Source organism: Pocillopora verrucosa, chromosome 9 (genome assembly GCF_036669915.1).
Source record: "Pocillopora verrucosa isolate sample1 chromosome 9, ASM3666991v2, whole genome shotgun sequence".
NCBI lineage: Eukaryota > Metazoa > Cnidaria > Anthozoa > Scleractinia > Pocilloporidae > Pocillopora > Pocillopora verrucosa.
The window spans coordinates 16,088,656-16,228,542 of NC_089320.1; the positions used below are offsets into that span (position 1 = coordinate 16,088,656).

Sequence of the window (139,887 nt, forward strand, 5' to 3'; positions counted from 1 at the left end):
CCGTAATCTGACATCGTGTCACTGAGCCATTACGTGAGTTTTTTGAATGCCTTAGAATTTTTTAAAACTTTGTTCCTGATGACGTCATGTAAATTGCACAATTTTCCATGTTCAGGAGAATGCCCTGCTGACCTGTTTAAATCTTTGTATGCATTATAAACAACAATATCCTGTAACTGAATGAAACAGCGCCCCTAGCCTCTGACAAGGAAAAAAACAACACAGAGAAAACTTAGGCTCTGAAGACTTTCTTCGTTGCAAATAAGAAACTTCGGTACAACTTTGGAAATTTGAGTAGTATTTCAAGCACACAAAAACAAAACTAAAATGTTGTCACTAGGCTGCGAGGGCTTTCTTTAGCGCAATTAAGTGAGCTTCTGAAAAACTTCGGAAAATTTGTCGTGGTATTTCAAGCATTTGTCCTTTCTCTTAGTTTTACTACCGTAGTTTCCTGAGTTATGATAGATTAAATCAAGAGCATATCCATTTTTTTCTACATTCCTTTAAACGAATATCCAAAAAGATTTTGCGCTCTCCTAATAGTGGAGCTCGCAGAACGTAGCCCCATAATTATACAAAATGGTAGTAGTAACCCATCAAGCCGAAAAAATTTGGACTTATGACTGTACGACCGACCGTACAAGGTACTACTTTTAACATGCGTGGTCAAGTGTGCCGCGGGCACACCAATGCCACGGCTTTTGTCCAGCAGTCTGGTGGTCAGTGCACTGGGCTCCGAGTCGGACGACCCGGGTTCTCCTGGCCGGGGCAAGGCGTTGTACCCTTGAGACGTGCAGGAAAAAAAATGCGAGCTCCGCTTTTAGGCTTGGCTAAATCTATATGTTACCACGGAATGACACTTACTTGCATGGCAAAAACTGACATCATGACGTCCCTTGTATGGCAAAAGCTGCAGTAATTTTCATCTCAATCATCCTCGAATAATCTGGGCTTACCAGACAGATGCTCCAACAAGTATATCGAGCAGGTTGTCAAGTACTGCGAAGTATGACTTTCTTGACAACATCTCTCTTAGACTTACAGAAAACTAAAGGATGAAAGTTTGTTCAAACATTCCCTCACAGCTCCGCGCCGTTTTCCCGCCATTTTCCTTCACCATAGTCCAGCAATTACGTAACTTCTCTGGTGACATCCAACGGAGGTGTAGAAACGTGATCAGTAATAGCGGAGCTCGCAGAGCATAGCCCCATAATTATACAAAATAGTAATAACCCATCAAGCCGAAAAAATCTGGATGTACGTCCGTACGACCGACCGTACAAGGTGCTACTTTTAGCGTGCGCGGCCAACTGTACCACGGGCTCTATCTTATAATCAGTCCTCTACATGGACACGGAGAAGTTGCGAATGAGAATCCATTAATATTACCACGCACTTTATCCATAGTAGGGGCTTTAGTTTTGAAGAGACGTGCGGGAAAAAAATGCGAGCCCCGCTTTTAGGCTTGCCTAAATCTATATGTTATGGGGTAATAGACTATACCCTTCGTTCCGTTCTTTTTACCGTTTCCTACTTATAAGGTAAGGCGCCACAGCATGTAAAGTTGATCTCCTGGAGTAATTATGACAACTTCGCCCTTCTCCCAACTCACCAGCGTGTTTAATTACTATTACCCTTGTGGAGGCTCCCGCCGAAAGCCTTCTCACCTTTACAAAACGTTGTTTCCATGCCTCAACCGCAAGGATAGGTTCCCCACTTGGCTGACACGTTCAAGCAACGTTCAGGGTTGCACTTTTTCGAGTAGACACGCTAAGGGCTGCTCTACTCCTGGATTACATCAATACTCACCCGTGTGGCAGGTGTAAGGTTGGAGGGGGGGAGGGGCAAAAATATCTCTAAAATAAGGGAAACGCTCCCAATTATCCTGCTCAAGCTTGTAACCTCATACGCTTGCTCTTTCGATGTTCCTAGGGTCAAAGCAAACAAAGATTGAGAAAGTCCCCCCTCCCCAGTTACCCTGACCTCAAAGAGGAAGTCCAGAATCTTCAGGATGAAAACACTTGCAAGAAATTTGGAAATACAAGTGCTTCACATGGCATTCCTCGCTAAAATTCAACAGTCTCTCCGTAGTAACGAATAAAAAAAAACAAATAAAAAAAAAGGTTGAAAAGACTTCCTCACACTAAAATTCTCTTAGTCACATAACTGATGATGTTAAAAACATTCAAACAGTATTACAAGAGTATGACTTTAATTCCAAGGGAAAGTGGAAACTACAAATTCTGACATAGTTTCTAAGGTACTACTTGCTAACCTAACCTTTCAATCTTTGACAGATATACAAATACTTACATAAACTTTCACTAAACTATATTTCTACATCGACATCAATAAAATTAATGTAGGAAGCTAACAAAGTATATTTGTAACATATCACAATGGAAGTACTTTTAAACTTTGCATCCTCTCTATTTAGAGACTGATTGCTATCTAAACTCTTATCCAGTCAAGAAACAAACTTAACAGGAAAAACAGTAAAAAAAACCAGGTTTATGAGATCTATGGCAAGCATGTAAGTCACCAATAATTTCCCATGAAGCTTATTAACAATAAAAGTAGTGTTTTCAAGTTAGGTGTCCATGACGTTTAAAAATGCAATATAGAGAGAGATGCCAAACGAAGTATGTTGAAACCAAAATAATCATCCCTTTGATGTAATGGTGGCACTTATTCTAATATTACATAAAGCTGTCAAGAAAAAAAAGGGCAAGGCAAACAAAAGTAAAGGGTGAGTAAACTGCCCTTCCTGGTGGAACTACTGACAGGTAAATGCTATAATGAGTAGTGTTAATTTTGTGACTACATGTTTATGTATAAATAAAAAAAATTATTCAGTCTTCTTCAACTTCATCCTCCACCTCAAGCTCATGTTCAGCATCACCATTCTCTTCATCCCCATTAACTGCCTCAGGACTATCCTCCTTCTCATCCCCATCAGCTTCAACCTCTGCTTCAGCTTCCTCTTCTTGTTCCTCTTTCTCTGGACTTGGAGATTTCTTCTCCTCTTCCTCCACAGATTTGGATCTTGAGCGCTCTTTTTCTTTTGACTGTGAACGTGACTTGCGGGACTTGGAGGGTGATCGGGAGCGAGAGGAAGAACGATGACGCTTCTTTGGGGATTTAGAGCGTGACTTGGATTGACTTCGTGAGTGTGAATGGCTTCTGTAAGGAAAAAAACAAAGAGAAGTTTGATGACAGAATGCATTGATTACAAACTAATTTACACCTGCAATACCACATGTTCAAACTAAGGACAAATTTCTAACTATCAGTGTATACCTTTTCCAACAAAGATCACAAAATATTTGGATGACAGATGTCCAACAATCAACCCATGTTGAACAAAATCATTTCATGATCTATTAAAAACTGTACAAAGCTGTACAAAGCTTGCCTTTCTTTCTTTTTCATCTAGTCATTTAAAATTAAGAACCTGTAAGGGAGTTTTTCCAAGGAATCAAGAATATGTAGTTTCTTTCCATTTTCAAATGAGCCTTTAAAAAAGTTCGGTAAAAATACATACCTTTTTCTGCGTTTTGGGGAGCGAGATCGACTGCGACTGCGGGAACGTCGTGAGGAGGACCTCACTTTTTCCTAAATGCAAAAAATTAAATTTAGGATCCTGCCAACAAAGCAAAAAGACTAAGATATGTTACTGAAGTTTCCTCCCTCTAAAAGTTTTTGCAATCAATCTGTTCCTATCATAGTCACCACTACCAGGTTTGTACACAACTTTGCTTTAAAAAAAAAAATTCAGATTGTTTCTTGGCAATCTTAAGTAGAACATTTAGTCCCAAATGCCATAAAACCACCACAAGCTATATGAACAATCTTGAAAATTCAAAGACACAATAACATAGAAATTATCTCATTCTCTTATGCAAGAAGGAAATCACAGCTTACAACTTTGAGACGGATACGTTTGCCATGCAACTCTGTATCATCAAGCTTTTTCAAAGCTGCCTTCATGTCTTCCTTGGAAGCAAACTCCACAACTCTGGAATGGACAATTTTCTGTTAATGTAATGTACCAAACATTTATCTAATTCAATATGTAAGTTAAATAGACACAGTTGAAAAATCATTCACTGGTCACTAGATCAAATGCAACCAGAATCTTCCATAAGAACTTCTGACTAAAACTTTGCTGCTTTCATTAGAGACATCAACAACACTTTACAATTACTTCTGTAACAAAATAAGAGTGATGAGTAATGAAATCCTAGAAGAAGACTTCAATTCAGCTTTGCTTCACTGACACAAATTCATAACACAACAGAATAAGAAGCATCTCCTAGGACGAGTATTTAGGTAATATTTCATAATTTAGCAACTACATGGCGAGCACACTAACTAGCAACTACAGTAAAGTTCTTTTTTAAATATCATGCATAAGAAAAAATACACACCCTTCACCCTGCCTTCTCTTGTGTGCATCCGCAAATGTGACTTCTCCAGCCTTGGAGATATACTCTTTCAAATCCTGAAAATACATGTCATTTTCAGTCATGTACGCTCTAAAAAACTTGGCAACATTGAGAGCAGAGAGTACATATGAAAAAAGTAGTCCTAGTCTTTGTTAGACCCAGGCTGAATGGAAATTTTGTTTTGCTGACCTTTAGGTGTAGAAGAATTTCACACAGCCAATAAAATGTAATGTTTTACAGTTTCTAGACTTAAAGCACTCTCCACACCAAATAATATTTGAATATGAGAAGTAATCTGTAAAAGGATGATGCTCTGTTAAAGACCTAATCTCACCATAAAGACTGACCCAGAATGAACAATAACTTCTTAAAAGACCTATTAATACTCTTTTTGGGCTGCCATCAATGGATCACTGTTCTTGAAACCATGATACTTACCTGTCCGACAATCTTTTTCATCAATTTAACAGAATGAAACTTTACATAACGGAAACAGAATGTGGCTGGCGTGCGCTGGTGGCCAACTGTAAGACTAAGCTCAGGTGAGAGAGAAATCACACGATGGTTGGACGGCCACAATAGCACTAACTTAAGCCCTGATTGTCTGTTTGGTGAGGCAAGGGTCGGAATGGAAATTTAACATGGCATGGTGCTCAAACGTCTTGGCACTTGCTGCTACAGTTGGTTGGGTAGCAAAAGTCAAGGTCAGATAGTGCACTCCTGGATCAAGGTCAAATTGCCATCTGACTGAGTGACCGACTGATTAGGACAAGGGCAGACGTACTGGCTAGGACATGGCAAAGCTAGGTTTGGACATCTACAGATCAAGAGGTGGCGATCGTAAAGTTATTTTTTTAAAGAAATTATGATAACTCCACATCATACCAATTGAAATATTTTCCTAGTTATGCTAATTGATTTGAGGCATACACCATTCTAATCAAATCAATTCAGTTAAAGTGCAAACAATCAGAAAGCTTTACAGTGACAAAAAAATTAAAATAAAAAGGCAGCTGAACAAAAAGGTTAAGTAAAAGGTATGCTTTCCTCATTCTCCTAAAAATTGACAGTCAAAGACTACTTGTGGATACTGATATAGCACAATTTTTATAGCATTGGAAAAAACTAGAGGTTAAATAGTGACGCATCCCACATATTTCCCTGTTCCACAAGAGAAAGATGATTCAAGACTATATTGTCTGATTGACATTCAACCGATAATTGAAAGGTAAAAAATAGTAATATTAACAATAATGATAACAGTGGTGACATAATAAGAATTTACAGGAGCTAACTCAAAAGCCTCATGGTTCCCCTATCCTCTGGGCTCATCATGGTTCCCCTATCCTCTGGGCTCCAACAATGATATCCTATGCTTCTTTTAATTTAGCCTTTTAATTATAAATAATTTTCTTATTTTATTGCCATTCCATTTTTTGAGTCTTTTGCTTTATACAAAAAAGCATTCTGCATTTTTGGATATTCCATCATTATGTGTCTGAATATAATCCTGCAGTTCTGCTAATCCACTGTTCCTCCATTCCATCAGTCTTTCACATAACTCAAGGTATTATATTTTGCAGCTTGCTTGCTTCACAAATTTAGTGGCCGTTTTAGAATAAGTTACTGATTCAAACAGTACAATACCCTCTTTTCAAAGAAAAAAAATTCCTCAAAGCTTCCATGATATGCAGATCACATCTATTGAGAAATTTCTGTGAGGAAAAGTTTTCATTTCAATTATGCGTCAATGGATGCCCCTGTGAACTAATTTTGGGTTGTTCATCTTAATTAGTGTTAAAAGTGTGCTAAGAACTAAAAAGATTGTATCTTAAGATCTACATAATTTGCTGATTTAAACAACAAAATGTTCTTTCTTTGAAGAAAAATTTTTACTCTAAGTTTTATGATGTGCCATATTTCTGCAAGGAAAACTTATGTTTTTAACTGTGTGAATCCTGAAATAATTGAGGTATTTTTCACCTTCTGCTGTTTTCTGTAGTGTCATGGCATGAACTAAAAACATAGTGTGCCAGTGTCTGTAAGCCATCAAAAAATCACAAAAGGAGAGAACTCATCTGTGTATTGAGTGCGAATGTTAGACTACTTTGACACTACAAAACAAATAATTAGTAGCACTAGGAAACATCAGGTAAAAACCAGGCAAGATTGGAATTCTATCATTACATGCCCTCATCTCAATGACATATGTGGATTTGCCTCCTATAGGAGACAGTAGCCACAAAAAAACTAGTAAATGTAAAAATTCTGAACTTTGATGGTATGGAGACAGGACAAATTGCAAACATCAAGTTGCACAAACCTGCCAGTTAATCCGTGAAGAAAGATTTTCCACTGCAAGTCTGTGTTCAGTTCTGAGAGGTGGTGTGCGGCCCCGTCTCTGACTGCTCCTGCTGCTGCTTGAGGTGGTGACATTGAAATAATAGACAAAGAGATACTTTACAGACTGACTGTGGATAATGATATTCACAACATGTATCTCTGTGCAAGACATACATTTCAAACAACAGAGCAAGATACAAGCAATCAAGTTTAATTGAGGGACGAGAACACATTCAGAATAACTCAGTGTTAGTGTGGAAAACATACATGTACTCATTAATAGTTTTTCGTTTAATTTAAAAGTAAGAGTGACTAAGTATGAAATGTTATGTTACAAAGTAGTACTAAGTAAGTATGGGGAGGGAGGTCGTATGAAATTGAGCCGACGCAGGGAGAAAATGATGTTCAGTATAACAGCATGTCGATGACTTTGTCACACGTTATGTTTGTTTTGAAATTTCTGTGCTAGATTACTCACCTAGGTTGGCTTCTATAACCATAGTCTTGGCTTCTGGAAGGATTTCTTGCATGTTCCACGACGACTCTGCGTTAGAACGAAGAGGAAGAAGGCGATAAGCCAACTTAATAGAGTGTACTTCGTAAAATTAAGCAGGTCTAATAATTCAAGGTTAACCAGTAGGCAAAAGTTAAACCTTTATCACTATACTACACAGGTGACATTAAAAACAACATTAATTACTGCAGCTTTCTTGTTTTAAGCTAAAGCGGCCGAGAGGATCGCATTTCTAACTTCAATTTAAGAGTAAAAGAGTTGAAAAGCTTACCTTTCACCTAACAGTTCCCTTCCATTCAAGTCATAAACGCAGTCATCGGCGTCTCTTGAATCATCAAATTCCTAAGGAAAGCAAACAATAAGTATAAATTACGAACATGTTGCACCTAGCGATCGAACAAAGCTAGAAAATTCCACAAAGTTTCGCAATAAGTTTTCCTCGTGGACTTAGCTTACCACAAAACCGTATCCAAGTTTAATGCTGACTTCCCGTATCCTTCCGAATCCCCGAACGAATCGTTCCAAATCTCTTTCTCTTGTGTCTCTAGGAAGTCTTCCGAAGTAAACTCGTGTGCCACCACGAGACATATTGAGCCACCACAAGTAAGGAAAAAGTCCAACGAGATTCCGCAAAATGGAGGTTCACGAGGAAGCTGAAGAACCAACGCCGATGTCCCGGATGATTATGAAATGCGCCTTTTGTCTTTCACCTGGGCTCAGAAGTATACATTAATAAAGGTCCTATATATCTCCTCCCCCATGAACAAAGACCTAGCGTAAAGCGGTGCCCATCAAAGGCGCGTTCAACAGAAGAAACAGAAGAAAGAAAGGACAAAAACAAAAGAAAGAAAGAAAGAAAGAAAGAAAGAAAGAGAGAGAGAAAGAATGAAAGAAAGAAATCGGAAAAAGAAGAATTGTCCAATTGATATTCTTCAGGCGGTAAAGGTCCTTTGATGAAAGATCAAGCGGCTCCGAAGAGGAAAAATATTTATTCTCTCATCGTCCGCTACCGGAACCGCTCTTCATAGGCAAATTATTCCTTTCTTATTTCATATTTGTAAATTTGTAGAGCTGAGATATTAAATTTCGGGAAATTCGCATAGCCCTAACGTAGGATTGGAGGAAAGAGAGCTAGTTAGCCTGTTCATCAAACAAGCGGCTTCCTTTAGACATACATACGTACATACATCCTTTATTTTGGTAAAGCAGGTTAAATAGATGGCAGCTATTGCTGATGTGGACCTGCTATCTACTTTACACTATAATAAATTTATATAAATTGTTGTTTTTAATATTTGTTAAGGTTGTTAGAATAAATGTCGTCATCAATTTCGATTCTCTTTCCAAAAAAAAAAAAAAAACAAAGTAACAGCAGACAAATGAAAGCAAGAAGGGTATTTCGATTACTCGATTAAGTTTTAAAGATTTTTTGTGGCGATTGTGCCGCTTCAGGAGGCCATGGGCTCCTGGCCGCTTTTTAAACTACCTTTTTGGGGGCTATCCCACTTATTTTCCAGTAAACTTTAGATCACTGGCAAATTACCATTTTTTTCAGAGAATTTTCGATTTTTGAGGGCAACGAGTGGAAAAGAAAAAAAGTTAGTCATCTGAATATCCCCAAAGAAATATCATTACCGGCTCGATGAAGACAAATCACCGCTGTCAAACTCTTAACAGTAACGCAATCTAATTTGTCTGGATGGAACGTGACACAACTGAGTTTCAAGGATTTGCCTCTTTTTGGCGTTCAAGCTTGATCGCAACGCCTGGTGACTTTCGACTGGTGGCAAATCTTGATCACCAGGAAAGTCGTTGGGATCAGAGGTGTTTCAATTTTTTTTGCTATCTTTGAAACTCCTCTCAAACCGAAAGCATGATTTTGATATGCTTGCGGTGATGTCTTCGTGATCCAGGTCTTGCACCAGTTGATATGAAAAGACGGCGTGAAGAATTATATCGACATGACATCGACCTTCCTCCCTCCTTGTCGATTTGTCCTGTTTGTGGTACATCTGTTTCAAAAGAGAACATCGGTATTCATGTAGAGGAACATTTTACACAACCCTCCACATCGTCTGAGGCGAATCGATTCGATGATTTAGGTGAGATGAGCATTTTCGAAGCGCGATTTTCAATCGTGAAAAGTATTTTAAAAGCCTCTAGCAGGTATGTGGGAAGTAAATACAATAAGGTTTGTTTTTGTTTGATTTCAGTTCCGGGATTCTCGGATACAGTCGATTTTCGGGAATGTAATTACGGAAGATGTCAACAGATAGGTTAGTTAAATTGAAACTATTTTATTCCTGTCATGAGTGACGGAGAAAAACGTTTTTTAAAATCATAAAATGGTTTCCTATAAATATATTAATCCACGGTATCCTGTGCGAGTTTTACATTCAATTCTATACGTTTAAACACGTATTTCGTTAAAGGAAAGTTTGAATTGTCACGTTTACGCTAAAATCGGGAGATCAGTTTAATTGATTTTAAACAAGATGATTAGAAAGTCAAACAAGTAAATTAAACTCAATTAAGACAAATAATTAGCAAACATCAGCTAATGATGTTATTTCAATCACCGTTAAAGACAGGTTTTGACTAGACATTAGAACTGATATCATAAATTAGAATTTGAAAAATTTCAAAAATCAGTATTACTTCAATTGTTAATCAACCAAAGTTCAAATGTTTTATCAACTCCTATAGATGGCAGAGCCAAGCAGTCTTGCTTAGAGGGACAATCTGTTGTCACTGCCACAGAATACATACCATGTAAGCTTTGAAATTGAAAGAAGTACTTTGCAGAAAATATCTTGATTTCAAGTCTGCTGCAAAGAACAAAAACATAAACAAGACAATTTGGTTTCATCCTGTGATTTGATAAAGTAAATTGGCTACCATAGAGAGTTTCTAAGTTTTTAAAACTCTTGGGAGTGGTCAATTTACACTATCAACCCAATTAATAAAACCAAATTTTCCTGTAAAATCACCATCAACACAGCATCACAGTTTCTTTAGAAACTTACCCCCTTTTTAAATATAAGCAGCTTTATAAAATGGTCATAAGAAAACAAGCTATTGCAAACAATATAATACAAATATTAATAAGTGTCTCAATGATGAATTTTTGAAGTGCATAAATATTTGGAAACATCCAGATGTACCTTAAAATAAAGCAATTCTTTGATGAAAATATTATTAAAAGATAAAGTGCTACTACAAAATGACTACAAAAAAATCTGCTTTTCATTCTCTTGTTATTCCAATATTATTATTTTCTAAGAAGCACCAGCAAAAATATTGTTTCCAATCTTAAAAAAAGGGTTTTTTTGTATAATTTGTTACTCAAACTTTCTTCCATTACTAAATAATGTATAGGATAAGATAATGAGAGAATGAGATAGAGATATAATCAATATACATCATAAAGTTTGTCTTTGATACAGTCTAATTTTTGGGATAGAACCATTTCAAACACACTCGATAGTATATCATCATCATTATTGTCACGGCTATTGTTTTCTGTCTTAAAATATGACATCTTCACTCTCTTAATTATTCTATATTCTTAGTTTCTGCGCCAGAGTGGGATGATCACATGTTTGCACACTCATTAGAAGATCAAGCCATAAATGACGCTACTACAAACAGTCTGCTAGGGGTAACATTTCAGCCACAGGAACAGTATGAAGTACCTGTGATTTACACACAGAGTGACGCTGCTCTGGCTCAGGAACTTGAAAAACAGGTAAGGTAGATACATATCATACTGCTGGGTAATTTTCCTCCCTGGGATCACTGATACCCCTTCAAAATTTTCAGTATTGCTTGAAACCTTGTACGGCAGACAGTTGGGAAATTACTAATTAAACTAATGTTTTGGGAGTGACAGAGTTGAAAGGATTCCATTTTAGTTACTTTGCTAGGGTTAGGTACTAATATTTTTTCCTTGATTTGCTTGTTGTAAATTATGCTCAAAAGTACAGGCTCAAATTACAAACACTGTAAACCATCATTCTTTTATCACAAGTGATTAGAAAGTAAAAAAAGCTTCATATTGACTGTAGTAAAAGTTTAAGTTGTACACTTGATGCTCCTCTCCAGGACAGACTGTACTTTTTGATGTTAGATCAAATGCTGATTCTCTGTGGTAGCACTTTTATTAAAGTGGGAAATTAGATTTTTTCACAGTTTTTGTACTTAAAATAGGCTATTGTTTATTTTGGTTCTCGGTCTTAAGGAAATGGAACGACTTGAGAACCAGCCATGTGAGTGGGATGATCACTTGTTGGCTCAGGCACTGGAAAGTGAACAAAGAAGAGAACAGGAGGAACAAAAACTTCAAGAGGATGAGGAGCTAAAGAAGCTTCAGGTTTTAACAAATCATATTGATTTGATAAAGTACTCTCAGCCTCTCATCTTTTTCATTGAGAAATACAGTGACCTAAAGGTCAGGGTACTGGATTAAAAATGGACAGATTTCGTTCCCAAGCAGGGTAACTGGGTTGTGCTCCACGCCATTATCAGGTGTTAGTTTGTTACATCTGTAAATGGGCTGCGTGCATTTCAGCAAGCAGACTGTGTTTACTTTGTACCCAGACATAAAAGCATTAATATTCATTCTGACAGAACTCCCAGTTTATTGAAATTGTGTCCTCTTTGTATTCTGCCTGTTTTAACCAATATGAGCTACATGTGCCTTGTTTGGATTGTTCCCTGTTGCGCGGCTGGTACTAAGGTGCGACCACGGGTGATGGTTGAGCATCCCATTGAGAATAAGTTAAAGTCAAGACAAGCTTAGTCACCCCAGCAGGAAGCAACAAGGAGTCTTCCTATTGCTCAAATTATTCTGCATGATGTGACTTGCACATGAACTCAACATTATGATTCCATCTTAGGTTCAAAAACTAGTTCCTCTGTTTCAAGTCTCATGCACTGACAACTAAGCCACCAATTGGCTTCCAACGAGCATGCCTTGTCTTTTTTCCCAGTTGGATTGAAAATTTACAATTATGGTTCAAATTAATAGAAAAGTTAAATCTGCAGAATCAGTTTACCATTGAATCTATTTTTTTGCTATATCTTCTCGATTTAATAATTTTGTCTTTTTCTCCTACCTCTTGTATTGAAAGTCCATGTATGGTATGACTTCCTCTGGAGGTTATGTTACTCAGTACAGTCGTACCCTTGAGAGGGATGTGACCAGGAATAAAGCATCTGTGGGTGATTACTATGCCAGGAAAGCAGAAATGTTAAAAATTCTAATGACAGATAATGATAGTGGAGAATCATGCACCAGAGGTAACAGTGAGATTTTGTCTTTTTTTGTCCCATAAGTTGCTGGTATTAACTTATTATCTTTGGTTCTGAATATCTCAAAGAGATTTTCTTGACTTTTTTTGGCTTCCATTTTGCCAAACTTTGTTTCATAGAAAGTGAAAATACAGTCAATAGAATTAATACTATTTAGGTAGTAGTTTGTTATTCAAATTATTGAAGCCATTGATAGCAGTTTAAATAAATTGTCCATTATTTCTTACTGAACGCACTATGGATTAATCCAAATCATAGAAAGTTGTGATATTAACTGGAAGTGTTTACTTTTGTTTAAAGGCATAATTCCTCAACTTCATCATCGATATGATATGGGGGTCAGTGGCACCAAAGCTGCATGGCTAGCTTTAGATACAGATCATTACGCCAGCACTGTGGGTGATGCAGGCTGGGGGTGTGGCTACAGAAATTTGCAAATGTTGATTTCTGCATTGCTAAAAATGGATACCTATAGACCAGTTATGTACAGTGGTGAGTGCATTATTTTAAAAACTTTCATTTTTCTTCAATATGATCCACATTCATAGGATAAGAAATGAAGTTCAGAGGCTAAGGGGGTTCTAACCCTAGTTTAAAAGTAATCAAGAGATGCTTAAGATTTTTTGGGTTTAAGTTCATGGGTAAGAGAATTTTTTTGGTGTAGAAAACTTTGACAAGTATTTGTTTGGTAGCTTGACGAAAGAGTTGAATTTTCATGAGATTGAATTATAAGGGGCTCTAAACAAGTTATGCATCACTTGCTGCAAATTTTTCTCATTGTGCAGCTTAACATTTTGAAATAAAAAGTTTATTTGCAATCAACTTACCAGTGAGAGTGATTACCTTGTGTAAGACTTTGATCCCAATGTTCATTTTTGTAATGCAGTTGTTGTTTCTTGAATTCATGGTTGACTGCTGCTTCTTGCATTCCTTTTTTGTTTTTTGTTTTTTGTTTTTTGTTTTTAACCTAATGATAATCTTTCCACAATATAGACAATCTTTAAAAGTGGATGTAGATACATGAATGTCCATTTGCTCAGGGTATCCACCTTTTGGAAGAGCCTGCTAGTTGAGTTTTGATCACACAACTAGGAAACTAATTTATAATAAGTTTCATTTCTTTGTGTGATCAGTCGGTGAGAAGGTACCATCTATACCCAGAATTCAACAGTTTATAGAGGCTGCCTGGACAAGTGGTAAGAGGAAACTGTTAGTGAATGCTTTTAAATCTTCCAAGGCCCAGGGTCTGTTCAGAAAACAAGTATTTTCAAGAAAACACTGGAAAATTCCACATGCTATTGTCTTAGTTAAGTAAACAGTAGTATTGTGTATTTTAAAATATTAGTCAACATCGTGTGTAATGATTTATATTTTCTATCAGAATAAGGAAACGAATTGTTGTCAAAGTCAATGGGCTGGCTATTTAAATAAAGTTTAGCCGTTGTTTAACAAACCCACATTCTAAGCCATCTTCAATTTAGTGGAACCTTTCATCTGAACATTTTTTTTGTGAACAGTGTCAAGAGCACCAAAAGCTAATAGTGGATGGACATTTATTTAAATAATTAAATCAATCTTTTTATAAAAAAAATCCCAGGGGTCCATTGCCTGCATAAAACAGCAGTTTGGGTTAGACCTCATTTGAAGAACTGGCCCAATGAGTTTAAAAAATCACAATCATCTCAAGTACTTTCTGTATGAAAGGCAGCAAATTTTTTGCCCTAGTTACTTGTCAGGACCAATTGCTGCACTTAGGAGAAATACCTATTAGTAAAAATTAATCATTTCTTTTTGCTGTAAATTTACCTTAAAGGATTCGACAGGCAGGGTTCTGAACAGCTTGGATGTAAATTGATCAATACCAGAAAATGGATTGGAGCCACGGAGATAGCAACAGTCTTGAGATCACTACAGATAAGGTACAGGCACCAGAGTCCTTCACTGGTTTGAGTTCCCTTTATCTTAGATGCTCATGATCAGCTCTCACCAGAAATGCCCTAATAAGCCCCCTTTCTGATAAAGGGCCCTCTCTGATAAGCCCCCTCCCTGATAAGCCCTATCTCTTAAAAGCCCCCTCTCTCTAATAAACCTCCTCTCTAACAAGCCCCTCTCTGATAAGCCCCCTCACTCGAACAAGCCCCTCTCTAATACCCCCACCTCCCTACTTTTTAGTCACATCTGGGTGTGAGAGGGTTAGACCTCCAGGAAAATGAGAGTGTTAAAAAGTAGAACAAGAGTAAGAGCTGAATGGCAAATTGTTAACGGTCAAGGCTGGCTATGGATGGATAAACTTAATGGCAGATGTTCAAACCCTGACATAGCTCCTTTGTCATGTTTTCCAGCACTTTAATCAGTATTTCATACTTTTATGTTTTTTGCAGAGCCAAGATTCTTGACTTCCACCAAGCCACTGGTTGTGATGGCACGCATCCTGAAATGTTTTCATGGATAAAGCGTTACTTTAGCTGTAACATAAGCTCTGCAGCAGTCCCAGTGGGTTCCTCAGTTCTCAGACAAACTTCAATTCCTCCACTTTACCTTCAGCATCAAGGTTTGTAACCTTTGCTTGCTTGTGATTTGATTTATTTCATGAATTAAGCCATTTACTCTCAGTGACCAGAACTAAATTTTTCACAGCACCTCTCTCTGCTCAAGAGCTTTAACCCTTTAACCACTTAGTGTGACTAACATCTAATTTCTCCTTACAATACCATCCCCGAGTCACCCCTTAAGGTCACGAGAATAAAAGAAATGATCACTAACTGAAGTAGCTCTTGATAGTTAATCAAATTCTCCTTGTCAGCACCTTAGGAAATATGTAGAGAACAGTATGGTTAGTTACCTACGATTGACAGGTATCCCACCTAAGAGGGGTAGCAATACCCCATGTCACTTCATGCTTCAAAGATAGAGACAAGCTCTGACAGTGATGAGTCAGGCTAGGACATAATACTCTACTTTTTGTCCTATAGGCCATAGCCGGCTGGTGATTGGAGTTGAGGAGCATTCTGGTAAGGATGGTGGTCTCTACCTCCTGTTGTTTGATCCCTCCCACTCAGCCAAACAGATGCAGAGCCTCTTGGAAGACATTAAGAGTAGCAGTTCTGGCTTGCGGCACTTACGACGGTCACTGAAGCAGATGAGGTGTAAGCAGTACCAGATCGTGTATGTAGAGGGGATTATGGACCCCCCAGAAATGGAACAAAGTAAAACCTTAGACTCTCTTAGAGTACCTTGAGAAAAAGAAGTAAGTTTGCAAGTTGTCATGGGGAACAAATTTATAAGCAATTAATCACAAGCAAACATCTTGCAAATCTAGTAGCAGTTTTCTTGTGTTACTTGAGGTAGAAGATTCCTTTATTGTGGGTACTGTTTGATATGTGGGCAAGTTCTTTAAACTCCATCATAGTTAACAGTTCCAAATAGGATAAGGAAGAAGGTTTTGAAGTCAACAAAATGAAATAGACTACAATATGCGAAGGGATTGATAAAACCATGGGCTCTACAGTTATAGCTTTTGAAGTGATCCGTTTCTGATTGGTTTACAGATTAGTTTTGTAAATCATGAAAAAAAAAACTGGTAAAAGTGACTCACAAAGTTCTTGAGACTGAAAAATGTCCTTTTTTTGGCTGAACCCTGAGCTATTCAAGTTGTTTTTTTCTCTGATGACACATTTGATTAGGATGATATGACGCAACAAACGGAATTGCATGAAATTATGGCTAAATGGCTTTCGTTTGAATATCCACAAAAGATATTATGGAACCTTAAAAAAGAGTAACTCAAGACAGGGGCTCATGCCCAAGATTTTATTCCAAAAGTGTAAGTGCTGGAAAATGTCTATTTATTTATGAAAATAACTTCAACAGTGCGAGAGTGTAATTAAATGGAACAAGAACATAGACATCTATTTATTGTTGAAATCGTATTTTTGGAAATAGTTATGTTTCTATAGTTGAAAACTAAAGCAATGCAATTTATCTTATTTGTGGAGAAGGTGTGATAAAATAAACGCTTCAAGAGGGGACGTTTTGTACTTATTTTCTTCTAAGATTTTTAGCTGGATAGGTTTTTATTACTCAGAATTAACTGATGAACCCTTAAAATAGCAAGTAGAGTAGTTTAGGTCCACATTTCAAACAAAAGTTATCAAAAGTTATGGTGCCTTACTGCGTGAATTGGTATGAACGGTGCAGCAAATTTGACTGTGGCGCGTCAGAGCCTGGGGCGACTTTCTAATCCCCCATTTGGGTGACTCTTTAAGACTTCCAGTCTTTCTTCCATTGATTACAGTACCCTTTAATTTCATTGGCTTAGGAATAGCATCTTTTCTTCTCCAAAGCAGCCTCTTCTTTTCCTCTGGTAGCCAGCGAACATGCAGAGGACACCTTGGAAAGCCTAATTTGATAGGCTGAGAGCTGAGCATGCATTCTCCGCATTTTCAAATACGACATGAGCGCTACAATCACTCCGAAAACTGATCTTTCTTATCGGACCAAAGTGGCTGAAAATTTTTTGAAGAGATTCCACTGTATAACAGTTTTCTTCTCCGTGGTTTCGCCAGCGAACAATTAAAGTTGTGTAGGGTGGAGAGTGTTGCACGCTGTACAGTCGTGTATAATCCCGGACAGATTTTTCCAACTGGCTTTGCTGGTAAACACTTAATGGTTGCAGACCCGAGCGCCATTTTGCAGTGACCGCGTTATTCGGACTGTACAACTCCAGAGCTTTAACAAGGCCTGAAAGAAAAAAAAACTTCTTAAAATCTTCATCTGAATTGTATACCGTCAACTGTGATGTCTTTCAGCTATGGATCTACCAGAAACAAATGAAACGTCATCAGAACTTCCTTAAATTTAATCACTGAGTTGCCAGTCCTAGTTGCCATGTAAACGTAAACGCTGATATGGTTTAATACCGTTCAAGAGCTTTTGGGTGGAGACGCTGAGACGTGTGCATTCTCGCTTATTAGGCGCGCGAAGAAAAAATAGCGATTTATTTCGCAACCAAACCAAGTTTCTCTTCACGAAACTAACACAGTAGGTGCTTTTCGTTACTCGAAAGAAGGAGTTAGGTATAGAGCCTGACATTCTTTCCAACGTCTCTTGAGTGTAGTTTAACCTACTTTCTGATGATCCTCTATGTTTCAGCGCAAAAAAATCGGTGCTATTTTCCCTCTTCATAGCAACTAGTCACACCCCGCAGGCTGCATAAGGCGTCCCACAACCACTACGTTACATCGCCAAAACAAGGCACCCCTGACCACAGGCGAAGGACCCTCAAGACCTGGGGGAGGGGAAGACTTTCTTCCCTCAAGGAGGCCTCTAAGAGGCAACAAAGTGACATGATTCATATAACGAATATCAAGAGCATTTAAGGAAGAAGTTTATTGATTGGAATCAGCTACCGAGATGCTCTTAACGTTCGAAACATATTCGATGAAATATGTGGCACACAGCAACCTATAGGCTGTCAGGGGCAAAGCGATAGAGCAACAATTCTCTAGACAGGCCGATTCTCAAATAATTGGAGGGCATGTTTGACAACACTTTTGTGGCGGCTTGAATTGAAAGAGCACTCAGCATCCTACCTTGGTATCTATAGGGATGCTAGTTTTCAAACAAAACTTTCATCTGGACAGGGTGATCACGCTGGCATAAACTTAAGACTCTACTTACATACCCGTAGATTCTCTTACATAACCCTTCAGACAGCTCACGAGCGGCCGGTTTTCATTTCCTCCTTTAGTGTATCCTGGTGATGGCAATAAATAAGTTTTGTGGTCGTCCACATCTTCGATCTTGGCTAAAACGTCTTTTATTTGACTTTCTCTTCCATCTGTAAGATCCGCCCTCCTCTTGGCCCAGAGTTTAGTGTGCGGTTTGCGTAACGGTAGAACTGTCATAACGTGATCGAGAGAGACCGACATGATACATGAATTAAGCGTGCTACCGTGTCCACGCTATTCAGCCCTTGTGTTGACTTTTGGCGATTCAAAATGCTATGAAATTACGTCACAAACGAGGGAAACTGTTTGGTATCGCTCCACCATTTATCTGGGCCCAGTAGCATAAATGGATAGCGGATAACGCTATCCAACGGATAAATCGCTATCTAGCGGATACGTTCTAGCAAAACGTATAGCATTATCCACAGGATTGAGATTTATCCAGTGGACAGTGTTATCCGGCGACTTTCGAACAACCGGGGCCAGAACTTTAATAGCGCGTGCTTTGGAAACACCTACATCATATCACTTAGTTAGTCCGTGCGCTATGATTGGTCAATTCAGCTGACCGTATTTTACTGTCAGGCTCTCTAAATTCAAACGTTTATTTGAATTAAAATCTTTCCCCTCTAGTTATACTCTGAGATAGAACAAATATCGTTCAAACCTTGTTTTCTCAGTCCGTACTGTAAATTACGGAACATCGTTTTTTTCCGCTCGGATTTATGGCCAAGCGCTTCACGCAAAACCGTTGAACCGATAAACATTAATAGAATGTCACCCCCCCCCCCCCCATTGTGCACATTGTGTGCATGGATTTCCTTTGACAAAGGATGTGATGAAGGTAGGGTAAGCCAAACATTTTGCATTATGAATGAATAAAAACACACAGGTTAGCTCGATCGGCTTAAAAACATGAGAATTTATAACGACTTAAATAGGATCATAGAAAAATCGCTTTAAGTAAATATAAGGCACTAACCAAAATATTAAAATGATGCAAAAAGTGTTGGTCCCTAAAAATCCTACTCCACGTGTTATCATTAAAACTGGCTGCAGAATCTACTTCTGTAGCAGATAAGGGTACATCGCTCCAGACTCATGCAGCTGATGCAGCAAATGTGGGTCCGCCATCAGTTTGGTTACCTATTTGAAGGATTTTTCTGGTTTCCTAAGATCTCCACGGAGATTCATGTCTTTTCAAGATAAGGAGGTATTCGTAGCAGCCTTTCTCTGTTTTCAGTCTCTTATAACTCCGGCATGACTCACCAGGCAGCTTTCAGATCTTGAAACAAATTTTGCATCACAATCTCAAAATCATCTCTTGTACATACACACTTATCGCCTCTTACATAAATTTGCTTTTACTGACTAGCATGAAAATTTTGCGGATTTTAATTACCGCAGATTAAAAAAAAAAATTCCGCAAAAACTAATCTTTATCAAAAAGACTTGTTCTTAGTTGAATATAGAGCTCCTCTTGACGTAAATTTTTGGTCTAAGGTGATGAATATCAGACGGAAACATTATGAAGTTTCACTATCAAGTGGTGGGCTGTAACAACTCGATTTCGCAACTGATTTACTTGGAGACATCTTTTCCCTCTCAATAAAGTAAATCAAAAAAAATTGGCTTCCTGCAAAAATTTCTAATTTAGAACCAGAAAAATTTTTTTCGGCATATTAGTATATTCGCGGTCTTATATAATGCCGTGAATAAATTGGTGACACACATCGCTCGAGTGCGGAGGCTGGACACCAGCATGTTGATGCTGCGCAGGCGCACATTTTCAGGTGGAAGCACGCCACCCAGAACAAGAGCCGAAAAAACCTCGCGAGATATTTTCAATTTCGCGGTCTACCTTCCTCGTTTCATTGTAAGATTTTGTGCTTTCCCTCGACCCGTCTTAAAAATGGCGACTCGGGCGAATGCACGATTGAAATCCTACAAGAACAAAGCTTTAGATACTGCAGAGATGAGGCGAAGGCGAGAAGAAGAAGGAGTACAACTCCGTAAGGCCAAACGGGAAGAACAAGTAAGAAAATATGTACAAAATTGCAGCGTGTTTGTACGTAAATTTTCGATTGATGTTTTTCAAACATTGTCTCTGGATTCTTCAATTGTTACCGTCACGGCCTCGTGTGTTTCCTTGTAGATGTTTAAAAGAAGAAATGTCGATGTGACAGGAAAATCGTCTACGCAGCCTGGTGAACTGGAGAGTCTTCTTACCACTAACCACGTTGGTCAGGTAGGGAAAGCCTACTATGTGTGTCGCAATACATTCGCAAAAACTTAATGAAGACCTTGTTTAGTGCTTGGTGAAGAAGAATTCCTTTATTTAGTCATTTGATTGTATTGACATTATTATTTGCTGAACTTATTTGTTTTAAATGCTTTAAAACTATGTTACAAAGTCACTTGTCATATTCGTGCTTATATACGAGCTCCGCAACAATTATCGTTCCCGGTCTCCTTAAATCCGGAAACTTTAAGCTCATGTGAGTTACAAACATACATCATGTTCCATAAATATTTGCTATTTTCTATTTTGTCTATGAACTAAAATGAGTGATGTTTTTAAAACGGAACCATGCTCATTTTCGTGCATTTCCTTTTACATCGCGTTTATTTAATTGAAATTACAAATCAGTGCACGTCATCAATGAAGAAGTTTTTTTTTTCCGTGTGATTCGTCTTTGTGGTGTTACATTCATAGCCTAAATGTTATCATTTCTCAAATGATTTTTTTAATGTTGTCGACATCAAGTATTAAATTTGTTGGTAGCTTATACGATTCTAGTAATTCAATTACTTCTCGTCTTTCGCTGGATACTTTTTTTACGCATTAGTTGGTTCCACTTGAATTATGGACATCATTTAAAGTGACCATGCCTTGAAATAAACTCATGCACTTCTATCCTTTAGAAGGTGACATTTGGGCTGCATCCTCTCTGTCAGAAACAGTGGGTTTTGAAGCCTACCAGCCCTTTGAAATTTTATCAGCCTTCATATAAGAATATAGGAATTGCTTGGGCCACTCTTGTATTGTGTGATCCAAATCAAATTTTCTCAGTTTACAACCAGCCCGAATTTTTGGGGTTGTAACATTACAGGAAGGCTTAATTCTGTTCCAAAAATAATGCATGGACTAAAACTAGTCACTTTAAAGCAAGCAAATTGACTTTCATTCTTATTTAGTATTTACAATCAATGCAAAAAGCAGTGCAAAACTTGGAATTAATAGTTCAGTTCTTGTATGTGTTGTATGACAAAGCATGCTTAAAACTTTAAGTTTTGAGCAGTCAAGTAGATGTGATATTCTAGTCATGAGCACTCAAATTTTAGTCTCATTGCTAAGCAAGTGACTAGTAGTAAAATGAGACACTGTCAATTGTTTTTGTCTTTTGTCAGGATGTATTTTCACCTGATGTAGTGGAAGCATTATACTCAGAAGAACAGGAGAAGCAGTTAGCAGCTATGCAAAAATTCAGAAAACTTTTATCAAAAGGTTTGTTTTATGTCACAAAGTTTGGTGTTTGCTTATGCTTGTCTAAGACATGTAAAATTGTTTTTTGTTATTACTGTAATTATTTTTTTTACTAATGTTCTGTTATGATTATTATTGTGATTGCTGTTGAAAAGGTTCTTACCTTTCAAACAAATTCATACCTCTGTAGACCATGTTTACACAATCCCCTTTGGCATGATACAAAAACCTCAGTGATTTAGACAACAATAACTTTATTTGTTGTAACAATCACTCAGCTTAACAAGATGCACAACTGTTTTCAAATAATGCTTATTTGGCCAATCCTCTCATCTCAGGTCTGGCACCAGCTTAACCAGGACTTCAGAATTCAGGTCAAACACCAAACAGGAATTCTGATTTTTTAACCTTCCCTGCTATTTTCCACTCAACCCTGCAGAAAAAATTGCCAGAGATTTTTTTTTTTCAAAGCAGTACTTTTGTGTTGGTGTTCGAATAGTGTTCTATGAATTTACATGGAGAAACCTTAAATTTTTGTTGTGTGGCCTTTGCTGAATCATGGTACATAACCATTGTGCTCAATATTCCTGAGCTATGCTCCAGGGGAAAGAGTGCTTCCACATTTACAGCTAACTTTGTTATTAATGTAACTTTTTTGTTGTTGTTGCTTGCAGAACCCCACCCACCAATTGATGATGTAATTAGGTGTGAGGTTATTCCTAGATTTATCTACTTCTTGCAGCGAAATGACAATAGCATGTTACAGGTAGGATATTTTAAAGGCAGGGTTTTCCTTTTTGGAATAGAATGTGTTATAAGTAGAGCTGAAACAAGTTGGTTTTAATCTCAAATGACTGGATTTCTCATTTTTCGTTAGCCAGAGACCAAGTAATTACTTTATTTTTGTTCCCCTAAAACAGTTTTGAAGCAAACAGAATGATTGTTTGAGAGGGGCTGATACAGTTTATGTTGAAAGGAAAACAGACTTAAGGTCCAAAGTAAATGTTAAATCTGTGACCTACTCAATGCTTATAGTTATTGAACATCTTGTATTGATTATGAATTGTTTTCAGTAATTTTCTCAATAATTTATTTCAAAGTTTGAAGCTGCTTGGGCACTGACAAATATTGCATCTGGGACATCACCACAAACCCAGTGCGTGGTTCAAGCTGGGGCCGTCCCTGTGTTCATTACATTACTTGAATCCCCACATGTAGATGTTCAGGAGCAGGTCAGTTTAGTTTAACAGAGCAATTTAACTTACATAGAAGCATGTTCTTTTCTTGGCTTCCTAGACTAAAGAAGCTAAAAGTATTGCCACTCCTCATTCCAGGTTACTTAATTTTTTTCCCAAATCTGTAGAATGATGTTGTGGCAGGGTGTCTTGTCTTAAGGTTTCTTTTTATCATTGATCTTTTAGGCAGTCTGGGCTCTTGGAAACATAGCTGGAGATAGTGCAGAGTGCAGAGATTATGTTCTTAACTTAGGGATGTTACAGCCAGTTCTGGAGTAAGTTAACAGATAGATCTATTGTATAGTTTTTGTCTCTACTTTTTTCATTTCTCAAGCTACATTTCCATAGCATGTTTGAGAGAAATATGCTTCTGTTAAGTGTTTGAATTAAGGGAGGATATTTCAAACCATTAACCTTCTTCTGATATTTAAGGAGAGTGGTTGTTTCTAAGATTTTTGTAACTAGTGCTGCCTTTTAAAGCCAGCTGTCTTGGTTGAACAAATAAGAATAAAGTGCTCAATTTCTTTATTTAGTGTGGTCAAGGTTATATTGTTTGCTGACAACTGTTTTTTTTTTTGAAGGCTATTAAAGCAGTCACCAAGGATATCAATGACAAAGAACTTAGTTTGGGCCTTGTCCAATTTGTGTAGAGGAAAAAATCCACCACCTGACTTCTCAAAGGTATTCTATGTGATGTTTCCTGATGCATTTTTAGTCAAATCTATTGGAAAGCTGTCTTTCCATTGGAATGATGCAAACAGTTGCATTTGGAATTGGCATGTAGCTGAGGAGTTGTGTTCATCCCATTAGAGGCACAAAGGAGCGTGTAAACAGCAGCCTTGTGCAAGGTTCTTCACTATTTATCTGTTCTCATTATGGCCAAAGAATGACACTTGAGAATGGGGTTTGCTCATTTAAAAATGTCAATGCAGTCAAGGTGACAGCCTTAAAGGCAGAACACATCATCTGCCTTTAGAATCAAATGCTTTCGGATATAACTACTGTGATAATAATTAGAGGGAAAAATGAGGGTTAGAACAGTTATTTGAAAGTGTTACAATTAAAAACAATTTTTATGACATAAAGAATGATCTACACTCATTGTATTTATTCTAGGTGTCTGCATGTTTGCCAGTACTAGCTCGTCTTCTCTTTATCAATGATCCTGATGTCCTCGCTGATTCATGCTGGGCACTGTCGTATCTCTCAGATGGTCCGAATGAGAAGATTCAAGCAGTCATAGATTCTGGTGTTTGCAGAAGATTAGTAGAACTATTAATGTAAGACTTAAAACAGTCTTATCATGAACACAATTTATGAATGATATTTAAGTCTCACCATATGTCTCAGCACAATCCAGTGAGTTCTACACAACCAGGAAATTGGTTTAACTGAAAAATAATTTGACAACAATAAGGTATTGTCATTTGTCTTTGAAAAGAATATCTTTGATTTAGGGCGCAGATTTTTTTGTGTGCTAGTCATTGTCTTAAAACCTGGACTGGAAGCAGCTGTGCCATGAGAAACAATGTCCATATATTGTACCAGTGCTATAGTTTGAACTGGTTTGGTTTGTGTACATCTTCATGTCTTATTTAATTTTTTTTCTTTTTTGCAGGCACAATCTTAGTCATGTTGTTTCAGCAGCACTCAGAGCAGTGGGAAATATTGTAACTGGTGATGATGTACAAACTCAGGTAGAGCTTGGGTCTCTTTTTTTTTCTCAATCCAGTATTAGGAATCATGGTTTTAGTGTTTTACCTATTCATACTAGTAAGCGCCATATGAGAGCAATTTTCATACAAGTGTTAAAAGTAATTCAACATTATAGTTTTGCTCACCATTGCAGAGTGTTTGATATTTAAAAAAAAAATTGTGCCACTCCCTCAACCAATCAGATTGAAAACTAAAAACACCGGAACCTGTGGTGACTTGTCTTTTTACTGTTTTGGTGCAACAGATCATCCTAAACTGCAATGCTCTTCCAAGTCTATTACATCTATTAAGCAATTCAAGAGAAAGCATCAGAAAGGAGGCATGCTGGACAATATCTAACATCACAGCTGGTAATAGAGCACAGATTCAGGTAAGGTTGGATGCGCTAAATAGGATAAAAAATTATATAGGATGTAGGATAAATGGTTTATTTCTAATCACTTTGCAACTTAAAAAAAAAAGGAATTACACAATTATTACAAAGGATAATATCAGTAATAACATTAAAAAGAACTATCAGTGGTTTAAAGCAAGTTTGTTAAAAAATTTGTTTGTGTATCTGTTACATTTGTAAATAAAATATGTCGATTAGATATAAAATTCCAATAAATTAGTTTGGGATTTAAGCTTATTAATGTTAATCATTACCCTTGCTTTCTAATGCCTACTTTTTTCAATAGGCTGTGATTGATTCTAACATTATTCCCATGTTGGTGGAGATCCTTGCCAAGGCAGAGTTTAAAACAAGAAAAGAAGCAGCATGGGCTATAACCAATGCCACCTCTGGAGGAACAGCAGAGCAGATCAAGTGAGTTAATAGTGATTACAGTTATTCTAGCAAGCATATATTTAGGAGGGTGAGGTGAATATTGCCATGATGAAGTGTAGGATATTTATTGTACATCTTTCACTTAAACCAGCAATTGCTTTTGTTTATTGCCCTCTGGAGATTGTTAGATAAATTGCATTGTTTCCCACCCACAGATTGGTTCAACTGAATTTAGTTGAAGTCCTTGTTGATTACCTATTTGTTTTAAGTGACCCTGGTAATGGTAGTGGCACTCTAAAAATTCGGACCTCAAGTATCAAACTTTGTAATAAGAAATGTAATGGCACTCAGTAATAAACATGGGTAGATTTGTTTTGGTGACGATGCAATATCTAACTATGTCCAGCTAGACTAGGTTTTTCATGATAACACAGGCAGGTTTTTTTTTCCTTGGACAGATACCTTGTGAGTCAAGACGTAATTAGACCTCTTTGTGACCTGTTAACTGTTATGGATTCAAAGATAGTTCAAGTAGCACTCAGTGGACTAGAAAACATCCTCAGAATTGGAAAGCAGGATGCACTTCAAACAGATGGTGTCAACCAGTTCGCTGTCATGGTAGAGGAGGCATACGGTAAGGAATTTGTTTCTGCTTTTGATGCAGAAACACTGTAGTTCATGATGTACGTCTACAATGTGTACCATCAGACCCAGGAAACTACAATAGCTGAATCAAATTTGAAAGAGAAAATGTTTCGTTCTTCCATAGGCTTAGACAAGATTGAATTCCTTCAGAGTCACGACAATGAAGAAATCTACAGAAAAGCGTTCGAAATAATTGAGTACTATTTCAGTGGCGAAGACGAGGACGATAAAATCATGCCAGGCATTGATCAGAATTCCGACCAATACCAATTTGGGGCTGGCGTTGCTATGCCTCATGGAGGCTTCCAATTGTAAACAGTGGGTTACACGATTCAGTGGAGACTTGAGTTATTCCCCATCCCTACAGTGGACGAGACATGCTCTTCCAGGCAATGGAGGAGTCGTAGACAACCGTCCAAGCTTCCCTGACCTTCCCCTCCCCTCATGAAAATGCCACGCATACACTTACCCTGAGTGTAAAAAGCGCGGGCGGATATGCCCATCGCGTATGAGCGAGTAGAGAGAGAGTGAGATATATTATGGTGCGTCCCAAAGAACTTCCCACCCAACAAACCCCATAATAAAAAGACCCCACGGACATTCCTGCCCCCGTCAATAGGGGCAAAGCGCAACAGCGCACTGAAAGAAAGTACCCCAAGGATATTTCCCTTAATAATTGGCAAGAACGAAGAGAGAGAGCAACCGAGTGATTAGTTAATGTTAGCTTTGTTGAACTTCAACCAGTGCAGAAAATGAAAATGTACAGTACACTTGTTATCTTGGACAAACCAAAGCCAAGGACTTTACTAATTTCGAGAGGCATTGGTGTACGGAATCAAATACTTAGAAAAGACTATTGAATGTTACAAAGCTGAATGCGATTTAGTTTGCATCAAGAATTGCTACAAGGTATTAAACATTTTTAATTTAAGGCAAAGACTTGATATTATGGTATTAGCGTAAAAGGCTTGTATATACACAATAAATATTCCAAGAGTTTCTAGCTGAACTGACTTTTTGGGTTTTTCATTCCATTTTCTTTCCTCGCGCAGAAAAGGTTTCTGGACTAATATGTTATTCAAGTTGTCAGACCCTTGTCGACGTTCACTTTTTTTAGACGTTCTCTCTCCCCTTCAGCAATCATCATTTACAAAACCAGCTTAATGTAAGGTCAACAAGACTGCGTTTACTCCAGCAGGTCGCTTATTAACCTGCTTCGGAGAATTTACTTTAGTCTACTAAAACATTAGACAAGTAATCAAATGGTGGCCTCAATAGTCTTTTGATGATATATCACAAAGATGCGTGGTTAGCCCCTCCCCTCCGTAAAATCTTAGGTACCTCTTTTGCAAACTGGAAGCATATTAAATTTTTAGGCACGGTTAATGACTGGTTGAAGAACAAGTGGTTTAATTCATTCGCTGGTGCGCTCAGCGGTTTACTGACAAGTTGCTTGAGAGTCATCTCGCCCGAAGTCGTGTCGTCGGAAACCTGAGACAGGTCGCCCGAAATCAAGAGTCATGCTGCCCAATTTTTATCACGCAAAAACATCAAATTAAATGGCATATTTTTAAAAAGTGCTGATGATACCGATCGATCGAACTACTCTTTAGGTGTTTGATCCTAAGAGTGACTAGCATCTAATTTCTCCTTGCAATATCACCACTAAATCACATATTAATATCAAGAGAATAAAGGAAATAATCACAAACTAAAGAAACTCTTGATTGTTAGACAAATTCTCCCTATCAGCATCTCAGTAAATGTACAGAGAACAGTATGGAGAATATGAATACCGATGTTAGGGTGTTCAGGGTTATTACTTACGTTACCGAACCTTCAATAATAAAATTTCAATGCAAATGCAATCTGATTCAAACGTTCAGTAAGACTTGTGTAACCAACATAAACATTGTTTATTTAATTCAACCAATACGAATTAACGGAGTACGAAACATTCGTGGGAACGAAACGAGAAACGTCAGTTCAAGAAACTTTTAACGGTGGCCAATTTATATTATCAACAGAGTTGATAAAGCCTTATTATTTTGTTATACTCCTCATCGACGAAGCACAGTTTCTTTAGAAACTTACTTTCTTTAAACAGCGCAACGCTTTATTTTGTTGATATAGGAACGAACAACAATTTTTTTTTCTGAGTAGTCTGCAGTCTTAATGATGTCGAAAACCAGCACCGCTTGAGTGAGTGATAAAGATTTCTCAAATTTACGAGACTTCCGTGGGAACGAAACGAGTAAATACATACATACATACTTTATTTTTTAACGTAGGTCGAAAAGTGGCAGCTAAAAAAGCTGATGTGGACCTACCTACTGTCTATAAAAAGTTATAAATGAAACCTAACTAAAAATGTTTACAGAAATTTTCTCACAAAAATATAAATATAATTAATTGAACCTTCTATTAAAATTGTTTACATAAATTTTCGCACAAAAATTTAAAAATCATTCATTGAACCTTTCTATTAAAAATGTTTTCAGAAATATTTGCAAAAAATATGTACAAGATTGTTAATTAAACCTAGTTATTATATGAAAATTTTTCTTTACAGAGCAACAAAATATATTTCTTTAAAATACCACTTATAAGTTAGTAATAAATGAAATTGTCTACATCTATGTTGAGATTAGTAATGGTTCCTGGAATAAATTTCACTTTTCTGAACTGAGTCTTGTTGCATTTTAGGTTTGTTTTGAACTTCTCAAGTTAATCTAATAGCCTAGATAAACTGTCAAGAGAATTCCATACAATCTGGCGGGGCCCTGAAATAGCGGAAACTGTTCCTTGCACGATCTGTTTTTATGCGTTTGATTTCAAGGAATGGGCCTTTGCGCTTTGCGCTTCCGCGTTCAGTTGAATTCTGTGAAAGTGACAAACGAAAGTAACCTGCTGTTCAGGCCTTGCTTGACTTTAAAAACTTCAATTACTGATCTTCTTTTATATATGTATCCCAAGTCTTACCAGTTGATAAGGTCAAGGACTTCATGGTCCAAATATTTTTTCGATATTTTATGAGTAATTCTTCCTGCCTCGATATGCAAGTTTTCCATTTCAATAAACACTTTGTCGCAACAGAGCAACTACCCTAGACTCCGATACGGTAAGTCACTCGAGATATTACAGTCTTAAGATAATTTTCTTCCAAAAGATGTGATGGGAGATAACTCATCTTCCTCAAGACACGTAGCTGGTTATCAAAAGCTTTTAGCGCCTTATCTACATGTTCTCTCCATAGCAGTTGGTTATCAATCAGAACTCCTAATAGTTTTGTTTTAGGTTGTTTTGGTAGCCACATCTAACTGGTAATAAAGGTCCTACAAATCTATTTTTTTGCATATCACTAAGTAAATCAAAACGTAAACAACCACGAGCTAAAGAAAAGAGACGCACTTCGTTATAAAGAGGGTAAAAGAGGGGTACATACTGCACGGTAGAACAGCATTTACTACAGTAGTCACTTTATCAAGAGCGAACAAACGTTTAGAAGGCGAGGCTACCAGGCAAAATGATTGCGCGGGATATTTCTCAACATTGCATAGGGGTGACAGACGCGTGATCGATCAGTCTCACGTTTATAAGTTCTAGATCGAATGGAAGCGACTTCGTTGTGTAGAGTATTATCTATTCAAAGTCACGTAGTGTCAGGCTATGTAGGAAACGATTCTGCCACATTTCCTCTTCAGGTTGGTAACTTAATACAAATAGAAATGTGCCCACGCTCTAGAAGCTTATGCTCAGTTAATGACTGGACAAATGCAAGCGAAACATTTTAAACGCAGATCGGTAGTTAAATGTATCAGTACTGTGGTTTTTGCTAATTTTCTCAGACGTTCATGATGTGAATAATCTATTCGTGTGATAACTGACGAATTATAAGATTTGTTACCTTTCCTCTTATCTCCACCCACCCCTCCTTCGGTAAACTCAAAACCTAGTTCACTTGCTGGCTCAGTTTCTGAGGTCTTAATTTGTCACCCCTCCATCTTCAAAAATGTGAATGTGTTCATATTGGAAGAGTGAAAGTCTCTGTAGCTTGGAAGGCTCAGGCCTTCTGGACTCTGGATTGTGGACTAAAGCCAGTCATTTTGTTGTGCTCTTTGGCAAACACTTCACTCTCAAACTACCCCTGTCCACCAGTGATATAAATTGGTTCCATAAAATGCTTCATGGAACAGAAACTGAGCTTAACATGTTGTAGCTTTGCGATTGGTTGACCAGGTTGTGGTTTGAGATGTTGGTGCTTAAACTCAAGTTGGTTTGTTGTTTTGCATTGATAGGTAAGATAGATACCATTTTCCAGTGCCCAGTTTCCACCAAAGAATACACAAGGGTACTAGAGAAGTTAGAAACAATTGATGAAAGGTGTGGGGAAGGGGGTGTCAACTTGATAAAGACTACCACCCTAGCTCAGCAAGGTGTTAATCTTCCTAGTTGTCTCATGAGAAATTAGAAAGTTAGATAAGAGAAACTAGGATAAGCTACTGAATAGGACTCTAAGCCTTAAAGACTCAACCTTCCAGTTTCTTGGTTTAGGTTCTTGGATTTGATGTTGACACAATCAATTCAGTCCAGCTTTCTAACCACACAGGTAAGTGTGACAAACCTTTTGACTCCTTTACTCAATAGAGCTTTTTTATGGGAACAAATATGCTTTATTGGGATACATATTGTGTTTTTGGGTGGGAAAGTGCAGAGGTGAAAAGAGGAAGATGTGTCTTTGCCTCTTTGCTGCCTAATCTCTCTTTCACCTCTTTCAACTCTTTAACCATTTGCACCATAACATCAGTATGCTTATTATTGGCACTGTTCTCTATACATTTCCTTAAGCGCTGACAGGGAGAATGTGTTTAAAAATCAATAACTTCTTCAGTTGGGGATCATTTCCTTTAGGGATAAATTAGATATTAATTGCTCATAGGGTTTATTGGGCTAATTTGTCAAGAATCCAAGGTGATCCATGACCATAAGAGTCAAAGTTACTTAGTTTTCAGTACCTTAAATGCATGTACATCAATATGCAAGTTCTTCTGATAATTGCCAGTTATATGTCTGTTACATCTTTTGGTTAATCTTTGCAAATGGATCCTCTGTTTTTGGCCATTTTTAACTATCCTCTCAAAAATGCAGAACACAACTAGATAAATTAAGAAGCTTAATGTGCCCTTCTCGTGTCTTACTGGTAAAGAACCTTAGAGGTTGGTCATTTTTAATGTAGGAGAGCTGAAGAACCTACACAAGACCCTTTGGGGCAAGTATGAATACCATCAAGTCACTCAATAACCTGTGAGTGACACTGTCACACTATTTCTGTCAATTGTTGTCTTCTTTTTTTCAAAGGATATGACCATGTAAAAGGGCAAGTTCTGGATGCTAATGAACTCAAAGTCTTATTTGAAGGTCTCAAACTGAATAAATTACATCAATTCTCTCACCTTCTGACAGGTACAATATTTATTGCAAATAACAGGGATTAATAATGTAGTTTGATCATCTGGAACAACCAGGCTACATGATAAACTTTTATGCTTGGCTCCAAACCATTTTTTGCAAAACCACAGACATACTGTGTAATGTTTAATTTTCAACATCATAATTTAATAAGATGCTGAACTAATTATAGAGTGACAACTTTGATTTAACTGGGGCTATCTTGCATTTTCTGGTCAATGAAGACTAGATCAAAACAAGGTAATCAGTGTTTGTGATTCTTTTCTGACCAATCACAGCCAAGGCCATACAAAATCCTTCACTGAAGTTATTGCACTGTAGTTTCTGGCCATTTTATAAATTATATATATCTTTTTTCTGTCATGCTAACACTATGATGAGTGACTTAACTTGGTGAGTTTGGCTGCAAGTGAGACTCTCAAATTTACCTGATCAATCAAGATTATTTTTATTATTGCCCTCAGTGTTTTGATAGTATATTAATTTGTTTTGTCCAAGGTTATGTAGGTTCAAAATCATTTTTGGAGGAGGTACTTCAAGTTGTCCATGATCTACGACAAGCAAATCCTAACCTAGTGTTTGGTATGTATCTGAGCTGTGAGTTTTCTAGATGAGGAACAGTGGTATGCAATAACATTCAGTACTGAATTGGAGTTGGTTTGATCATCAAATTTTGAAATTATTTCTTTTTACTTTTAAAGTTTGTGATCCTGTCATGGGCGATGCAGGGAAATTTGTAAGTATTACTTTGTGACAAGGATGACTGACTGAAAAAGAATTTGCTCTAAATTTTACATTCAGATTCTTTAAAACTTTGCAGATAGATGAATCTTAATATTACAATATACTTCTAAAATTTTGGGCTTGCTGAACTTGTGTTCGAGTTACAGGTAATTAAATTCAAAATTAAGGGGGTTTCTGAGAGGTTGCTAATGGTAGGTTCATTTTCCAGGAAAATTAACATTACTTGTTTAGAAAATTAGTGGGAATTTTTTGTGCTAAGATAAAAATGAAAAGGAGGAAAAACTCAAATTCATTACAGAATTCGTCTTTAAAAATAACAAAACAAGCCTTTTAAATATCATGAATCTATCCTCCATACATAAAATACAAAGGTATGCAAAATATTCTTGTCTATATCTCGTTTTCTCTCTTTGATAGTATGTTCCTGAAGAGTTGTTACCAGTCTACAGAGACCAGCTCCTTCCATTAGCAGATATTATAACTCCAAATCAGTTTGAAGCAGAGTGAGTAACTTTTAAAACTTTCTTCTTTAAAAGAGTAATTATTCTTGATTTTGGTTGCAGAGCGATGCCAACGTGCTGTGCAAAAGTACATTATTTACTCTCCTCATGGAACCATGATGTACCCAGATTTAGACCAGGGATAACCTTCAAAGAAATTTGTCTTGGAGGAATGCATTTTCACCTCTCAGTTTATGTGTAATAAATTATAGGGGGCATTAGGAACAGTATTAATAACTGAAGTGTAATCAATTTCTATGACTACTTTTTAATAGACTTCTGACTGGCATGAAGATAACCAATGAAAGCGAAGTCTTTAAGGTATAATGGATCATTAGATTTTAAACACAAAACCATTATTTAATAGATTTTAACTGTGCTTCGTGGAGAATTCTACCAATTATCTTCAGTTGTTTATAATACATAAACTTGGATTTGATGATAATAAAAATTTCATTGATTGATAGACGAAAGCAGACATTATCATTGTTGTCAATTTGACTCATCTCAAGTCTCACTTTGAACTAAGAACTCTCCATTTGAAAAAGTGAACTTTCTATATCAAATTTTCATGGGTTCCATGCATGGTAGGAATGACTGATCTGCCCTTTCGTGAAATTCCTTTTTGTTTGAAATGTATGATATCATGGTTATATATTCTGAGGTGTTTTTTTGTGTATTTTGTGTTTTTTCTTTTGTTTGATTGTCAGGCTATGAAGATACTACATGAAAGAGGTACCAAGACTGTGGTAATTACAAGCTCAGAACTGGGAGATAACAAAACACTAATAGCTCTTGGCAGCTCTGTCAATGGTGAGTTCTGATTGTTTCTTTTCATAAGACTACAAGGTAAATTTTTCAAGCCTTCTGTAGCCTCTTAGAGACTTAAAAATATGTGAGAGACTTGACTTCTTGTGAGCAGTGAACATGCTCCATACACTTGAGAGATCTTGTGTGAAAATAAGATGATGAATATGGTAAAAAGGTTTTCTGCAGCTTCTACATACCATTTTACCACATCATTAGATAACCACCACATGTGTGTGATCTTGTATGGAGATAGGATATTAATAAATATCGTAAAAAGGTCTTCTGCAGCCTCTACATACCATTTTATCATATCATTACATAACAACTACAGTCATACCCCTTACATCTACCATTCTTGTATCTCTCTTTTTATGGTAAGCAAAGGCTATTAACATTCTGTCTATGCTAAATATGAAACCAAAACAGCTTTCCATGGCTCCTAACCATTTGGGTCATATTTTTTTCTTTTCTTATTTAGAGAGGGGGGGGGGGAGACAGGGATGGTAAAGACATTGTATTTTGCATTTTGGGGTACAACATACCATCATTAAGATACCATCAACTATAAAAGAGTGCAAGTCCTCCCTCCAGACTTGTGCCTCTCAGATACTGTTAGTCAGAATATATTTACTTATTTCTCTTGAAAAAAGAAGCACTAAATGTCTGTTCTAATTCTATCAACCAAGGCAACAAAAAGTGCATTAGGATGGAAATTCCTAAAGTAGATGCCATCTTCACTGGAACAGGAGATTTGTTTGCTAGTGTCCTTCTTGCCTGGCTTCATAGACATCCAGATGATTTAGCACATGCCTGTGAGGCAACTGTATCAACAGTTCAAGCGGTGCTGAAACGAACGCTAGCTCATGCACAGCGTAAGTGATATTGTCCAAGATAGAGTATATTAATACAACTGAATTTATCATTTTACGTATTTTGACTTTTGCAAACTAAATGGTTAAAGAGAGTTCCTGCAGGAAAAAAATGCTGCAACTGCAAAACTGCAAAACTTACCAACAGGGCTTGAGCTGAAATGATAATCTGTGCCAATTATGGTCAAAAGTTCATAATTATATGATTGTTTCCCTCAATAGCTATAGACTTTAAGCTACAGATCTCTACCTTTTACTTAGGCATATGGTGGGGTTTTCATTGGGACATCTTACTAGCAAGTAATAATTCCTTGGTCTTGGTTACCTTATATGAGTACAGCAAAACCTTCTGTTCTTTTAAAGGAAATGGCTTAGTTTGAAAAGGTCCATGCAGGGCGTGAAATTGCGCCTAATACAGGCGCCAATGCGACTAAATTTTTCACTTTGGCGACCAAATCCTGAAAGTTAGTCGCCAAATTGGCGACTAGAACGTTTCATCATAACCTTACCAAGAGATATAGTGAATTTAAAAAATTTGCAAAGATAAATCCGCGGCAAACTTCCTCGTTAAGTTTGTTTCCAAAACGTAACACATGCATCTCGATCGATAACTAGACGCCATCTTGGATTTAGATGAGCCTGAAGGTTGTATATCATCCATCCTAGTGTCCACTTTGTAGCACGTTAAAGATCTTTAAAGATCTTTTCCCTAACTTAATTTTGGAGGGTCTATCTTGAACGCTGACAGCGTAAAGAAAGATTTTGTTTGTCTTTGAAAATGACGACCAACTTTTTTTGAATTGGCTACCACTTTGAAGAATTTAGGAGCCAAGTGGCTATCAGAAAAAAAGTTAATTTCACGCCCTGCCATGTGTTTTATAGATTTCAGCAGTACATTAACCTTTTATACCCAAGCATCAGTATGAATACTGTTCTCCATACATTTCTTGAGCTGCTGACAAGGAAAATTAGTTGAACAATCAAGAGTTCCTTTAGATGGTGTTCATTCCCTTAATTCATTTGACTTTGATGTTTGATTCAGGGGTGATATTGTAAGAAGAAGTTAGATTTTTTTTCTTTTTTTTTTAATATTTTATTGTGTTTTTCCGTTTTACATTTAAAAATAAAAAAGTCATATCATCATAGTCATATCATCGGCAAATGCAGTTAATTTAATCTCATGTTCATTCCGAATATTGATGCCCTTAATCTCATCGCTGCCTCTAATGTATATAGCAAGCGTTTCTAGAGCAATGATAAAGAGATAGGGGGATAGTGGATAGAAGAAATTAGATGCTAGTCACTCTTAAGGGTCAAAAGGTTAAGAATCAGTTTGGGGGGAAAAAAGGCAGTTGCCAAAACGAAAAAACCCAGATGCTGAATCATAGACATCTCTACTTTCTACATAATGGTTTTTTTTTTAATTAATTATCAGGTAGAAAATAAGTAATTGTTAGCTTATTAACAAATAGATTTCAATGATTCTTCTTCTTTTTTTGTCAGGACTGGCTGGAGAAGGAAACAAACCTACAGCTGGACAAATTGAGCTACGGCTTGTTCAAAGTCTTGATGACATTAGGAATCCAAACATAACATTCAAAGCTCAAATAGTTTGAGACTGACCATTTTTCTTTCTTTTTTAAGTAGAAACAAGTTACTCAGAGATTAGTTTTCCCTAAAATAAATTATTGTAATAAATTGACCAATGTAGAGCAAAATGTGCTGTAGAATTCAAGATATATTCCACATTATACTGTGTAATAAAATTTAGGATGTCTCCGTTTTTAAGGGTTAGATGCAAATTCAAATTTTTGCTCTTGGGAGTGGAAAATTTTTCTATCCCCCAACCTGATACCTATTATAAATTTCTTGCCATGGCCTTCATGATTGAGGGATGGGGCTGAATAAAGAAATTACAAGCCTGTCCACTGATTTGAAATTTGTTGTGAGGTATAAACGTTCTTGAAGGGATGTCAGAGTGAAAGAAACAACTCTTAATTTTTAAATGTTATGCCATATGGAAAAAAACATGCATGGTTCAAACTACCTTGGTTAATTGTGCTGTAACTCGTAAGACTTCTGTACACACAACATGCTCCCTCACCTATGCCCTTGCCTGCTACTGACTAGCATACAACAATAACTTTCTCAATTTCTGCTTTTTTTATGAAAACCACTATTTATCCTGAAGATATGTACGTGAATAAAACCTTATTAAATATATATTTTTTTCATCCGTGTCTTCATTTCACGTCAGTGCTAGTGTCTACTAAACCCTTGTGACTTTAGTCACTTGGGTGTGGTCAAATGTCACTGGGCAAGTTGGTTGGGTGTTTGGGTGTAGTTTTCAAGTCCAGTATTGTAAGTTTTATTTCATGTTCATTGATTACAATCAGAATGTGGTCTACTTCTCTTTAATGACGCACTTTTTTCAAGCCTCAACCCTCCCTTCCCCCTTCCAACCGCAGCTTATATAATAACTAATAGAGTGCGTTTCATTTTCTGGTATTTGAGCTTCGGTTCTTTTTACGGAGAGGTTCGGTATGGTTCACCGTGCGTTTTATAACTCTAAGCATTTACTAATTTGTCTTATGGGAAAATTTTCTGCAAGGAATTGTCTTTATTTTTGGTAACATTTGAAGACTACATTTGGTTTATCATTCCACTGTACAATGTTATTTAACTCACTTTTTGAGTATTTCAACGATGGTACTTGTAAAACGGCATAGAACGTGAGTCCGAAATGAAAGTCTCTTCATCTTTCTCATATATTTCCACAGTTGTTTATGGGTCATACTTGCTACCCTTTTTGTCTTTTGTACTCTTTCCGTAAAATTTGTAAGTCGATGAAATTTTGGTTGTAGATATAAGAAAATCATATCTGTGCACTGCGGTGAAGAAACGAATATAAGAGATCCTCGCAGCCATAAACGCTACTGAACTAGTAAGTTAGACGCTTTACTAACGTCGCAAACATATTTAACTTCTCACAAAACAATAGAGAAGTGAGACATCTCTAAGGTATTACGTCGGTGACACTGAACGCATTTGGGATATTAAATCGAATTCTAACAGAATATGAATATTCTACCGACTTTGGATAGTACCATATTCTGTTTGAATCCATTGCTATTAATAAGAGATGGGCTCCGCAAGATCCAAATTGACCATCTATGAAGACTTTAAAATACGAGAAAATGCGATGTCTAAAGACAATTTATTATATTCCTTTCCATACCTCATAAAAAAGAAAAAAGAAAAATAGAAAAAGGAAACTCCAACGCCTCTTTTCTCCCCCTCCCCCCCCCCCCAAAAAAGAAGATGTAAATTCTACTTAAATTGAGGTGAAGGCTTTAAAAAATCCTTCTAACTCGTTCCTCATCGAATATTTCTATTAGAACTGTCTAAGGAAGCTAATTTAGCTGCGGGGCTGGCTGGATTCATAACTTGTTTTGATTGTTCTTATATACATTTCTTAGGGTGCTGACAAAAATAATTTGTCGGTGATCGTTTCCTATATTCTCATGGCCTCAATGCTTGATTCAAGGGTGATGTTGTTGGGGGAAATGAGATGCTTAACCAGGGACCGCACAGCAAGTTTTTGAGTGGGGGTGGGGGGGGAGGCTATTTTTGGCTCCGTTATTTTTGTTAAATTATGTTTTGTTTAATTTATTTTTATTTTTGCAAAGCCCCCCCCCCCCAGCCCCTCCCTCTGCGCGGTCCCTGTTAACACTCTAAAGGGTCAAAGAGTGGAGAGTATAGTTTCAGAGAAACTTGTCAAAATGTAAAGGTGATACTGTAGTCTGATCATCGACTTACAACAACTCGACTCTGATTATGATTTCCGCTTAGGCTGTCGAAACGTCATTAACCTCTACCGACAGCAGTCCTTCTCAGGACTACACTCACCCAGACTGGATCAGAAAACACTTAATGTTACCCCCGGGTTCAAACCATTTACTGTAAAATGATGAGGGTAACCCAATAACAGAGCTCTATTCGTCTACGGAGGAATAGCATTACAGAGCACATAGAAATTTTAAATTGAGTGGCAAAAGTGATCCAGGATTGGTTTACTTTTACTTTACTTTACTCTGTGATTGGTCTATAGAAATATGCACCATCATCTCAACCAATCAGATGCAAAACTGAAACTAATCACGACTTCATCATTGGAAAACTATAGGTTTCTAAATAGACTAATCAGGACGATCCTTTGAGGTTTTCTTCATCAAACAGAACTCAGTTATTTGTTGCTGACTTCAACTTTATAACTTCCAACTCGTCCTAACTTGAGGAACTCCACAGTTTCTGTTTTAGAATTTGGAAAAGGGTAAAGAACAATTAAAAGCAAACCTTTTTAACTTTTTCCCGTTATGTTTGCCCCTTTCTATTGCAAACAGGTGCTCTGTGAAATACAAAACTACCATTATCGTGCAAACTACGTTGGAAATGACGTGGTATCGCCACTGTTTACTCCTCCACACTTTCAACACGGCAACATTTAGGTACATCGCTTGCAGCCACAACGATACAGTGTTAAAAAATACATCTATTGCTAGACCAGTAACGCAACGAGCCAAGAATTGCCAGATGAGACTCTCAAAGTAACCATCAGGCGTTTGGAAGTCATCTGGGTACATGAAATTGTACAATTGGCTGAATCCTACCGCTGACACTAGGGCGTTTGCTTCGGTTAGGACAAGTTGAATGCTAACGTCTGCAACAAAACGCATACTTCGAGGGGTGCGGGTTATGCCTGCTGGGAAATCTCTTGGGCGTGATCTGCAGTAGCGAGAGAGTAGTTTGTAGGCGTATTCCCAGATGTAATCCCTCATGGAAACTGTTAAGCGCTCTATGAGGTCAACCACAGCATGACCAGCGCCCAAAGCGACAAATAACCAAAAGCTTACCAACTCTGCCTGCATAACACGGAAGACAAAAGCTGTTGCAGTATATAAAGTACCTATTAAGAGGTGCAAAACTCCAGGGTGAACTAGGTTGAACTTTGGTACGGCTGTGCGAACAATCACTTTCGGGATCGATAGAAATAACGGGCTTAAACCTGCGATGAACACTTTCTCAATCTCCGATTTTTCGTTATACCATGGGAAGATCTTGTAGACGAGTAAGAAACAAATAGGTAAGCCAAATATAAACTGCAAGGCTAGAAGACCTGTGGTCTTAAATAGGGTCTTCTTGGAGTACAAATGCTCGGGTATAATATGTTTAGCTATGATCACGCTATTCGTCATCACCATTGAGGTAAACAGAACATTTAAGGGGTAACTCATCCATGAGTGTTTGTAGATACCAAATATTTGTAGGTACAGGCGATAGCAACAGTCGGTAAAAGCAGCAAGCAGATTAACCGTGAAAAGGTTAAGCTCTTTCATAAATGAAAAACCAAATATACATAACATTATGGAAAAATGCCAAAGCTGAATGAAGAACCCTTCTATCGACTGGCTAGTGACACGGATGCTCTGAATCACTCGTGGCATGCTGTACCATTGAGCTGTCTTCTCGTAACAAAGATCTGCGGTGTTGAAATCTAAGACTGCGATGGCAATCGCAAGCAAACCGATGGAAGAGCCAAACACAAACTGCATTTTAAAGACCGTCTTAAAACAAGTAACAAGGAATTTAAGAGACGGAGGTCGGGACAACTTCCACGCCATTTTTCCGTAATGTCCTGCAGGGGGATCGAATTCTTGAAAGACGGTATCGACACCGCGGGAATCAAATCTTGTGAAATCTGCAAGGTTATCTTCCTCAAGTAAACCTCGGTCATCATCAGCTTCTTGAAATCCTGTTGGGGAGTAATTTTCGATTACACTTCCAGTGAAACTTTCAATGATGTATACAAGGAATTCCGCCACAGCGCCTAACATTCTTTCCTCCGCTGGCTTCAACTCAAACGACTGATCAGCAGTTTGACAAACTTTCAGTTTCTACACAGTCGGTTTGGTAGTGCCAAATTCTGCATATTACTAATCCACTGCTATTGTTTTCCAGTTAAACAATCCGAAATTGAAATGAATCTGTTTCCGGGAATTTGGGGGATGTAATGTGATACACGAGCAACGACATGACAGTGAAAACATAGGGATTCTAACGGAAAACATTTTAATCCTCTCTCTTATTTGAAGGATGAAACTATAGGTTTATTAAAGGGGGTAAATTACATGGCGTTGAGAATTCAAATTCTAGTTATACAGGTAACGTTAAGACTGCACTCGAGCGGTTTACAGTCAAGTCGCCCGAGAGTCATCCCGCCCAAAGTCATGTCGCCCGAAACCTGAGTCATGTTGCCCGATATTTTCGTTATGGATGCACTTGAGAAGTTTGGAGAGCACTCAAAAAGCTAGAGTTGCTCTCGGCCGCGCTTCGAGCTACTCTTACATATTTTTCGTGCTCTCCAAACATCCCGCGTGCATCCATAACTCGATATACGCACGCTAAGCATAAACAAATTCTTAAATTTCAGACTTGAAATAGGCAATAAAGTTGAGAAACTGTTATCACTAAAGCGCCCTTTGTTTCCGACAACACCATGAGGATTCTATAAGCGTTGTTCGCTCTTTTGAACAATGGGAAACGTTGTTCGTATTTAACAACAAAATTAAGCGTTGTTCGTTCGGTATGTAATCGTTTCTTACTCACGAACGTTTCGTAAGCTTGACAACTGACTTTATCTTGGTTTCTTACAATACCATGAAGGGAAGGGTTGTTCATTTCTATAACAAAAATGCACGTTCGGTAAAAGGTCAACGCTTCATTTTGTTGTTACAAACGAAAAACGCTTTTAGCATCGTCACTCAAACATATTTCAATTCCGACCATACGATCGATTTATGTTTAGTCAAAGTCTTCATGGTATGGTTAGAAACCAAGAAAGAGTTTCTCAAGCTTATGAAATGTCCGTGAGTAAGAAACGAGTACATACCAACGAACAACGCTTTTAGAACCGTTACTCTAACGTACACTGAATTTCTTATGTTTTTAGTATTTGTTTCTTTGGTCGACTTGACTTTTTTTTCGGGCGACATAACTAAAATTTCGGGCAACCCGACTCAGATTTCGGGCGACATGATTCCGGGCGAGATGACTCGTACGGGATTTGAACCCATGACCTTTGCGATACCGGTGCAGCGCTCTACCAACTGAGCTAACAAGCCAACTGGGAGCTGGTCATTAAGTTGGGTCCAAATAAACCATACAAATGATGAATAATGATTGTAGATATATGAAAATCATATGAAATTTATGCCTAAAATTTATTTTCCTTAAGAAAAGGTACTGAACAATTCCGTAATCCTCACGTACAAATTATAAATTTCCCAATTTTTCTTGGTTAGGTAGCAACTGATCTGTTTTTGAACGTTGCCTGAATAGTGCTCTGCATAGTGAAGTCCGACTTTATTTTGAATCAAGCAAAGCAAATACAAATGAAAACTTGCAAAACTTGTCAAAACTTTTTGGTATGAAGTATATAATTGATCCGTCTGGGAGAAGTGTCCTGGTCGTATTCAGCATCTTTTTCACGCCGAAAAAGCTACGTGATCGTTTTAAGGAAACGACGCCTACTACTTTATGTACCCTACTTCCGGAAAGAGATCATCAAGAAGTTTCGAATTGTTTGAAACGCACTGACGTTACACTAGAGAGGGGTAAAAAAGTCAACGTGACTTCGCAGAAAATTCGCCTTGTCATCCGTTCCGCGCACTGCATGCTGGGTCAAGGCCAGCTGGCATATAAACAATTCGTGCACGCAAAAGTTTGTGTCGACTCACGACAAAGTTTATATACTTGTTGTCATTGATGGTGTTTTACTTAGATCTTAAGACGCAAGACAGTATGGTTGTGGCTCGAGGTGTTACCCGTGTTGAAAAGTCCCGACAGATGAGGGAAGGCGGTGGATTTCTCGTTCGAAGACCTGTCGGAGATCGCATCGATCATTGTGATCCGTTCCTTATGTTGGATCATTTAGGACCGGTGGTTTATGGACCAGGAGAGGCTGTAGGAGCGCCTGATCATCCTCATCGTGGATTTGAGACCGTTACTTATCTCATTGACGGTAAGACAGGAGTTTCTTTTTATTTTCAAAATTAAGATAAAAAAGAGGGGTTTACCGATCGAATTATAGCGTGACACTTATCAAATTACGTAATTAGTGTCAAAGCTTTTAAATCCTCTCCAAAAATCGACCGAAATGAGTACACATAGATTGTCTGACCAGTTAACATCGTAGAATCGAGATCTGCAACTCAAGATAAGATTATGTCGAAGAAAATTAGGCCAATTTGTGTTTCGATGATTTATTTACTCAGCATTTCCGCAAATATTAAATCTCTTCGTTTTATTTGATCAAATGTTTGGAAACTAGCTCAAATGGTCAGAATAAGCAAAAGGAAACTCTATTTCCTCGTTTTCCTTTAACAGAAAAATCGAGACCAAATTTATCGTCATTATTTACGTTGCAATGACAGCGGGGAGCAAATTTAGAATTTTTAGGTCTCTACTACAAGTGGTTTTGTGCAGGTTCTCTGATTTTCTGACCTCTGCAAAATTCTCCAAATTCTTTTCATACCTAGAAAGTGTGTGTGGAGAAATTTATATCTCCTTGAGAAGACGGCACAATGCTAAAATCCAGTTTAATATTTCAAACTCTTATTCACTATTTGGAATTGACCATTTAAACCTTAGGAGTGTCCAGCATCTGCTGAATCATTTATTGAGAACGTGAGAATCGAGGAAATGATCACCAACCTAAGAGGCTTTGATTGTTAAAGAAATTCTTCTTATCAGTACCAAAGGAAATGCATAGAGATGAGTATGGAGAATATAGGGGTGTTGAAGGTTGACCTAAATTATGTCTTTTTGTGTATAGGAGAGATGAAACACCAGGACAGTGCTGGAAATAATGGTGTTTTAAAAGAAGGCTGGGTTCAGTGGATGACAGCAGGATCTGGTGTTGTCCACAGTGAAATGCCATCTGATGAATTTCTAAAGAGAGGTGGGAGATCAGAAGGCTTTCAACTCTGGGTAAACTTGCCTGCAGAAGAGAAGATGATCAAACCAAGGTACCAGGACACTGATGCTAAGAAAATTCCAGTGGTTAGCAGTCCAGGTATGATTTGATCTTGTAAGATTTTCTTCCAATCCTTAAATATGCTTCTAAAAATAACTATTTTTGTTTTATCATGATCCTAAATGGCTTAAAACTTTTCCATTGAAAGCTTTGAATCAATTAAAGGGGTTAGTTTTTTATTGTAAAGAACTGTTTTCGTTATTGACTTTTCAGGTTCCTAAGTCTTACTTTGGATACAGTTTGAGTGGTTTTTAAGTTTTCTATTGTGGTTTCAGTGCCTCCCTTGCTGTGAGTTTAAGAACAGTTTGGCCTCTCTTTCTTTGTATAACAAACTATTTATTCATGTTTCAGTATGCTTATCAAAATAATAATGCAAGGAATTTAGTTACTAGAATGAAGTGGGAGAAAATTTGTATTGAATGCAGCTAAGAGCAACTCATGGTTTGAAGTGGGTCAATTGTTCATCATCTCTTAAATTCTTTTTCCTAATAGATGGGAAAACCAAGGTGAAAGTTATAGCAGGAGAAAGCTTGGGAGCCAAAGCTGTTATAGACACACGAACACCAATCATGTTCCTGGACATTCATATACAGGCTGGTGGATCATTTGTTCAGGATGTTCCTGAGCAATTTGATGGATTTGCTTATGTTTGGAGAGGAGCTGGTTCATTCACTGATGAAAGAGTCTCTGTGGAGATGGGAATGGTAAATAAAAAAAAATTTGCCAAAGTTATCTTAAGCCTTTTTAAAAAACTCTTTGGTAGAAATGAATTTGGAACCTTTAGGCCAGTTGGGTACACTACAAAGAGGGTCACTTATACCCAATTGTAAAACTCATCATGTAAAAATATAAAATATTTATAAATATAAATATCATAAATAATATCAAAAACTCTTTCATGTTCACGCAAAATCAAGACAATCGCATTGAAATTATATTTTTACTTTTCTAGTCTTGACAAGTCTTAGGTGTCAAAGTAGTGTCTTATCTTATTTGTTCAAGAACCATTGGTGGTCTGTTTTATGACCTTTATCAATCCATATGAAGTCCCTATTTGTGTCAAAATCCTGGTCAAAATTTAACTACAGTTGTTTGAGAACAATACCTTCATTTCCAAAACAATAAAATAGCCAGAAATTCATCACCCAAAACAAGATGATTTATGAATCAGGTTTAGTTCAGCACTTAATTCATGATTTTAAAAATAGTTCACATGGACATGATTCACAAATAATAAAAGAGTCAGATCAGGATTTACAAGAAAAAAAATAAAAAGATTTTCATTGAATTTCTATGCATTCCCTCTAGCCTCCACATAACTCTACATGTTGGAAAATTTAAAGATATTTCATTTTTCCAGGTTCATGTTGAGCTACTTGAACAGAAAATCCCAAAATTGGTTCCTAGCCACAAAACGAAAAAAACAAAACAAAACAAATCCACAGATTGAAACCTCCAGAATTTTACTAAGCCTTATAATAATTTTCTTCCTCTCTTGGATCTAGGGCCCCCTTCCCTTAAAAAATTTCACTCACTTTTCTTAGGTTGGGTTAAGTTTCATAAGTTTAGAACAATCATAAGGAAAGAAACTTGAATTAATTAAATTGTTCAGGTTGTTTAGGTTGGGTTAAGTTTCATAAGTTTAAAACAATCATCAATTGTTCATAAAGGAAATTCATATTTGTTTTCTTTTTTGCAGGTGGGTGTGCTTGGAAAAGGAAACACTTTTCAGATAAATGCAAGTCCCAATGAAGACATTCATGTGCTCTTGATTGCAGGGGTACCAATAAATGAACCAATTTCCAGGCATGGACCATTTGTTATGAACAAATGGGAGGAGATAGAGCAAGCTTTTAGGGATTATCAATCTGGCAAACTTGGTTCCATCGAGGGATCTGAAGAACGTTATGCCAAGACACAGAATGCAGTCAGTAAACAGAAACAGACAGGAACATGGAAGAAAAAATAAATTTACATCTGTAGTTCACTTTGACTGAAAATGAAGAGTGCAATTTTTCTGAAGTAGTACGTCAAAGATGCCATCGGATTTTTTCATCTTGAAAATTAAGTTTTAATTTTTTCAACTTCATCAATTATAGTCCTTTTAAATCTGTGATAAAAAAATTTTCAACACATGTTTAAAGTTAGCACCTTTAACCAAATACCACTCTTCCCCTACTCTGTTTGTTCAATTTTACCCTTGAGGACATTTGGTAAAACTCCTTTGAGGATATATATATATATATATATATTGTCCCTCAAGGCTTACGGATTTAGTTCCATCTCTCTGATGAAGACATTCACATTGTGTTATAAGTTAAGTTCTCTAAATGTTTATTGCTGCAAAAAGTCAATTTGAGGATATCAAAGTTGTAATATTTTTCTTGATCTTCTGTTGGTTGTTATAAAGTTATTAAGGAATATTTATATTTCATCAGTTTTTTACTGGGTACAAAAATCGCATTTTAAAACACTGTAATCCCTCCACCTAACTTGTCACTCTTTTGAGCAATATAATTTATCTAACCCCATTTCCATATCAACAGGCCCTCTAGTCTTCTGTTTGGAAACAAAAAATTAATCCCAATTGGAATAAGTTGAGAGATTTGATCAGCTACAATCAGTCAGTGATATCACTTTGACAATACAATTATAAGAAGTTGTTTTTACAGGTATGAGATCAAGTATGATTTAATTTGGCTTAGGGTTCTGTTGAAGAAATTTTTCCTTAACATTTTTGTATGTTTATCACGGCTATGGTATTGGCTTAGTATTCTTGTATGCAAATAAAAAGTGTAAAAACTCTGATTTATTGTATCTTTCAAACAGTTGAGGAATGCATTAACTTGCCAGTGTTGACCTTGAGAGAATTGACGATCAGGAGATACTTAAATTAGTGATCATTTCCTTTATTCTTACGACCTTAATATTTAATTTAAGGGGCATACTGTTAGGAGAAATTAGAAGCCAGTCACTTTTCAAGGGTTAAAAGGTGGAGCACTGTGATCTTTATGGTAAGGATTGTCCTGAAAAGGACTGTTGTCAAATAAAGAATCAAGCATTTTGAAAACCAAAGTGGATGTACAATTAAGAGTAAATTTACTTCCTGGTCCTAGCTGTAAAAGAAGAAGGGAGTGGACAAAGTATAATACCAGAGCGATGCAAAGGATAACAACAAAGTTGATACCATATTTTATTTATAAAAAAAATTCATGTGGCTTTAAAGTGCTTTTTACAAGTCTGCCATAATTTTAGCTACATGTATCAATATTCCAGATTTTTAAGGTTAAAACTAAATGTTTACCCTCATTTAGCTCTCTCTTCATTAAGAAAAATAGCAAAGTCACCCTTAACAGTTCTGGCTATTGATTGTAAAGTAAACAATCAGTCACCAGCCAAAGAGGAGTTTACCCATTCTGGAAACAAAACATGTGACAAAACAAATATTTTCAATAAAGATCTGATCTGTTCATAAGCAACCTATGACCAAAGTATGAATGTACACCAAAAGTAAAAGAGTAATTAAGTTCCAGCAGAAATGACTCTTTTTAGTTGCCCATTTACCAGCATTTCCTTTTTCTTATTTCATGCCCTAACTATAGTATTCTCCATACATTTCTATGGTACTAAGTAGGAGGATTTCTTTAACAATCACAAACTTCACAAGTTGGTGATCATTTTTTTTCATTCTCATGACTTAAATGTTTGGATCAATGGTGATAAAGTGAGGACAAATTGGATGCCAGTCACTTGTAGGGATTAAAAGGTTAAAAAAGTGATTACTACCAGAACTTTACTGCAACCTTTTTGTTATCTTTTGGGAGGGATGGGGGGGGAGACCAAGACACTTAAGTCAGAAACATTAGCAAACCAAATTGGAAATCAAAGGACTTGTTGCACCAAAAGAGACATAAAGCATAAAACAAGACAATAATGTAAAATTAATTCATAAAGTAACAATCATAAGTAACAACATCAATAAACAATAATTAACTCTTAAAATTGACTTGCAGTTCAAGCTTCTTTAAACAATCAGCAAGCACCCTTAAAAAATACTATTTTGGGTAAAACAAACCAGTTGACTATTTGCTGTAACAAGACAATTGAACAGGTTCCAAGGAAAATTATCTTCATAGCACATGGAGAATTTTGGTCAGAATCTTTGTCCTAGCTAAAGAACAAAACAAGTTGCCCAGGTTCAAACTGGCGCTAATTTGTTTGTATACTTATGGAGAGGAAATTAATAATTAAGTAACATTCTGCCAATTTATTTTGGAGTTAGATAAAAGGGGCTGTCTGTAGTAGAGACCTGTGATAGCAAATTGTTGCCCACTGTGGTTCAACCTTAATGTTACACTTTTCAACATCTTATTCAAAATTTTTCAATGATAGCGAAATTTAAAAAACTTTCATTTTCCCATCAAATATCACACATCTGTAACTATTCCTTAACCTTTTTGTAACAAATTATCACTGACAAAAGTATGATATGATTCAGTTTGTACATGGTTGGGTTGTATTATACTCATATAAAAAGTGATACAAAATCCACGAACGGAGGCTGTATGAAATTATTTCACATACCTCACACTTGTACAAAATTAATTTTGGGCCTTGGAAGATGACACAAGAACCCTCAATCTATCAATGACTGTTCTGTGTGAGTTTTTCCATTTGTTGATTCTAAAAGTATCAAAAGTATTCAAAAGTATGAAACCAATACAAAATAATTCACTCATCTTCCCCATCTGACCATTCAGAACCTGTCTCACTTTCATCCTCGCTAGAGGAGTACTCAACTGCAATACGACGAGCCAAGATGGTCGCCACATCCATGATACCATTTGTGTCACTGTGCTGCTCTTTCTTTGCTTCCTGAACTTGGACTTTCCTGAGCTCCATACCTCTTCTGATGGCAGACAGTAAGTCACTGCGAGCATCAACTTGTTCCTTAGGAGGGAGGGGTGTGTCTCCACTTTGAACACTTATACTTGACTCTGAGGTTGTCAGTGAATTTGAAGATGGTGAGATTGTTGGCTGTAACCCAACAGAAGACTGAGATGCAGCTTGCTTTAGAGATGGCATTCCTCCTGCACCTGGTAAGGGAGGTGGTGGTGGAGGGGGAGGAGCTGCAGGAACCCCTGGTGGCGGTGGTGGTGGAGGAATTGCATTTCCAGCAGGTGCTGCATTAGGAGCTGGAGGAGGAGGAGGCCCACCCCCAATTGCTGGGACTGGTGGGGGAGGTGGTGCTACATTTGGACGGTTTATGTTATTACCAGTGTACCGTCTAGACTGTCTTCGCTGAGCTGGAGAACCTGATTTTCCTGCTCCATCACCTGGACTGATGATATGATTGGGTGGTTCACCATCAGGGATGCCACCATTAGGCTGTTTAGAGTACTCTGTATTACGTCTTTCAGGCTTATGATTATCCTCTGTAACAGTAGTAGGTGTTGTTGTAGCAATGCCAGCAGTTTTAAATTCCTCACCTTGTGCACAGTAGACTCTCTTCTTCACAGCCTTGACAGGTTTTTTCTCGCTGGTTCCAGCCCTCACCCGGCCAGCCCGCTAAAACAAAACAGAATCTAACTTATAAATGCCTGGTGGCTCAGGTCATTGCTAATATACCCATAACTCAATGCTTACACATTCATTAGCACTAGTTTCCTTGGCATTAAGAGGCTAAAAGTGTTGCAGCTGACTCAGGTTGCATGTGGGGTAAGGTTAGTCACCCCAATAAAAGAAATTTGTTGGGTTTCACTGACATTTTGTCAACATCCATTCCTTCTCCTGGGCAAAGAGAGGTACTGTCAATGGCAATTAATTGTGCAGCCCAGAAATACAACATCACAGGATGAGGGGATGATCTTAAAAAGAGGGCTTTTTTGAGTACAGTATAACTGTCACAAAACAAACAACAGAGCAGAACAAAAATAATAACATGGTAATCTTAGGGTAGCAGAGCTGCAACTGGTTTTAGTTCTACACCTGATCTGTCTGTTGAAAAGGTGTCAAAGTTTCACAGCAGCAGACAAAAGCAGAAATACCTACCCTTCTTTTCTTCTTTTTCTCTACTTCTTTTCTCATCTCTTCACACCATAGCTCAAAGAAGTAAGTTGGATCAGTGTAAAACTTGAGTGCATCCTTTTTGTCATCTCTGTAAGGATTCATATCTTGAAGTCTTGGAGGTTTGTCACAACCACTGTACCTCTCCTTCATTGCTGAGGGAAGAGTGCTGCTTGCCAGAACCTGTTGTTCTGTCACAATTGTACTCCTGAAGGCTTTGCGCAAGTTTATGTCTTGTAAAGAAACTGAATTCAGGGAAGAAATTAGAACAGTTAAAAATGGAAAATCAATGTTAAATGAATAAGACATTCATGGGAAAAAGATGGCAAAGAAATTGTTATTAGAAACCTCATTTCTCATCAAACAAACTCTAGAACATACCATCTTTTCATGACCAATATAGTAAATTTTGAAATATAACAGGAAGCAAAGTTATGGACTCTTCTCAATGGAACACAATTTCTTCAAGGAATTGTGCAATCAACAGCACTAGTCTGCTGACCCTTTCCGAGAGGGTGTCAGAGATAAAGAGACAAACTTCCTTCCATTGTTTTACATTCGCATTAAAAGCCACAAGAAACAAACATTTTTGCTAAACGATAACCCTCCAAACTCCTTTTATTAATCGTTATTTCAAGACTTAAAGTATAGAAGCAATTAAACGTACTTGTCAGTCATACAACAAACAAGCAAAATGTGGGAAAGCTGAAACGTTAATTAGGAAAACAACTGAAATTTTGGAAACAATTAACCCATTTGACATATTTTGTATTTGTATCGAAAGGCAATCACTGTGACGAGGAATGACCGTAACCAGATTATTCAGAAAACACGATTTTAAGCTTATGATTAGAGGGTAAAGTTTTCCGAACAAAATTTACTTCAAGGAGAACAATTTCGCGATTTAAATCAGGGTAACCCCTCAATTTAGAATGGTGTTTTGTCCAACCAAGACGAGAATAAGAATAGCGACGCTTAATTATTCATTGAATCAAGATAAAAATATCAAGTTTTCTACAGCTTAAGCTCATGAAAAAGGTGATATCAACAGTAAGAAAGTGTATTTTTAACAAGCAAGATGATGTCGATTTCCGTCGTCCACGAACAAAAGAATTCAACAAATCTGGCCGAGGAATCCAAAGTAGGCAATATATTCTTTCAGCACCCATAAACTTGATCACTTACTTTCTTCCACATTGGAGTCCAGTTGTGTCACTTTAATGGACAAATTCTGCATTCTTTCATGAAGGGAGTTCGTTCTTTGAAAGATATTATTCGTTTCTGCAAATAACTCTCCAAAAAGGTCCTCTGCGTGTTTAGAAATGCTACTAAGTTGTCGCATGATTCCACATAACGTGTTTACAGACACCGCTTCCAATTCACTCTTAAACCCATCTTCTAACTTTCCACGACTTAATTCGGACGGACTGACCTGTCGTTTTATTAACGGCATGGTTGATTAAAAAATCAACCAACACCGTCCGATAAACTCCAAGATCCCAGTCTTTTATCCAACTCCACTGAACGGTGACAATGCCTGGCAGGAATTGAAAACCTACCGCATAACTTCCACCCTCGCACAAACACCCAACATGGCGACTTCCTCCTGCCCAGGGTTCTTAGCGAGCCACGTGAGGATGTCGGCTGATCTTCGGAAAGCGACCATTTTCACATTCTGTACGAATGAGTTCCGACAATTTTTAAAGAAGAAAGAGCACCATTTTCCTCTGGATCAGGGATTCGGAGGGTTTCAAGAAAAAAAAATTTGACCAGAACAAAGAATAAAGCCTGAGAACAGATAACTATGGGATAGTGTGTAAGTGAAACACAGGTAGAAATAAATATAGGTCCGTATAGCGTACGCAAACTCTTCATTTTAGAATATGCATACCGATGTTCTGGTGTAAAGGATTAACAGAGAGAGGAATGAAAGGGGAAGGGATCATAATGCAACAAAAGCGGGAAATAAAATAAAAATGGTTAGAACTCAACTAAGGAAAGTGTTGAATACATATCTTTGTAGTAGCAAGTTCTTTGCTTTACTAGGTCAAGAATTGATAATCAATTAATTGACAACACAAATAAGTCAAGTTTTGTCCATTGGTGGATGATGTTTTATTTTTGCAATTTTATCAATATTCTTTCCAAAAAAGTCATTTAACATTTGCAATTTATCATTTAAATATTTCAATGAGAGGTTGTTATGTTTTGGGAGCTTAAAAGAGTTCAAAATAATTTAATTATTACAGATCGTTTCCCTATACATGTTTTATAAAATTAAATTATAAAATTTAAGAAACTTCAAAATAAGAACACTAAAGAAAAAAAAAAGGGACAATTAATCCCATTTTATTATTTGTTTTCATTCCATTTTCTCCCACACCATTAAATACCGTCTTGTTTTATCCATTTCATTTCTGCTGGAAGCAGTAATTATTTACTCCTTGGGCCAGTTGTAGGTGTGTGGAATGTACGACATGTAATCTGGACTGTACAGGTTGTCTTTTACTAACTGTTCCTTATCCTCGGGTTCAGGATGAATAGTTGCCAAACCACTGGAATATGCAAGTTTCACCACATCAACAGCCACTTTAGTGGATACCTCTCGAATTTCTTTCAGTGGAGGGAATAGGCAACCTTTCTCCAACTGAGATGCTTCCACTTGATTGGCTAAGGACTGGCGTGAGAGATAAAAGGTTTGTTAAGATAAAATTGCTCTAACTAAGACAATCTTAAGACTAGAATTTGCAAATATAGTAATTTGAAATAAACAGATTTTACTTTAGCAGAGGCCCATCTGAAGGTGTAGCTTTTGTTCCACTTTCCCCCCCTCAAATTTGACAAAAACAAAGTTTTGTTGAGAAGGAGGAGGAGAGGGTCAGTATCAGTTTTGTAAAGTTCTTGCTTTAAGTTGTTCATGTAATTTGTATCATTGATATGTGATTCACTGTTTATATTGTTTTTGTTGTGTTATAAAAAAGGTTCTATTGTTTCTTGATTACCTTAATTTGTTTTTCATCATTGAGAAAGAATTGCATATCAGTTGCATATGACCTGATAACAGTGACCTGTGACCTACAATATGCAACCTGTCACCTAAGACCCACCACCCATGGCCTGTGCCCTTGCACACTGTGACCTGTATTTAAGACCCCCCCATCAAGGGTGCCATCTAAATGGGACTTCAGTTGTGGATAACTTCTCATACATGCAAATTGGGTTTAAATCATTATTTCAGCAAAGAACATTTTAAAAATTACCTCTGCAGCAAGAAGGAACATGTCATCAGTCACATGTTGAGCTTTACAGGCAATCACAGCCAATGCCACACCAGGAAATATGTAGGCATTGTTTCCTTGGCCAGGTATGAAATGACGACCATCAGCGAGAGTAACAGGAGCAAATGGACTACCACTGGCAAACACAGCTTTACCCTAACAACAGCAGGAATATTAAACCAGTTGAATTTTCTTCTCTTTATTCCAGGGTTCTCTATGGAACCTTTCGACAACCCCCTCTGTGGTCAAAAATCTCTCCCCCTCTCCCTTCCTTTACCATGATGGGAAACAATAACACTCTTTACATGCATAATCACAAAACACCCACTAATAAACATATATCCATTCAAATCAAAGATTCATTTTGCCAAACTATCTTAACTTCTAACATTTGTGTAAGGTCTTCTTTGTTTCGTTTTCATAAATAATGATGGAGATGACAAATTATTACGAATAGCAGGCAGCCCTTAAAACCAATATCAAACATTCTGTGTTACCCCCTTGGTCAAGAGAGGAAGTTGGTCAGGGGAAAAAAAGATAAAAATTTTCCCCCACATATTTTGGGATCATCTGGACTGATAAAGAAGTTAGCTCCACTAACTAAAAGCCTAGCACAGACCACATCAAACTCAATTTCATCTCACATCAGTCCACGTATAAGCTTGTTCTGCTGTGCATTCTGCTTTGGAGGTTGGATTGCTCAGAGCAAAGATGATGGGTCGGTCATTAAAGGAAGCCATAGCCTTGACAATTTCTTCAGTGAATGCTCCAGCCACTGCTGCAACACCTGCAACAAGACAAGACACACACACAAAAAAATTAAAACGTTGCATTTAGTACCTTAATGAATTAAAAAGGAAAAAGTGCCAGCAAAATGTAATCAAAGCAACCTTGTTTGTAAGGCAAGTTTAGACTGAATTAATTAATTCTGAAATTCTTGTCAACAGACAAATTTAATCCATATATCAGGAAAAGGTAAAACATGAAAAAAAAAAAAAGGAAACATACATTTTCAACACTGTTGACCTCAAACCACCCCCAACCAACTTACTCTGAGTATAGTTTCAGAGAGAACAATTTTAACTTATATTTAGAAAAATATTTTCAATATTGCAAGGTTTCAAAAAAACACTGTTACCAGTCAGTGATCTACTGTCTGTCTGTGAGACCTCTTACCACTGTCTCTTTGCCTTCCAAGAAGGCTCTCTTATTTGGATTTCATCACACTGCCCCTTACCAGCCATTGCCACCTATTAGCACCTGCTTATAGAAAAACTTATTGAAACCATTGATACTGCAAACAAACTGTATATGATTAGATGACCTCACCAATTATAGCAGTTGGTTTAATGGTTTTGACAACTTCTGCAAGAGTGCTGATGTGATTTGCTTCATGGGCATATTTTAGTTTTTCTTTATTTAATCCTCCAACTGCACGATCCTGAAAAACAAAGTTTTTTCTCAAAAAAGAAATCTTATGACTAATGAAAAAACAACAAAACATGGGATTACAGATTTTCAACAATTAAAATACATTTACATTTAAAACACACGATCATACTGCCAGTAAGTGGAATACACAACCATACAATTATAGCTAAAAAATTATGGAGAAGGATTCAAGGCATTCTCTGTTTTCTTGATTGTGACTTAACATGCATGTGCATTCTTCGATGAAGCAACCAAAACAAAGCAACTAATTCTTGAGACTCCACTTGTAATTTCTTTCAATTCCTTTTCAAAAACTTTTCCCCAAAATTTTACATGTCAAACTCATGGTGCAGCTAATCTGCCACTGCCTATATGCTGGTGTTGACAGAGATGTTCCATAATAATGAAAAATCCTGAGGGTTACCTACAGGAGACTAACAACCCCTCCCCTTTTCATATCCAGTACAATTTAACAGAGGATTTGTTTTACTAAACTTATTGTTTTTAAATCTCACTGTAAGATGTCTGTTCACAATCATAAAATGATCATGACCAACCTTAACAACCAGTCCTCTTGAATCTACCAGCCAAATTCTCTTTTTTGCTTCCTCTTCAGATAGTCCTGCCTTTAACATGGCTCGAACAAGCAAATCAGCAATACCAATGGCAGCCTGTAAAAATATAACAAAACAGCTCTTTCAGTTCCACTCAAGAATGTCCCAAATATAATAATGAATTAATATGTCAGTGGTGCACACTCATGGTGGCAGCTGCATTTGTTCTCCAAGGCAGAAAAGGTTAAGAGTGGTGTGAGAAAAACTACCTTTTTTTCTATTAAGGAAGAGGGAAGAAGGGTGGAAAATACTTGTTTGATTGTTAGATCATATCAAAATATAGGGAATGGCAACCTATTCCTGGCCACCTCTTCAGTTCTGCTATGGAGTGGTAACCCAATCTGAGTTGAATTACAATTTCAAAAACTTTTCTTTAACCTCTAAGCCCTAAGAGAGACTAGCATTTAATCTCTCCCCGCAACGTCACCCTGAATCAAGAATAAAGGTAATGATCACCAACTAGAGAAGCTCTTGACTGCTAGACAAATTCTCTTTACCAGCACCTTTGGAAATGTATAGAGAACAGTATGGAGAATATGCACACTAATGTTAGGGTATAAAGGGTTAACCCACCTCTCCTGCACCTTGAAAAAGAAACTTGTGATCTGCAAGTTCGTTCTTGGTAATTCGCAATGCTGCAAGAATTCCAGCAACTGTGACAGAAGCTGTTCCTGTAAACAAAGAGGCAGTGTGAATCCAGTTGCCAATTTTAAACCCAAAGATAGCAATGGAATTGACTGAACTACTTTGTATGCCTGATGCAAATATGCTTAGTTGGTGAAAAAAGCCATTGTTATAGAGCAGCATGTACATCACTCTTACATTTATAGGTTGGTGATGAATTGCACCTGATAAAACAGTTTATTCCATTTCAATTTACCTTGAATATCATCATTGAAAGTGCATATCTTATTTCTGTACTTTTCCAAGAATCTGAAGGCATTGTGATTGCCAAAATCTTCAAACTGGATTAAAACTGTTTCACCAAATCTAAAGGGCACAAAAACAGCACTTCATCATGATCTCACATCACTGAATACTACATTATTTTGGTTCCTGATTACATAACTGGCTATCTAACATAAAGGATAAAACTTTAAATTCATTTTCTCATGACTGTATAGTCTTTAAAAAAACTAAAATGAACAAGATCAGAAATAAAAATGGGAAGTTGAAATGTAGGTCTTTTGTTGCTGGGGTCACTAATAAGTAGAACTCACCGTGCAGTTGCAGCTCCAATGAATTCATCAATCAAATCATCATACAGTTGACCAGTCACACGTTTCTGGGGTACTCCAATATAGAGAGGATCATCCAGTAAAGCCTGCAAAAATATATCAATGCTGTTGGCTTTGGAGCAAAAGATGAGAGTTTTTTGGCAGGGAGAGACTTCAAGTTGCAATGCTCTATCCCATCATATTGGGTTTAGTTTAACCCTTTAACTCCTAGGATCTGATTGCTAATTCTTCTCTCTATAGCTGCTATACATTTCCTTGTAAATTAGTTGCAAGAATTTGGTGTTTGATCAACACAACAACTTCTACCTGATACATTTTAGTATTCTCATTACTTTTTTGCTGGTGGTGGATGGATGTTGTAGGGAGAAGTTACATGTGAATCACTTCTGGGAGTTAAGGGCTAAATAAAAGGAAAATATACAATAAGAAAAATCTCATAGGGCTGTGGACAAACACAGAGGAGGGTAGAATCTACCAGTAAGGATCAAAGATGGTCACAGAAGGATGGAGAGGATAAGAACAGACTATAAATAAACAACTCAAATAAACCCTAATATACCTGATTATTAGTTCCTACATCAATCATAACAGGAAGACATACTCCTGGGTCAATGCCGCCGCAAACTGTGTACAGTGCCAGCTTACCAACAGGTATCCCCATCCCACAGCAACCAAGGTCACCCAGGCCAAGGATACGCTCCCCATCTGTTACCACTATGGCCTAAATTTTATATTGAATAAATTTGAAAAAAGATTAAAGTTTATTAATGAAAACACAACCATTACTCTAATGAGCCTTTAAAAAATAAAATCAAGTTATACATTTTTGAGATATTGATGATTCCCATTTGCTGACAAAAACAATTTTTTTAATGATGTAACAACTGAACCTAATTCTTACATTCACTATACCTTCACATTTTCAACCGGCCAGTTTGCTACTAGTTTGTCAATATGACCTCTGTCATTAATGGAAACAAACAGCCCTCTTGGTCTCCGAAATATCAGACCATACTTCTGGCAGGCAAGCCCAACTGTTGGAGTGTAAACAATTGGCATCAGTTCCTCTGTGTGTTCCATTAAGATTTTGAAGAATAAGGATTCGTTTCTTTCTAGAAGCGACATCAGTTGGATGTATCTTTCAAGATCATTGGCCTTTCTGTGAAGTTCTCCATACATTCTTTGGACCTGAATCTCTTGAGTTGATATGCATGGAGGAAGAAGACCATGAATTCCGAGGATTTGGCGTTCTTGTAAGGTGAATGCAGTTCCCTGTTATCAAAAAGCAAATATGCAACTAAATCAATCAAAGGTACTCAACAGCCCCACACTGAATTTTATTAACTATAACTACTGTCTTGAAACCCCTCAAAGCCTGAATTTTTCAGGCTTCTTTTTGGAAAGTGCTTTAATGGCAGCTTAGTATATAACCTACCAAGATTGCTCCTTTACTTTTTATTTTCCATTATACAGATAGATCCATGAATCTCAGACCAGGAGAAGTACCCCCCCCCACCCTGCAACACTTACTGTGAGGGGGTGGGTGTATAGACAAATCAGTAAGAATCAAGAACTGTCCAAACTTTCCATAACATTATGATGAATTTAGAACAGTGCATTAAATAAAAATAATTGAAGAAGATTCAAAGAGCTCTGATTGCCTGCTCTATAGCTCCATGATAACCCGATTCAGCCACACGCATTCATGAATATTTATGAGAAACTTAAAACTTTATCACGGTTTGATTTTTCATTATACTCATAATTTAAAAAGTGCATGAAATTACAGACAAAATAATCATGATTCCAAAGGATGAATTGTAATTTACAAAATTGAAAAAACTAAAGATAAAAGAAACGTTGGGGTAAGAGAGAAAATATATTATCCATTGACCAAAGAAAGTTTTATGCAAATTCCTCGCGAGCACTATTTTTAAACCCTGATCAACCAAATTCCCCGAGATACAATATACAGTGCAAGTCACATGATAAAGCATATTTAAAAAAAATGTTATCACACAAACCACATCATTTATTTTTTTGGAAATTAACTCAGAAAAATGTTTAAAGAAGATTTTTTCCTTACACGGTTTAATAAGAAGTAGGAAATTGAAGAGATTTCTGAGATTTGCATAAAGATTGCCAACAACTTAAATGGTCACCAAATATGGGTACAGTACAAAAGCCGAAAGAACAACGACCTTTTTCTAAGTGTAAACTTACTTAAAAAAATACAACGTATGAAGGGTGCTTCGTATGGCGTTTTAAACTGGAAAAGCTCCAAATTAAAATATCAGACTTGGTCGCATGCACAGTATCACGAACCGTATGGACACTGTGGTCTCAGGTCGAGATCGGCAACCCGGCAAACCAAGGTTGCATTAACTATATTGAGTTACCTTGTTTAGCCTTGCATCTCTCATGATATCCGTTCCTCTGATAGTTGGAATCTTGTTGACGTGCCCTACCGCCGACATGGTTATTTCAGAAGTTTGAAGCACGAATAAAGCTTGCTTGTGCAGTTGACTAGCTCCGACCAAAACGGACTCCTGTCTGTTGGTAAAAGTAGTCACGGAGAAAATTAATGTACGTAGTTGGATTGCATGACAAGACAAATATCATACTGAGATCATCAAGTAAATATATCACTTGATGAAAAAAACAAACTGAAGTAAAAAAAAAAAAACAAATATGACAAAGGAGGATAAAAACGAAAACCCTTCCGAAACAGCATGATTATGTCAAAGTTATGTTTATAGCAATTGGTTCTTTAGGAGAAATCAAGATACATTCAGCTCACTAACTGTTTTATCGACATTCTCCGTAAAAGTGTTATAGGAGCATAACAAAACCATGAACTTAGCATGTCTTTAGAAATTAAATCAAAGGAATGCAAGCATTCTCCAACTTAACGGACTTTTCAGCTGACATCATCCTGCTGAATGGAATATCGCCCAGTATACCGCGCGTAAACAAAGTGAAGCGGAGAACGATTGCAATGATAATTTTTTTTGCCGCGGATGAGGGGGGGGGGGGGGGGGGGAGCGGGAGCGGGTGGTGATTTTGTATACGGCTCGCTTGTTTTATCAGATACTAAAGACATTCCAATACAGAAGGCAAACCCTTCACGTCCTTTTCTCTGACGTTTATGTTGTGAGTTCTGGAAATTTAGCATTTATCAAATAATTAACAATTGGTTCATACGTCAGCGTGCGTTCAAGATCGAGATATGAAGCGGGAAGTTTGGAGAGCACGACAGATGCATAAGAGTTGCTCGGGGCGTAGCCAAGAGTAACTCTAGATTCTTGAGTGCTACCCAAACTTCCCAAGTGCTTCATATCTCGACGAACGCACAGCTGATGCATGAACCAATTGTTTTAGTACACTTTCAACCCAATGGAAAATTTTTTTTCTCGAGGGATTTGTTTGCGACGTCATGAGCGTGCACAATAGGAATATGAAGCACGCTCGCGCAATTGAATTTGATTAGACAAATTTACTAGCTATGTTGTAATCCGATTTGAAATTTTACATCACACTTCTTCTTCCATATATGTTCGTTTCGGCCAGGCACCAAAAATTCCTCACTTTCATAAAAATGCAAAGAAAGAAATACAGTCACACAAAATCTTCTCGGAGTGACACGCAAAGTTGCATATTCCCGATTAAACACCTGTAGAGACCTGGATTAAACGGAGAAAATATGACTAATTTCTAGGTCGTTTAGCAAAATAATGTCCCCACGTTAAATTTATATTAATGTTAGACAGGCCATTTTTTAAAGTTCTACAAATGGTTTTGCAGCATTACCTTGATTTTCCCTCTTCTTGTCCTTTGCCCATAATAACAACTGAGAAATCTTAGAAATAAGGATCGATGTTCCACCCAACACGATTGGATGCTACAGTTATGCGAGCGGACCTGTTGTTCCTAATTATTTGGAGTACTTGTACTTACCGAACGACCTGTCGTGTTTATAAATCTATCTTGTCTTTCATATCAGGCACCTTTCGATTATTTATCAACAAAACGCCCATCAGCTGTCGCAAGTGAAACATAGTTGTTTCGATTTTGACGGGCTCTCAAATATGTATACAAACCTTTGTTTTTTCATAATGTTAATAATTCAGTCTGGGATAACAGCCAAGTATTGGATAACCAAATCGGGTTATTCTCGTGTCAATCACGTTTCTGGATCTGACGTTCGAATGTAGCCAGGTAAAATAGTATGTTGTTAACTCCATTTCGCTTTCATATGAGCGTGTAAATTCACTACGCTGCGTGCGGAAATCTCAAAGTTCAACGGTAAAATCTCAAAGTTCAACTGATGCCAAAACACAATTTTTCTGTCCAAACTGGGCTATGAGCCATTTACAGATTTCACAGTCTAGACTTGACATTCAACAAAATAATAGCCTAAAAAGGCAGATAGCTTCTCTGTCTTTTGTTTCTCGCTTGCGAAACAAAACGATGAAAGGTCATGAAATGGAGGTCTTCTTCTACGGGTCGGAAACCATTGGGCATTAGGATCCCTGCTTTTATTTGATAAAAGTTCATCAGTCTCAAACAGGCTTTCATAACAAGCTCTTAAAAATTCTAGAACTGTTACCGCGGTAATAAATAATATGGCAGTGGTTACTTATTTAACTGTTTTGAACCTCTTTCTCAGTTTAGTGTGCGTCCTTAAGACGATTTTCACAGAACTAAACATCTTCCTTGCATTTGGACAAATCTGTAGAGAAAATCCACTTGAGGGGTCCTGACGCAGGAACTAAATACCAGGAGGGGCTAATTTTAGAAACTGTGTCCTTTTCATATAACTGATAGACACAATATCTGTTGTCCACAGGTTTTCTTTACAGAAAAAACTAAAGGAAATAAACAAGGCTTTATTAGTAACAGTTTCAACTTAACACCTTCACAACACAGCGGAGTGTTTCTCATTAGGACAAAAAATCCCGAAATTTCGGTTTAAGGTCAATGTTAAGGCAATTTTCCGGAAATTCCGTTGGGAAATTGTGAAGTGCGTTCAGAGTTAATTCTCATTTTCCATTCAGAAAGTAACGGTGGAAAATTCCTTTGCATTGAAATGAATCCTCTTCATGTTTTCAGGCTAGAGGACGACGAAACGCCTAATGGATAAATGGTACGCGCAATTTCATCCGGTTTGTCGGTCGAATTCGGAAAATCCCCCAGCATTGTGCAACAATTACACCGACCGTAATTCTCCAACAAATGGTAAGCATCCCTCTGGGTGTCTGCTTGGTAGGAAGTCTCAAGCACTTTAACAGTTTTGAGAAAAGTGAAGTTCAGTAATGACGGTTGATGCTCTTCTATCTCCAGAGCACACCCTTCACTATTGGACCACCACTATACGAAAATGGCCTTAAAATCACGGCTGATGAAGTTTAAGGATATGAACAAATATATCCTACGCGATTCTGGCGTAATAATCTACTGTAAGCAGGCTGTGTTCAACGATAGACCCAGACAAGGGAACTTGATTACCTTAGTTCTTTTTCTAATAAATATCCTAAATTTATATTAGTTGCTGTGGTTTTCTTATTTTGACAGATTCATATTTCACGCCTCCAGAATCCTATATCCTTCACTTAGTACACTGAGTTCTGATTCACGCGCACCGCCCAGCCACTCAGATATACAACTGAGACACTTCAAACACATCAGAACGAGACTCATCAAAATAAAATTCGATGTCCGAACTTTGGTTATGGAAAAAAGTCAAGTACAACAAAGATTGCGATTGCAATTAACTTCTCATAATTATCATTACCAGGACCAAGTCCATTTGGTAAAAATGCATAAGAATGCTTTACCTATTCTGGACCTTGTCTCTAGTTACGTTGCGTGTAATTCCTTCGTTTAGAGCTTCATTTAAGTGTCGCTGAAAACGGCATCCTTAAAATTGCCTTTATACCTCATAAATTTACAAAAACTGATGCATTTCGGAGAAGAAAGAACGAATTAGGTTTCCCAATCTGTTATTTGCAATCTGTGTTCACTCTTAAACCCCTAGGAGTTACTTAACATCTAGCTTCTCCTTACAAAATCACCCCTGAATCTAACATTAAAGTCATGGGAAGAAGCTCTTGATTGTTACACAAATTCTCAGCACCTTAAGACATATACAGAGAACAGTATGAAGAGCATGCGTACTGATGTTAGGGTGTAGAGGGTTAATCTTGGCCAATCCTAATCATCCTTTTTCACCGTCTTTTGGTTTATTCTCGTTTTTCATACATTATATGTATATACATTTATTTACTTCTCCCGTTACTTACATGGTGGTCAGTTGAAATTCCAAAAACTCTTATTACTTTTAAAATAAGGCGAATCACATTCGCCTTCTAATTGTTTCTTATAGATGATCAATGATTAAAAAGACTGTGCTTCTTTATCACATACAACGAATAATTTCCATGTTGTCGTGAGTCTGTTCAGTAACAACTCACAGATGACGTCAAAATGTGGCCATAACATCAGTGCCACTTCCTTTCTTAGCACATTGTGACGTCGTCTGTGATCTATTACTGAAGAGATGCGTGGCAGCATAGGGTCTATTTCTTAGTTGAAATCGAATCACTTACTCAAGTTACGTATAAAAAACTATGTACAATACTACAACTGCTTACATGACAATTTTTACATATAAATAAGTTTTTAAACAACATAAAATTACGCTATTATCATGCTATCGAAGTTTTCAAACAAAATTTTAACTATTTCTATCAGTCATCGCAAGCTGTATTCGGTTCATAAAATATATCAAATAGAAGTATTTTAATGATTTCTTCTATTTAAAGGAAGGTTCTTCAAGTTGACATCATGAAAAATACCTCAAAAAACGTTTAGACATACCTACGTAAAGGTTAAAGAGAGTAATGCATTTTCAGCTTTGTCCCTCGGAAAAAAATCCCCATATACATTTGCCTGCTACAGTGGACCCTGTTTGCGATGAATAACAAAAAAACGATGGGAGTGTGGGAAAAACGTGGGGGACTAACCTCATAGATTTTCTCTTGCCCCCCTTATTTCCTCGCCTCCACTACAACTGACTCAGGCTATACGTGCATTTAGGGTAATTTAGAATTATCAACCGAGTTGATAACGTAAATTGGTCACCGTAAAGAGTTTCAAAGCTGACGTTTCGGGGGTTAGTCCTTCGTGAGAACGACGCTTCGTCAGAGCATTAACCCTTCGTAGCGCAGCTTTGAAACTCTTTACGTTAGCCAATTTACGTTATCAACTCAGTTGATGATACTAAATTACCCTGTTATACTCTCCCACCAACGCAGCACCAAAGTTTCTTTAGAAACTTACCCCCTTTATACGTGCATTAGTATATACAAGTTAGCCCTTATATACATGTCTTCCTGATACAAGTCCTTTAACTTTTCCACATCCTGGGTATTTTGCACGGCTAAGCCTCGTCCAGTATTTGAATACGTTGTCCATTGTACAGCCAACACGTGCGTATATTTGGCGTTGATTCACTCAGGTAAATAGTCTCTAGCCTTTATGAACTGCACTTCACTAATATGTAAGAGGTATCTTCGTCTCCTCTTATAGTTTAGTTTTATAGTGCTGCATGGATTCGTGATGCTGCCACACATCCCCCAGGGCTTTCGGATTTTTCAATGAACTTTTCATTTCCAGCGCACAAATCTCGAAGGCTTGCCGCATTTGGAAGGCACATCTCCTAGGAGGCATCCTGCCAACAGCTGTGCCAAGGCCAGGACATAACACACTGGTGATCTGATTCTGGGTATTTTGTTCTGCTTTGTTGTGTTCCTTTACTGCCAAAAATAAGCAGATAAGATTGACATGTTAAAGCAAAGACATTTTCCTGTTCAGAAACTTGCGGGGAATGGGAGAAGAAACACGGGCCTTAACGTTAGGGTGTTGGTCTGACTGAAGCCCATGCTAAGCTCTCTGATTTGTTCAGCGGAGATGAGAACAGACTTTGGCCAAATGGCAAAGTTCAGGGGTTATCTTAGCCCATCATGAGTTTTGCTTGCCCACAATTCCAGTCATCCACACAAACAACAAATATATGGAACAGGCTACCTGGCTGAGGTCATAAAACCATGTTCTTCAAAGCCAGAAAGGCTGTAAGAACATTTCTTTACTTATTTCCTTGGTTTGTTGTATTCTCTTCATTCCATTGTTTTCTAAATTGGCAACTATTTGTTATTCATAGGTACCTAGTATTCCAAACAAGAATTGTTCTTGACAGGACAGGCACTTTTTCTCGAGTTCATGGTTGTATACCTATCAATAGCATTTGTGTTTGTGGTTGTTTTGCCTAACAGTCATTTTGCTAACAACCAGTTTATTAAACTCCTAGGTCATTTTGCCAACATCTCAGGTCAGTTCACATACATATACATCTCATAGGTTGTTTTGCTAACATATTGGTCTGTATTACAAAACATAGCATGGCTCCATCGGCAGAACTTAATTAACTTCTAACAGATGGAAAGCTGTAGAGGGAGCTGAGTCATTTCAATACAAACTGAAATCAATTCCATACAAGACTGACTAGCATGAAGTGACACAGTGGCATTATAGTAGGTGTCCTTGACCCCAGATTTCATAGTCAGATTTCAAGCCCAAGTCACGATCATACGTTCATATCTTGTGTTCTCCTGCAAGATGCTTCACCCTCACAGTGTCCCCTGCCCCTAGGGAGTCTACATGTAAATGGTAGTGGTGGCAATTTGTGCAGGAAACCTTGATAAATCTGCATAGGGTATGACCTTCAAGGAACTACCATTTTGTCTGGGAAGAGTAGCAATACTCCTTGTTCCTTGGTGATTTTGAAAAAGAGGTTAGTTCAGATATAGAGGGCCTGTGCAGTCCTCCAGATAACTACAGGCTTTAAATTTTACACTTAGAAATATATATAAAGTTCATTAAACTAACCAGCTCTTATGACTGCTCTGAATGCCAAATAAGCATTGACAGTATCACTAACATTCATCGGTATTCTCATTGTTGGTGTGCTGATGAGATACTTAATAAGTTTTCCTTCATTAAACTCAGGATTTTTAAACTTCTTCTCATTGTCATCTGGGGACAGTGTCTCAATAATCACAGCTAGACCTACAGGTAGTTCACCATCATGATTCTGTTTCAAAAATGCTTGGAGTCTGTGTTGCATTTGCCAGCCAAAGTGATTGATGTAAACCTGTGGTTCAAAACAACAACAGAGGCAATGATAATTAGACAAGGTGAAAGGGGGTGGCCAAAGGGGAGTGTCTAGGGTGCTATTTGTCAAGTGAAAGTGGCAATTTATCATAATCATGATATTTGGGTACATCAGTGGATGATACTCATAATAAAGTTTTAGTTGTAGGAAAGAGGAGGGAGAGGACCTCGAGTGGAAAACTTTTCCTGGCAATGAAGAACCTATCCTGTGGACTACATACAGGAAAACCTCAATACAACATCCCTTTTGTTTAGTTCCCTTTTTTTCTGCAATATTTTAAATGTTGCTTTTAAAATCTCCATAGGACCTGCCCCCAATAAGATAATTATTTATGTTGCCTTACCATGTCAATACCTCCATCCATGAATCCAAAACTGTTTGCTGGGGACACAATAGCATCTGCTGCAGGAGCCCCTTTAAAAATGTCTCCACAGGATATCTACCAAAAATTAAGTCAAGAAATGTCAAATCTTAAAAAAGACAAAAGCTAAGCTTGAAAAAATTGTAAAACGTGTCAATAAGTGTTATTCTCTCCATAAGTGTTACAGTAGTTTAATAGCTGGTTTTGGTCAGATTAAATTTCATATTCCTGGGTTGTATATTTGACCCATTCAATTGGCATTCCTAATAAAGTCCACATCCTTAATGGCGGACGAGACCAGGCTCTTTTACGTGTAAGTAACAGCCCGCCATCTATGAAAGAATATGGTATCAAATGAAATCATTCGCCTTTTCTAACCTTAACGGTATTGCTGTAAGGAGCAAATTCTTCCTGCCATGCATCAACCATTCCTGCCTTTATGTCCCTCAGATGAAAAATCACTTTCGAAATATCCATGTTTTCCATCCCTTTTCTGTTAGCTTCCGTTATTGAACGTTTGAGCCTGCACTCGCGTTACAGCGGTATCACCAATGGTTGTTGTTGGGAATTACAGAGATATTACATAAAGTAAAAAGCTGACAGCCCTAAAATGGCGAGTCCAATGATCGCACTGAGATTTTCCAGCCAAAATTTCTCAAGAAGTCTGGTAAATTTTTAACAAATTCGACAATTTCTCAATTTTTTATCCTAATTTATCCTCCTTTTGCTTAATGAGCAACGCCTTTGTTTCGTAGTGCTGGAATGCGTCCATGAAGCTTTTCTCTACGGTACCAGGATTACACGTGGGTATAACGAATGTAACCATGTTAAACTTCTACAGTAAACCTGCCAAATTTACACTAAAAGTATATTTTTAGATTATCAGTACCATATTCAGCTATATTCTTGAAAAAGTTTCACTTCTTATAGCTTTGGCTTTGATGATTATATGGGGGCAAGTTTCTAAAGAAACTGTGGTGCTGCATCAGTAAGAGAGTATAACAGGGTAATTTGGTATATTCAACTGAGTTGATAACATAAATTAGCCACCGTTACGAGTTTGAAAGCTTTCAAACCCTTTATGGCGGCCAATTTACGTTGATAATATTAAATTACCCTTTTATGTGCAATTAAAAGGTAATTTTGATTTTAAGAATTTGCATCGTCATTCAACGTAGTATTATTTTGTTGTCTTTACATTGTTATCGGTTTTATGGTAAAAAATTGACTTACTTGAAATTAATTGTTATTTTGCCGATGGCAGTTCATAAGAATGAACCTAGATACAAAGTTTTGAACTATGTCTTTTGGTTGTTTCAATTTTCAGGAGGTGGTTATTGCAAGTGCAGTCAGAACACCAATAGGATCCTTTAGAAGTACACTATGCAATTTTCCAGCCCCAAGATTAGGAACTATTGCAGTAAAGGCTGCAGTAGAAAAAGCAGGTGTTGTATTAGTTGTATTAAGGGGAATTTGAACCAGATATAACAAGGTTTTCCTTCAGTTGTTTTAGTGCCTCAGGAGAAACACTGTTTTTATTCTTTTCATTGACTAAATTAGAGTTTTTATTAAAAAAATAAACATACTTTGTACTAATTACTATGAACTAATTTTGACATAAATCTTATTTTATTTTTTAAGCAGTTATTTCTCATCTACATTGTTAGCCATTACCAACTTGTGTTCAGTTAAGACAAGTTTAACTTAATTTAGCTGTGTTTTAGAGAGAAACTTACTTCAAAGACTCAAGAGGTGGATTTTTCAGTGTGTAAACCCAGTTAAAATTAGTATGCAGCACAAGAAATTTCTTGCTCTCGGAAGTCATTTGCTGTTCTATATGTGAAATTGGTTACCAGTTGTTTCATAACCACAGTTGTTTTGTATCCAGTTGATTCGTACCCTGCAAGGACCATTCATACCCATACTAGTAAAGAGTTTTTACCCTGTTTAGCATGTTTGAAGTAATAACAATAACAATGAACTTATATTGAGATCCAATATTTTATTGTCAAAGCCTCAATTTTTAGAAATCATAGACAGAAAGAAATGACAATCTTCTGTTTTCTATTGGGAATACCAGCTAATGTATGTCTTTGTTTTTAATAGTAAAGGGAGGAAAAATGACACTGTCCTTGTGTGAGGAACTGTTTAACTGTTAATGTTAAGAAAGTCACAAGTATAAACAATACTTTACTTACCTTGTGTTAGGCAATAATTTAAATGTTTTTCTCTGGAAGGTCACAAGTATACAAATCAGAATTGTATTTTTATCTTACCTGCTTGAGTCTACTGACATGCTGTATACAATTAATAACTTTTCTCATGCACATATGAGATATTTCAATTGAATGAATATTAAGACAAGTATGGATTGCCCAGAACTTTAGGTTCAAACTGAGTCAAACTGGGTACAAATCGTCTGAATTTTAGTACAAAACGACTGTGGGTACAGAATGACTGGATACTGATAAATTGGCTTGGCTCACACTGTAAATACTTAAAACTGATAAGTCTCTGATGTTGTTTTTTCTCCTCAGTCCAGTTCTCCTTCTCAATGTAACCTAGGAATGTAGTTGTCAATAATGCAGAGTTGAAATACATAGCAAAGTTTGAAAAATATTCTTGGTTTTCTGAGATGCAATAATTAGTTTGGGTGCCACAAATAAAATTAAAATGAAGGGGGAATAAGAAAAGTATGTTTTTGGTGCAGGAGACGCTTTAAGCCAGCAGATTCTGGTTAAAAGTAGACCCTGTTGAGCTTTTATCCCTTTCAGTCAGTCTATATCATCTTCTTAGCCACAATTTGAACAAATGACTGATATTTAAGGCAAAAGCTTACATATTTTTTAACAATCAGTGAAGTGTGCCAGATCCTAGCTGCAGGCTCTGATATTCAATCTTGTTAAATTTTACCATGACTTTACCAATTCTTATTAAGGTATTAAACCAGAGGATGTACAGGAGGTCTATATGGGAAATGTGTGTACAGCTGGTGAAGGTCAAGCACCAACAAGACAAGCAACACTTGGAGCAGGTAACACAGTTACTAGCAACAAATCTCTGATTACAGTATCACCCCTGAATCAAACAAGAAGGGGTCACAAGAAAAAAGGGAAATGATCACCAACTAAAGAAGCTTTGATTGTTAGACAAATTCTCCTTATCAGCACCTTAGGAAATGTATAGAGAACATCATGGAGAATATACATACTGGTGTAAAGGGTTAAAGCAAAGGAAAGTGAGAGGTACAAAGAAATTTCTGTGAAAGTGTTGATCTTCAGGCTGTCCATGACAGCTTGCCAAATGATCATAAACTTGAAATATTAAGTTTTATCCTTTGGTCTGACTGTTAGCCTTTACAACAGGGAGTCACTATTTCATTGGTCATATTTATACATAATAACCTTACACTAGTTTGAGGAATAGCATTTTTTGTGATGATTCCCAGGCTTACCAATATCAACTCCATGTACAACCATTAACAAAGTGTGTGCATCTGGTATGAAGTCCATCATGATGGCAGCTCAAAGTCTTGCATGTGGAAGTCAGGTTTGGGCTGATTTTTTTTTGTGAGTGTGTTTACCAAGAGGTTGTCTTCAAATTGCTCTTTATCCATATCTGTCTTGGGCCTCCTTCTTACCCTTCTCCAAAGACATCCCTGATCATGCCCTGATGTCATCTGTTCACTTCTCCTTTGGTACTTATCCCTCTCCAATTCCTTACACCTTTCCGTCCACAATATCCTTTCACACACCAGGTTCATGAATGGTATCATGGAGAATGGAAAAGCCATAATGAGCCTGTCAAAGTTTTTGAGTCAGAAGCATAGGATTTTTTTCTTTAGAATTTGGAAAGGTAATGTTGTGTGAAGGGTGCAATTATAGCAATGCATGTCCAAAGACCTGGTTTTGAGGATTTTCCTTCTGATTCTCTTTTGAAGGAATCCTGAAGGAAACTTCATTTCTTTTATGCTTTTAAAAGTTTTTGAAATAGCTAGTTAAGACGTAAAAAATTGAAGTTGGTCTGCTGAATGTGAGAAATTGATCAGTTAACATGAGCTGGTGCACGATAAAAGTTTGGTAGCTATGTAGTCAGAATTATTCCGAGCGGCAAGAAATGCAATCACTTATTTTGTTTTAACTGTTGAAGCTCTGATGCACCAGTGAAATTCTGATGCACTCTTCATTGTAAGTTTTTCTCTCCCATTTTCTATTTGAACATAACATTCTTTCCAGTTCATGTTTGGATTGAATAAAATGATGCATTTGTTGAGTTCAGGTGACTTCAGACTGATTTAGTCACTTGGAATTAAGAATGCTACAGAACCAAGACAATTGAACAAAAAAAGGTGTAAGCATCTCCATACCTTGCTCTGTTTTTCTTATTACTCATTGTCTCACATGTTTGTTTTACTATATTCTTTACAAAGCCATCCTGCAATATAAAATCTTGTTCCCAAAGAAAATATTTTGTACTCATCGACTAAGAAGGAGTGGCAGGTCATGTAATAAAACTGGTGATCAAGTCAGAAAGTTACTTTATCTTGTGCTTTGTGTTACTTGTGTCGTCAGGAAGTAATGGTTGCTGGTGGAATGGAGAGTATGTCAAATGTTCCATTTTTAGTTGGGAGAGATCCACCAAAGTATGGAGGACACAAAATGGAGGCAAGTAACATACTGTAAAAGCTCTGATAAGCCCCTGGAGAACCCTCTTGAGGGCTTATAACTCTGGAAGGCCTATTACCCTGGAGGGCACCCTGACAGGGACCTATTAAGAGAGTGTGGAGGAGGGGGGGAGGGTGGGAGGGGAGAGGGAAGTCTTATTATTTCATGTCAGATTGGTTGCTTAGTTTAAATGGATATTGAACACAGACTAATTTTTAATGAAAACTTATAGTTACTGTATTTGAATTCTGGTGTTTCTTCTATAATTATTTAATAAGATGAAATTAATGATTTTTTTCTTGCTTGTCAATCATGCACTTAAAATAAGATGTGGTGTATTTGTCCCTTTGTAGGATGGGATTGTTAAAGATGGCCTATGGGATGTATACAATCAGATCCACATGGTATGTAGAAATAAGTATCCTATAAGAAGCTACCATGCTTGGAAAAAGAGTATCAGATTTCAACTTCTTTCCCTATTTTGCCACATTGGAAAGAACAAACATTTTTGTTAATTTTTAATTTCAGCTATATACAATAGTTTCTGCATTCCTTGTGTGTACAGTTGGCTTTTTGATCACTTCAAGTCATCTGAATGGCAGAATGCTAAATGAACTGATGAGACGTCCATACAGAAACTTGTCAAGCTTAATGCTGTTTTTGTATACAGACCTTGTCAAATATTACATGTTTTGAACTCTGTTCAGTGTTGCTGAAGTACCACAACATAAGAAACAAATCTAAGAAAAGGGCCCAGAAAATCTTTCAACTTCTTATATACCACTATAGTGCACTTCTTATTTTTCATTGAAAAGTTGGAAAGAACCTTTAAGCAATACATATTTTAACCCATTACACTTAAAATATTTAATCCTTTATACCCTAACATCAGTATGTATATTCTCCATACTGTTCTCTATACATTTCCTAAGGTGGTGATGAGGAGAATATATAAATAAAATCAAGAGCTTCTTTAGTTGGTGATCATTTACTTCATTCATTCTCCAGAACCTTAATGTATAATTCAGGAGTGATATTGTAAGGAGATGATGGATGGATAGATGGACTTGTAAACTTGAAGAAATACTAACTAAAGGAACTAGCATCCCATCCATAGGAAGAAGAAGGAGTAATACTGATCTCGTCATCCAATAAAATTTAGGTTATGTTCCCTCAGCTTTGTGCCTCACCCACACATGGAGAGTTTTAATTCCAGATATGGTAGTCACTATTTAAGTGGTGACACTGACAAGCATAGTTACAGTAGTTACTATTTAAATGAAAAAATAATACTTCCTGCTATTTCTCAGGGTAACTGTGCAGAAAATACAGCTTCGAAGCTGGAACTAAGCCGAGAGGAACAGGATGAATTTGCAATAGGCTCTTACAAGAAGACAGCAGCAGCCTGGGAGGTAATTATCCATTTTTGTCTGAGGGAATAACATGGAAGAAACGTTACCTGAGTACCAGTGTTAGGTCCAGGTTGACACCTTGTGTTCTTCACCTGACTGAACAATTGTGGAAGACAAAAATGAATATTAAGTTTGAGGAAAAGAGTAGACTAAGTTCAGCTATTTCAGTCAAATGTGACCTGACATAAGCAGTTAAACAGACCTACAGTTTACTTAACTCTTACATGTACATCCAATTGGTCTTATTCTTGTCAACCTACAGGCACCCTAATCTCTTTGGGAGAGCAGATTATGTGTCAAACCACATCATGCAATATCAAACATGACTTCAAGTATATGGATTTGTATGGGATTGATATTGGATGTGATTGATGTTGTGTGATGTGGCTTAATACATAATCTACTCTCTGAGGGAGCTTAGGGCACCTGTAGTCAACCTCACTATTCCACCAAAGGTTATTTTCCAGCATTTTATTCAGCCATTTCTTGCCTTATGTGAACATTTGGTTTCCAAACTCAGCACTTACCAGTAAAATTTAGGAAGCTTAAGGTAAAACTATGTGTTGTTGAGCTAAACATTTTGGCTGCCTTACATAGGTATTGTACAATAGCTAAGACAATATCCACGAAAGTTGGATGAAGTGCTGATAATACAATATTAGTAACACTCTTAAGTCATTGTTACCATGGGAAGGGAAATATTTTGCTTTGTGTATTCCATTTTAGGCAGGGAAATTCAAAGATGAAATTATTCCTGTATCCATTCCTCAAAAGAAAGGTATGTCTGTCTATTACTGGATGAAGAGGGGGGCATTGGGGTGTATTGGAAACCACAAAACCATAGAAAAAATCATCCAAAACTGCAAAACTGCAAAAAAAAGGATGGTTAAAAAACCAAAAAACTGTCAAAGCCAATAAACTTTCCCATCCCAGGTATTAAAACCCTAATCGATCTGATGCAGTGGTGACAGGTGGAGCATACAGAGGTTTCACAGCTATTCAAGATCAGTGGAGGTCCAAAATATTGCCACTTAGATTGAAGAGAAACAGAAACCCAAACAGGAAAAACTGAAAACCACATCAAAATCTAAATCTGAAAAACCATAAGTATTTATGATGGAAACTGAAAACTAAATGCTAAAACATGGAAGATCCGCAAACCACAATGAACAAAAATGGAAGTTTTTTTTTTTTGCAAAAACCAGAACACTGATCTTAAAAAAAATAGCCAAAACTATAAAACAGAAAATCCTAATGCCATCATAGATTGAGATTACCTTGCTTGTTGGTGTGAAGACAACCTATACAGTTTCTTGTAAAGTACTTAAAAGGTACTGAGTACTTAACTGTTCTTAAATGCAGTGGTGAATCATTTGAACTCTAAGTTAAAGAAAAAACTCACCCACAACAACGCTTTTAGCTGTAAATCTCTCATGAAGCTACAGCAATATGCTTTGATGTATCTTAAGCATGGCAGTTGTTTGAATATTGTATTCACTAGCTATAGAAATCAAAGTCAAGTGAAATTGGCCACAATTTTATATTTTGTTTGTTATCAGGACAACCTGATGTGGTATTTAGTGAAGATGAGGAATACAAGAGAGTTTCATTTGATAAGTTTGCAACACTGAAGCCTGTTTTTCAGAAAGAAAATGGTAATCCCTCTTATTTTATTTTAGTGATTTATTTAGTCAAAATTTGGCCAGAGAAAGTGTGGCTCCTTCTAGCAAGTAGATTTGTTGTTTGTACAGTTGGCCTTTAGATCACTTCAAGTTACTTGATAGGTGGAATGCTAAATACACTGACGAGATGTCCATACAGAAATTTGGCAAAATAATGCAGTTTTTGTATACAGACCTTGTCAATTATTATCTGTATTAATACTGTTTAATAGCTGAAATTCTTTGATAACTAATACTTTGCTGAATATGAGAACTTCCCTTCATCAAGCCTAATCAGGCAGTCTATATTTGATAATCAGACTTTCATTGACGCATTTAGTAGGTGGATAATTTTTTTCTCCATCTCTTGGAATAACTTGATTTGCAATCAAATAATTGATATTGAAACCGAACATTCAGTGATGATTACTGGGTGGTAAGGTGCTTTTCTCTAATATTAAGCAACATGTGTATTCATTTTACTGTAAGAAGACTTGAGTTAGTTCATAACTGTGGGCAAGAAGTTAGTGATTAAGCAATTCTGTCCTGAATAATGAAACTGTTCTGAGAAATTACAGCAATAGTTCAATAAAATTTAGCATTTTGATAAAAGAATATAGATGTGCATGTTGACTGTTATGCGCTTCTTCATATTTAATTCTTCAGGTACAGTAACAGCAGCTAATGCCAGCACTCTGAATGATGGGGCAGCTGCTCTTGTGCTCATGACCAGACAGGCTGCTGACCGGCTAGGAGTAAAGCCACTTGCCTCCATCATAGGTAACTTGAGAGAGCTGGTTGAATAACTTTATTGTCAGTCAGTCAGGAAACGTGACCATCCAGAAAAGGGTTGCTTGCAAGCTGGTCTTAATAGTATTAGCCCTGCTACACAAAGGTTTCATCAGCAGCGAAAAAAGTTTGAGGTGAGCTGGTAAGATGTCTGAGAGAGGTCTGGCGCTAATAATGGTGCCAGACTCCTTCAGACCTTTCCTTGCACAAGGCCTCAAACTTTCTGACACAGTAAGAAGTGCTTTTTCCCCAGCTCTATCGCCCTTTAACTCCCAGACCAAATTTGTAATTCTCCTGACCATCAACCATACAATTCTTATAATGTTAGTTCAGAGAATTTAGTGTTAGATCAACTAATTATCCCCAAATTGATAGTTTTCTTTTTTCTCATCACTTGTCTAGTTGATATTGTATTGATATTGTAAGGAGAAATTTTGTCTTGGTCACTCATGGGAGTTAAAGGCTTAATAAGGGCCTGCTCAGCCAAGATAAGTCTTTTAAAGTACTGAAAAAGACTGTGATAAGTTACAGTGATTGATGTTTGAGTAATCTAAGGATAAACTGACATCAGATTCAAGAGAGGAGTTTTTTTTTTTTATAAAACATTATTAGTTTAGTTCATGAGAATTGATTGATACACTCTTGTTTACTTACCTTAAAGGGAGGTATCTGTATTTTGTTCTTCAGGTTTTGCTGATGCTTCAGTTGCACCCATAGACTTTCCCATTGCACCAGCTGCTGCCATGCCTAAGGTATTGTCTTGTACTTAAAACGTTGAGTTCTTTTCAAAGCATTTTACAATTTGGTGTATACTCTATTATTTTTGATATTGCTGATGCTGACAGTGAGCAGAGCAAACACATTTGTCAAACGTCTGCGCATGTGCAAACCTTGTAGAGTCTAGGTGAGGCTAACTGGTGTGCTTTTAGGGTGTCAAAAACAACTTATCTTATAAGCAAACGCTCAAGTAAGTAAGTAAGTTGCAGTGTTTGAAAAGCATAAAACTATTTTGGTAAAGCTAAAACAAAATGGAAAATTAACAGGAAACCCGTAATCAAGTAAGCTTTGTGTAAGAAAGTCTTGCGTTTTCCTTTTACTTCATTTTGTCTTTTTTACAGATTTACATGAAGCCATTAATGTTTTTTTCTCGCATATTTGGCATGACAGTGTTTGTTTTTTCTATTTTCCTTTGAAATTTTGCGAGGGGAAATTGGCGCACGGCTGACCAAAATTGATCCCCTTGTGCATGCCCTACATTTGACTGTTGTGTTATGCAGAGCAGTTGTCACATATGAACGTAGTAGTGGCTTAACTCACCACATTGTTCTCTGTAGTTCAGTGGTAAAGCAGAGTACAGAATTGGAAGGTCTGGGGTCGATTACTTGTGGAGGACGCACACGCCCATGACAAGATGAATAACACCTTTTATTATTTTTGTCTTGTTTTTGTTTGCCTTAAGTTGTTACAACAGACAGGATTAAAGAAAGAAGACATTCACATGTGGGAGATTAATGAGGCTTTTAGTGCTGTTGTTTTGGGCAACATCAAGGTCGGTATAAAATAGTGAGCAGTGGAACTCCCAGAAAGGTCGAAATATGTTCATTTTTAGTATAAATCTACTACATTCTATTACAAATGCAGCGACTGATCTGATTGGCTTCGCGTCTTGCTATCTCTTCCATGATAGATAGAGACTTAAGTGATTAGCCTAACACAGTGTGGTTGAAAATAAAATGGATGTGACTTGAAATGCATTTTGAGTAAATAAGTTATTGTTCTTGTTGTTTACAGTTGATGGAGTTGGATCCCGAGAAAGTAAATATTCACGGGGGTGCCGTGTCCATTGGCCATCCTATTGGGTAAGTTTTTTTGTTGATACTGGTTCAAGATAAAGGGCAGAAAAAAGGTGAAAATAAAGAAAAGTAGAGGCTTGACCCTATGGGCTGGAAAGTTTAGGTTACGCTCTGGCAGTTATGCAAGTTTGTCTCGTATACAGACTCTACCAATTACACTCGTTGAATTATCGTGTCCAGTTTGTTGATTGCTTGTTTCAATCTTACAGTATGTCAGGTTCACGGTTAATAGCTCACTTGACTCATACTCTACCCGAGGGAGCCCTGGGTCTAGCAAGCATCTGCAATGGAGGTGGAGGAGCATCAGCTATGGTTATCAAAAAACTCTGAAGTCAGCTGACTTAACGTCATAAGACAAACCTGACGTCAATTCAAGTCCATAGCGTAATTCCTCCGTTGTGGCTAGTTATTACATCCAGTTCAACTGCTTAAGTTAACTAGGTGGGGGCTCACTAGAGGAAATGATATCCGGCTGGGTGTACAGTTTATATCGTTGCAACACAAGTTCTGTCCGCACAGATTGGATATCCAAAGAATTCTATTAAATTTTGCGTCTTCTTAGTAATTATTAATTGGTCAAGTCACTCGCGTTTAAGTGTTAGAAACAGGCTACAGTTTGGCAATAGGATGGAAGAATGCAAAAAAAAAAAAAAAAAAAACGGTTTATTTTATGTAGACTTGCGTGCTTATCTCCTCAGTAAAAGAAACAATGCAAACGAAACGACAAAAGAATTGTAAGACTATTATGGTTGTCGAGCACAAGGTGTTCTCAACGAATACTTCTATTTCAAATAATGCTCCCTTTTAAGTCCTAATGGGTGTAAAGTTTTAATAAATGTCACATGTTGCTTTCACTTGAAGAATAAAAATTTGTAACTATGAATCTATCCTAGAAGTGAGCGCAATTTCAGCCGTAACATTTAATCATTCAGCAGCAGCATTAGATTTCAAGCGTTTACAAAACCATCCCCTCAAAGTTACACGAAACACCTTTCATGGAAAGTGAAACCAATACTTTATTTTTACACGAACTGTTCACTTCATGTTTTACATATATATAAAATACACAATAAAAGTAGAGAGTAGTATATTAAATATACCCTTGAAGATATCACGTTCTTTGTTCACGAGGTCCTAAAAAATGGACCATGGCAAATATTTTTTTTACAAGGCAACAAACAACCAACAAAATAATAATACTGTACATCTCAGTTTTGTTCCAGGCCTTTTGTTATTTTTTTTGTTTTGGTCACAAATTCCATTATCCTGAAAGTCTTTTAAAAAACTAGTCAACGTACCATTTGTTTTTCAAGCCACATAATTTTAGGTTATCCCCGCCAACACACTTGGAAATAAAGCTTTGTAGAAGTTCTCTCATGAATTTCAAAACTGTTCGAATAATTCAGTTCGAATCTAAGGATAATACAATTTAATAATCCAATAATTTAAATGATGTCACGTTACGTGGTAACCTTCGACGCAAACTGAACGTTAAGTCGATTCTTAACCCTTAAAACTCTACGAGTGACTAGCATCAACTTTCTCCCTACAATATCACCTCTGAATAACACGTTAAGGTCATGAGAATAAAGGAAATGATCACCAACGAAAGAAGCTTTGGATTAGTAAACAAATTCTCCTTGTCAGTACCTTAGGAAATGTTTGAAGAGCAGTATGGAGAATATGCATACTGATTGTAGGGTGTAAAGGGTTAAGATTGCTATCGCTAAAAGGGGTCACAGCATTACTACATCGGTCATACAAAGCAGTCACCCCCACGAGACATCATCAGCATTTGTTCGAGTTCACAGATCCTGGCGTACAGAACTCCCTGTTCCTCCTCTGCTTTGGCTCGCCACCAATTCTCCACCTCTTGCATTTGACGCTGGTGGTGCACCTATGGAAATGACAGTGGAATCAGCATCGACTAATCAGAAAAAAAGGTCAACATCACAAGGAGCCAATAAGGAACCAGAGTAATAAATACACGTAACCGACCTAGTACGCCGGAAAGCGCAGGTGGAAAAGTCGCGAGAGGTGTGACTTTGTATCAGTTTCGCGGAAGGCATAGCGTGAGTGTTCCAGACCACTCAGAAAGCTGCGAATTTAATAAAACCTGCATTCGTTCCTTCCTATTTTTCATCGTAAGTAGGCGATGATGAAAAGAGCTTTAAAAAATCCGCGCACCTGTGTAGCAGCTAAAGTCTCGTGCACTTTATGAGAATTTTCGTCTTCAATCACTGGTTGCGCCTCAATCACTGTGTCTAACACTTCTGCAACAGGTTTTGCTTCTATGATTGTCCCCGAAGAGTGGAGGCCGGCTCTGTTACCAACAGGTCTAGCTTCGATGACTGTCTCCACGGACCCGGTGTCACTGATCTGTGTACGAGAACTTGAGCAAGTTCCACTTGAAGCCAACTGCGAAAAAGGTGCTACAAAAACAAAACAAACAAAAAGTACTTCATAAATAAAAAAAGAGTTATAATCGGACAACAGCAACACCGTACAGCATGAATGTTTCGCGTATTTTGCGGAATGTCGTCTATCAGGCACTACATTTAGTGAATTTTGGCGGAGTTCTTTTTTTTTTTTTAAACCAGCGGATCGAAGTTTACCCGCAAATCCTGTAAAATGTCAAAACCCATCAAACATCCCAGCATGCTTTACAGTAGATAAAATGTCATTTTTGGTAAGGTTTGAATTAAGGTGAATTTAATACTCCGTATACTACACTTGTGCTACTTGTTAAATATACTTACGGGACATCCCTCCACTGTTTTCCAAGTGGTGCATGCAGTCTTCACACGGACTCCTCCCAAGGTGAGGGGAACTCATACTTCGCAAACGACGGATCCCTCGATCAGTAGCACAGTTCTTTCCTAATTCAGGATTACATCGTTCGTTTTGATCGATAAAAGGCATATTGTACCCCGCAGAAATCTGCCCAAGTCTTAATTCCAGTTTACTCAAACCTCCTTTGATTACACCGCGCATTTCTTCCCGTATGTTATTGCTGCTATCTTTTAGGCTTTTACTAACTAAGCGACTGTCCGTGGTGCGTTCATGTTTTTTACTCCTACTCCCTTTCTCTTGTAATTTTTTCTCTTCTTTTAACTGTTCCGTGAGTCTGTTTTCAAGCCGTTGCAATCTGTGTTCGAGTCTTCGCCGAGCGGAGTCGATTTCTGCAGTACACCGCTCTTGCCACGCCTCAAGACGGCTCAGCTGCGTCTGACACGTGCTACAGTGACTTTGGTTACAAGGTGTAGTTTCAAAGTCAGCCTAACGAGCAGAAGGCATCAAGTTTATCAAGTTTGCATCACAGAAAGTTAGCATATACCAAGCCCTCAGTCAGTGGGGGCGAGAGAAAGAGCGTGCGAAAAACAAACAGTGGTGTTTCTTTGCCTGAACCCCGGTATTCTTTCCACGCCCCTATGGATTTTTCGCTTGTTTTCACTGACCAAGAGTGTGGCACAGGCAACACCAAAGGAAGTAGCTCGTCGTTACATTTCTAGATCGAGCAAATAATATTCACAGCGAAACCCGTTTGTGATTTTTAATGGTGGTCTACACGTGGATCTAATTCCTAACGTCGTTCACCTATCGTGTGGCAATAATAGTTTGAGAGTGCTGAACAGGCTGCAAGTACTAGGACAGACTATGCACTTCTTTTTGACATTTTTCTTAGTATTATTAAATTAGAAAAGAGTTCCACCCACAACACACCTACTTTATCATGATCAACTGATTTAGACAATCACCTGAGTAGACCTTCATTAAATGAACGTTTCCAAGACTGTCACTGATTAGAAAGAGAGCCGAAACACAGGTTCCACTGGAGTTTGCATTCAAATTCAATAGTTCTTTGATTATCTATCGCTTTCTATGATCTGGTAGTTGCACCAGTAAAATTAGGAAAACAGAGAAAACTAATGAAGGTAGTGAGGACCGAGCCTAGAGCCAAGTGACTGGAGGCGTGGAAGGGAAAGGTCAATTTTGTTCCCATTATACCCTTCCCACATCTTTTCACCAAATCACTACTTACCCCCAAACGGTGCACAACCTCTTTTCGCTCGTTACTCCTCCCGTGTTCGTCGGTTTTTCTTTTGTGACTCTTGTCCCGTCTGGCTCTATCTTTCTCCTTCTCTTTTTCTATGTGATGTTTCTTTTTCCTATGTTCTCTGTCTCCATCGTCCTTGTCTACATGTGTCTTAAAGTCCTTTTCATCTGAGTCTACGTCCCTCCGATCTCTTTCCCGTCTTGGTTCCGATTTAGATCTGCGTTCTTTGTGTTTCACTTCCTCGCTGCGTCTCTTTTCTCGGGATTTTCTTCGTTTTTCCTGACAAATAGTGCAGTCTGATTCATTTCCATCTTTTTCGTCACGACGTGGATATTTCTTTTCTTTTTCTTTATCTTTCCGTTTTTCTTTCTTTTCCCATTTTTCCCTTTCTTCCTCGTGACCTTTTTTATCTTTCTTATCCTTTTTTCTTTTATCTTTCTTTTCTCTGGTCTCTTCTTGCTCTTCTTTTTCTTTTGACTCTTTTTTCACTTTATGTACACCATTCCCCATCACCTCCCCTCCGGAGGGTGGGAATTTCTCTTTAGGTTTTGTACAGAATAAAGCGTTTTTCAAGTCTGGGTCACTTGCGCTCCTGAACAAGGAGAAAAAACCTTTTTCCTTTTTGGTCTTCTTCTGGGAAAGGCTCTCCTCTAAATCGTCTCTGCTTGGAGCGCTTTCGGAAAGAGAGAACACGTTTAATCCTTCAACTAAGATCTCCAAATAATCTCGTTATTGTCTGATGTACATTTCTTAAAATATTAGTTCTTAGAATTTCTAGGCTTAGGCATCATCCCCATTAAGCTATCAATTCATTCTCGTCTCCTATCCACTGGTAATTCGTTGACAATGTAAAAGAAATGGTAAATAGATCATTCATATAAGTCACTGTGAAGAAGTTGAGAGAAGAAAAAATTCCACGTAAAGTTAACAACCTCCCATGTGTGCCGACCTTTATTCGTCCCATTCGCTCGCGTCCAAACATATCGGCGGAAACTGGGCTATCTGCTCTTGTTTTGAAAGAACTTAAATGAACCAAAACGAAAACCATAAACAAGGTAAACATACACGAGTCTGTGTCATAAAATCTGTTGGCTTAGAAAACAAAAATCCAAGACAAAATATTGACATGGAAGCTTTCGAAAAAAACATACGAAGCACTAACATTCATTTCCATTTTTCTATCGTTCGTCATTTTCAAATTTTATTGCAACTGTTTTGAAACTTGGCGGAAAGTATTAAACCGCGTGTTAAATTTAAATAGCTGTGTTAAACACGACATATCGCTAAAAAGTTTCTTGGCTTAGACTTTGGTCAGGAAAGATTTATCAAACTGATGCCCAACTACTCCTACAAAATGAACCCTCCAAGTAACGTAAATGCCATCGACTGAGGATCTTTTCTGTGGGTGAAAATAGCATAAGAGAGCCTTTTTCGAGACAACTATTTTCTAATGAAAACAGGAGAAAAAGAGACTTTTATTACAAGATATTACCAAGAGAATATAAACTATATATTCTCTTTATATTACTAAGATAACGCTAAAATGATTTATCATTTCCAAATTCGTCATATTCCCATTCAAAGATAACGTTCATTCCTCTGAGAACATTCGATTAAGGAATATCTTATTCTATACGGAAGTCAAGAACGAGTAATGTTTTTCGCTAGTGATCGTTTGCAAATTTCCAAGGGCAAGAAAATTAGCTTTATATATATTTTAAAGAATATTCTTTCTTTGTGTTAATGAATTTGTTTATTAAAAAAAATATTAATCAGAACACCTATTGAGGCAGTGTTATCTTCAGTCACAAGAATGCCACTCTTTCAAAGTTGTTCTAGCAAATTCTTACAGCAGCCAACAAAGCCAGTTTGTAATAACAGTCCAAAGCATCGTCTATGCTTTTACATACGTTATAACAATTGTACCTCGCCTGATGAAGGACAGAGACAGAATTTCTTTCTTCGTTTACATGTAGGCAGTTTAGCCTCAGGCAAAAGGTCATATTGTTTACCAAACCTTTCCAACACTCAATTTTTCTTTTCTTGCAGTTAATAAAACCATAATATCAGTTATACATCTTTTAAGTACCAAAATTATTTCTGATGACACTTCACTACACGGAGCCGTAAGAAACTCAACCTCATTAATTGCAATCCAGACAACATTTTTGTCTAAATTGTACTAGTTGGTTCAACCGTGAAAAAAATTCAGATAAAATCAAGATTTTCATAAGCGGCAATTGATTGGAACTATTGCCCATGTAAATTTCGCGTTTAGAAAATGAGTCCCTTACAATTCTTGTTACCACATGATTCGTCAGTAATAAACTTAGACGATTTTGTAATTAAGAATTGTTGAAAACACCTTGCCTATCTTAGAAAAAGCTCTAGGTAAACTTCATTGATTTAAGTGCCTTTAGGATCAACTGCTTATCTTGGATGGCATTCTCAATATCGGAGACGTTTCTGACTCTTGTGAAAGCAATGTACTGTGAAATCGTGTAGTGTTGATTTCTACTGTGTTTAGTTTGCAAACAGGCGATTGTCGAATGCAATTATCTAAGCGATGAATTGTTCTACGCTAGTGAATTCAAGTGAAGTTTAATGGATTTACTACACATCGGTCTCTAGTGAACACCACCTTCCTTCGACCTGTGAAAAACACTGGCCGAAACACGCAACGAAGAGTAGGGCTAACCTCGTTTCCACATGAAAACGAATTATGCTTACACGACAATAATTTGTGCTAAGGGACTCCCTGAAAGGTAAAGCTGACATAAACAGCGTATATAACCTAACTGGCTACCCAGAAAAACCTAATAACTTTGTTTTAAAAGGAAAGATGCGATGGCAACCCTATAACATTACGTTCCGTCACCAAGAACTTATCGTCTAACCTGCTCAGCGCACATATCCAAGGACTTAGTCCTCCTCTAGACATCCAGTAAACCTTGAAATTGTCGATAGAGTTTATAAACTTAACTGTCGACAAAGAACTGAGCGCTGGTCGACGCTTGAAGAACGTGTTCTACTGAGCGCGAGTGAAAATGGCTGACAAGTGCGACACCTTGTTCTCCTAAAGTGTTTGTCGTGTGAATTCAAAAGAAACGACTTCACACACGAAGGAACAATTTCAACATCTCGACAAAGGACCGCCCACAAAGCTTCCAGTAAATATACTCACAATGGCCATGACGTTCAGCTCGCACAAATGCTAATAACGCGGTTATAACATTCCCTAACACAAACTGGCAGCTTGTGTGACTGAATTTACATTGTCATAGTTTTCAACCCGAAGTTGAATTAACTGGGTCAGATGCTGACTCACAGTCACTTAATGCATATCTCACTCTGTGGTATTAAAGGTAGAGTTGTTAACACATTTTTAACATCTTATTAGGGTTCATTTAATTAAATAAAACCCCAAAACTAGTCAACTCCTTGTTATGGAGGCTTTCAATGGTTTTCATGAGAAAAGCTCTCAAATTGACAGGAACTCAAAGCTACAATTTGCATTTGAACAAAACAAAGGAAAAGCTTTCAGAAACGATTTCAGAGCATTTAAAATCGGAAGCAGTATAATCATTCAACCATCAACGGAAGCCACGATTCTCTGAAGACTTAATCCCTTGTAAATTTTAGAGCAAACAGTTCATTCAATTGTTGACGTCTTGGAAATAAAAATGAAAGTTTCTGTCTTCGCGGGTCACGCTATTTCTTTTCGTCCTCGCTCATCCGAACCTCGTATAATTTTTTTATTCCACAAGACTGTGATCATTCTATAATAAGCTGGAAAAAACCGACCCCTCAGGCAAGTCGCGGTATCTTTCAAGAATCTAGTCTGTAACCCAAATAGATGTTTTAGGCGTTTGCGGTAAAACTCCAATTTCCTGTTTTCAGTAATACAGTTAAGTAAATTGATTATTTATCAAGAAAATCCACGTGTATTTGATTCGAAATGGATTTTTACAGTGAGATGTAAAATCCTTTCCACAGTCTTTATTTCACATCTGTCCTTTGGCGAAACCAAAAATGCTAACGCAGCTGTTCTTTTCGTACTTAAGAGCCTGGAAACGAGAAATTTATGATTCACAGTTGCACGTGTAGTTGCTGGTCTTTTGATTGGCCGGAAACTTGACGAAACAAACCAAAACAAATTCAGAATTGGACAGTGTTTGTTAATTTTCCAGGAGTTAAACCACTGATTCCCACTAAATCGAGGTTATATGGTATCCCCTCTATACCAACCTTTCAGCTTTCTCCTCTTTACCCCGGGAATGCAACCTCTTTGATTCCCGTCGTCCATGATGAAGGCCTGGGTCAGAGCGAGCTTCTTCCTACAATGATAAGGAAAAAGAAAGAAAAAGTAATGCTAATTTCTCCTTGTAAAATACTGGAAAAGACTCAAACCAGCACTAATTTATTGCCTGCCACCTGTTTGCCTATTTAAATTATAACGAGAGCTGTGAAGGTCAAACCTCGTAAAACAATGAAGTACTTCATGAAAAGGATGTCAATCAAATAAGTAAGTCATTTAAGAAGGTTCAAAGGTGCTGTCCATGAATTGTCTGAGGTATGATTGATTGCCGGATTTGCATTACAAGTGATTTCTATTTCAAGAGCTCCATGCCATGTCAACCAGTTATTATTGACGGCAACCATATCGTACAAAATCGTAAGTTAAGCTAGGAACTTCAAGATTCTTATCATTTCATATTATCCTCAAGTGCCTTAAATCAACCGGAAAAGTTAATTCCCGCGAAGTTTTTGACATTTGCTGTCTTAACTTGCAATCAGCAGATCAACACAAACATTAATTTGTAATAGTTTACTGCAAAATCCAACGAAATAGTTGGGAACATTTTTAAAACAGAAAAAAAATGAAAAAACAAAATGACCAAAAAAAACAAAAACCAGTGTAATGGAATGTGTCCTGACTTTTCAGTCATTGCAAAAAATTATTTTCTACCAATCAGGTTAAACAAGAAAAACCCATCGTGAATTGGTCACATGACTTTTCCCGCCGTTGACGCGGCTTGCAAACTCTCGTTTCAAACAGCAACCCCAATTGAACTGAACCACATTTAAATCTAGTTTGGAAGTCTTTTGTTTAAGAAGATTTAAAAAAACAGTAGACAGGAAAAATCTTTGGCGAGGAAAAGGCTAGAGAGACCTCATACCTGTGATTTTAAGCTACTCCTAGAACGAGTCTTACGCGATTTTTTCAAGGATGCTTTCCGCTTCTTGACGAAGTCTCGTTCAATGGAACACATCTCGTCGTACTTAATGGTGAGAATTTTGGATTTTCTCTCCTCTTTTTTCTTCTTGCCCCAAGAAAATCGACTTGAAAAGTCTTGTTTACGTTCTTCTTTCTGTAGGAAGCAAATGATAAATATAGGATATTACAGGGTTGCGAGAAGATATGACATTTTCGTTCCAGCAGCAGAACAAACTAACAAGTGAGCACAGGGAACGAGTGAGGTTTTCTCTTGCCACGAGAACATATAATTCATATCTTTGAACTAACGTCTAATTTTCTTTTTATTATATGAAAAATTTATATACATGATAAAGACTGAAAAGCTTATCAATACAAATCATTTCAAACGACGAAAAACCAAGTTCATTCAGCAAAGTTTTAGAAAGGCGGGAATACCTTACTCAGATCCCGGATATACTGGTCGTACTGACTCAACAAGTGTTTTAGTTTCCGGTAAAACTGTCCCGTCCTTATAATAAATAGATTAATTTGGCGTTGGCCAAACAATTATCCTTAAGAAACATGAATGAACTGCAATTATGCAGACATGCAAGTGAAAATGAGAGCACAAGAATATTACAAAACTACTTTACTCTCTGCGTTTGGACCGTTAACCAACGTTGTAGTAATTTCACTCGACCCTCCTTACATTTGCGTGACACGTGTGAATCAGCTTCAAGACATAAAACTCTGTAAGGAAGGAGACGGTCAATTTTTTTAAAAACGCGACCTCTGTGTCTCTGATCTGATCAACAGACTAACCCTAACCCTCAGTAGATTGTTGCCAGTTTTGCATTCTGGATATTTTGCTTATTTTTAAAAGATATCTGGGTGTTGAAAGAAAACAAAAATATTCAACAAAGCAACTAAAAAAAGGGAGGACCACATTGCTTTCCAATGAAGGGCACTACATCAGACAATAATTCTCTTTTGTGACTCACCTCGGCGTCTCGGCCCTCAGACAATGGTCCTGGTCTCCATAGCTGAGAAGTAGTAGTGTTAATTGTAGAGTCTGTCATACCATTGAAGAGTTCAGACACATCTAAACTATGTGGTCTTCGCTTCTCTTTCCTGTCGTTTTTCAACATCTAGAGGTGAAAATTATAGAACAATCCATTGGTAACTAATCCCGGGTGGAAACCCTTTTTATCTAATTTAGTGACAGACTATGGTTTTCTAAGAAACCAAGCCCAATGCTTGTCTGTATCTCCTAGAAATCTGAGATCCGGTAATTGTGGCTTAATCGACCACTATCACTGCTAGAACTTCCGCATCGGGTAAGCCGCCGGATTCACCGCTGTTTGTAACGCAAATAATTCAAAGAATGGAAGTGTTGTCCATTACTAGTTAAAGGATTTTCAGCCAGAACATTGCGCAATGAGCCCCGATGGATTGAGTCAAACAGTTAACTGATTGCCATTTATCAAAAATTAGTCGTTTAGCCAGCTAACTTTACAGAGAAGACGGCTACGAATTCTTCAAAGATCTAAAATGCATATTAGATTTATTGCAATCAAGATTGTATGTATCGCGTATTTCAACGCGTTGAAAAAGTACCACAATGTTGCCTTCAAATCTCATAAGCACGTCACCCTTATTGTTTGCGTTTTCTATTTTGATAAAATTTTTTAGGAAATAATTCACAGTGGCTACAAGCGGTCTTAGAGTGAACATGCCCTGTTCCCACTTGAAAACCCTTTTAACGCGATGAATGTTCACTTATACTATGTTGCTTACCCTTCGTGTGTCTCCTTTAGTTGGACCTAATAACTTGGCAATTGCTTTGAATCCATTTTGAAGGGCTAACTCCCTGGCAGTATCACCAACCTTATAAGGAGAAGGAAAACATAAACGTAGTGAGCTTACATTCATAAATAACTATGGGATAAGTTTGACTATAAACGTGTACTCATTAAATGGATTATAGCCATAGGTGTGTGAAGTTGACCTCGAGGGTAAAATCCGAATAGATTTAAGGGGAAGTATGCAAAATGATACAGCCATGTAATGTGTCGAGACCTAGTTTTAGAAAATTGAAGTAAGTATAAACAGAGAACTTGAAAAATTTATATTTTTACTCCTGTCTCCTTAGGGTTGGACCCCGAAACGAACCAGAAGATTCTAAGGGTGCTCGTGTTGCTTGTCAGAATACAGATAAGGGCGACGTGACACGGACAGGACACTTGATGTTAACCGATTTCCAATGTAAGTACCACACAATGGTGAATTATCATATTAACCACTGGAATGATGTCAAATGAAGACAATTTTCAAAGGCATAATGAAACTTACAGACATTTGAGGAAATGACTAGTGTTTCCAGAAAAATTCTTGGAACTGACGTCTTCCTCAAACAAGCAGCGTGAATTAAGAATCAACTAGACGATTATCATCTAGTTGCGACAAAATGCAAAGGTTAGAAACTAAATCTTGTTAAATGCGGAAGGCTTCCACGATATTCTCTTAAATGAAACTTCCTTCCTTACTTCAAATTTCACCTTTTAATGTGTGCTGGCAGAAAAGCGACAGTCAGAAATTAAACAACAAAAAGATAACGATGGCAAATCCTATCACTGTAAATGAAATGAATCAAATCGGATTACCTAAAATTTGCCCATTTAAATTGTAAAGGATTTGTGAACACCAACCATCTTGAGCCCCTTTCTTCGGCGGTAACGACAAGGAAATACTTCTTAAAACTGAGATGAACCAATTCTAGACACAGAGTTTATTTTTCGATATTACTAATAAAAATGTTCAAAGTAAGCCGTAGCTGAATGGCTTACAGGAGGTGAAAGACTCTGTCAATGACAGTTCCGTTTTTTGTCGCCAGTGTTCAGCTGCAAATTTTGATCTCGTCAGTTCTGGTTGCATTGCAAGCCATTTCAGAAGAACAGTCGACGCTCTTCTTCAAAGAAATCGTTTACATCGAACACATCTCCTCTCAAATCTCATTAGATCGCTTTTAGTCACTTCTCCCACTCCAATTCTCCTCTGATTTTTACCTCAAGAGACCATTTCTAACTATCATCAGGTTTTCCAATTGCTTACATTATTTTTGACAGTAGTGGAACTTCCTGCATTCAGCAACATTTCGATGAGTTTTTCGTGTCCCATACTGGCAGCAATATGCAGGGGGGTGTTACCATCCTGGTTAAAAAAAGGAATTACAATTACAACGAATGATTTCTTATTGTCCTCTTCCTCTATTTCCTGTCACCGCATGCAATATTCTACAAATTGAAATTCCCCTCCAAAAATATAGCAAAATTGTACTCTAACTAGCTATCTCAGGGGGAATTCACGCATATGGTATTGGCAGTAAATAATAACGTAATGTAACGGGTGCTGGCGAACAAGAGGTCGGCCGGAGACGCATAGAGCGCGAAAAAGGCAAGATAACGTGTGTTGACAAGGAGAATGGTCAGTCGGCCTTTTTTCCTTTCCTCTGGCGAGGTATATCGAGTTTTAGTGAAGGACAATTGGAAAAAGATAGCAAATAAATCAACAAACCGAACAACATTAAACGTATTAAATCCCGTGCTTAATATTCCCGCACGCATCTAGTCAGCGCTTTCTGTGCAGGCGAACCAACAAAGAATAATCGTCTCTTGTTGAATGACACAGTTATAGAACCGACGGTTACATTGTCATTTACATTATTTTGTTCAGAGATGTTGAGCTCAGTGGCCAAAAGTGCTTTACAGACTTCATCGTGTCCATAGCGAACCGCAATGTGCAGAGGGGTGTCACCATACTAAAAAGGAAAAATGAGCAAAGCGAACTAATTAAACAAAAAGAAACCCAAATCACAAATAATTGTTTGCTCAAAACATAAGATGTTTAATACTATCCTTCAAACTTAGAGAAAAAAGTCGGTGGATTTTGTGTCAAGGACGAACAACCATTTTGTCGGAGAAGCCCTTTTTACTTCAGGACCATCATTACACACAATCTAATTTACACTCTAAAATCATGTCCTTACACTTATTCTCTTCGTTGAAAAGGTCAGGTAAGTTTCAATTCACATAGGGTCTTAAAGAGATATAAAGTCCCAGAGAATTTGTATAGTATTACATTGTCACTATATAACATGATTTTCACTATATTAACATGACTAAGTCAAGTATTATTTGTCAAGAACACAATAACCACTTACATTATTCTTTACAAGTGCATTGCAACCTCCATCTAATAAAACTTGCAAAGTTTTACAGTGACAGTTTTGTGCAGCAAGATGTAGGCTGGTATAACCAGTCTGAAAGCAGAGAAAAGGAATGAAAATCTATGTTACAAATTTAATGAAACTTCTTATTCTTAGATTCTCGGTGACACTCATTGCCAGCTATTACTGTGTCTGATTGGGTTTGTTCAAGGTCACTCAAAAGAGTTGTTTGTTTGTTGCAAACTTCAGGGTTTCAGTTTAGTTAAATGAATCATTTTGTATCTCTCAGGGTATTATAAAAGGAAAATCCTAAATCTGTTGACTTACCCGGTTATGAATATTTATGTTGCACTTTCCTGCCACTAAAAGCTCAACACATTTACTATAACCATTCCAGGCTGCCTCATGAAGAGCTGTATTTCCATTCTAAGAAATAATCATATGGAAATCCTCCAAAATGAATTAATCAACAGGGTTTTTCTAAAACGTATGACTGAAGTCTACACCAATAAAATACAACAAGAATATAGAAACAAAAACAAGGAAATACTTAAACTTAAATCTTTGTACACAAGAACTGTGAACAGTACAAAACATAATCTAACTTTACCTCATCTTTCTGATCAATCAAGCAACCAGCCTTTAATAAAATGTGGACAACATCTGTATGGCCATGAATAATGGCACGATGAAGAGCAGTCATTCCATTCTACCACATACAAATTTAGACATCAAAACCAATGTAAAAGAATTTCTCAATGAAGGCACAAAAACAAGTGGAATTTTATGGTATTCAAGATTTTTGTGCAAAGTCAAAAGTCTTCAAGAGCAAGTGGACAACAGTACAATTTTCCACTCAAGAAAGCTTCTTGAATAAACAAGAAATACATTTCAAGATTCCTCTACCTCATCTGTTACATCCAGGTCAGCTCCTGCCTCTACAAGGGCCTTCACAGCTACTGCCTGGCCTTTGTAAGCAGCATAATGGAGAGGAGTCTTACCATTCTGGAAAAAAATCATAAAAAGTACAACATGGTAAATAAAGAAAAATATAATATCCAAAACTGCAATGATTCTGTCCATATTAGGCAGCAATCACATGAACTATCATAGCACTTAGTCCATATTAGGCAGCAATCACATGAACTTATCATAGCAGTTTCCCTTTAAATAGGAGTTTAGATCTCATAAGGTAAGTTAAGTGAAGAAACCTCACAAATCTGACAATTGAAACAATGTCTTTTGTGTCAAATTTACAACTGAAATTGTCACAGCCTACTATGATCAATCTTAATCAAGAGCAGTAAGTAATAGCCATATGTCTTACACAGATTACATAACCAGATGTTGGGGAGGAAGAAAACTTCCTTGTTTAGCCTAAGAAGTTTTGTGTTGCACAATAGGTTTTGGGGTCTTGAATCGGGGTGTCTTAATGCAACAAAAGCCTTGAAAAGGGTGTGAACTTGGTGATGTGCCATCCAACACTGTCTAAATATAAGAAAGGTGGCTCTACTATCAGGTGATATACTACAATCCATATGTGCTTTGTTGTCTTAAACAATAGGTAGGGGTCAAATTTTTTTTGGACAGACTCAGGGTTTTAAGAACTCAGTGGCACCTATGATATGCATCCAGCCCTTTGGGCTGTACGTATAAAAGGACTAAACATTAAGGGTTTCCCAATGGAATGTGACACCATGAGATTACAGTAAGACCCTTCATGAATGCATCCCATCTAAACTCCTCCTTCGATTACCTCATACTTCAAAATACCAAAAAAAAAAAAATCTTGTCACCTTGTCTATTCTGGAATTGACATCAACACCCAGGGCAACAAGCCGTGAGATTTCTGATATTTTATTGAGCTTGACAGCAATGAGAAGTTGATCACCAGCATTGCTCTTTTTGAACATTCGTAGAACGTTAGAGCCACACAATGTTAATCATTCAGTACATCACAAGTTCAGCCAATGGAGTTAAAGTCTCAGAATGTTGTTCACCTACAAAATTGATTTATTTTCCAAAAATTAATATTAGTCATTAACTATTGTCCTCCAAAAGCAAACACTTTTTCTTTTTGACATACTGGTAACATAAAACAAGGACAAAGTTGAACAAAAATCATTGGATGGACCCTATTTTTTCTTAAAATTTATACTGGTATCTCTGCACTTCTACCCTGGATTGAGAAGCCCAAACAGTTATGCTTCCTACGTGATTTTTACGAGTAGCCATTTAAGCACAATTTAAAGTTTGTGAAAAACTACTAAGATTTGTTTACTCAAACTAATGCCTGATATAATTTGATTAAATGTAATTAACAAACATTTAATTTTAAGTTTCTGCACTCAATTTCACCATTTTACACAGAGTTTGAACTTTCCTCACTGTTTGGAATGATTGGAGTGCCCTCGCCCAATTGGTGTGCTGAAAGCGTTGTATGTGTATCACAACAGACACCATAACACGCACACAGGTTTGCTCCGTTTGATCAGAGAAACCATTGAACGGAATCCATGCTCACTTTGCATAATAAGAAAGAATTAAAATTATCTCTTTAAACTTGCAGTGTTACACGAGATAATATATATCTCCCGATTTCAGTCTGAAGCATCTGGTTTGAGTTATCAAGAGGTCTGATAGGATCACAGTGCTTGACTGAAAAAGAAAGATTTGAGAGACCGAAGTATCAAAACAATTACATTCAAGAGTACTTAAGAATATATTGCCAGAGCACTACTAGACTGGAGACAAGGAAATTAACCAATTTTGACCCACAAATCTGGGTTACAATATGCGCAAAAGCTTCGTTATCTAAACAGCCCAATTTAATATGATGTCACTTGATAGTTAAAGGTGCTAATTTTCATACAGTATGTGTTGCTGAATGGTACACTCACTAAATCATCACAATCGATTACAAGTTTTCTAAACACCACATTGCCTCATTACAAGGTACGAAACGATAATAAGGAAGGAAAACTGTTGGCGATCACACCATTGATATCCTTATCGTACAAAGCACCAAAGCATAAATTTAACATTCGAACGATTTGCCGCAATTGGGTCAAGTTTCACGCATGCATAAAATTTTGAAGATTTTATCTTCAATTGGCGGTAGATATAAAAAACTATAAGGTACTCGTAACAGTTCCGACATATACTTGTATCGGTGAAATGAAATTTTCAAATAAACCTGACTTCAATTGCTCAATTCCACAACGGAATTCATCGTAAAGCGAGCACATTGCCTTGATCATTTATGACCAGAGGACAAAAGCAAATTCTAACATGGTTCTTTGTAACTGATCTCATTGCGTTGAAAGGTTCTCAAAGACATACCATCATACCCTTAGGACTATAAGCAAACGCGTTAAATTTTTACTACGGTAATATAAACTAACAATAAATAGTATAAATGTTGTCACTGCTAATAGCCCATGGTTTATGACGTGTTTTCAAAAGCGAAAACGATTAAGTGTTCACCAAGTATCACCGACATTAACGAAACAACGCAGAAGATCACAGAGAAAGTCTAAAGATGGTCGTACTGAGGATAACGCACGAATTATATAATGTTATTGAGCGATAAAACAAATCGGGATCAAAAATTGCAATGGCTTAACATTTATGACATTCCAATATCAAAGAAATGGATTCGAGAGCTTTATTTGCGTTTAATTCTAGTGAAGCTTACTGTGTGTAAACATTAGGCAGAGTCACTTGAGTATTCGAAAATTGTCCACAAACTCATTGTCGACACAATAAATTGATGCAGTCTAACCACATTATTTGATTGAAAGTCGTTGTCAAGTAATAACAAGTTCCCATAAATCAATCCGTTCAATGTAAACATCTCAGAGAAAAACATACAAAAGTAAGCATGCTTACCGGCCGAGCACCAAAGGTGTTTTGTTGTCTTGCTATGTAATGCACTAAAAGAGCATTTCTCTTTCGTCGAAAAATTAATAAAAAAGACACAAACGTTCGTTACGTCCCGTGCAGTACACACTGTACAGTACACTGCACGCAGACAATAGGTGAAAATTATCAAACACAATCGACGATAACTTCGACAGCCCACCAAAGGTGAACAAGACAAACAGAGCGGAAACCACAAGGTTTGTCGCAAAATCAAAGCAACGTAGCGTGACCAAAGCAGAATGCGTGATCCTCTAGCCTTGTCACGCACATAACGCAGTGAGTAATTGTCGGCTGGCTGAGGACTGAGGATTGTCCATAGAGGAAAATTATTCCGTCGAAGCAGCATGTATGGTAAACAGGGTCTCCTGAAATGCTCAGAAAGTAGACAGTAGCCGAAATAGAGGAAATAGTAAATTTAGAACAATTTGTTTGGAGCCTACAGGGTTTTTTGAACTGAGAAACAGTCGATACATTGCGAGAGCCTGAGCAGTAGAGCTTCAGATCTGAAAAGGGTTTCTGCGGAATTTGTGCCTCCAAATATCCTGATTATGTGAAATAATTGGATTCGTAAATTTTAGCATACTGATTTCGGTGGTCGGTTCGACCTCATCCAATTTTGACATTACTGAGAATGCAGTGAATTGAAGAATTATTTTGATTCAAGATAACATATTGGGACCAATTACTTTCCCTTGTAAACGTTTTAGTCCCTCCCCCACAGGAGAAACAGCTCAGGTTACGAATTAAATTTTCAAAAGGAAAGGAGACGCTGTTATCCATGTCACAAGAATGACTCATCCCCGTGATCATCCCTTTCCTTCTCATTGGTTGGGGAAGTTTTCTTCCTATATTTGTGTTCTCGTTTCTGAGCGCGCCGTTGAAGTGACGAATCTGATTGGCTACTTACAGCACGCGCGATAGCCTCGTTTTGTTTCGTCACAAAGCAAAGTTGTTTCCTACAGGAAAGCGCATCTGTTTGTTTCATTAAGGCACTAATTTTTTTTCGTTGGAACGGCTAAAATGGGACACGCTTGGAGTTCCTTTCACTCGAAAAGAAAGGAGAGAGCTGATTATAAAAGGTGAGTTTATTTTTGTTAGGGACTTTTTTCAGTCCGTATCAAAATTCATTGTTTTGTGTCTTTTTGGCAAAAAGACGCAAAACAATGAATTTTGATATAACTGACATGACAGCAATTCTATCGGCGTTCATGTTAGTATCAGATCAAGCAACCATGTTCAGGTGATGTGCTCTTGATCAGATAGTATTTTTCTGTATGATATCTTCCATTTCGTGCAAGTATGATTATGATGGGATGTTTCTTCAAGAAAGTCGTCTAAAAGATGGGAGGAAAACTGCGCAAGTAATGAAGAGTCGAAAGCAATTCATTCCCTCTGTAAATTGAAGAACGTCTTAATATGATAGCAGCACTGAAACCCCACAACCTTTTAGGCATAGCATCATTACTGCTGAAAGGTTCTCAAATGCAGTTTACGGTAAATAATGTGTTCTCAAAACTAAAACTTTGATTTTCGGCTACAGGCAATACCCTTTCAAAGTTTAAACTGTACATGCGTCACCTTCTGGACCATTACGCTTAGCTGTGATTGGCTGAAATTCATTATCAAATCATTTGATAAAACCAAATTATCTTGAAATTCAACAATCGTGACTGGCGTAGACTATACGAGCAGTCTTTTCTATTCGGCGAAGTCCGTCGCGCGAGTCCAAAAATATCAGCGAAAAAAATTGATGTCGATGCGCTGCTGGAACTGTATTCACTGATTTTCTTTTTGGACTCCCGCGACAGACTTTAACCAAAATGAAAGGACTGCTCGCAGTCTGTGTATGATTGGCGCACTTAGCAGACGTATTTCCATAGCGGCCTGCTGTTGCACAGCTCTCTTGATGTTCTGTTTCTCGATCGTCAGCATCCATGCTTGTGGGATTTTTATTCCACTGTCCTTGTTGGTGTTGTTGGTAAAGCCTTCCGTAGGTCGCCTATTTTACCTTTAGAGTGTAACTGTGGCGATCACGAACAAAATCTCGCCTCTTCCCACAACAGACGGCCGGTGTCCGTTGATGTAATTGTGTTCTGAAAATCGCGGCAGAGGTCTATGTCCTAATGAGATGAAAACGTAAATTGACCACCGTTAAGAGTTTAAAGGCTGACGTTTTCGAGTGTTGGCCCTTCGTCAGAGCTCTGACGAAGGGCTAACGCTCGAAACATCAGCCTTTAAACTCTTAACGGTGGCCAATTTATGTTTTCAACTCATTTGATAACACTAAAGCACCTTGTTACACTCTCCCACCGACACAGCACCACAGTTTCTTTAGAAACTTACACCCTTTATTCATGTGCCCTAGTGAGTTGGATATCTCAGTCATGCCTATTGATTCTCTCCAGCATAGGTTTGCCAGTTTCCCCAATGTAAACTTTACCTCACTCAGAAGGAATTCTGTGCACCACTCCGTCTTATTGAGCCGGGTCAACAGCGTCTTTAAGCAGTACTCAATACTTAATGCAATCTTAACGTAGTCTACGACTTGAAAACAGCGCCTATAGCTTGTTGTTGTAAAACCACAGTGAATTTTAACTTGGTGGCCCGTCTCGCAGTGAGTGGTCCGTTTCTTGATATTTCTTACTCTTTGCAAGAGGAAGTAAGAATTTACATTCGAAGCGTAGGCTTTCTGTGTACGCCGGTAGTGAGGCGTCCGTTCGGTCCGGTTCTCTTGTAACTGCGGTGTTAAGGATGGCGATTGAGCCCACTGTTCTCTACCTCCACGGTTAAACGAATGGAAGATAATTGTTATCCAGATGCTTCTAGTTTAACTGAATAGCCTTCATGCTTTTCGCTATCCTTGTAACCCAAAGTGTCGTCTTCGAAGCGTTTTCGGCAGATACTAACTAGGCTTATAGGATGATATATTTATTGTCTGTTCTTCAAAACACTCTCGGTTCTTCTTTTAGATTACTTTCTCAAATATTATTCTTAATCATATTTACCCTCAATATTGCTCTTCATGATCAAGAATTTCTCTGAATTTCTTGAGAATTTTGGTGGGAAGAAAATCTCCTTTATTTATTGGGCAGCTCCAACAAAAAGATTCATTTCTTAGCTTCTCCTCTCCCCTCGTGACTTCTATTGTTTCAGTTCTAAAGGGCGCATTTTGTTTACTGAAACAGGAGGTTAAGGAAGAGGCTACAGGAAGCTGAGGAATACATTGATGTTCTTCAGACACAGCATCAGCTTGTGAGCAAGTAAGCATTTTAGAAATAACGGCCCCTCGAATAATAAGGTTATAAATGGAAAATATAATAGTACCACGGCCAAGGATGATTGTGTAGAAGATTGTTAAAGTTTCGAAAATCATTTAAAAGGCTTTCACGAACAAGAAAGTCCAAAGTAGTTTCGGATTCCTAATGCTACTCTCTTGAATTTGACGTAGTTTACTGGATCAGCAACGAATACCTTTCCCATACTCGATGCCACTGACATGGAAAGCCTACATGGAGAACAAAACAGCTAAGATGGAGGAAGAAATTCGGTCGTTGAAGAAAGAAAGTTTATTAAAGAAAATTGCACTGGATACTACAGAGGAAAGATGCAATGAGCAAAACGATGAAGTGAGGTAAATAAGTTCTCTTGTCGTATGGACCACGATGTTAAATTACTTTGAAACTCAAGTCTTTTAGCTGATGGAGTATCTCCTCGAATAGAAGTAAAGAGAATTGCTACACTCGAAGCTTTACTGACAGAACGGTCGCAGCGGCACCGGGAGGAAGTGGCGTCAACCCTTTCACTCCCAAATGCCAATCAGTTATTCTCCTTATTGTCTATGTTAGTTTGGAGAATAAGGTATTGGATCACTTAGTGATCCCCTAATTGATACTATTCTGTATTCTCGTTACTTGTCTGCTTGATGTTTCATTTATATTTTGAGGAGAAATTCTATGTTGGTCACTCATGGGAGTAAAAGGGTTAATGGGGAGGAAGGGTCGAGATGGGCTGCCTGTTTTCTGGGGAATATTTCAACATGTTCAGCATTTTTGAGTATAAATATTTATCGAAGCACATGGATCGATAAGACCGGGACACCCAAAAATAGATGCTTAGAAGAGAACTGAAAAAAACATACGATAAAGAGTTTGGTGCAGTGAGGACAACGTTTGATCAACACTCGCTTTTTTTTTTCCTTTTTTTTTTCAAATCAGGGGAGATAAAAGCTCCTACTAATGGGCTATCGGATTATTTTATTTGCATTGTAGCCCAGTAAGTCTGTTAATCATCCCAATTAAGATGAAATTAGTATTATTTTGGCCTGCGGATAAAATATAAGTACTATTAAAGAGATGATCATTACAGGTGATTTGCAATCAACGAAATTACAGAAAAGAAGCCTGAGAAATCCAGGCTTCGACGGCATTCAAAAACGTGCATCCCAATGCAGTTACTAGATACTCCCAAGTACTAGGTTTCCGGCGTAACTCAGTTGGTAGTGGTGCCCTTATAGTACTATTAGTATAATTACTCCGGGCCGCGTTGTTCAAAGCTGGGTTAAGATATCCCAGGGTTAGTGTGAAATCTAGTTTCAGATCTGAAGCCTTAAAAGAATATTCATTGAAATTATTTTTGTCTACAATTTAATGCTTGGATGCTCCAAAAATAATAAAGGAAATTATCTGAAAAGGTTTTTGAAGAAAGAAATAAAGAAACCCAGATTAAAGATTAACCCTGGGTTAGCGCCAATCGTCCTCCGAACAACTGGGCCGGTGATTATAAAGAAGCGCGCGCCCTGAGTGGTCGAGAATTGCGTCATATCAGGCTAAATCGCGCTCTAATCGCCTCGCGCGAGGTGAATCTAGCAGGGGCGTTAAATTTCACAATGGTTGCCTTGCGTTTTGTCAGTGTCACCGGGGAAGGGATAAACGTGATGGAGGAAAATTCAATACTGATGAGCACAAACGATGCTACTACGTTTGGCCTAACACTTTCCAAAAGAAAGTTATGAAGTTTTTGCTCACTGCTTTCAATAAACCTGTTAAATTGAGAGACTGGCTGCTTATCTCAATACGAGTAAACAAAACAATTGTAAAAGAATGGTTCAAACAACAAAACGAATTCACAACAGAATTCGAAGCACCTTAGCAATTATACTAAAACAATTATTCACCTCAGGGTCAGTGAATATTGTTGAATAATCCCCGAGACGAAGTCGAAGTGATTATTCAACAATATTCAATGAGCCTGAGCCGAATAATTGTTGAATGTTAGTCAGATACACGGGGTAATAACGTCAGAAGGGAATACAAAAAATGGCTTGTGGTCCTAGCGAGAGTTTGGTCAGATTGATGAGGAAAAACAAACGACTGGGTCTTCAAACACCTTTTGTCGGAGCAGTGGTGGGTTGGTTCTACTGGAAGAGAACTATTAGGTCTGCTTTCCTAGAATAGTCTAAGTAAGAAAGATCGATCAAAGTACGTAAGAAAACTCGTTCCATTCTTTTCTCTAGTTGAAGGCCTTTTATTTGAGTGTCACACAAAGAGCATTTCACAATGTTTTGTCTCATAACAATCCCTCGAGATAATTTATCACCGAGTCGTTACAAAAGGATAAAGCGCGGCAACTTTTTTCCTTTACAGACAACTAGAGGAGGACGAAATTAACCTTCGGAGACAGACTTCAGATGTTCTGAGAGAGTTCTGGGATTTAAAAATAAAACGGGAAGCCGATCAGTTCTCTCTGTTTCAAAAGAATGACCCACCGGACAATTTTTCTGTTACCTCACTTCCAAATCTTTATTTCACGGACTTATGATACGAACAATCTAGGGCTAGAATGATTTTACTCAGTCTAAACTCCCATTCCAACCACTTCTTTATTCTGACGAACATTATGGTAAAACAAGAGATCCTTTCTTAACTCTCCCTTGTATGACCAGAGCGCTTGTTTGATTAAACACTCTAAAGAAATTTTTAAAGATTTTCACAACATTAAACGAACCCGTATAGTATCAAAAGCGATGAAATTCAATTGTCTTCATTGTCATTTCTGGTGGCGCAAAACTCGTGATGTGCCAATCTCCACCATTTCCAAAATCAAGAACTTATTCTTAAGTTGGATATTTCATGTCGATAGTGTCACTCTTTGTTAGTTTTAATATTTTTTATGTCCAGCAAGCCTGGAATTCAGATCATATGTAAAAGATAGAAAAGCTACCCTTTAATCAGGGATAAACCCCTGAAATCCCAGGGAGCCTTGTGGAAAACCCTTTCACCTTCTTATCCGGCAAAAATTGTATGTCTTGCCTCCTTTATTATTACTTTTAACCCTTTAACTCCCAAGATCTGATTGTCAGTTCTCCTCTGTAGCTATTACACATTTCCTTGTAAATGAGTCACAAGAATTTGGTGTTAGGTCAAGATAACAGTTGTCAGGTTCATGTTCCTCCCACCTTTTCGTCCCCTCCAATGACTTGCTTCAATGGTAATGGACTCCTGCTTGCTTACACTCCTTTTGACGTTGGCTGTGAGGATTTTGTGGCCCATGTATATCGGGAAACTAAAAAGCTCTTTTTTTTTGGTATCGTCTTTGTACCACGACGAATAGCAAAGGCATTTCATGCAGTCATGCAAAGAGACATCTGATAATTACCTCTGTATCATACTGTAAGTTCATAGAAACACCAGCTGTGGCTGGTGTCATCTAAAACTCAACTGTCCTTTACTCAATTTTCTTTTTTCGAAAATTATCAGTTCATTATCAGCCATAAACTAAGAAGAAGCTGAGTAAGGAAATTTCGCGATAACGATAGCAACTGTTTTCACAGCTGTTCGAGCTGAGTTCCTTGTGCACCAGCAGAAGCCTACACAACATAAAGGCAGAACCGTTGATTGAACAGTGTAATAAACATCGGAATGGTTTGTATTTTGTAGAAGATAGGAAAGACATCTATACCAATAATAAATCACGGTGTTTTTCGAATTCTTCGAAGATGTTTCTACCACACTAGTAACAGTGTGGGTATTTTTACTGAGTTTGTTCTGATTATCTGTCCTAATTTAGAATGCCTATGCTCGCACTGGTCAATCTCCTCTTAATTGTCAATGCACTCGTGCTAAACTGAGGTACAGTCAGCCTCAGCCAGGTGAAGAAGTGAAGATTCTACAATTCAGTTTATCAGCAGTTAACGACTTTATCTTCAAAATTTACCCTTTTTTCATTAGTGTCAATAACTACAACAGATTTCATTTCCTCGCGCTTTTTCCCGCCACACGCGTGAGTGCTATCTTTCTTTGGGACTAGGTTACAAGGGTGATTTTAATCTGAAGTTTCTTCTCATACACTTCTTCTAGTACTGTGTCGGGTTTTTCAAGCAGTTTGTTAGGTTGCGCCTCTAACCGAAGGCCGATTTCCGGTGTCGTTAAAACAAGGTAATCTGGCCCCGTCTTTTGCTCTTTTTTTAACGACCAACCGTCCCAATTATGTCTATTATCATTCTAACAAGAAAAACAAATGGTATGACACTTTGGATACATCAAAGCCGATAATAAACAGATAAATACAATAAACAAATACAGCTAATCAAAGGAAGCAGCGTCGCCCAAACTATGATAAATGCTTCATACAAATTCCATCCTTTTTCATTGCTGGCCATTCAAAAAGGTTTATGTTTCACACTAAATCCAAGTTTCAAATTTCGGTTCCCACGCCACTCTAAATTGAGAGCAGCGCTTTTCTAGTCTGTTTCTTGTATCGTTTGGGCTTTTGTCAGTAAAAGAATATACTTGAACATGGCCCCATTTTCTCTTGATTTGGACTGATTGACGCAAGCTATTTAGTAAACAGCAAGTTTCAAGGCAGAAAAGTACTTGACGTATTTCACCCGAATATGATCTGAATCACCTATGCTAGGAAGTACTGACTGACGATCCTTTGGGTAGCCTGGATGAGAGTCTCTCCAGTTTTAAATAGGTCCGTTTTCGGTTTCCTTTTAACGCTAATTGACTCTAATTTTTAAGTGTACTTATTAAGTTAATCCTCTTTTTTCTCTCAGGTTTATCTTAATTCCTCTTAATCCCCATTCTTGCCTCCTTAGTCAAAAACGGCAGCATTTAGTTGAAATGATATTAGCTTTCAGCTTTAGGGCGATTCCTATGTGTGGTATTTGAATACTGATTTCACCGGAATGCAATTTTGATACACTAAATGAGAAAATAGGGGAACTGTTTAGTTTCAACTCTCGCCGACAAGTTGTCTCGGAGGAAATGTGTGGCATAAACCTTTTATAAAGGAAAAAGGCAGACTTCACCGATACAATAATTCCACTTGAACCTGTAACAAAATCTCTGAAGGGCAGTCTCGGACATTTGTCGGACGAGTTAAAATTACCCACACGCTCTACAGGACTGAAAAACCGAGTGGATTATCACAATGATCTGATATAAAGATTTCCCGAATGAGCCGACGCACAAACACGCCTAACCTTGAGCCATGTTTACCGAATCACAGAGTAGCCTACTGGTGTATTGTAGAGTGAGATTAAATTTTATCTGTTTATTATCAACATGTATCCCATTCACATACAGGCTATTCCTTTCTTTCCAAAGATTTCCTTACCTCTCAGCGTTGTTCCTCAGTGTAGGTGCATCAATAGGGTCGGATCGGTTTTGCAGGTATCACTACAAGTTAAGTGACTCAACGTTCGCCCTTGCAAGTACAAAATTTTTCTACATAAATCATGTTGATGCCCTCCTTGACCGTTCAAGCTGTTCTAAAAAATTCAGGAGTTATACGCTATTTTTAAATTTGCAGAAATTCACGTCTACAGTTTACATCGATCAGAATCAGAGTTACGTGAATTTCGCAATAAGCTCTTTATCTTTATAGACGTTATGATACTGATTTGAGTGGTTTGAAATTTTTGATGTGGTAAACATATAATGTGATAGATATTAAAAATTTTGTTTGCCTGATGTGGTATTTTGTAAAGCACGGTGTATAAATTTCCGCAGTTGACCTTTCAACTTCTCGCGAGATCTTGCGAAAAAGATATCACCTCTTTCCTTTTGTTTGAGTTAGCTTCAGTGAAGTCCCATTAACAGACTTTAAAACACCGGCGAAAATAGCTTCTTGACTGACGAGAGATCCCGCGTTTTACCTAAGGCTTCTTTTTCGTACATTTCTGGCCACAATTTTAAATAGGCTGGTCACAACTTTTCAGAAAGTGTGAATCTTAGAAATGTTTTGCCTAAATCTTTCAAGTTGGTCATCGGGAGAGAGCACCATGAAATTGGTAAAAGTATGTTGTAATCTAACGATTAAAATATATGATTCTGCCACGTCGTTAAATTTCACAAACTTTTGCATCGTGGGGAAGAGGTGCAGGTTATAATTCTTTTCCTATATCTTTGACAGCGTCTAACATCTTACGGTTTTTTGGGGCGATTTTACTTATTTCATGCAGTGACATTGTCATGGCGCCCTGCCCTTAAGTGTCAGTGGATTTCGGCGGCATTCTTAGCTCTCTTTGTTTTCTTTTTGTACATTATCATTGTATTTTTCTGTTTTATGAAACCAATATTTTAGTAATGTTCTTCCTCAAGATAAAAAAAAGTTGTTTGGTGTTTCTTATGTCTCAAGAAATGAATAAAAATATTGCTCCATTGATCAGTGTCAGATTCCAAGAATCACAGGGTCACCACTGTACAAGAAGTCAGACAACAGACATTCAGTTAATCTTGTACGTGTAGATCAAAAGGACAGAGTGATCTACAGAGGAAATTGCCTTGAATAACTTTCAGTTCGGATTAGAAACTTGAATACCTTCACTGAAATGATATGATCAGGGAACAAGGAAATGCGAAATCTTATTTTAATCTTAATGACAGAAATGTGGAGGTTGGGTCACGTAAAACGTGGGAAAGTAATTAGCTCTTAGCGCGAGGTCAATTTGTTATCTTTTATGTTCACAAATAAGAGGAATCTGCAAAATTCCATAGCCCAAACTTCTTCATAAATCAGTCATTATCCCAAAAAACTATTTTGTTTTGAGCTTAGAGTGACCTCGAATGGCTTGAGTTTAACTAAGAGGATAAACAGAAGTTTCATGGTAGGAAGAAACTCAATTAGGAAACAGACGTTACAAATCACTAACACATGCACTTTTTTTGGTCGTTGGCACTCTTTCCATTCTACATATAAATAGAATGAGATATCAAAATAAAACTGTGTTAGTGTGCAAAACGTTACCACAAGGTGTACAAGTTCACCGTTAGCGCTTTTTACATCAAACAGGACTGCTTTTTATTTAGCGAGAAACATCCCTCGTCTCTGAGTACGAGCAAGCGAGTTACTGTTTGACCGTTGGTAAATATATTGACGACAAAAGACTTTCACTGAGATAATACTGTCTTGCAAAGTAGGTGGTGTAGGGGTTGTACTTTTGGTAGATAATTTTTCTCAATCCTCTTTCTAAAATACAACTACGCATTGTTCGAGGCTGTTTAAAAACTCATGAACATTGAATCAGAAAACAAATTAAACCACACAGGAAACGAGATCCAGTTGAGGATGTGCAAGCAAGGCCTCGCCTGTCTTTAATGATTCCACGGAGACCACTCACTCCATTTCGTGATCCAACGGAGATAAAATCTGAGGTTAAATAGCTTTTCTGGTTAATTTGAATGGTGGAACATTTTATTAAAAGGAATGTACGACATAGAGTCAACATCAAAATTGCCTGTGCACTTTTCCATATTAGAGAGATTTTATCAATAAATGAACGCCTTTAACTGTCTTCCATATTTCAACACTAATAAAATATCATAAAGATAAGTAAAACCACGGCACGAAACGCCTCACGTTGATAAAAGCCTTTGTGGAGTGGGGCTATCTATGGGGTAGATAATTCTCTTATTAGCGGCCAGACATAGGGGTATTGCCTGGGGCATTCTCACAAAGATGTAACTTCCTTTTTTTATTTACCACGTTAAATTGTGAATTAAATCTGTGTATGAATCGAACTTATTACTGTTTATCACTTCATATTTTATTGTAACTGAAAACAGTTTGCATCTACGTCGTATGATCAAACAACCTTTATGATCTTCAAATACAAAAACAGACAAGCATTTTGACAACAGAAATTATATTTTAACTTCTGCAATTTTATCTTGATACATTTATACTGGATGAATTAAAATCATAAGCGAACTTTCGCACTAGACATTTCATTTATCAATGTAGAAATAATTTATGATCTGTCTGTTCTTTAATCAACCTTAGAAAATCTTAAAAAGTATTAATTCGTCGCTCTCGCAGCTGCCAATTCTGCTGAGGTTTTCTTTCTTTCTTTCTTTCTTTCTTTCTTTTTGCCCTTTCAAATACTTCATAACAGTTCTTTTAATTCATCTATTTCTATCGGCTTTTCAGGAGCTTTGTGATCTGGGAGATTTAAAATCAGGCCTGTCTTAAATTTTTAATAAGTTTGTAGCGAACTAGATATTAAAGCTCAACCTGAATATTGAAGTACAGCCTGAATAATAAGCAAAGATCACGGCAGCTAATGCTCTCGGGGTTATCATTCATTTGCTTTCTGAAATTGCTACTTTTCGTTACAGATGGATTTTCACTTTGGTCACAAATTATGTCAAGCACAAATCGCCATGTATCGCTCTCTGTTCATTTCCTTGTTCTATTTCGTTGATTGTTAACTAGGTTTTCCCAGAAATGAGACACCGAATGACGCGAATATTCTGTACAAGGAAAAACGATAGATACGTATTTTACGATGGAGGTAGATTGCGAAATTTTTAGTCTCGCCCCAGTCTCCCCATCTTAATACTTCAATATACATAAGGAAAAGAGTGGAAAATCAAGCAAATTCCAGTGAAAATTGAGAAGTTAGGATGCATTTTTAATTTTTGGTAGTTTTTCGCCAACATTTTGCACAATGATTTAAAACAACAAACTATTTTGAGCGACGTACTCGAATTTTAGGCCGCGTTTAGACAATTTTTTCAAAAACTTAATTAGCAAACATTAGCACAAAGCCACGGCTTTAGAAACATTTCAAGGGCTAATTCATGTCAAAGGAAATTACCAAAACAAAACATCGGCCCATATTGTGGAGCCTTTTAGTAACAAACTTTGTTATGACTCAAAACAAATTAGGTACTACACAACTCGACACACGACGAGTCGTGAAATCGGCGCGCTTTATCAGCAAGGGAAGATGAATTTCAATCAACATGGATTTATCAAAAAAAATATCGCACTTTCATATCTTTGTCGGTATTCAATTAAGGTCCTTGTTTATCCGGGCTCGGCACCCTCATTGAAGTTTAATGCCTCAATTAAACCGATATACCAAAACATTGGGCAGGATCGAAAAGTTTATACCAGACTGGAAGAAAGGACATTAGTTTTGTTGGTAAAAACGTGCAGTAAAAGTTGTTATCACATGGCTCTTTGGACAATTACGTCCACAATGTGCCCGCGTATATTCCATTTACGCACTTTGTGTTGAATCAGTTCAACAAAATTAGATGTTTATTCAGGCGGAAGGACATTTCAAAGGCGTCTTTGAAGTCACGCTTTGACAGACAAGAATGGAAAAAGAACCTTCTCCGTCAGAAGATAATGACATGTGCCATAAAAGAAAGGAATAATTTATTACCATAAAAAGCGAGGAGTTTATTAGCTTTTGAAACTAGAGCACGTCACTTAAGCTAAAAGGTTTTTTAAGAGAAAACGCTTGGTTCAAACAAACGTGATCGCGCAAATTTTATCCTCTTGTTCAAAACAAATCGAGCTTCAACATGTATCTGCTTGGGTCTCCTTGAAAGGACTAAAACCTTCTGTTATCACTGATGAACAGAATTCTAAACGTAGGTTAATTAGAATTCCTCGGGGAAAACGTTCTTCGGTGATAATTGAAAAACATCGCATAAATGCATTTTAATAACTTGCTGAAATCTCCAACAGGAGCGCTTCCTGAGTATTAAAAATCAGAACAATTTCCGCTGAACGTGTCTTGTTATACTCACTAAAAACGCCCCGACAAAGACCGCAAATTGCGTTGTCGCACTTTCATCTGGCCCATTTTGCGGAAAACCTTTAATTCCGAAATCTACCGCTTTGATTGGCTGATTGACGAGGTGGAACTCTAGCAAGAATCCACCTGTCTCTGAAACAAAAAGATAATTGACAGTTGACAGGCGCAGCAGGCATGGTAAGGTTTGACATTCACAATTTCAAAGCAAATAACGAATGAGAGTCATCAATGGATATTACTTGCAGTTGCGGCTTTTCTCTGTGAAGTGACGGATGAGGCTCTTGTTGGTTCAGTCGTAACAAAGATATGAGGCAACTGTGGAGAAGGATTTCGGCCTTGAGCCAATCTCTGGGTCCACTTTTCTTTCTACTTCTCGTCTGTTTGCCTGGATTGCTTGGGAAAAAATCAAAATGTCAAAAAATCACAATACCTCTCTGCGCGAACCTCGGTTACAACATGACGCAGTTCCCGAATTTTATGGGCCAGGAGAACGAAGAGGATGCGGCTACAAAAATAAACGAATTCGCGCCGCTGATTGCTGTGAACTGTGCGCCGCAGTTACGATTTTTTCTGTGCTCCATGTTTGCACCAATGTGCGCCGAGGGAGTAGATCATCCGATTTACTCCTGCAGATCCATGTGTGAGGCAGCGAGAAATGGATGTACCCCAGTGATGCAGAAGTTTGGATTCGACTGGCCTGACATTCTAGATTGCAGTCAGATGCCTTTTCAGGGTGACCCTAGAGCCAAGAGCGACCCTAGCAAATTGTGCATGGCTGATCCAAACATGGATCACAAAGCGATGAACATGTCGGAATTTTGGAAAAATATTGATTCTTTGGACCCAAAGTATAAAGAAGTGTTGAAAAAATTAGGACAAATTCCCGGTTCATGGACACCTGATCAGTCAACAGTTGCACCGACTACAAGCGAAGGCACTAAAGAAATATATCCTAATCAGACAGATATTGGGGCCGTGAGCATTCCATCGTTATGTAAAAATAATTCAAGAAACCTGCTCGCCAAGAAGTTTGTTCGCGTTGAAAAATATGACCTTTGCGTCCCCAGGTGCGGCGAAGACGTCTTCTTCACTCCGAGCAACAGACAATTCGTGGAGACTTGGGTCACGATTTGGTCAGTATTGTGTTTCATTTCCACTGCGTTTACGGTTCTTACGTTCGCTATCGACACGGCAAGATTTAAATACCCCGAAAGGCCAATTATTTTCCTGTCGTTCTGTTATAATCTCTACTCGATCGCCTTTATAGTCCGCGCCATCGCGGGTACTGAGAACATTATATGCGACAAGGCTAACCATCATGTAATAGCAGTGGGTTTGAACATTGCCGACCACGCAGGCTGTTCAGTGGTCTTTTTGATGCTTTATTACTTCGGAATGGCCTCAGCGCTATGGTGGGTGATGTTAACGTTCGCCTGGTTTTTAGCCGCAGGATTAAAATGGGGACAAGAGGCGATCGAAGCTAAAGCTACTTATTTTCACATCGTGGCTTGGACTGTGCCCGCCGTACAGACTATCATCGCCCTTATCATGAGAAAAGTCGACACAGATGAACTCGCCGGGATTTGTTATGTGGGTAACAGCGATCAGCAAAACCTAGGGGGGTACGTACTCGCTCCGTTATGTTTCTATCTCATTGTCGGAACGCTGTTTCTCTTGGCGGGCTTCATCGCGCTCTTTCGAATTCGAACAGTTTTAAAGAATAAGGAAACTGACACGAACAAGCTAGAGAAACTTATGGTCAGAATCGGAGTGTTTTCCATTTTGTACACTGTTCCAGTGACTTCAGTCGTCGCTTGCTATTTTTACGAGCACGCAAACATGGAACGTTGGCGGCTTAACGTCTTGCAATGTCAAGGGGACGAGAACTGCATGGAGGATCAGGGCCCGAGCGTCGAACTTTTCACCGTAAAGTACTTTATGCTATTAGCGGTTGGCATCACGTCGAACATGTGGATTTGGTCCACAAAAACGTGCCAGTCTTGGCGAAAATTTTATATAAAAAATGTCGAGGCAAATCCGAGAAATCTTCCGAGAAAAAACCGCTCACACAACAAAACTCCACAAACAGTTTTAAAACAAATCATTTTCGCGATCGCGGAGCGGCAAACCCACAAGTTCCCTACACGTTTAACGCGCCAGTCCCTTGTTCACAAAGCTCTTCAACAGCTGTCACATCATTGCCAGTTCATTCGCCATCAAGTTTGCCTCAGAGCAAAGCAAGTAGCGTTGCGGCAGGCGCTACTGTGTAAAACAAGGCTTATGTTTCGTATGACTGTGCGGTAAAAACAGAAACCTAATCGCGGTTGAAAGTTTTCTTTTCTTAAAGAAAACAGATGAATGTTTCATACTTGACACCTTCACACGTCTCAGATGGCTGATTTATGCGATTAGGAACTCTGATATTCACCGCGCCTTCGAGGAAGGAGTGATGTCACTGGTTCGGATGATTTAGCGACAGTGTCACATGAAATAGCCCAAAGGTAAAAATGAATCAGCGTTGGTTATGATGCAGAGAGACGATATCAACTTGAAACAAAACTTGAAAGCGTGTCACGTTTTATGGATTTAATTACTTCCACTTGAGAAAAAGAATCTTTTTGATGAAAGAGTTTGTTGAATATCAAAACAGAGGAAACAGATACACACGAAATTCGCGCACGTTCACATCGAGTCGGAAAAAGGAGACTTAAGCAAATGCGTTTCATACCGCTTTCGCCGTTGACATAAAGATAGAGACAGATTACAACTATTGAATCATTGGTAAATCATTCCGCTTTAAGTGATAACAGTGTTAAGAGTTCCCTTAACTAAATGAGGCGAGAACATTTACAACTTCTTAACTGCACAATACATTTTTAAACGGTTGGAATAACAGTACGTCTAAACGCTGTGTTATCCTCGAATTCACGCTGCGTGGCCTTGTTGTTAGTTGTTAACTTTTGATATGTGGATTTTTCGCTCAGGAGGGGCCAAGTGTAATTACAGAAGGGAGCGTATTTGCAATTCATATTTTTGCTAGCTTGTCAACAGAAGAGATCACTTAATTCACAACAGGTTCTCGTGTAAAAAACGCAGTCATCCGTATTACAGCGGTTCAGTGTTAAATGTATCGAGAATTTTCAGTCATAACTAAAATGGTTAAGGTATGTCGCCTACAGACGAGCTTGTATTATGGAAATGTTAAGGGTCACGCTTTTATTTTCAATTATTAAACACTATTTATATCTGACATTTAAAATTCATCGTGCTATTCAATTTAATTCACCCACATTTGTCATTCACAGCTTGAAGTTTTCAGTACGTCTGATTTTTCGCTTATTCCCGTTGTGATAGAAAATAACGCGAGCCTATCGTTTTCATAACTTAGAGTTCGCTATTCAGATTTCGAGTCAATGAAAATGAAACGACTGCTGTGTATTAAATTTCTGTGGCATTTGAAATCTAGGAGTTTACAAAGTCGGAAAGGGTTTTTCATGAAACTGTCACTAAGAAGCAAACATGACCATTAGGGTTTTTTTTTTCTTCAACAAGTATGAATGATTCTCCACCTGGTCGAATTGAAACCACGCAATCAAAAACTTTCAAATTAATGGAAGTCAACCGCACTATAGTTTTTTCTTAATATAACCGTGATAAGAGGAGTTACAACTGTGGAATATCAGAAAGGACGGTCTCTTTGATTCCAATCCAATTAATAATTTTCAAAAACCGACGCAAACACATATTTTAAAGACAGGTCATTCCTGGGTTAGTCCACGGAAGACGTCTGCCAAGCCTTGTAGCTGTAAATACAGAACATTGCTTATATAAATCTTGTTATGGGTGTTATGGATGTCTCCGGTTCTAAAGTGAATTGCTCATGAATATCCCTCAATGTACATTTGGGTTTCCGGCACAAACGCCAGGTCTGGCCTCTTTGAAGATGTTGTTCTTAGCAAATTCATTAACTCGGAATAAAAGACTAGAAGTGAAGGAGTACCATATTTTTGGTGGGAAATCAAAACGGAACTTGATATTGTTGTCATACGGCGTAAATGCTCTTTTGACGCCAAGAACTAAAACAGGGATTACAAGCTGACTTAAGGAGACAGGTCTTGAGACTATCGATTGTTTACGAGGTGGTTTAAGGTTATATTTCACGACTCTTTTGTCTACGTCGAAGCAGAAAATTTCACAATGACGCTCTGAACAAAACTAGAGTGAACGAAATAAAGCTCTTCTTCAGCTATCATTTTATCACTTAAGATACTATCACGTATTTCGTGTTACGACTTTCATTGCATGATTGATACATAATTTCACGTATAGGACTTGCTTAAAGGAAACCACATACAAATCTAGGCGACCACGAGGGAATTGACTACGTGATCAGCTGTATCCTTAATCTAAAGCAGCTTGAACTATTTAGCAGGAAAAAAGGCCAAAGAAGAGGAAAGCGAAATAATCAAAGGAACCAATTGCACTTGACAAAGATGCATAATCATCGGATCAAATTTGTTTACAACAGATTTCTTAAATAGAAAGCTCGATTACCCTGAAAGTCTTTAGCTGGACTTAGAGTTATTTTCAGTTAGTCGACGAAATTATTTGTTTAGATTTTTGCAAGAACATCCACGCCATCTAAAAAATAAATGAATTGCTTCGAAGGAATTAAGTGCAATTTGGAATCCATTTTGTTTATCTTCAGATCATTTAAAGTTGCTTTTATTGAACAATAGCTGGGATATAAAACAAAACCCACAAAATCTTCTCTAAAAGTGCCCTAAGGCTCACGTTATTTTGGAAATACTGGCGCCATACGTTCCTAATCCTTTGTGTATGAAGACCATGTCAATTAGGAAATGAAGTGGTGTTGAACTATCTTAAAAATGAATCTTAAACATGCCAAAAAACAACAATGCTAATGAATATGAGAGAAGATAGATTGCCTGAGAGTATATCCGTTACGGGCAATTAAGAACACACAAGAATCGAAAATAAACTTTCAGTCTAACAGCTTACATTGATCGATGCCTTATACTTGTGCTACAATGAAATGGGCAAGTTCATTTTTAACGAGCAGATCTCGCCATGGTGATCCACGGTTGAAATTCGGTTGCTTACTTAGTGTTGCAAACTAAAAAAGCTCAAGAAGAGAATCTATTCACAATTGAGATTGGAATGGCCTCCAACCCCAAGCAATTAAGAATCGCGAAGGGCTCTCTCAAAAATATATTTAAGTTGCCGTCGCTGAAATTCTCGATTCATATGTTCGAAATATCTCCCGGCTGACGATGGTTTTATCACGTCTTCACAATTTGGATACTTTTTAGCCACGATATCACTAAGGAGAAAATAACTTTCACCATCAGCAATCAAATAATTTTTGTCTTTGATGGGGTTTGATGAAAATTATAACAGCTGTAGATCATCGATTATCTGAATTTCTGCCGTACGACCCTGAAGGAAAAATCTCCAGTTCTCGCTATTGTTTTGAGACTAAAATTCCGCTCCTTTTGTGTTTCCTGACGTATGGGACGTAAAGTGGTAGAAGTGGCGTTGTGATATTTATCCAACTGACTTTAAAACTGCGCATAACTTTGAAGTTCAGCGGTTTCACTGTTGTTTTCCGGATGAAGAGACAAAGGGGTTGGTAGCCCTTCCGTTGTCACTTGGCGCCTTTTTTGTCTCGAATGCTTTGAGTCATTCGATGATAAAGTTTTATAACTGACATCGATCGGATTCTTTTCCACAGACTTCGAGGAGTTAATGATGTGATACCAAAGGGTAAAAATATCTCAAGATTTCTCATTTTGAGATTACGATGATGGCATAAGACATGCTGAGAGTATGTTTTTTTCTATTCAGTTATCGAATAACCCAAACAACGTTCAATTCTTTCACGAAATCTTTTTGAAAAAAACCGTGCGACTTAAAACAGAGGGAGATTGATATCTCGAGATAAAGAAAAGAAAATTGAGGAACGGAAAAGAAAAAAAACTAGACAGAAACAAAAGGAAGCAGGCTATGATACTAATCTTCAGAAACAACCCACGTCTTCTTTTAGTCTTCCGGCCTTTCTTTCTTAACCTGATTGAAACATCTCATTAATACGAAAAAAAATGTAAACAGAGCTAAATATTTATGCTCAAAGTTAAAACTCTGACAATGAAAATATACGAGCTCAGTGTTTTCGTTGTAGAGTTACTCAGATGAATGTAGATCAAAATTACGAAGGAAATACTTCGCGCGGCGTGGCTCCTAGTGTTGTTTATGTTGCAAATAACAAATATTTCCAATTTCTCGTTCCACACTCTGTTGTGTTAGCGCTGTTTTTATCCCACGCCTTTCGTGAATAATTATATCCTTTGCCAGTTTCAGTTGCATCAATTGAATTGCTTAAATTTCCACACTCCCTTGTATCACGTTTTCGACCACAGTACCGGCCTTGAGATCAAAATCAGGAAATATTTGTAACTAATCCTACGCGTTAGGGTAAAAAATATCCTCTTTTAGTCACCAGAAGTTGGGATTTAAACCCACAACTTCCTCATATAGATCGATCGTAGACAGCGTTTCCCTGAAACCATTTGCCATACCATTTGCGACTGCCCGCAGTTTAATCCTAACATGGATAGACGAGGAAATATCAAGTTCGAAAAGAAAGGAGGCGATCATAGCTGAAATATGTTATCGAATTTTTAGGATAAAAATGAACTGTCCAATTCAACATCCCTCAACTCGCGTTGATACCTTTTGTATTTATATTTATGGGTTTGATGTATGTCTAACAAAAAGACTTCAGCACAAAAAAAAATTACAAAAAAATTAAAAAACCCTTCCTATTCCCCAAAACAATTTGATAACGTCCTTCTTCATATGTAGGGTCAAAAGACAGAGGCAAAACGATTCAGCTATTCAAATCTACGAAGCACTTCAGCTTATCAATCCTTATTCTAAACTATTCGCTGTTGTATTTAATTTGTTGGAGAGAAATATGAGCCTTACACTGCATTCGAAGCTGTTCATCATCATTCTAAAGATTAACCGACTCTGCACCAAGCTTATACCTCTCGCGAAAGAGGCCTACCTACTTCAATTCGATTCTGAATAGTCGATTATCATGATAGTCGATTATCATTAAATCAAACAAACAAACAAATGATAAATCTATCAAACTGATCATGATTCGTCAGTCAATTAGTAATCAAAAAGCCAATCAATCAGTCGTAAATAAATTATTTGCCAATCTGTTGGTGATTAAATCAACGAAGATCATTAAAATAAAAATAAATTGAAATAGTGTCTAAGAATGATGCGGGGAATGATACTTTATTTGGTTTAATTCAACCTCTGAAACTACCATTTACTGGAAACCACCATTTACTCTGGAAGAGAAGGGATTGAAATTAAAGGATTTGACTGATTTTTTCCTTGGTTACTTACACTCGATATAAATGATAGGAAGAACAGTAACTTTTGGTTGCCTATGATATGAGAATATTTGAGCATCTTGAATTCTTGTTCTGACAAAAGATAGGTAATATGACTTACAACATATCACTGTTAGCAGTAACACGCAGCTATTGTTGAAAGACCATTTCACTAAGAATCGTCTAAACTACAATTTGGATGTTAAATCTCTTTAATGTCTCAAGAGGAATTTTTCGTACAAAATTTTACCAAAGAGAGCGGTTTGCGTGCCTATGCTACAGCCAAAGAAAGCAACCTGAGAAGTAACCTAGGATGCACTAGGCAAATAATCCAATCAGAAAGCTGTATTTCACCTACGAGATTAATTGACCAATCGGATTGCACAATTTTCAAATCCGACTCTCGCCTGCGTCATCTTACAAACCACGTGTCAGCTGTAAGATGAAGTTCCCTATCAGACCCCGATTATAGCGTGGTTGAAGTAAGTCTTTCTGATTGGTTCCACATTACTAAATTTATCTACTCATATGCTTTCAGACGAAAAGAAATATTGTAACTTTCTTACTTTCAAAGGCTATTTACTAGAATATTTAAATCTCGCCTTGCAAACAATATTTATTATCAAACAGGCTAATTGTTAATTAGGCATTCGATTACTTATTTTCCAAATTGATTACCACTACCTTCTCGTTAAAGACCTATACAAATCATCCTTTGGAAATAACCTACTGCTCTCTGTACCAAATATCTCATCCACTTTCGCTCTGTTTAATTCACAAAACCTGCGTGTAAATAAAAAACACAACAGCGTTTTAGAACTGATCTACCCTGGAAGAAAACTCAACTAAAAAATTTCCAAATGACTAAAAAACTATTGTTTTTAAATTACATTTACACAAACCTTAAGAAAAAAAATATAGCAAAGACTTTGACTGGTAAAGTTATGGAAAGTTCTTGTAACTGAGGCCGAGCTAGAGATCGCACTATTCGCTCTCAATTTTTTTGCTTACTGAATTTTGTATAGTTTCTTACGTGCTTGTTGGCAAGGAGAACCCAAATGGGGTTTTTTCTCGTGTTCCTTTTAATTAAACACATTAATGAATTTTCCAGCAGATTTCTATAATTCTTTGGTCCCCAACAACAACTGCATGTTGTGGTTTAACGAAACAATTTCAAATTAGAACATGAAAAATGTTTATGAACCTCCGACTAGAAGTCCATGGGTTAGCCGTGACGGAATGGAGTTCCATCCGGGGGGGGGGAGCAGTATCTTCTCCATTCTTTTTTGGTCCACTATTACTAGTTTAGCAATTTTTCAGTCGGCCCATGTTTGTATTTTGTGGTTTTCTTCAAGTTTTTTTCGCAAAGAATGAAAATATGGTAATGAATGGCCATAAACCACAAAACAATTTAATCAGGTTCATCGAACTTTTCTTTTCCATTTGAAATGCACCTTTGAACCAGCGAGTTGTCATATCAAAGGGTTTCTGCAAGCACATGTTTGCTGTATTCATTTCCAATGGTATACTGATTTACTTGCGATTAATTGCAACTTATCTCCCTTATGAATTATTGTTAATTCTAGTCATCGACATCTAAAAATATTTTTTAACCTTCTTTACCAGGTTATTTACAACAGTATTATTATCCTAAATAACTCTATATTTTTTATCAAACACCATGAAAAGCAACAAGCATCAAAACTTTTCAACAAGAGGAAATAAAACCTATATATAATACATAAATATCAACATATTTCATTTTTGCGAGTAAATCCATACTAAAGACCAACTAAAACCTATAGTGTGATGACGTGATCGTCTGTAGCCTGCTCTCAGCTAATGGAAATGAGCTGCCTCGCGAAAAAACGTCAAGGGATGTGGGGGGGAGGAGGAGGAAAGGGGGAATCAAGCAAAATGAAGATAAAGATGAACGGGAAAAGCTGTCTCTCTAGCAGCCACAACCGCTGTTAGTCGCTCGCAGGCTCTCTTGCTCGTCTCCTCTTACTGAGAACCAGACACAGTTTGGATCGTCCCGTTAAGGAAGTCCTGCAAAGGGCTAGCCGGCTCACTGTCGTTTTCAGGACTGCCCATACCTGACTACCACGCCACACGATCGACAGCTACTCTCAGAATTTTTAACTGTCTGTATACTTGTTACACTGCATTACAGCCTTTTAACTTTCGATGTGAACTTGCATGATACATAATGGTAGAGTGAGTTTGCCCCAACCTCTTGGCCGTAACAACGTTTAGATACCGCCAATAAGATGGCCGCACACTGTGAACTTCCCAGGTGCACTACGATGACATGAACAAATATTAGAATGATAATATTTTTGAGATGGGGGGAGGGGGGGGTGTCAAGCGCCACTATGAGTGCTTAAGAGCACAGGAAGACTAACTGTACCCTAGAATTGGTGAATGACTAACCGGGTGTCGACAAGTCCGTCTGGCTGTATCGCAAAATAACAGGTCATAAAATGAACTAAACACGCCTTTTGAATGGTTTTTACTGATGATCTATTGACAGACGCATAGATGCATATATGAGGTCAACAGTAACAAAATTCTGCTTCTTCAGCGTCATAAGTAAATCGATTCCACTCATACTACGAACGGAAATCAAAATAGGCTCTAATAGTGTTGTCAAGTTTATATGACGCTTTTAACAGCACAAGGCCTACTCTTTGCAGAGCAAGACACCTCAAGTATGAAAATACGGTTTTCTTACCGCATGAAAGAGAATGCAGTTGAGAAAGAATACGCTAAGATCTCTGCATAAGGAATGGAAGGAAGAATCCCGGCTCGATATACCATGCTTGTACAAAAGCTGAAAGACAAATTTTCTTCATTTTAATCTACCTGTTCGTACACTTCATGCCTCTCATCGACTGTGAAGCAGGAACAAAGAGCAAGTAAACAACATTCGGTAGAACTTGCTCGGAGGCATAAGGGTTACTCTGTGCAGGGGCCTAGCCAGGATCTTTCACCCCCCCCCCCCCCCCCCCCAAGCTACGCCCTCGAAGGCGTGCTTCTAGTCGGGCATTAAGAAAGGGAAAAGGGTGGAGTAAATCGCATCTGTATACTGGAAATGGTCGCCATCTACATTCAGGCCCAATGCAAATTCACCTAGAACGCTCAATGACTGCAGACACCTGTCTTTTAGAAATTCTTTTTTGAGTCCCAAAAGTGGCGTCAAATCGCAAAAATATGGACTGTAACTAAAGGCAGCAAGGGAATCAATGTGGCTGATATTTTTCAACAAGTTGAGCTTTGGACGTGACATGACAGAAAAATGAGTTCTCAAATGGATTTACTTCTGTCGCCAGACAAGGCAGTGTTCACTCAACAAGTGCATTCTTAAAGTAAACGCATTTACCTATCTTTTCGGTATCAAAATGTATTTCTTTATAACTACGCTAGGAAATTTTAGAAGGCTAGGTTAACACAGCTCATACTTGAACTTCTGTGAAAATATCATGGACAGACCGGCTGCTCGCACCTAACAAGAAGAAAATAGGCAAGTTTATGCATGACAGATGATGCTAAATGTGGGTGAAAAATTTCGTTTGGTTCAACTCCAACTTCATCAGCCACAATAACACGGAAGTTGTTGGTAGCATTAAAGTCAACGTTGTAATGAAGCAGACTCGTATGTCAAGATACACTAGCCCAAATTCCAAACTTTCCTCCTTTGATTACTGTAAATGAATCTGTTAATAGGCAAGACACCTCGAGAAGACGTGAAGTTCATGACGAAATTCAGGTTCATTTACTATCCAATGACATTGAAGGTGATATTGTTCACTTTTGAACCGTTAGTATTCTATTTAACAGAAACGCCCAGATTATTCATTCTAGCCTCATTGGGTTTCAAGTTCTGCATAACTTTCATTGCACAGACCCCCTGTAATAAAACGAACATGAGCGAGAGTTTTCAAAAACACAGATTTCCAACTAAAGATATACCAATCCTACCTGATATTAATCCATTCAATTCATCTCTTTTATTTCTCAAGAAACCTGACACCCATTCAACAGTCTAGAGCAAATAACAAGTTACTAAAAACAAGTAAATAATCATAGCTAAAGGCTGGAACAACTCATCTCTATTAATCACTACCAAAAGAATGAACATACATCAATCAGAATACTACAGCAAAATTGCTAAAATGCAATGTTTAGTTCACACACCTTAAAAATTGCAACAAAACTTCCCAGGAATACACCACATCTAAGACAGTCCTCATTATAAAACAATCTCAATAGCTTCCCTAATAAAGCAAAATGGATAGAAACACTAAATAATGCATAATAACAAACCTTGTGTTTTATGAAACACACTGTTATAAGTGAACTTGAGTTATAAAACCTTAAGTATCCACACATTGTGGACAGTATGCATACTCTGCATACTGATCTCTATACTTTCTTAAGGTGCCAACAAGGATAATTAGATTAACAATCAACAACTTATTAAGTTATATTTGATTCAGGGTGATGACACTTACAGTGTTACTGATAGTGCTATAAAGTAATTTTAAATGTAATAGAAAGCATTCATGGAAATTAATGGAAAGGCTGAGAAAAGATGACGTCTTTTGTACAACCTGGTCTTTTAAATGCATGTCTTTTGTCCAAGAAGCATGGGCACCAATTGCACAATGTAACCAGTACCAAAGGCCTTTAGTGTTGGTTGTAGCCTGCAACACAATATTTTGAAAAATAAAAACAATTAAAACAATCCCAAGAATAGTCAAGATTATCACACACTCTTTAAGACTTAATGCCTTACACTTACACTTTTGTTACTTTGGCATAAATTAATCATAAATTTACAATTGTATAAAAAGGCTAAAAGGTTAAGAATAGAATAACAAGCAGAAGTGCACTGTTTGGGTGTCTTGCAGTAACTCTGAAAATGATGTAAAATTTCTTTTTCCTAGTCTGTTTTTCCAACAGGATTATTTGTACAGCAAGGCACTTTGGTTTTCAGGGTTATAAGACATAGTGGTAATAGAGAAAGGGTGAGTATTTTGCTTTTTTGGAGTTGCTTGCTAAGGCAGCTTTTCTACCTAAGATTAGTAGTTTAGCTTAGGCATGATGTCCTAACAATTGTAATACCTACTACGTAAGATGACTGTTGTTATTTGCAGGATGTGAATTTCACAACAGTGAACACCAACAGAGAACCTTGTGACCAAAGGACGCACAATACATTTTTGAATGAAGTTGGTAAATTTACAAAAAAGCATCCAGTTTTGACCAATGACTCACAAAATAAGTCTCTGCACCACTATTTCCTAATTTATTTTTAGGTATTACTAACTTCTGTGCCATAAAATTGCTCATTCAATATTGCACAGGTGGGATGATGAGCAGAGATAATTACAACAAATTTTCAAACCTTGTAGGTTGAAGCTGTGAGCTGACTATAGGAAAAAAAACTGAAAGAAGAATTTTCAAATCAACATGCAACTCAGAGTTCCTTCCTCTGCTAAAACTGTCTACATGTTGTAGTGACCCTTAACCAACAAATTCAAATTATGTGTGGTTTCATTTCAACTCCTGTAGCTCTGATTACAAAAGAGAAAGGGGTGTTCTGCCTGTTTAATATCCTCTCTCTGTTTATCATCTTTTTGTATTTTAAATGTCATAACAATACTAACCATTTTGCTGCATCTGACTTTCTCGAATGTTGATTGAGAGACTTGCTTTAAACTGTCTACTTCTTGGCCAGGACTGTGATCATTTGGACCCAAAAAAAACCTTCAAAGAATAAATCAGAGTACCATGACTTACCCTGAGTTAATCCTTTCAGAAGGTTTTAAGACTAATTTATTCACAAAAATATAATGAACCCTTCAACTCCCAGAGCAACCAAGGCAGAATTTACCCCCCTTACAATATAAGTAGACCACTGGTGAGAATAAAGAAAAATATCAATTTGGAACCATTAGTGATCCACTACCCAAATCCTCCGACTAATTTTATAAGCATTGTATGGAAAAATAGTAAGGAAAATTCCCAATGAGATCTTGAGAGTGGAAGGGTTAAGATGGTGAGATTTCCCTATCAGATATTTCATCACATACCTTACTAAAGAATTCAAAACACCATCTGTAAGACCTCCCTTTTTCCTAATTGCAAAATAAATTATATAATATCCATTACTACCTGTAGTTCCATTTGAAAGACTAAACTGTACTCTAGTTGTATCATGACTACATGAATATATGAAAGTATAAAAGCTGTGTTTAGGGAAACTTGGAAGAGAACTGTTGGACAGAGGCTGAACAAATTAATTATTATGACAAATTTCCTGTCATCACCAACATTTTCACAAGTGTAGATGGTTTGTTGTGACTTGACAATTTTGGCTGAAGTGAACAAATCTTCAAACACACCACTAACAAATTGTCCAAAAAACTGGATAGATCAACTAATAAGCAAAACTGTGATAAATTTATAGATAATTTGTTGTAAAAGCTATGACCACCATGTAATTGAACTGAAATCAGTCTACTAGACAGGCAAAAATTTTCTTTTGTTGCAAAACTTGGGGCTTCTAAATTTTTAATGATTTCAGATAAATCCTGGAAATTGGAGGTGGAATCCTTTATGGCTGGTCTCGTGAACAGAACAGGTGCTGACAGAACTTGACAGCTTTGAAATTTTTAATCCAATGCAACTGATGAAACAAAATTTGTCATAACAAATTTGTCCTTTGATTTTTTCACAACAGTTCTTGGTTTTGTCTGCTGAGGTGGAAAGGCCCTAGGTAAACAGCTATGTATAAAGCAAATTAGCTGGTTAATAAGGCCTAAAGGTGGGTGATGGACATATGCAATTGATTCTAAGTTAAGGGAGTATTTGAAAGAGATTTTTTAACCACAGCACTACTTACTTATAAAGGTACATCATGATGGCTGTTGCAATACAGAACAACAGAATCTACCAAACAAGAAAAACCTCTGTAAACATTAACAGCATTGAATAACATTATTTACTGTCATTATCTCTACTCTCCTCCCAATTGTTTTTTGCTTTTCAAAAGCAAAGCTACCAGAAGAGTCAATATATCAGGTCTGGTCACATTGAGACTCTCACACATAATTGATGGAGATGATCTTTAAAAATTTTGTAGGAAATTATGACAGACAACATCTGCTTTGCACGGGTAAAAGTTGGTCATTTAGGAAATAAGCCCTCTCTTTTAGAATGTACCCCTCAGGGAATGTTCACTGCAAGCATCTTACAGGAACAATCATATGACAAATGATTTATTTTTTTGAAACTCTGAATTCCAGATATTTTTTTTTTTGTTTTGACAAACACTTGTATACACTCTAAGAGAATGTTTTTTTATATAAAATGGACTGCTAGTTCGCACCTGGATTCATGATCAATATAAAGGGTTTACACTCCAGCTACATCATTGTTTTGTGCTGTTGGGTAAGACACTTAACCCTCTCAGTAACTCTCTCCATCCAGGAGTATAATTGGTTACCAATTAAACCTTTTTACCCTAACATCAGTAGACATATTCTCTATACTGTTAATGATACATTTCTTGTGGGTGCTAACAAGGAGAATTTGTTTAATAATCAAGAGTTTCTTTTGTTGGTGATCATTTCCATTATTCTCATGACATTAATGTTTGATTCAGGTTTATATTGTGAGGAGAAATTAGATGCTAGTCACTCTTAGGGGTTAAGGGTTAAGAATCAAGGGAAGTTCAGGAAATACATGGAGGGGGGGGGGGGGGGGAACAAGGGTGAGAGTAACCTGGAGTGGAAAACTCATGCCCCATTCACACCAAAGCTTAAACATGTTTAAAAGTTGTTTTGTTAAACACAGTTTAATTTTTTTTTTCTTCATAGAAACTATTTAAACCGAATATTTTTGACTTGAATGTAGCACATTGGAAATGCAAGTTAGCAAGTACTTGAATCCAATGGAAAATCAGTTTTTCAGTTCTCTGTTTATAATTTTCATTCAATGAAAACCAGTTTAACAAACATGTTTTGCTGGTGTGAATGGGGTATTAGTTTAGGAAATTGAGCCTTTTCCTTAGGTATGTACTACTAAGTGGATTTTCACTGCAAGCATTTCAGAGAAATAATCAAATTTCAAATGATATCAAGTAAAAGAAAAAGTATCACACTGAAGCAGCAGTTATAGTCTTAGTCCACATGTTACAGAAACTGGGATTGGCTGTGGCAGTTAAGGGAATTGGTTCATTAGGCAAACTCTCCATTGTTATACAAATTTTCACTCTAAAACAGAAAAATAAACACATCCCAACAAAATTATTTTTTGCAGTTCAGTCTTCCAGTTCCATCATCACCAGTGAGTCGCATGGACATGGACAGGGCACATCACAACACTGCAAGTTGATGGTATATATACATATATATATATATATTGTATAAAGCATACCTCTCCATTAGGAACAGGATGAATGAGACCCCTCTCCTTTAGCATGTTGTAAGTTGTTTCAACACCCTAAGGTTTACACAGATAGAAAAGTACAGTCATATTCCTCAACTGACAAACAAGTTGGGTTTGAAATGATTTCAACCCCACCACTCTCATCCATTGACAGTTTTCTTTATCATTCCCTCCTGTCAAACCCCAAATTGAGAGTGGAAAAGAGGATGCCAACAGGCAGAAGATATTTGAAACAACCTCCAGGAACATAACAGCAATGGTTAAAAACCTTTCCCATTGTCTTTTTCTTTGACGAACTTGCCTTGACGAACAAAAAGAGTTGGAGCACATGAAGTACCTGTACCCATACAAAAAATATGTTTGCAAAAGCATTTATAATGGTGAAATGGCGCAACAATAGTTCGTAGGAGGTTGGGCTCTGGATTCAACAAATTCCCCCCCCAATCAAAAGAGTTCACATATGAAGCCTGGTATTAAGACCACACACCATTGAGCCTTAAATAGGTAGTTTATAAAAATGTACAAAGATGATGAAAATTATTAAATATCTGGTTATTTAAGGATAGTTTACCAAATTTGTCATGGTAATAGTGCAAGGGTGCCTTTCTTCTTCTGCTTTTTTTCTCAACCGAGAATGGTCAGTACAAGAGATGCTAGAAATCCAGGAGAAACACAGTTGACAGTTAGCTGAAAGATCCAATGAGCTTCCTGACCAAAGCAGAAAAAATGTTCTTACATTGGGTATTGACCCAATGTACTCCTACCCCTACCGCCTGCTATTTTAAACACAGTTGCCTTAGTTTTGTATAAACTCAATTTTCTTTATATTATATCCATCATCATAATTTGACTATTAATTGAAACTGATTTGAAACATTTCAAACCAGAAAACATGCGATCTCACAAGGTATATGGTAAAAGACTTCAGGAAATTAAAATCCACATTTACATCATATATCTCTTCTTTACTGACTAAAATAAAATTCCTTTATTCACTGTAATTGCTAAAAATTATTTACAAAAATTATATAAAATCCTTTAAAAATCAAAAAATACATTAAAATGTCCAATAAAAATCTAGGAGAAACTAATGGATCCTGCTTCATGTATGTTTCCTCCTTGAACTTTAAAGAAGGACAAGATAATAATAAAAAAGAAAGTATAATAGTAATGTGAAGATATTAAAAGTTCTAATCCTAAAATCTTGTGCTCCTAATTCCAAAGCCCCTACTAATCCTAAATGTGAGGAATATTAAATGCTTCAATCTTAAAATCTCCTTAGTTCCTAAATCAATTTCAAAATTGTTGTCTGTAATGTTCAGCGGAGCTCTTCAACCATACACTGTGAGCCTCTCAATCATAGTCAACGCAGACTTCAGGAGGGCAACAACATTATAACACGAAGTCTCCTGCATTAGTCTTAACTCTTTAACTCCCAGATCAAATTTGTATTTCTCCTTAATGTCAACCATACAATTCTTTTAATGTTAGTTCAGAGAATTTAGTATGGGATCAACTAATTATCTCCAATTGATATTTTCCTTTATTCTCATCACTTATCTAGTTGATAAGGTGTTGATGTTGTAAGGAGAAATTCTGTCTTGGTCACTCACAGGAGTTAAAGGGTTAATCAAGACTATAACAAAATCATCAAAGTAAACAGACCTTAATAGACAGACATAAACCACCAGTCCTCCACCATTGACAGCCAGAAAACAGGATGACCTGATTACATCCAGTCGATACTTATATTTAAAGTACGTTACATCAGCCCTCCTCAGAATACCACCAATCCTCAAATAAACTTGGAAGTACCCAAAGATGATAAATATATCACATGCATATTAATAATAGATACACTGGAAAAAGTGTAGAGCATAAATGGATACAATTTCAAACCAAAAGTTTTATGTCCAACACCACTATTTATTTGGTTTTCCATGTAACATTTCTGAGTTTGCTCTTTCCATCAACTCGAGGGAAAACAAGTCTGACTAGTTTCCTGAGGGACCATACATTAAGTGCTTTGTTACATATTTAGACTTTCTCCTAAACAATCATGTGTTATGTAATTGGTGCACAGACAACAACTGCACAATTGTATCCTAGTTGGAATACATTATAATTCGATCAGGGGCATGTGATCAAGAATCAACCAATCACAGTGCTTGTTTTGTTAAGAGAAAGTCTAGGTATAACAATAGCCATTGTTTGTTAGTAGCCTCCTTTTGGTGTCAACTTAAGCAAAGCTACTAGGTGGTATACGAAAACAAGACATGGTTTCTTGGGTGTGTGATTTTCTCTGCTACTAAACAATGCCATTACAGACTTATGGGATTACATAATTTAATTAAATTATGATTAGGAAAAACAAAATCACATTGTTATTCCTGGATGTTTCTTCCTCCAACTGGAATTTTAAATAAGTAACAACCTTCAATAAAACTGTATGGAGCCTGTAATTACAATTCCAAGAGGAGATTAGAGAATCCTGTTTTTTAATTCAGAATCATCTGAGGCATAAGGATGTAATATTCAACAGGGAGAGAATATCCAGATCAACTCCTTCAATTCTGTTCCCTGGGCATGTGGGGAGATATAATAACACTCCAAGACTTAGGAACATAGCATTTTCAATCGATTAACAAGAGAAACTTGTTAATTCAAGGCTTCGTGACGATTTTTAAAAACAACTTTGCTTCCTTTTACTGTGAACAACCGAAAACGTGCTCTAAACACTCTCAACAACGTAAACATGGAGAAACAAACATTACGTAACATGGAGAAATATTCCTCAGACAAGTATTTGTGATGACCGTGATGATTTATGGTTTCCACTAACCAAAGGATTTTTGGAGTAAGATACTATTAATACAAAAGCCGTTTTTTTAGTATTATAGAGATAGACTACCTGATATATAAGCTTACATTACTATGTGATATCAAAAGTCATCAAAATTTGCAAATAATTATTTTTGTAGTGCAATCTTACCATGTAAAGGAGACCATAAATTTTCAAAGGATTCCACAAAACACGAACGAAGATTCCTGCAGCCGCAGAAGAACATGATGGAGTCCACATATGTGCTAATTCGTGACACGAAATCCTAGAGGTAAAAGGATGTAATATTTTTGAAAAACAACCATACTGTCACCGTCCGATGACTTGTTCTTGAGACATTAGTGCAATATTATTTGATGTGAATAACCGCCATATTGCACCGAATTGACGGCGAGAGGACTGGGTTAGAGAAAGACAAGTGTTCGCTAATATTGCCCGGCAGATTTTGAAAGTGAAGTTTACTAAGTATCTAACTACGGTCTACTTCCCTGATCGAACTGAACCGTTACCGCGGTGTGACTGAGCTAGAATTGACTGACTGAAGAGAGACCAGCACCATTCAAATTTAAAAAAGATATCATGGGGAGGCAAACAATGGGAGGCTGTGAAAACAAAAGTGAAAAAACAAGCATACAGCCACGGGCGAGCAAGTCTTAATAAGAGAATACCGAATTTTGTTGTTTACTTCAGTGCAGCTTAGACTGACTTCGTAGAGACCTTATGAAAAAATCCACGTTACAACCCTGGTTTGAAAATCCCTAACAGTCAATTCAAGCTGCGAGAAGAGGGGTATCTGAAATGATTGCAGGGGTCACCAATAGGCGTAGCCACAAGTTGCCGATAAAAGTGCCAAAAAGTTGCCGAAAAGTTGCCGAATTTCCAAAAAGACGCCGAAAAAGTGCCGAAATGTAGCTGTTTTTTCTGGAATTGTTTGGGCTTAAAGTTGGTTTTGTTGTGGGTTAAAGGTTAGATCCTTTACATTATATGTAGATTTTATTCGCACTTTGCTTCTTAACAAAATTTTATTTTTAGAATACAACGCCTATTCCACAGAATATATTAGAGGGTAATATGCGAATAATCTACTTTTTGTGAGATACTAAGGGCTTGTGACAAGCTACAACTTGCCACGCGATACCGCTGACCTCGTGGACAGGCATCTAACTAGGTTCCCACACAGTATAAACTAGTTGAGTTACAGGTGACCTTTCTTTCAAAAGCTAATAAGTGTAGCAAAAAAGTCAAAAACCAATGTTCAAAATTCTTAAACATATCAAACGTTGCCGAGAAACTTGTGGCTTAGCTTAGTCACCAAAACCAGAAACTTCATTGAAATATCCAGTTTCTTTTTTGTCCATAACAGGTCCTCGAATAAACTAATGGTGATATAATGACCAATGATGTGTTGAAGAACGTGGCTCTCACTGTGAGAGAGGAAGTACTGGATAAGGGAAACACCAAAAGCCCACTCATTAAGTCTATTCCTTCCCGGGTCCTCTGAGGTCAGCTGCACTGTAAAGGATACCGAATAAATCATATGGAAAGTCTCTTTTGGGTAGGAGGTTTCATTTACAATAATAAGACCAGAAGAAAATTTCTGAGTAAAATTTTCAAGTTTCTGCACAGACTGATCAGCTTAATTATGTTTGGAATGTCGCTTTGCTGAAAAATGAACAGCTGAGTTTTCTCATTGGTAAACGCACAGCAGGATACAAATTGTTGCAAATCAGGATAAGTGGTAGAAGAAGAAAAAGTTGAAGTTTGCCCCAAATCAGTTTGGCAAGATGTTAAATAATTTTGTTTCATATTGTAAAGCATTCCCCATATCATAAACTCATCATATCTTACATAATAATATATATCAATTTACATTCAGCTCCCTCTCTGTTTCCGTTTTTTTTTTTTTTATTCTTAATACAAATAAAAGTAGATTAAAGTAACGATTTAACTTTGTTTCTACTCTGCCTTTGACTCGTCACTATTCTACCTTTAACCGTGTAAACCCTAAGAGTGACTCGCATTTAATTTCTTCCTATAATGTCACCCCTGAATCACACATTAAGGTCAAGAGAATGAAGGAAATGATCCCCAACTAAAGAAGCCCTTGATCAGTAAACAAATTCTCCTTGTCAGCATCTTAGGAAATGTATAAAGAACAGTATGGAGAATATGATGTAAAGGGTTAAACTGTGATCATAATATTTGCAACAGGGAGCCCATCTTGTAAAAGGGTATAAAAGCCCTGTAGTTCCCAAGGGCTTCCTTGCCCCCTTCAGTCCTTTTTTTTTTTAGCTCTCTCAACCTGATTATTAAATTTATGGGAAAATGAATAAAGCATGAAATACTGGCAACCAATTGAAGGAAAACAATCTTGGAATCCACTGAGTGCTAAGGGAGCCAACGTTTTATAGCCCGGCACTGCTCTGCCGCTAAATTAAATCAGATAGTAGCATCATTGTTGACTTTTCATTAACACTTCCCCATAAGGAAAATAAAATTATAAACTCAGAAAGGCTACCGACTTCTAGAATTAAATAGTTTTGTACCCTTGCCATATATTTTTGGTTCGTCATGAATGAGCGATTCTGTTTCCAGTTTAATTTGTTCTGTCATTTATTGAGTAGGTCAGGAAAGTAACTGGTGATTACAGGTTCTTTCTCTTTCATATAGGAGGGCGAAACATACTTGGTCGAAATCGGAGGAACATGCTTCAGTTCGCTTAATGTTAAGCGAATTTGCACTGCTTATAGTTCAGTGCTCCAATGAATAAAAACAAGAAAATACTCAATGTAAAGTGCTTTTTTTTTAGGGAAGGGAAATAAATCTTTCTCGAAGCCGCGAAGTTGAAAGACAGAAGTTCGAAGGAGTTATAATTAGTACGAAGATTGATGTCCTGTTAATGAGATTTCGGCAATTCTATGTCTATCCATTTCACAGTAAGGACTAGTGACCTGAGACAATGTTCATTGATTTCTTTGACATAACACTGCTGAGTATGAACCGGAGACAAATCGACCGATTATTAAGAAGGGAAGCGGTGTTCTTTTATGGTTGGAATCCTTTTAGGCTCACCTTGCCGATAAACCTGCAGGGATCTTCCCGAAGGGATTCTTTGAAAATTGAACCCTTGGTTTAAAGAAGCAAATTGGAACATCACAAGGGCACAAAAGCCTTAAAGTCAACAAACCGCAACCCTGAGCCGGCACATATTTTTTCCTTTATTCGGGGAAGGCTTCCCGCTGTTCGCACACGATAATTGACTTATAATGGTGGCTAACGTATTACTCGATTTAGCAAGTTATCAATCAAATTTTCGCTTTCTTTATTACATGATAAGTCAGCAGATTTTCGTTTTGGAGCGAAGCTGATTTAAATTTCGTCGTAAATATTTTACTGCATAGCTTTGATTTATGTTCCAAACCATCGATCCGATGAATTGACGACTTAAAAAATTGAAATCTCTGATGGAAAATTAAAAATATACATACAATACTTTCGTGAGTGCAATGTGATCGATTTTGAGCACGTTTGAGCATGTTTTTTTTCCTTTGACAAACTCACAATTTCTTGAAGAGAGTGATCGCTAATTGAGTGATGGACGCAGGGAAAATTTTATTACGGTCATGAAAGTTACATATGTAAAGAATAAATTAAGAAATAAATACCTTGACTTTTGATGAGAGATTTGAAAGAGTTGCCAAGATTTTTTAGGAGACGGATATTTTCATGTCCATGACGGAGCCTGGTTACTGCGCTGTATGCCCTTAATTAAGTTTTTATTTTTCTGTATAATTTTTGTTTAAAGGAATATGGATTTCTCTTGGTTATCAATGAAAGGAAATCTAAAAGAGATGTCTCATTCGAAAACTACTACAACTCTACCATCGATCACACTGCATGCAGCGAGCTTTGCGGCTTGCCTGTTTATTCGTGAAGTGTTTGGAGTCGCTCTAAATTAGTCTTGAGGGCACACGGTAGAAGTATGACGCACTTGTTCTCTTTCTCAGAGAACAAAGGCTAAAGAAAACCTCTCATGTGTTGAAAACAAATGCTGTGTAAATAGAAATGGAGTTTGCAAATTGAAAGCAAGCACCGTGCATTTTACTAGGTTTGCTTTGCTGATTTGATCAACCAATCGCAATTTAGAACAAAATTAAAACTAATTGACAGATGGTTTTGACAGGCGTGGCGTTTAATCAACGCAACGCTCGCTGATTGGTTGCAATGTATATCGCCCGAGTAGAGCACAAAGAACAACACTGCCAGCAATTCTCATGCAGATCAACGATTGCTTACATTTAGCATTTGTGAATTCCGTTCTGGTAAACCGAACTTATGTACCTACATCGAAACCAATTTAGAGTTTAAGTCTCTAAGCGCAGATCAGCGTCCGAATATCTGGAAACCTCAAGAGCGTGCGCGATTGTACTGTGCTGGCAGAAAGCTTCAAGTGTTGATCTCAGCTGTTGCTGTATTGTATGGATCCGCTTAAGTCTTCTTTACTTGTTGTTGCGATCTTGGCTAGTTCCGTCGCCACTGTGCACGGTCAGGGTTTTAGAAAGAAAGGATGGCAGTGTGAGAAGATAAATGCCCCACTTTGTAGTAACATGGGTTACAACGTGACACGAATACCAAACATGCTCGGCCATGAGACTCAGAAAGAAGCCGAAGTACAATTCAAACAGTTTCTTCCTCTGATTAATTTCAATTGTGCGAGTCAGTTGCAGTTCTTTTTGTGCTCGGCATATTTCCCGATGTGTACCGAAATGGTGGACGTTTTGATCACATCCTGCAGGCCATTGTGCGAGTACGTTCGCAAGCAGTGTTTACATGTGTTGGCCGAGTTCGGTATTCCGTGGCCCGCGAAACTCAACTGCACCAAGTTCTTGGAGAGAAACGACGGCCAAAGGATGTGTATGACAGGACCGAATTTTACTGAAGATGCCAGCCCAAAACCTCCTCTCATAAGAAGCACAGGCATAAAACAGAACGGCACGCGTACAGTGACACCAGCGGGAGCGACATACACTGGTTCGGAAGAGTGCAGGAAATTTAAAAATAGCGTCAATTACTATTATGTAGAGAGTACAAGATCATGTGCAGTGTTTTGTAATCAAGAAGGTATTTTTAAAACATCGGACAAAGAAAAGATGGACAAGTGGATGGCGGTTTGGTCTATATTGTGTTTAGTGTCGACTCTTTCCGTTCTGTGCACGTTCTTTGTGGATACAGTGAGGTTCAAGTATCCGGAACGATCGATAATATGGCTTGCTCTTTGTTACCTTCTTTACTCGATTTCGTTCATCGTTCGTTTAGCAGCTGGTCGAGAGGCGATCTCTTGTGATCGTGAGTACAACACGCCTAAATTTCTCATTCAAGACGGTCGTCGAAATACCGGATGTGCCGTTGTGTTTCTTGTACAGTATTTCTTTAGCATGGCCGCGACAATTTGGTGGGTTATTTTGGCGCTAACGTGGTTTCTGGCTGCCGGAATGAAATGGGGCTACGAAGCCATCGGTTCGTATTCCAACCTCTTTCATGTAATCGCCTGGTCTTTGCCTTGTATCAAAACAATATTTATCTTCATAACTGGCAAAATAGACGGCGATGAGTTGACCGGACTATGCTTTGTTGGGAATCAAGATTTGATCGCGCTTGCCGCGTTTGTTTTGGGGCCACAGTTTACATATCTTATTATCGGAACACTGTTTCTAATCGCCGGATTCGTCGGCCTGTTTCGAATCCGCGCGACCGTACAACGTGATGGAAACACAAAAAGCGAGACGAACAAACTGGAAAGACTGATCGTTCGTCTGGGAATATTTGCGGTATTTTCAACTGTGCCGGCAACCGCTGTTATTGCCTGTTACTTTTACGAGTATGCAAATAAAGAATATTGGTTTTACGGCAAACGGGATAATAGAATCGCCGAACCAAATCTGAGCATTTTCATGCTGAAACTTTTCATGTCATTGTTCGTTGGAACAATTTCGGGAATATGGATCTGGTCACCGAAAACTCTGCAATCGTGGAAAAAGGTTTACTATGTGTTAACCGGGAAAAGGCCCCCACGACCACAGACGCAAAGGAATGGCGGGCACTCCAACGAAACAACAGTTTGAATGTCGCTCCAGGAGCACCTGTCAGACAATTTTCTTCAACAAATGCGATAGAAGTATATTTTATCCTTCCCAATTCACGTCAAGTTCGCGTTTGTTTGTCTTTTGTTCACTTTTGTGGCGAAGACGAAATCAGTATGAAGGGTCAGGCTTTTCTTAGCTGTAACACACTCAGCTGGTTGCTAACAATTAGCACCTAATTTGCAATCTGAATGCAGCGAGCGAAAATCTATTTTGTACATGGACCAAAAACAACACTGTTATCGAAAGCGTTCTTGCTGTTGTTGCGTACTCTTTACAGAAGTTTAGATTTAAATGATATGTATGTATTTTGATTGTCGCCAAAGATCTTACTGTCACTTTACAAGGTTTATTCAATCTATGATTGCTGTGAATTTGCTACCAAAGTTCTGATGACTAGGAAATTTTACTACTGTTAGTACCTTTCAATTGGATACCCCATAGGTTGTCCTCATAAACTTCTAAAGTAAGGTTGCATTTCGTTTCGTGCGTTGATTTCTATATTTATGTATATAACAATCGAAAATGAAGTTGTAAACAAAGATTATTTTAAAAGGCTTTGAGAATCATCTATGGGTCTTCTCATTGTGAAGTGTTTGGTTGATTGGGGTAGTGAAATTGAAATTGACAATTTGGTTTCCTTCGCGATTTAATTTTTGTCGGTCGCTGGGGCAGAGGTGATTCCCATCTTAAATGTGTCGTGTTAATTTAACTTTCTTGCCTTGAAAATTTTAATTGACACTGGTAGCGTGCACGTATAAAAGTTATCTGTTTTGTGCTAATTATTTACTGTTTGTTTTGAGTTCATACGGAGACCTTGCGGCGCATTCTGGCGTTTCTTAGCGATTTTTGGCAATCTGTAACTCATTGGGTATGTTGATTGAAGATATTTCCATCAACGGCGGAGCCGAAGTGCCTGAGGCTTGAGGCATTAATTAAAAAAATTCACATTCGCAGCTAATGATAAATTCATGTTAACTTTGGCTGATATATTTCGGCATGATCGGCTGTCAAGTTGCCTTTTTTCAGCTGTGGAGAGGAATGTTTCCCGTCTTATTTCTGTGTTTACTCTTTCATTTCGGAACCGCTTTCATCTTTGGCATCCAATTATTATTCTTTTTATCTTTTACCTACGGCGGCCCGCGCGACTGACAAGAGTAAATGAAATGACACCCGATATCCGAAGTGCAGGTACAATCAGTAAGCGCAATTCACTAATTGAACAGCCAGACCAAACACGTCTTGATTCACTGTGTGGAATTATCGGTCAATTGCTAATATTGGTTGATTCTGTTTTTCCCTTACTGTCACACCTATTGGCTTTGGAAATGTGGTCGAGGGGTGAATCAGAGTAGAAGGAGTTATTCCAGAAAAGCAATACAGACGGCTGTTCGATTCATCTCGAGCCATTCCAAATTGACAAAAAGTGACCCTACAGTTGTTATCGGCTCTCGTGCCATGCTCAGTGAAATGAAAGTTACTCTTGATAATAAAAACCGATTTAACCTGCGCGGCGCCTTGGTTCTGCTAATTGTTCTAGTCGCAGGTGTTTCAAGTCAGAAGTCACGCTTCGAAAACAAGGCCTGCTGTGGGTTCAGTGGGAAAAAAGACATGTTGGACCTGAAAGGTTACTTGGATGAAAACAAAGCGTAGCAGCTCGAATGTAGCAGTAGAGTAAAGAGAACAGAATTCGCCATAACTTCGGTCGTGCTTGTTCTTTACTACCTGACGCGTGACATTTGAAATGTTCAAGAAATAAGATAAGATCGTTATTTTCAAGGTATTCCACCTCCTTCGTCTCCTAAAATTGCCTTGACGCAAGGAAGTAAGGGGATTACGCAAAAAGAGAATGAGATAAGGGTGGAATGGCTTCTAGAAACGTTCTCACTCCGGCACTAAAACAGCTTGCAAAACGTGCAGGCCAGGCACGATTTGTGAAGGCGTGGGCAAGATCTTCCCTCGCGCGCATTTTACGTCAAGGCGAGGCCGGACACGTGCGCCTGTGTCAATTTTGTACAGACGTTTATCACCTGAAGAGACATTTCTCTTCAAGGAAAGTTTCTCCTTTCGTGTTGAGATACGTTCATGAAGTGAGGGATTAGAAAGATGAAAATTTAGGGGTCTGATGTTTGTTTCATGAAGCTTAAGCTTAACAAAGAGTCGAAGACGTAGTCTTTTGGAAAACTTATTTAAAATTAAAATACATACATGCTAATTTCTATTATTTATTAAAATTGATGGCACATCTTTATATAAAGGTTTCTCTCCTCTTGCTTTCAAATAGACAATTCTAAAGGGTCTCTTCCTGAGGTCAGCCTGGAGGTGAAACTGTTCTACTGTACGGAGGGGGAGAAGGTGTGTACTTGAGTGGGGTATCAAATGCACTTGCGACAGTTAAAGTGAAGTTTTTTTTATACCTGCTCGCCTGTCTCTACTGTAGGGTATACTGTTATCAAAACACTGAAGAAAATAGACTGGGAAGAATTTTTTTTAGAACCCCTCTCATCACACGTTACTAAGATGAATGGACATCTCTAATCTCCACCTCAGACGTTGGTCGTGCAAGAAGTCTTTCAATAAAAGGAAAAAGGATTCTGTGAGCATGAGTAAATACCCGTTAATCTGGGACTAGTTTCTTCAGAAGAATAAAGTCTCTTGTTTTTTTTTTTTAATTAATTTTTTTTCCAAACATGGTAGTGGTTTGATGACAAGTATTGCTAGCTCACTGGATAAAATTAGACAAAATAGTCGACCTCGTCGTACTCGTTTTTAATGAAAGATCAAGATTATTCGTTAAGAAACCAATCCTGAAGTGTCCTGATCTGGCTTTGGAATCTCCGATAAAGTCGTCCGACGTTTTAAACTGTCGCAATTTGATAAATAATTCAAGGTTGCCCAAAACCCGTTTGGAACCTCCAAATAATAATTGGCGCGAAGAAATAGACCAATCAAAATAGGCTAAATTTGCGCGCCTTTGCGACATGATTCCACGTGAGTAGAAGTCGCGAAACGGTGACAACGTCGTTGTCGTGTTAGTCTTACTTTCCTCGTTTACTTGAACTGCTTACGGTATGAAGCGAAAGGGTCGAGCTGCTAGTGCCTCAGCGAGTTCACCTGAAGGAAAAAAGACAAAAGTAGGAGGTGAAAACGACCCCGAAACTTCTACAACGGATAGTAGGATGGTTGACTTCACCACGCCAAAGAGAGTTGCTGAAACGCTTCTTGCAGTAGCGGACCTGGAGACCTTTTTCACAGAAACCTGGGAAAAGAAACCTTATTTCGTTAAGCGAGCGAATACAGACTTCTATGGAGCGTTGTTTTCTAAAAAAGATTTGGAAGCCATTTTGAAAAAGGAAGAAATACACTTCATTGAAGACATAAACTTGAGTCGCTACGTCGAAGGGAAGACGGAGCTGTTGAACGAAGAAGGCTCTCGCATCAACTCGAAACACATCAAAGCCACTGGAGTTTCTGTGCAGTTTCATCAACCAGACAGATTTAAGGTTTGTGTTCCTTAATATATCGTTGCACTTATTGTTCGGAATGTTGTGTTTTCCCCCACGCTATTTTGTGTAAAAACCTCTGGAAGACTTCGATGGGTTGGATATAGACGTTGTTACAAATGTCAATAAAGATTTATATGGATTAAGCTACAAGAGCAAGTTTATTTCACACAGAATGTTTTTAATGCGAGGTTTGAGTCATTTATTTATGCCTATGACTGTGAGAAGTAACTCTTTTTTTCATTCGTTTGTTTAATCGAATCTGGAGGATCCCAAGCGCCCATTTATGAATTGTTTCATACGAGACAGGCTTGGTTTACCACTGTTTTCTGTGCATTTCTTCCATAGGACGAGATTTGGAGATTGGTAGAGTCACTCGAGTCGTATCTCAATTGTCTCGTTTTTGTTGACGCATTTGTGTTCCAACCAGGATCACAAGGGCTGGCTCCGCAGCATGATGATATGGAGGTCAGTACAAGGGAGGTTCCAATTTTTTACCAGGACTTCCCACCTTAATGATGGCGAGAATCTAAACTCACCTTTTTTCATTTTTTATTTTCACTGTGAGCATCACTGAAAAAGAGGTAATGGGGGTTGAATTTTGTCGGGTACCTTAAGAAAAAGATTCAACTCCTCTCCAACCAAATACACATCATTTTCAGGGGGTTGCTGTTTGAGATTGCAAACCACTTTTTATCTTAATTTCATCACCCTTATTTAGCTAATTTGGGGGAATACCCACTGCTGCTTTCAAAGTTTTCTTTTTTCTTTAATTTATTTAGACATTCCGACATTTCCACTCCTTCAAGAAAAACTCGTAACTCAGTATTTGGGAATAGGTCCTAGCTAGTTACATTTTATTTCCATTTGCAGACCTTTATCCTCCAGACAGAGGGGAAAACCAAATGGAAACTGTTCAGGCCTCTCCAGGAGCTCTCTCAAGATGCTAGTCCTGACTTGGAACTGGAAGATATTGGTGAACCAACTGAAGAATTTGATTTAGAGGTAGAACACTAAAAAATTGCAATTACCAATACCTTCCAGGATGATAGATTTCTGTCCATGCAAGTTTAGTTACTGTTTGTGCAAATTCAAAACTGGCACCTTAGCTGTCATGTATGTGTTCATAGAAGCTGTAAATACTTTCTGATCCCTCTTTGTCTAACAGGTAGGTTTTGTTGATTTTAAGAAAAATTTATTTAGAAGAGTTCATGCTTTAAGGAGAATATTGTGGAGAATTGTTAAATAAATAAATAAAGAAATAAATAAATCTTGTAACCTTCATAAGCGACTTTTTGAGGCAGGGAAAAAATCTACCAGGGAAGGGTGCTATTGGTGCATTTGATAGCTTCTAATGTATTTGGTTACAGTAATATTCTCACTCTACTAAATGTTGGTAGGTTGAAATTGTACTTCATACCAAAAAATCCTCATAGGACTTAATTTCTCTGCTTTTACTTTGAAATACAGCTTATTTGCACTGAGTGTCTTCAAACAGAAACTTAAGAAATCAGAGGAACCAGACAGAGTTAATCAGAAAAATATAGCTAAGAATCAATGAGAACTCAAAATAAATTTAGAGGCTGCAAGCCAAGCAACTCAGAAAGTTAATTATGAAGGGATGAGATGTTGAGCCCACTACATTGACTTAATATTTTGAAAATTTTGGTTAAGGGAGATAAGGTCTAATCTCTGAAAGCTGGTTTTCAATCCTAAAGACAGTTTGCAAGTGTGGTGCAATGGGTAGCACTTATCTCAAGCAGAAGGAACTGGGATTTATACCTTGTGGTGGCAACTTTTTTCTCTCTGTCTGCTTTTTCCCCCTTTTTATTCATCTTCAAAAGCATGAGCATTTTTTTCCATTTTGCAAAGAACATCATCAGTAATCATACGGTAATCAGCATTTGAGAGGCCAATGACAAAAACACAGCCATTTCTTTCCTTTTCCTGTTGTTGAAAACTAGGGAGATTTTGATCATTCCTGAGTACAGCTCATTGATTTTAAGTTCTTTTGTAGTCAGATGTCCAATTTGGATGGGAAAAGTGTGTATATGAGGCCTAAAAATATTGAAATGTGAGATAGCATATCGGCTCAAACCTTTTGCATGCAGACTTAATTTCAGCCCATTGTTCCTCCTTCAATGAAATTTTTGGATCTGAGATAGTAAAACCAAACTAAGCATAATGAAACAATTGTTTTTTGTTTTGCATCTGATTAGTTGCATGAGTGACACAAGTCTTTTACAGCAAAACAAAAAGCAATCCTCTAGAATCCCAGATTGCTTTAAACAATGACTCTAAATTTTTCTAGGTAGACCATTTAAGTTCTTAAGGAAGGCATTTTCCTCTCTCTACAGCCTGGAGATCTCTTGTACTTCCCTAGAGGGACTGTTTTCTTTCCAGTGCCAGTTGAAGACAAAGATCATACAACTTATTTGGCACTGACCACATTCCAGGAAAGGTAAGGAGATAGGGATAAGAATAAAGTTATAAAAGGTTTTTTTGTTTTGTTTGTGTTAGTGATGAGGAAATACCTTACTTACACTTCAGTCACTGTACTTGCAGGAGTTAAGTAGTGTCTGTTCATGTTATGAATCAGCCTGTCTTTCTGTGAAATGGAAAATTTAATGCTGTTTTTGCTCCCAACTTTTTCCCTCTTTACTGTAGGTTCATTTTAAACATTTCTATTTTTGCCTTGAGTTCATAGTGACATTCATAGACAACAACTTTAAAAAATTATTTTGTAGTTTAACTTCAAGGAACTTGGGCACCAATTAACTCAGTCTTTTGATTTTTCCTGCATTAGTTCTTGGGGTAATATGCTGACAAGTGTATTAACTAAAGCTGTAGAAAAAGCTATGGAAAGTGATGTGGAGTATAGGAGAGGTCTTCCAATTAATTTTCCTTTATTTATGGGCAATGGATTGGTAAGCATTGTAGTCTAAAATATATGTAGTAAATGACTGTACTGATAAACAAGTTCTATATAAAAGTAGTAATACCCAATATGGACAGTGACTGTTTTTCTGTCTACTGATTCTAAGTCAGATTGGAATTTTAAGTTTTATGAATGGGGGTAAACTAAAGAGCCTCACCAAAATCCAATGTGAAGGATTATGAGTATTCCAGAAATGGGATTGAACTTGAACCACAGAGTGGTAGAATTTTGTTTCATAAAACTTATAATGTTAAAAATGTATTTTGTTGACAAACTTCCAATGAAAATAGTTCTAACCCTTTAACTCCCAGATCAAATTTGTATTTCTCCTTACTGTCAACTGTACAATTCTTATAATGTTAGTTTAGATAATTTAGGATTGGATCGACTAATTATCCCCCAATTGATATTTTTCTTTATTCTCATCTCTTATTTGGGTGATAGTATGTTGATATTGTAAAAAGAAATTCTGTCTTGGTCACTCATGGGAGTTAAAGGTTTAATTTAGCTTTCAAACTATTAAACCTTAAATGCAAACCAAGATAAGATATTGCAATTGTTGCTTTAGTCAAAATATGGATCTTTATGGTCTTGTAAACTTTTCAAAGTTTTCCTAAGTTTGCTAAGTTAATTAAATGGATTAAACCTGTTTTGGGTAATTGGGTTTCATAAATTTTTGAAATAGTCATCTAAAGTAAATTAACTAGAGAAGGTGGTGACCTAAATCAATGTATTTATCATCAGAGTAAAAATTTTTGACAAAGAAGGTAGCTGTGAGGGGTTACCGGTAATTCTTACAGACTAGGAAGCTATATGTAGACATTGCTAGCCTCGTAGGAAACCATGTTACCCCTTAACACCCAAACATCAAATTGCTCATTCTCCATGCTGTTCTCCAAATTTTTCTAAGGTTTTTGACAAGGAGAATTGTAAAAATATCAAGAGCTTTTGCTGGTGATCATTTTTTGGTTCTCTTGACCTTAATATGTGATTCTGGGTGATATTACTTGTTAGTCGTTCTTAGAGGTAGGGTTCATTTGTTTTCATTATGTTTACCAATAGCATGATACTGACTCTGATCAAGATCCATCTGAGTACAATGACAATCAAAAAAGTTATAAAGAAGAATCTCCCATGGAAGCAGCTGCAGATCCAAGAAAAGCTTTCAACAAAACCTTGATTAACCTTGTTCATGGGCTGGAGCAGCATTTGAGTCCTGACAAAGCTGTTGACAACTTGGTGTATGAGTTCTTTAATGCCCGCCTTCCTCCCTATGCAAAAGACATCAAAAAAGGCAAGAAAACAACATTTTCATAAATATATAAATGTATCAAAGAGGCCACAAATACAGTGAACCCTGCTGCTTGACTGTCCAAGGGGAAATATACTTTTTTTCTTTTTTATGTCAACATAAATTCAAGCAGATAATTGATTAGGATAAAGAAAGACATCAATTATTCAGTTATTAGTTGATCCATTGCCAAATTCTCCAAAGTAACATCATAAGAATTCTATGACAGACAGCCAGAAAGAATCAGTAATGAGATCTGGTGGGGAAGGTTAACAAGTTTTTTTTTTTTCAGTTCATATTACAAAGGTATTGACTTGATCACCATTCTTTTTTTTTCTATCAAACAATTTCTGAAAGTAAGGTTGAAATTTAATTTTTCTTCAATTTGTATTTAAACAAACAAATATATCTAAAATTAAAACTGCAATATAGAAACCACATTTGAAGGCTAAAAATGATATTAGGTCGTCATCTACACAGACTGATAAGGAGAATTTTGTTTCACAACAACCACTGATATCTGCTAATTAAGGTTA

The 139,887-nt window shown here is 37.4% G+C and overlaps 15 protein-coding genes and 2 pseudogenes across 24 annotated transcripts in view; 9 read left to right on the plus strand and 8 right to left on the minus strand.

Annotated features, from left to right (window-relative positions):
- Positions 1-2,195: 2,195 nt before the first annotated feature.
- LOC131780530 (serine/arginine-rich splicing factor 5) lies at positions 2,196-7,980 on the minus strand. Of its 2 annotated transcripts, none has more exons than XM_059097140.2 (8): positions 7,762-7,980; positions 7,577-7,647; positions 7,270-7,335; positions 6,772-6,865; positions 4,431-4,504; positions 3,925-4,018; positions 3,545-3,615; positions 2,196-3,183 (listed from the first exon to the last, which is right to left on the minus strand). In XM_059097140.2, the coding sequence occupies exons 1-8, from the start codon at positions 7,891-7,893 to the stop codon at positions 2,853-2,855; spliced, it is 933 nt and encodes a 310-aa protein (XP_058953123.1). In that variant the 5' UTR covers positions 7,894-7,980; the 3' UTR covers positions 2,196-2,852. The 2 variants fall into 2 exon arrangements, with proteins under 2 accessions (XP_058953123.1, XP_058953114.1); XM_059097131.2 differs by having other exon boundaries at positions 6,772-6,868.
- Positions 7,981-9,074: 1,094 nt separating this feature from the next.
- On the plus strand, positions 9,075-16,639 carry LOC131779657 (zinc finger-containing ubiquitin peptidase 1). Of its 2 annotated transcripts, XM_059096226.2 has the most exons (11): positions 9,075-9,407; positions 9,519-9,581; positions 10,012-10,077; positions 10,878-11,053; positions 11,546-11,677; positions 12,438-12,606; positions 12,919-13,110; positions 13,752-13,814; positions 14,432-14,537; positions 15,000-15,169; positions 15,591-16,639. In XM_059096226.2, the coding sequence occupies exons 1-11, from the start codon at positions 9,236-9,238 to the stop codon at positions 15,854-15,856; spliced, it is 1,575 nt and encodes a 524-aa protein (XP_058952209.2). In that variant the 5' UTR covers positions 9,075-9,235; the 3' UTR covers positions 15,857-16,639. The 2 variants fall into 2 exon arrangements, with proteins under 2 accessions (XP_058952209.2, XP_058952218.2); XM_059096235.2 differs by lacking the exon at positions 10,012-10,077.
- Positions 16,640-16,775: 136 nt separating this feature from the next.
- Positions 16,776-18,548, minus strand: LOC131780184 (uncharacterized; annotated as a pseudogene).
- Positions 18,549-20,155: 1,607 nt separating this feature from the next.
- On the plus strand, positions 20,156-27,202 carry LOC131779440 (importin subunit alpha-7-like). The gene is made up of 13 exons (XM_059095996.2): positions 20,156-20,382; positions 20,503-20,595; positions 21,759-21,855; positions 22,509-22,600; positions 22,935-23,066; positions 23,256-23,344; positions 23,651-23,750; positions 24,186-24,349; positions 24,688-24,766; positions 25,030-25,155; positions 25,466-25,593; positions 26,013-26,188; positions 26,324-27,202. The coding sequence occupies exons 1-13, from the start codon at positions 20,260-20,262 to the stop codon at positions 26,512-26,514; spliced, it is 1,590 nt and encodes a 529-aa protein (XP_058951979.1). The 5' UTR covers positions 20,156-20,259; the 3' UTR covers positions 26,515-27,202.
- Positions 27,203-29,704: 2,502 nt separating this feature from the next.
- On the plus strand, positions 29,705-36,814 carry LOC131780451 (pyridoxal kinase). Its single transcript, XM_059097063.2, has 10 exons — positions 29,705-29,903; positions 30,754-30,808; positions 31,558-31,662; positions 32,167-32,250; positions 32,370-32,404; positions 32,830-32,915; positions 33,188-33,233; positions 33,623-33,725; positions 34,409-34,594; positions 36,095-36,814. The coding sequence occupies exons 1-10, from the start codon at positions 29,811-29,813 to the stop codon at positions 36,205-36,207; spliced, it is 906 nt and encodes a 301-aa protein (XP_058953046.2). The 5' UTR covers positions 29,705-29,810; the 3' UTR covers positions 36,208-36,814.
- Positions 36,815-38,495: 1,681 nt separating this feature from the next.
- On the minus strand, positions 38,496-40,703 carry LOC131780677 (uncharacterized). Its single transcript, XM_059097287.2, has one exon. It carries the CDS (start codon positions 40,483-40,485, stop codon positions 38,908-38,910), a length of 1,578 nt encoding a protein of 525 aa, XP_058953270.2. The 5' UTR covers positions 40,486-40,703; the 3' UTR covers positions 38,496-38,907.
- A 1,359-nt stretch (positions 40,704-42,062) lies between these two features.
- Positions 42,063-46,493, plus strand: LOC131779502 (uncharacterized). The gene is given in 5 exon segments (XM_059096068.2): positions 42,063-42,354; positions 42,357-42,671; positions 43,485-43,724; positions 44,178-44,389; positions 45,385-46,493. Coding segments are annotated over 5 exon segments (1,314 nt in total). The 5' UTR covers positions 42,063-42,077; the 3' UTR covers positions 45,655-46,493.
- Positions 46,494-46,864: 371 nt separating this feature from the next.
- Positions 46,865-51,351, minus strand: LOC131779493 (actin-binding protein WASF3-like). The gene is made up of 3 exons (XM_059096058.2): positions 50,937-51,351; positions 49,737-49,996; positions 46,865-49,253 (listed from the first exon to the last, which is right to left on the minus strand). Exons 1-3 carry the CDS (start codon positions 51,202-51,204, stop codon positions 48,417-48,419), a joined length of 1,365 nt encoding a protein of 454 aa, XP_058952041.1. The 5' UTR covers positions 51,205-51,351; the 3' UTR covers positions 46,865-48,416.
- Positions 51,352-51,858: 507 nt separating this feature from the next.
- On the minus strand, positions 51,859-60,441 carry LOC131779266 (NADP-dependent malic enzyme). 4 transcript variants are annotated; one of them, XM_059095817.2, is made up of 12 exons: positions 60,413-60,441; positions 58,712-58,865; positions 57,225-57,584; positions 56,872-57,033; positions 56,295-56,398; positions 55,955-56,064; positions 55,648-55,745; positions 55,018-55,131; positions 54,359-54,470; positions 53,674-53,816; positions 53,012-53,185; positions 51,859-52,428 (listed from the first exon to the last, which is right to left on the minus strand). In XM_059095817.2, exons 1-12 carry the CDS (start codon positions 60,424-60,426, stop codon positions 52,189-52,191), a joined length of 1,785 nt encoding a protein of 594 aa, XP_058951800.2. In that variant the 5' UTR covers positions 60,427-60,441; the 3' UTR covers positions 51,859-52,188. The 4 variants fall into 4 exon arrangements, with proteins under 4 accessions (XP_058951800.2, XP_058951807.1, XP_058951783.2 ...); XM_059095824.2 differs by lacking the exon at positions 60,413-60,441 and adding an exon at positions 60,270-60,403; XM_059095800.2 differs by lacking the exon at positions 60,413-60,441 and adding an exon at positions 60,123-60,256.
- Positions 60,442-62,517: 2,076 nt separating this feature from the next.
- On the minus strand, positions 62,518-66,434 carry LOC131780236 (uncharacterized). Its single transcript, XM_059096854.2, has 4 exons — positions 66,284-66,434; positions 65,888-65,983; positions 65,259-65,523; positions 62,518-64,129 (listed from the first exon to the last, which is right to left on the minus strand). The coding sequence occupies exons 1-4, from the start codon at positions 66,389-66,391 to the stop codon at positions 63,897-63,899; spliced, it is 702 nt and encodes a 233-aa protein (XP_058952837.1). The 5' UTR covers positions 66,392-66,434; the 3' UTR covers positions 62,518-63,896.
- Positions 66,435-66,459: 25 nt separating this feature from the next.
- On the plus strand, positions 66,460-77,171 carry LOC131779214 (acetyl-CoA acetyltransferase, mitochondrial-like). 2 transcript variants are annotated; one of them, XM_059095745.2, is made up of 15 exons: positions 66,460-66,572; positions 66,661-66,708; positions 67,233-67,350; positions 68,844-68,939; positions 69,354-69,454; positions 70,477-70,569; positions 70,923-70,973; positions 71,880-71,981; positions 72,708-72,759; positions 73,541-73,636; positions 74,309-74,422; positions 75,119-75,183; positions 75,891-75,980; positions 76,223-76,290; positions 76,494-77,171. In XM_059095745.2, the coding sequence occupies exons 1-15, from the start codon at positions 66,516-66,518 to the stop codon at positions 76,612-76,614; spliced, it is 1,272 nt and encodes a 423-aa protein (XP_058951728.1). In that variant the 5' UTR covers positions 66,460-66,515; the 3' UTR covers positions 76,615-77,171. The 2 variants fall into 2 exon arrangements, with proteins under 2 accessions (XP_058951728.1, XP_066028900.1); XM_066172803.1 differs by having other exon boundaries at positions 66,462-66,572; positions 66,661-66,723.
- A 137-nt stretch (positions 77,172-77,308) lies between these two features.
- LOC131779202 (uncharacterized) lies at positions 77,309-93,860 on the minus strand. 2 transcript variants are annotated; one of them, XM_059095734.2, is made up of 17 exons: positions 93,658-93,860; positions 92,125-92,289; positions 91,563-91,766; positions 90,673-90,771; positions 90,377-90,475; positions 90,094-90,192; positions 89,761-89,859; positions 89,260-89,358; positions 88,653-88,751; positions 87,339-87,428; positions 86,543-86,689; positions 85,522-85,713; positions 84,590-84,678; positions 80,327-81,014; positions 79,044-79,563; positions 78,472-78,716; positions 77,309-78,181 (listed from the first exon to the last, which is right to left on the minus strand). In XM_059095734.2, the coding sequence occupies exons 3-17, from the start codon at positions 91,677-91,679 to the stop codon at positions 78,041-78,043; spliced, it is 2,823 nt and encodes a 940-aa protein (XP_058951717.2). In that variant the 5' UTR covers positions 91,680-91,766; positions 92,125-92,289; positions 93,658-93,860; the 3' UTR covers positions 77,309-78,040. The 2 variants fall into 2 exon arrangements, with proteins under 2 accessions (XP_058951717.2, XP_058951710.2); XM_059095727.2 differs by lacking the exon at positions 92,125-92,289.
- Positions 85,494-99,507, plus strand: LOC131779299 (uncharacterized). 3 transcript variants are annotated; one of them, XM_059095836.2, is made up of 6 exons: positions 85,497-85,630; positions 85,720-85,800; positions 87,694-87,806; positions 96,876-96,950; positions 97,139-97,321; positions 99,333-99,507. In XM_059095836.2, coding segments are annotated over exons 3-6 (435 nt in total). In that variant the 5' UTR covers positions 85,497-85,630; positions 85,720-85,800; positions 87,694-87,804. The 3 variants fall into 3 exon arrangements, 1 of the variants encoding a protein (XP_058951819.2); XR_010718891.1 differs by lacking the exons at positions 96,876-96,950; positions 97,139-97,321; positions 99,333-99,507 and adding an exon at positions 90,399-90,761; XR_010718892.1 differs by lacking the exons at positions 85,720-85,800; positions 96,876-96,950; positions 97,139-97,321; positions 99,333-99,507 and adding an exon at positions 90,399-90,761 and having other exon boundaries at positions 85,494-85,630.
- A 7,437-nt stretch (positions 99,508-106,944) lies between these two features.
- LOC131779797 (frizzled-10-B) lies at positions 106,945-110,579 on the plus strand. Its single transcript, XM_059096394.2, is given in 2 exon segments — positions 106,945-108,761; positions 108,764-110,579. Coding segments are annotated over 2 exon segments (1,962 nt in total). The 5' UTR covers positions 106,945-107,053; the 3' UTR covers positions 109,018-110,579.
- Positions 110,580-113,610: 3,031 nt separating this feature from the next.
- On the minus strand, positions 113,611-127,016 carry LOC131780543 (transmembrane protein 135-like; annotated as a pseudogene).
- A 2,695-nt stretch (positions 127,017-129,711) lies between these two features.
- LOC131780655 (frizzled-4-like) lies at positions 129,712-132,188 on the plus strand. Its single transcript, XM_059097275.2, has one exon. It carries the CDS (start codon positions 129,958-129,960, stop codon positions 131,599-131,601), a length of 1,644 nt encoding a protein of 547 aa, XP_058953258.1. The 5' UTR covers positions 129,712-129,957; the 3' UTR covers positions 131,602-132,188.
- Positions 132,189-134,215: 2,027 nt separating this feature from the next.
- Positions 134,216-139,887, plus strand: part of LOC131780352 (ribosomal oxygenase 2) — a 9,587-nt gene continuing 3,915 nt past the window's right edge. Inside the window, exons 1-6 of the mRNA XM_059096971.2 lie at positions 134,216-135,122; positions 135,471-135,590; positions 135,996-136,127; positions 137,480-137,583; positions 137,929-138,049; positions 139,123-139,354. Coding sequence (XP_058952954.2) covers positions 134,691-135,122; positions 135,471-135,590; positions 135,996-136,127; positions 137,480-137,583; positions 137,929-138,049; positions 139,123-139,354 — 1,141 coding nt within the window. The 5' untranslated portion in view covers positions 134,216-134,690. The remainder of the gene's footprint in view (positions 135,123-135,470; positions 135,591-135,995; positions 136,128-137,479; positions 137,584-137,928; positions 138,050-139,122; positions 139,355-139,887) is intronic.

Excerpts from the sequence above, each read along its gene's own strand:
- LOC131780530 (XM_059097131.2), bottom strand. The coding sequence starts at position 7,893 with ATGTCTCGTGGTGGCACACGAGTTTACTTCGGAAGACTTCCTAGAGAC. Across the intron at positions 7,336-7,576 it reads AGGGAACTGTTAGGTGAAAG|AGTCGTCGTGGAACATGCAA; the intron begins GTAAGCTTTTCA and ends GTTCTAACGCAG. Across the intron at positions 3,616-3,924 it reads AACGTATCCGTCTCAAAGTT|GAAAAAGTGAGGTCCTCCTC; the intron begins GTAAGCTGTGAT and ends TTTTGCATTTAG.
- LOC131779657 (XM_059096226.2), top strand. The coding sequence starts at position 9,236 with ATGAAAAGACGGCGTGAAGAATTATATCGACATGACATCGACCTTCCT. Across the intron at positions 9,582-10,011 it reads CGGAAGATGTCAACAGATAG|ATGGCAGAGCCAAGCAGTCT; the intron begins GTTAGTTAAATT and ends CAACTCCTATAG. Across the intron at positions 13,815-14,431 it reads AGAGGCTGCCTGGACAAGTG|GATTCGACAGGCAGGGTTCT; the intron begins GTAAGAGGAAAC and ends TTTACCTTAAAG.
- LOC131779440 (XM_059095996.2), top strand. The coding sequence starts at position 20,260 with ATGGCGACTCGGGCGAATGCACGATTGAAATCCTACAAGAACAAAGCT. Across the intron at positions 21,856-22,508 it reads CAGAAAACTTTTATCAAAAG|AACCCCACCCACCAATTGAT; the intron begins GTTTGTTTTATG and ends TGTTGCTTGCAG. Across the intron at positions 24,767-25,029 it reads GTGATGATGTACAAACTCAG|ATCATCCTAAACTGCAATGC; the intron begins GTAGAGCTTGGG and ends TTGGTGCAACAG.
- LOC131780451 (XM_059097063.2), top strand. The coding sequence starts at position 29,811 with ATGGAAGCGACTTCGTTGTGTAGAGTATTATCTATTCAAAGTCACGTA. Across the intron at positions 33,726-34,408 it reads TCTTGGCAGCTCTGTCAATG|GCAACAAAAAGTGCATTAGG; the intron begins GTGAGTTCTGAT and ends CTATCAACCAAG. Across the intron at positions 34,595-36,094 it reads AACGCTAGCTCATGCACAGC|GACTGGCTGGAGAAGGAAAC; the intron begins GTAAGTGATATT and ends TTTTTTTGTCAG.
- LOC131780677 (XM_059097287.2), bottom strand. The coding sequence starts at position 40,485 with ATGTTAGGCGCTGTGGCGGAATTCCTTGTATACATCATTGAAAGTTTC.
- LOC131779493 (XM_059096058.2), bottom strand. The coding sequence starts at position 51,204 with ATGCCGTTAATAAAACGACAGGTCAGTCCGTCCGAATTAAGTCGTGGA. Across the intron at positions 49,997-50,936 it reads GGACTCCAATGTGGAAGAAA|TTTCTTTACAAGACATAAAC; the intron begins GTAAGTGATCAA and ends CCCTGAATTCAG. Across the intron at positions 49,254-49,736 it reads AGAAAAAGAAGAAAAGAAGG|CGGGCTGGCCGGGTGAGGGC; the intron begins GTAGGTATTTCT and ends GTTTTGTTTTAG.
- LOC131779266 (XM_059095800.2), bottom strand. The coding sequence starts at position 60,154 with ATGGGCAAAGGACAAGAAGAGGGAAAATCAAG. Across the intron at positions 57,034-57,224 it reads GGCCGGTTGAAAATGTGAAG|GCCATAGTGGTAACAGATGG; the intron begins GTATAGTGAATG and ends TATAAAATTTAG. Across the intron at positions 55,746-55,954 it reads TTTCAATGATGATATTCAAG|GAACAGCTTCTGTCACAGTT; the intron begins GTAAATTGAAAT and ends CTTTGTTTACAG.
- LOC131780236 (XM_059096854.2), bottom strand. The coding sequence starts at position 66,391 with ATGGAAAACATGGATATTTCGAAAGTGATTTTTCATCTGAGGGACATA. Across the intron at positions 65,984-66,283 it reads CTTACAGCAATACCGTTAAG|ATATCCTGTGGAGACATTTT; the intron begins GTTAGAAAAGGC and ends AATTTTTGGTAG. Across the intron at positions 65,524-65,887 it reads TGGATGGAGGTATTGACATG|GTTTACATCAATCACTTTGG; the intron begins GTAAGGCAACAT and ends TTTGAACCACAG.
- LOC131779214 (XM_066172803.1), top strand. The coding sequence starts at position 66,516 with ATGGCGAGTCCAATGATCGCACTGAGATTTTCCAGCCAAAATTTCTCA. Across the intron at positions 66,724-67,232 it reads TACACGTGGGTATAACGAAT|GAGGTGGTTATTGCAAGTGC; the intron begins GTAACCATGTTA and ends TTCAATTTTCAG. Across the intron at positions 72,760-73,540 it reads ATCCATTCCTCAAAAGAAAG|GACAACCTGATGTGGTATTT; the intron begins GTATGTCTGTCT and ends GTTTGTTATCAG.
- LOC131779299 (XM_059095836.2), top strand. Across the intron at positions 96,951-97,138 it reads CAGCATCAGCTTGTGAGCAA|TTTACTGGATCAGCAACGAA; the intron begins GTAAGCATTTTA and ends AATTTGACGTAG. Across the intron at positions 97,322-99,332 it reads GAGCAAAACGATGAAGTGAG|ACAACTAGAGGAGGACGAAA; the intron begins GTAAATAAGTTC and ends TTTCCTTTACAG.
- LOC131779202 (XM_059095727.2), bottom strand. The coding sequence starts at position 91,679 with ATGTTCAAAAAGAGCAATGCTGGTGATCAACTTCTCATTGCTGTCAAG. Across the intron at positions 89,860-90,093 it reads ACATAAATATTCATAACCGG|ACTGGTTATACCAGCCTACA; the intron begins GTAAGTCAACAG and ends CTCTGCTTTCAG. Across the intron at positions 81,015-84,589 it reads AAAGAGGAGAAAGCTGAAAG|CGCTCCAAGCAGAGACGATT; the intron begins GTTGGTATAGAG and ends TCTTTCCGAAAG.
- LOC131780655 (XM_059097275.2), top strand. The coding sequence starts at position 129,958 with ATGGATCCGCTTAAGTCTTCTTTACTTGTTGTTGCGATCTTGGCTAGT.